This window comes from Diabrotica undecimpunctata, chromosome 9 (assembly GCF_040954645.1).
Source record: "Diabrotica undecimpunctata isolate CICGRU chromosome 9, icDiaUnde3, whole genome shotgun sequence".
Lineage (NCBI taxonomy): Eukaryota > Metazoa > Arthropoda > Insecta > Coleoptera > Chrysomelidae > Diabrotica > Diabrotica undecimpunctata.
This window is the reverse complement of record NC_092811.1, coordinates 24,601,677-24,720,609: the sequence shown is the minus strand read 5'-3', so window position 1 is coordinate 24,720,609 and position 118,933 is coordinate 24,601,677. Positions and strand designations below refer to the sequence as shown.

At 33.6% G+C, this 118,933-nt stretch overlaps 3 protein-coding genes across 3 annotated transcripts; 2 read left to right on the top strand and 1 right to left on the bottom strand.

The window, feature by feature from the left end:
• Nucleotides 1-1,540: 1,540 nt before the first annotated feature.
• On the bottom strand, nucleotides 1,541-18,817 carry LOC140449686 (uncharacterized). The gene is made up of 2 exons (XM_072542966.1): nucleotides 18,599-18,817; nucleotides 1,541-6,316 (listed from the first exon to the last, which is right to left on the bottom strand). Exon 2 carries the CDS (start codon nucleotides 6,258-6,260, stop codon nucleotides 1,869-1,871), a length of 4,392 nt encoding a protein of 1,463 aa, XP_072399067.1. The 5' UTR covers nucleotides 6,261-6,316; nucleotides 18,599-18,817; the 3' UTR covers nucleotides 1,541-1,868.
• Nucleotides 18,818-37,408: 18,591 nt separating this feature from the next.
• On the top strand, nucleotides 37,409-82,234 carry LOC140449685 (carboxypeptidase Q-like). The gene is made up of 6 exons (XM_072542965.1): nucleotides 37,409-37,774; nucleotides 50,302-50,517; nucleotides 56,765-56,942; nucleotides 57,208-57,455; nucleotides 60,317-60,499; nucleotides 77,055-82,234. Exons 1-6 carry the CDS (start codon nucleotides 37,452-37,454, stop codon nucleotides 77,344-77,346), a joined length of 1,440 nt encoding a protein of 479 aa, XP_072399066.1. The 5' UTR covers nucleotides 37,409-37,451; the 3' UTR covers nucleotides 77,347-82,234.
• Nucleotides 82,235-90,158: 7,924 nt separating this feature from the next.
• On the top strand, nucleotides 90,159-95,881 carry LOC140451541 (UDP-glucosyltransferase 2-like). Its single transcript, XM_072545406.1, has 4 exons — nucleotides 90,159-91,001; nucleotides 92,800-93,019; nucleotides 93,135-93,354; nucleotides 95,568-95,881. Exons 1-4 carry the CDS (start codon nucleotides 90,189-90,191, stop codon nucleotides 95,854-95,856), a joined length of 1,542 nt encoding a protein of 513 aa, XP_072401507.1. The 5' UTR covers nucleotides 90,159-90,188; the 3' UTR covers nucleotides 95,857-95,881.
• Nucleotides 95,882-118,933: the final 23,052 nt, after the last annotated feature.

The following is a 118,933-nucleotide window of genomic DNA, read 5'->3' as shown; positions in this document are numbered from 1 at the left end:
GTGACAGTGTTGAGAAATACTTTCAAATCTTGTTAAATACAAAGATTTTTGGAGTTTCTTTTCGAATGTTTAACGGCAAATACATAAATTAGCTTTTTTCTATAAAACAAATTACAAATTGTAAGTTACAAAAATATAATACATACACAAAGGAATACACTGAAGCTACTATTTTTTAAGCAAGGACAAAACATATTATGCGATAGTCTAACATCTCATAAACATATTATCTTTTCTAACTGTATTACTAATATTAATATTCCCATAAGGCAATTGTTAATTTTCTGCAAACACTAACAACAAATTTTTTTGCAAAAACATTGTTTTGAAGCTATTTTCTTGTGACATTTTAAAGTAATTACTATTTTAATAGGAATAATTAACAATTGACGGTAAAAACAAATTTATTGACGTTTAAATCCCCATTTCGGAAATCGTTCTTTAAATAAAAACATTAATAAATTAAACAAATTTTGTTTTTTGTTACTTGGTGAAAAATTCTTCTTATAATTTAATTTTATATGACTCATTTATATTGACAGACATATATTATATAATACATATATTATACATAATTCAGACATATATTATACATTTTAAAGTAAACGACTTGAAAACACAGTAAACTGATTACATAAAATTAACTTTAACTTGAGAATATAAAAAAAAATCATAGCATGTAATTCATCTTTAAAAAAACAACCACATGGCATGATGACTGTAAAATTCTTCTGTTAGTGATTCCATAGTAAATCATGAGGAAAAAACCAGGAAAAAAACCTCATAATACTATCCCGACATGATAAGTATTTGGTCTTACGTTTAGTTTACTGTCAACAAACACCAAATTGTGATTATTATGAACATTCAAACAAGAGCTACGTGCACAAAAATGAGATAATAATGAAAGGGAGCTACAGCTCAACAAATTCTTACTAAATACAGAAGAACTCCACATACTACAACTGGTGTCAGTCCTTCAAATTTGATGTTTGGAAGAGATATCCTAACACGATTAGATTTATTGAAACCGTTTTACAAAACACCTGTACAAAATCAAAACCATCTCAAGGTAAGAAACTTGGAGGTGGGAGAGAAAGTATAGACTCGTGATTACATACATGCTGATAAATGGGAATTCGGTGGAGTCAAACGTAAACTAGGGAAATTATACTACCTTATACAGTTAGACGATACAAGAATATGGAAGAGACATATAGATAATATCAGATCTATAGGGAAAAATACACCTGTATACAATGATATACAACCGACACATTTTGACCTGGGTAATAATCAAATTGTTACAAATACTTTTGCGGCAAATGAAGCAGCACTATGTACGAGTTCAGTTCAAGATACAGATGTACATGATTCAAATAATACTTCAACTTGCTTACCACAAATACTATATACTACAAATACTGCAGCTAGCTCAGATGACGCCCCCGTACTACGAAGGTCCCAACGGGTGATAAAAAACGGGTTTGGTAGTCCAGTGGGACTGCCGGTAGAAGTTATACTTCTATACACGCGTTCGCCGTTACAAATTTTTATGGTAGTCAATCTGCACAATCATTACATATGTAATGCTATAGGTAAGAGAGAGCAGAAAGAGAAACATAATTAGGTATATAGGTATATGGTGCATCGTTTGCTGTATATAAACAACATTTGACTTGTAATAGGAGGGATTTTAAGGAGGGAGGGAATAGTTAAGTATAAAACTTTCGAATATCATGTCTTATATCAAGTACAATCTAAATATTTCTGCAAGTTTGATTATCATTTCTCCGTGACTAATACCGTTATCGAGAGGGGGCAGGGGTCGACAGTGTGTACGAAGCTTAAAACAAGTTTAAGATTTTTTAAGATTTATTTATTACATTGTTAATTTCATTATATATCGTTTCATTAAGAAAATTCCTTATACTTGTATTTTGTGGGAGATACTGTTCCAAATTGAAAAATATGATGTCCTCAATTTTGGACAATTCTCCTCTAACTAAACAGTTTTTAATCTTCATATACATTTTAAAAAAATCTAAATTTATACCCTGTAACAAATCATCACTAGAAGAATTAATAATCGTTTCAACTGTGTCTACGATGTTTAAGGCACATCCTTCAGCATCAGTTGTTGAAATTTCCATATTATTCTTTAAAATACACCTTTTTCCACTCAGTTTTCTAACAACTAAGTCCAGTAAAAGTAGATTGCTGTTAAAATCATAAGTTCCGTGTTCTATAACATGTGCTCTGCTGGTAGTATTTGCTTTTATTCTAGGATAAATGAAAGAAGTAATACACTGTAGAGCATTGTTAATTTTAGTAACAAAATAACAATTTTCAACATTGTTATTTAATCGAACCTGATGACGATTGGATGTATCAGAAATAACCGAGCGTTTCTTCAGTTTAACTACTTGTATTTGTGTCAGTTTTTTTGCACACGATTTCGATTTTTTTGTATTAAATCGATCTAACACGCCATAGAAGGTTGATTTTCCAAAAACACCGACACCTACATCTAGAAACGTCATTCCTTCTGTATCTTTTATGTCTATGTCAACATTCTTTTCATTCGCAAAATATTTTACCATATCCAACCTTTTACCGTCTAATGCGCGAAACATTAGGCTGTTGAAATCAACTGAAACGTGTACTTCATCCAAAAAATATCTAACAATGTCTATATATCCTCTTCCCGTAGCACAATTGAGAACAGCTGGCATTCCAAATCCGTTATTAACAAATCCAATATATTCATTAAGGGACAAATCTGTGTACATACCAATTGAATGGTATGTGCCTAAGCTCTTAATTTGCTCATTGGTCGAACAACCGTGCGAAAACTGCACAGAAACTTTCTTTTCTTCAAAAAAATATTTAACCATTTCCAAATTTCCGGAGGCAACCGCCAAGCTCACTGAAGATAAGGTATATTGATAGGGGTTGTGAATGGTAACATTCTTTTCTTCTGTAAAATATTTAACAAGATCCAGGTTTCCTGATAAAATAGCCAAACTAAGAGGTGTCAATCCGATTATCGAAAATGCGTTATTAATTGGCACATTTTTCTTTTCAATTAAGTATTTTACCAGCTCAAGATTTCCTGATCTGGACGCTCGATGAAGAATTGGAAGAGAGTTGTAATAAAGTTGAAGACTACTATTCTTTTGCATGTAGAACTTAATTATATTTAAAAATCCATAATCAGCAGCACATGCGAAAGCATATTCGTTGTAGCCGTATCTGTTGAAAATATAGTTTACCATTTCCAGATCGCCTGATAATGATGCCGCTTTAAGAATATTCCCAGTTGCTCGATCAGTCATATACTCAGGCTTCTTGGTTTCCAAGTATTTAACAATATGCATATGGTTGTACCAAGTTGCGTATGTTATCGGAGTGTAAAATTCGCGATTTTCAGTGTTTGCATTAACTCCTTTATCAATTATATATTTTACCAAGTCTAAGTTACCTGATAAAGCAGCATAATGCAATGACGAATCTTCGAAAGAAGTTCTGTTGGAAGTTACGTTATAAGCTGGTATAATATAGTCGACAAAATCTATACTTCCTGACAGACATGCCAAATGCAAAAGACATTCACCATATATATTTTTTTGATGAATATTTGTCCCTTCTCTATCAAAAAAGTATTTTACAACATCAAAATATCCCTTATTAGCAGCTACCAGCATTGGTGACTCCTTGTTTGCGTTAAGTATATTTACATCGGCCCCCTTTTTCTCTACTAAATATCGAATAACATCAATATATCCTTTTTCCGATGCCAAATGTAAAGAAGACGAAAGTTTAGTTTTATCACCACTCACGACGTCAACAATATCTGGAAATTCTTCTAATATGATGTCCAACACAGGAATTTTGCCATTCAACGCAGCTACGTGAATGGGTAATAGTCCTGAACTATCATACTGTCTAAAATTGGCACATTCCTTAATTAAAGTTCTAGTTATATTAACATGGCCATATTGGGATGCTAAGTGCAATGCGGATGAACCGTTTGTTAAAGAATTAATATCTGCACCATTATCGATCAAAACATTGAAAGCATTTTCTATATAATGTATCGCGGTTAATTGCAAAGCTGTGAGATCATTTTGAGTCCTTTCTTCCAGCATTACTCCTTTTTTGATTAATTTTACAATAATTTCGTGTTCATTACGTACCGCTGCCAGGTGAAGAACTGTAACATCTGCGCTTGATTTTATATTTACATCAGTATTATCATTTTTTAAAAGTTCCAAAACAACATCATTGCTTTTAGATGAAATTGCCAAATGTAGCGCTGTTAAGTTATCGATAGTTTTTGCATTAACATCAATATTTTTATGTTTCAATAAAACTTGAACAGTTTTTAAATTTCCCAAAGATGCAGCAAAATGTAAAGGTGTGAAATTCCCGTCGGTCTTACAGTTTACTTGAATGTCGGGATTATTAATTAACATATCTGTCACATCGTCATAGTTGTTAATAGCAGCCAAATGTAAAGCGGTCAAATTAGCTTTTGATTTATCATTAATCATTGTTTTATTACTCGACAGCAAAGACTTTACCACGTGTATACCACCAAATACTGCACTATGAAGAGGAGAAAACCCCTCTTCATCCACTACATTTATACTTATTTGCTCAGACTTTAATAAAACCTTAAGAGTTTTTTCATCTCCATTATAACCAGCTATATGCAACGGAGTAATTTTTTTATGCTTAGTCTTTACGTTAATGTTAGCATGAGAATCTATTAAAAACTGAACCAAATTGTGGTACCCAGCTTCGGCTGCTATATAAATCGGAGTATAACCATAACTATCTTGAATATTAATGCTCACATTTTTATGGTTTAGTAAAAATTTAATAACTTCAATATTACCGACTTCGGCCGCTGCATGAATTGGTTGTCTATTATCTTCAAAGGTTTCATTTATGATACCTCCATTCTTCATCAAAAGTTTAATTTTGTCTATAGCTTGTTCTTCATTTGAATCCATAGCTGCATTATAAATATCCCTATTAATGTCTCTAAAAGTCGTTAAATACTTCTCATTAACTTTTCCTACAAATTCAGGCATATCATCGTTAAATTTTCTAAAAACAATTCGAGTTCTTCTTTTAAAATCGACTCTAATGTTAAGAAGCGGACAAGCCTTATCTTGAATCGTCACAGGTTCAGACCAATCACCTATTTTGGAATAGGTATTATTGTGTTCAAATTGCAAAGCGTACCTAACTGTATTATTGGAAATCCATTCATTCATAGGCGTTTCTATTTTAGAGTTTTTAAAATTTGGACTTGATAATAGCTTATTTGGTTGATAAATATCGATGGGTAAAATGAGGTTCATGACGTTTTCTGATATTGCATCTAAATAGGGTATGCGTTGCTCCAAGAGAATGAATACATCATTAACCTGATTTCGGACAAATCGTAACTCTGCAACTTGCTTCAGAATATCTTTTACTTTACCAATTAATTGTACTTTACCTGGGGTACTTATAAGTCTGTGTTTAATGTGGTAGAAAGATGATTGTAGCCGGTCAAAAGACTCGTTATATTTATAGACATTGCCCTTTTTGTAATAATAATCTATAAGATAACAATATTGCTTGACATTAAAACATAAAACTGAAACGTACGTTTGGACACCATAGTACAGAATATTCAATGCAGCAAATGCGCTATCATCGTTTTTATGTTTTGGAATTGCTAGCTTTTCATTAATAATATGATTTAGGTTACTATCTAAAATTCCTTTAGTATCCACCGCTTTGTTCAACTGTTTTAAAATCCCATCATTTCCATCTAACTTCGCCACTCGCTCTTCAGGGGATAATGTGATCAGCATCTCAACATTCCTGTTAAAGTCTTCAATAAAGTTTACCAAATTTGAGATTTTATCTTCTGTTTTTAATTCTTGTAGACTATTAAGAACTTTCTCAAAACCTTGTAACATTTCCCACCTCATCTTTTCTAGAACTGATAGAGTTTTGGTAACCACGTTGTGAATAGCCACTGTCACGGCGAAATTTCTGTCAACTTTGTTGCCCACGTTTTCAATAGCATCGTAATTTTTTTTTACAGCTGTAAGAATTTCTTCCATTTTTTGCATGTTTTCATCTGGAATTATACCTATCAATTGCAATGTATCGTAAACATCATTAATTGCTCCTAAAATGTCTACTGAGTTTTTTATAAATTTAGGAACAATGGCCATCGCTTTTGTTTCCATTTTCTAACACCTCTTACTTGAATATTATTACAATAGTTAGGTTAGGGTTTGTCCACCTATAAAAAATAAATTGTATTAATTACTATTTTAATGAGAATAAGCCACAGTTGAAGGTTAAAATAAGTTTATTGCCGTTTCAATCTCTACTTTTGTTACTTGGTGAAAAATTCTGCTAATAAATTAATTTTATATGACTCATTTATATTGACAATTCAAAGATATATTATACAGAATGACGGTATTAGATTTTTGTTTTGATACAGTGCAGCAACAACCGTTGATACGTATTTCGACCTCCTTAAGTCTCTTCAGAACGGTATAGTCACTGCACATCAGAGCAGTGACTATACCGTTCTGAAGAGACTTAAGGAGGTCGAAATACGTATCAACGGTTGTTGCTGCACTGTATCAAAACAAAAATCTAATACCGTCATTCTGTTTTGTTATTTACTTCGTTGGAAGTACGAGAAACTGAATTCACTACGAATTTTGATTCCCTTGCCGAGTAATTCATCCAGCTGTTTGTTTCGCAAATTTTAGGAAACACAGTGGTTAAGATTTGAATTCGGTTTCGCTAAGTAGAAATCGTTTGATTTCTCTTTTTGTTTATATATTATACATTTTAAAATAGACGACTTTAACATGATATTACCAATATTGCCGAGTTGCGTTCCTGGGACGACTTTATTGTAAAATACTTCATTGGATTACATGAAATCAACTTTAACTTATGAATATACGTCAGAAATGATCATAGAATGTAATTCGTCTTTAAAAAGACAACCATATGTCATGATGACAGTAAAATTCTTTTGTTAGTGATTCCATAGTAAATCATGAAGAAAAACCCAGGAAAAAAACCCCATAATACCAACCCGACATGGTAAGTATTTGGTGTTACATTTAGTTTACTCCCAATAAACACCAAATTCGAATTTTATATGTTTGTTATTTAAAAAACATAAATGATGTATCCTCGATATGTTACTGACTTACTAATAGTGGTATAGTCTTTTTATTAACTTCCTCTTTTAATATTGGTAACTAGATCCTACTGCATTCTGCCGAAGAATGTGCCACACAATTGGTCTCATTTAGCATAATTAGATTTACATTACTTCCTTATACGATGTAACGTTATAAACGTCACATCCCTATTAATTTATATTTAAATAATTATTTCATTTTAATTTCTTTATTAATTTATTAATTTCTTTATCTTCAATTTAATTTTTACTATTTTTTATTTACAAAATAGTTGGCGCCCTCTGTTTTTTCTTTTCTTCCTCTATCTTTATTTTCTCTATCTTTCTGTCCCGTAGAATAAATATTCGCCCTCTCTCTTTTTGTTCGGCAGACTATTCTGTTCCGTGTTGACAGACAAGCTAGTTTCATGATATTTATAGCAACATCCTATGACATCTGTGCTAACTTCATTTAGTCTCCCACTTCTGTCAAAACAACTTTTTTGTGGTGGGATTATTTTTTGCCTCTTTTTGAAATTTATAAAAGATGGCAAAAATTATTATAAGACTCATTTTTATAGTCTACAAATTCTCTTGGGTTTATTGGGTTTATTGGACATATCAAAACTTTATTGGACATATCAAAACTTTATTGGCATATCAAAACTTTATTGGGTTATTTGGATTTGTTGACCAGATCGAATTGATTGGCCATATTCAATTTTAACAACACTACTAATCAGGACATACAGCCACATATGACTGCAGCTCTCCAGAAGCCACAACTTAATTGAAGGACCTAAACAGCTAGAACACACAAGCAGCCCATCGAAGCAATAAGTAGCACTTATTAACTGTTAAGCTTTGGCAGTATTAATTATTGTTTTTTATTCTTTTAAATAAATATGTTTGGTTAAAATTTGTCTTATTTGCTATCAGCTGAGAACTCAGGTTCAATCCCTAGTTTAAGACAAGATGAAATCACCCTTGAGATACTGAGCTAGGCAAGGTATAGACGATAAGCTCCCATGATTGATTGAGGTATTATTTTTACAATAGTACTTCAATTCTCTTTGGTAGTCTTATCGTTACAACGATAGAGCCAAAATTGCTTGTTTTAACGAAAATTCGTTCTTGGAGGAAAAACATTTGTTAACATCTGTTTTATTAAAAAATGATTATCCTTTAACGTTTATAAATAAGGAATTTTCAACAATCGACCGAATAGAACAGAACAACTTAGAACGAGATCCTACAGCATACACAAGGAATAATACAAGGAAAATAACAGTACCATATATAAAAGGATTATCAGAAAAACTTAAAAGGATAAGAAATAAAATACATTTCAACAACATTCAAAACAACAAACACATTGAGATCTATTTTGTCTCAAACCAAACCTAATAATGAACTTCTTCTTCTTAAAGTGCCCTCTCCTCAATGGAGGTTGGCTACTACAATTTTAAACTCTTCTCTATCTTCAGCTGTTCTTATTAGCTGTTCAAAATTTAGCCCTGTCCATTGTCGGATGTTTCTGAACCACGATAGTCTTTTCCTTCCTAGGCCTCTCTTTCCCTCGATTTTTCCTTTTACTATAAGTTGGGCATATTGGTACTTATTATTTCTCAGTATGATGTTTTTCTAACTTTTACTGTGTTAAAAAGTTCTCTTTCCTTGCTTATTCTATGCAGCACTTCTTCGTTTGAGGTATGCGATGTCCAAGAAATTTTGAGTATTCTCCGGTAGATCCACATTTCAAAGGCCTCCAATTTATTTACGGTTGATGTTTTAAGGGTCCACGTTTCAACTGCATATAGAAGAGTCGACCAGACGTAGCATTCTGATAAACGTAGTCGAATTTCGAGTTTTATTCGAGAATCACAAAGCAGTTTTTTTATTTTTTCGAAAGATTTTCTGGCCTGTTCTATTCTCGATCATATTTCTAGATCAGGATTTAGGCTGCTATCGATCCAACATCCCAGGTACTTAAATCTATTGATCTGTTCTAAAATGTGCCCATTTATTGTGCAAGGTTGAGGTACGTTTTGGTTTTTTCGGATTGACATCACTTTGGTTTTTTTAATGTTTATTTTCATACCAAATTGCTCACAGGTCGAGTTGGTCTTGTCTATGAGTCGTTGTAGACCTAAGTCGGAATCCGCAATTAGCACTGTATCATCGGCGTATCTGATACTGTTGATATTTACGCCATTCACATTGACTCCATCCTTGGAATCCTCCAATGCTTCTTTAAATAGAAACTCTGAGTAAAAGTTAAACAGCAGAGGCGACAGAACACATCCCTGTCTAACTCCCCTCCTAATTTCTACTTCTGCGGATGTGGAACCTTCGATCCTAACGCTGGCGTTTTGGTTTCAGTACAAGTTTTTTAAGAATTTGACGTCTTTTCCATCTAAACCGACTTCTTGCAAACGTTCTAATAGTAGATCGTGTCTTACTCTATCAAATGCTTTTTCGAAGTCTATAAAGCATATAAATATATCTTTCTGTTGGTCGTAGCATTTTTGGGCGAGAACTAGTAAACTGAACAGGGCTTCTCTCGTTCCCATGGCGGCTCTGAATCCAAACTGATCGTCTCCGATGATTGTTCGCACTTTCTATAGATACGATTATGTACGGTTTTTAGTAGGACTTTTACTGCATGACTCATAAGGCTTATCAGACGGAACTCATTGCAGTGTTGTGGGTTTGGCTTTTTTGGTAGTGGGATGAATATTGACTTCAGCCAATCTTGGGGTATTTTGCCTGTATCATAAATGCGATTGAATAAAAGGACAAATATTTCGATATTTTCTTCGCTGATTAATTTTAACGTTTCTGAGTATATTCCGTCTGGACCTGGGCTTTTATTTGTTTTAAGATGATTAATTGCATTTATGATTTCAGATTTCAGAATTGTTGGCCCTTCGTTGTTATTTTCCAATCTTGGTTCTTCTCGTGTGTCGTAAAAAATAATTTTAATATAGTTTTCTATATTAATGAACAGTAATTAATAAACAGTAACAGTGAATTAAACTACAATAATGAACAAGAAAGGACAAAGAATTGTTTTTATAAAATATCTTGTGAATGCGATTAGTTATATTTAGGTGAAACATCAAGGCCATTAAATGTTAGAATAAGTGAACATCAATCTTATATTAAAAATAGAGAATTTGATAGATCTCAAACATGTAAACACGTATGGGATAATGAACACAGGATTCAATGGAATGATTTAAATATAGTCCTAAAAGAAACGGATGGTAAAAAGAAAAAAATCAAAGAAGCGGCTTTAATTATGCTAAATGAGACCAATTGTGTTGCAAATTCCTCGGCAGAATGCAGTAGCATCTGGTTACCCATATTAAAAGAGGAAGTTAATAAAAGGAAAATAACAGTATTAGTAAGTCAGTAACATATCGAGGATACCTCATTTATGTTTTTAAATAACAAACATATAAAATCAGAATTTAGTATTTATTGAAAGTAAACTAAATGTAAGAGCAAATATTTATCATTATGAGGTTTTTTTCCTGGTTTTTTCCTCATGATTTACTATGGAATCACTAATGGGAGAATTTTACTGTTATCATAGCATGTGGTTGTCTTTTTAAAGACAAATTACATGCTATTGTTACGATAAATATTATGGCAGATAAAACTGTAAATATATTATTACTAATTCTTTTCTATTCTAGTAATTTCGGCGCTCAGTTGAAAAACCTGTTTGCCAACCTGAATTCTGATGAGTCACCTACGATTCGAAATTTCCAGAAGTAGGTCAAATAAAATCAGAATGAGTGGTCTCGGCTCTTCGATGGGGGATCGCCGCAATTCTCGAATAGCAGCATTTCATATTTAACCTTCAGCCGGGCGCGCCGCAGTAATTTGCTGCGTAAACTTAATATTTCCAGGTAAAGTGTTAACGGGATACGCTATGTACGTGATATTTTTAAAATTTCCTTATCGATTAATCCTTAGTCGGTACCCATCATCGTCTTGTGAAATCCAAATCCAATTAGTTAGTTATCGTGCTTTATTGTGAATAGTACATCGAGGCAGACAATTGTTACAAGGCGCCTGGTAGTGAAATTCGCGCAATTTTTTTTTAATAACTAATATATTATATATCTTTTTCGAGAAATTGAAATTTTATTGGTAAGTAAAATTGTTAATAATATAATTATTTATAAGAGTTAATAATATATATGTAACATATTAGATTATTGTAGAATTCTATATTATAACATATTTTATAATTTTAGATTACGCCATGTCTCGTAAAAATCCAAAGGAAGTGTTAACCCAAGCACAATTAGAGGAAATTCTAAATAATATGACAGATATTGAAGATGAAACAGATGAAATATTGTAAAGTGATAGTGATTTGGATGAACAACAAATTGAGGAGAACCACGACGATACATGTTCAGAGCAAGATATGTCAGATGAGGAGGAAATGTTTTACGAAAACGTTGAAGATACATTCATTAGCAAGGATAAAACAAGTAAGTGGTATAAAACTTCTTTTGCCACATCTAAGACAAAGCAACAAAATATAATGAGAGTACCACCGGGATTAAAAGGAACTGCACGTCAAATAAAAACAGAAATTGATGCGTTTGTTACTATTATCAATATTGATATGGTTGATGAAATTCTAATTTTTACCAATTTATATATAAATGAACATGGAGATAAAACGCAATATTTGAGAGATAGAGATTGCAGGAATGTGAACAGGAGTGAGTTATTGGCCTTTTTTGGACTCGTCTATTTGATTGGCATAAAGCACGGCAATCACACAAATGTGATGGAACTTTGGGAAAAAGATGGCACAGGGATTGATATTGTTCGAGCAGTAATGAGCTACAAACGTTTCCTATTTATTGCACGTTCATTGAGATTTGATGATAAACATACAAGGAGTGATAGATGTAAAATAGACAAGCTGTCGGCCATTAGATCGTTTTTTGACAGATTTATAAAAAATTGTCAAAACTCATACAATTTGTCAGAGTATACAATAATTGATGAAATGCCCCATCCCTTTAGAGGTAGGTGTAGCTGGATAAAATATATACCCAACAAACCTGCTAAGTACGGGATAAAAATGTACGCGTTATGTGATGCTCAAACATTTTATACCGACAATTTAGAGATATATTGCAGTAAACAGTCAAGTGGTCCATACGACGTATCAAATTCGGCCTTTGACGTTGTAAAACGTCTAATAGAGTCCGTAGAAATGACAGGAAGAAACATAACAATCGATAATTTTTATACTAGTATTCCGTTAGCTAGATATTTGCTGCAGAAGAAAGTTACTCTGCTTGGGACGCTGAAGAAAAACAAAAGAGAAATTCCTCAAGAATTTCTTCCACATAAATCAAGGGCAGTTCAATCTAGCATATTTGGATTTCAAAAAGATTATATGATTACCTCTTATGTGCCGCGTAAAAGTAAGTCAGTCATATTATTATCGTCTATGCAGAACGGTACAGTTGACATGGATACTAAGAAACCACAGTTGATTTTAGATTACAATAAGTCAAAAGGAGGAGTTGATACTGTAGATAAATTATGTTCATCATACAGTGTTTTACGAATTACTAAAAGATGGCCGTGTGTTATATTCTATAATTTAATGAATATTGGAGGCATAAATGCTTTTGTTCTACATTCCGCTGCAAATTCTGGAAAATCACTCAAAAGGAGACATTTTCTCAAAAACCTTGCAATGAACTTGATGAAAGAACACCTTCATACACGATCACAAATTAAAACACTTCCACGTGATATAACCGAGTTCCTGTCCAGGATGTTTCCGAAGCAACCAGTACCCCATCAAGAAGACGAAAATCCTACTAAACGTGGTAGATGCTGCAATTGTTACAGTGAAAAAATCAAGTCGTATACCTCTATGAAATGTACACAATGTAGTGCATTCACTTGTAAAAGACACTCTAAATCTAATATTGTATGTATTAATTGTAATGATCAAATAAATTAAAAGTTTTTTTCTGTACAATTTATTAAAATTAGTTAAATTAATAAAGCGTTCTTATTTTTTGACAAAATAAATAACGATACAGTTAATCAATAATTAAAAGTGTCGAAAACAATAAGAAACTACATGGCAGCAAATTGCTGCAGCGCGCCTGATGATGTAATTATTTAGGGCGCGCCTGGTCGAAGGTTAAAGAGGAATTTTGTTGTAAACAGTTAGTTAGTTATTAAATATCGAGTTAGTTTGAGTCCGAAAATATAATTGTACGCGGAGATAAATATAAATAAATTGTGAAATAAATTAGTAATAAAGACTTTAATAAATTTGTAAATGTTATAAATAGAACCTTTAATAATAAACAAAGACAATAAATTAGAATTAATAAAAATATAACACTATGATTTTTTTTGACGGATATTTTCGATTTAATGTTGATTTCATGTAATCGAATGAACTATCTTACAATAAAGTCGTTCCAGGAACGCAACTCAGCAATATTGGCAATATCATTTTAAAGTAGTCTACTTTAAAATGTATAATGTATGTCTGAATTGTCAATATAAATGAGTCAAATAAAATTAAATTATTAGAAGGATTTTTCACCAAGTAACGAAAAACAAAATTTGTTTAATTTATTAATGTTTGTATTTTGAGAACGATTTCCGAGTTGAAACCGCCGAAACTGCGAAGAAGTCATTCTATTCTCCGAGAATATTGAAAAATCGAGGCTAACCATCAACTATTCATCCACCATGATAAGCTTGATATCGAAATAAACAGACTACCCTCCTTCTTCTTCTTAACATGCCATACACCAAAGTGCATAGGCGACTATCTCATTACTAGAATTCTGTTCTTGGCGGCGTGACACAGCTCGCCTGTATTGTGTATTCCTGTCCATTCTTTAATATTCCTTAACCAGGATAATTGTTTGCGGCCGGCTCCTCTCCTACCTTCGATCTTCCCTTGTAGGATTAACTGTGGTATTTCATATTTTGCTCCTCTCAATATGTGCCCAAGGTAACCAATCTTGCGTTTTTTAATTAATTCAAAGAGTTCTCTTTCCACGCCGGCTCTCTTAAGGACGTCATCGTTTCGAACTCTATCCACCCAAGGTATGCGCATCATTCTTCTCAATGACCACATTTCAAATGCTTCAAGTTTGTTGATAGATGTTTTTTTTCAAAGTCCACGTTTCCATGCCATAAACTACCCTCCAGATATCCTTTATTGTTAAGAGCCAACTCCTTACATCAGAAACATTTAAACCTCACCAACGCTTGGAGAGGATAATGCAAAAGCGATTCACTACAGGAAGCACACCAAATGGCCTGTATCGATCTGAAACCGCCAGGCTTTAAACTGACCCGCAATACATGGACAACGCTAAACAGAATAAGAACAAGCAGCAGTAGATGTGCTGAAAGCTTATATAGATGGGGAAAAGCCCTTACTCCTGAGTGTGATTGTGGTGCGCAACGACAGATCGTCCGTCACATTGTTGAAGAATGCTCCCAAAGGCGATTCTTTGGAGTGTTCGATGAGTTCCTGAATGCGACCGAAAATGTTTTACATTAGGTTAATAATGCATTAGATGTTCGTTTTTAATACTCCAAGTAACGTTTTATATTGATTTTTAATTATATCTATATATCTTACTTAGAACTCCTACCTATGCCCAGTAACAACAAAATCATTCTAAGAAGACTGAAAATCGTTTAAAGAAGACTGACACTCTAGGCTTACACAGGGGTTTACATGGCACCCACTGATTTATCTGTACGTTGCAGCCATTGCAACAGTAACTTAATCGTCAATTATATTTTAAAAGAACTTCAACATTATTATACAAAAAGAAAACATCAGCAGGAAGCGAAAATTCAAGGAATATTGAATAAGCCCACGAATTACACAAATCTGTTACAATATTTAAGAGATATTCACATACTTCATCAACTTAAAAGTTTAAATGTAAAAAAATCAGTTTTTTTGCACTAATTTATAAATTTTATTAATTTTTTTATTAACAAAATAAAATGGTATTAATACATTTAGACATCAAGGAATTACCATCTTTTAGATTTGTGCGAAATTTCCCCCCGATCAGTCAAATATTTTATAAGTTATTTAATTTGTTTATCCCTGAGGCTAATTATTTAAACTATTGAGCTTGCCCTATGCATGATGCTAGACACATTCAGCAAATTTCGTATGATTCTTTAAGACTTAGACTATCTCAGAAGTTAAATGCATATTGAGTTTTCATCGAAATTATTTACAAAATAAACGTTTGAAAAAGGGGTATGTTTTTTACTTATAAACAATTGTAATAACTTTTATATTTTTCAAGCTACAGACTTGTACGTACAACCATTGGATAGCTGGTAAAAAAGCTCACATTAAAAAATAAAAAACCTTCTATGACCAATAGGAACGAAGTTAGTGACTATTTTTAAAAAAATCATATCTCCATTGTTTATAAACATTAAGAAGTAAATTTTGCACAAATTTTGAATCTAAAACTAAATCTAAACTTTATATTGAAACTTATAGCTATAAAATTTATCTAATTTTTCGAAACGACGGTACTTTCGAAAGATCGACATAGGAAAGTGGAGAGGATATCTGTTTCAGCTCCGTTTTTTTTTTCGGCATCGGAAATTCAAATTGCAACACGTAGGAAAAATTTACATTATCTCGGCTTCCTTTGCAGCTGCAAGCCTCTTTTTTTTATTCTGGGGTAGCTCGTCGAAATATGAATAACTACATAGTTTTCACTGGCCGGAAAATATGGGAAAACTCGGAAAAATTGAGTCCATTTGAAATTCACCCTTAATACTTACTTTTTTTTTAATTTGTTCGAATAGTCTGTCGCGGTATTAATAATGATGACATAATTGTCACCCCCTATAAATCTCGGAAAATCCCGGAAAATCAACATATGTTTTTTCATTTTATATCAATGATGTAATAATACTTATATATTTTATAAATTAAATTTCAGGTAATTTTTTACACATTATATTATTATATTCCTTATATTAATTATAATTGTTTGTATTTTATTAAAATTTGGTTCATTTATTCGACTTCACTGTCAGGTCTGAACATTTTTGTTGCAGGTTGTTTGTCTTCACTTATTAAGTCAGTCTTTCCATACATTAACATAATAATGGGCGATCTTAATGCCAAGGTGAGTCAAGGTAAGGTAGGAGAACAAGTAGGAAAATATGGGCTTGGAAACAGAAATGACAGAGGAGATCGATTGATTCAATTTTGCCAAAGTGAAGACTTCGTAATAACAAATACCTTTTTTAAATTACCTCCTCGACGGTTATATACATGGACATCTCCACAACATACCAAAGAAAAAATAGTGAGAAATCAAATAGACTACATTATGATAGCAAGGAGGTATCATAATGCTGTTAAATTTACTAAGACGTACCCAGGAGCTGATATAGGCTCAGATCATAACCCGGTAGTTACTGTGATAGAGGCGAGACCAAAAAAGATTAGAATACCACACAGAAAAGCACTAGGTTTAAATAAACTTAGAAAAAAAAATATACGACAAGAAACAGGAGAAGAAATAAATGAAAACCTCCGTTCAGTACAGCAACAAATTAACGATAGAAATAACGTTAACCAAAAATTAAAGTACATAAATACAGCTATACAAACATAAGGAAATAAACATCTTACAAAAACAACAACAAAGAATAAGGGGTGAGGGGTGGATGACACAAGATATACTAGACTTAATGGAACAAAGAAGAAAGATGAAGAATTACCTAGACAAATACAAAGAAATAAACAAACACATAAAAAAGAGAATAAAAGAAGCCAAAGAGGCGTGGATTAAAGAAAAGTGTGAAGAAATGGAAACCTATGAGAAAGAATACGATGCGTTCAATATGCACAAAAAAGTAAAAGAGATAGAAGGAAGCATAAAGAAATGCCAAATAGGTAAACTTAAAGACAAAGATGGAAATCTTATTGTAGATCTAGAGAATAAAATAAAAAGATGGACAGAATACCTGAAGAATTATTTGAAGACGATAGAAACAACTTAACTCAGATAATCAATGCAACTGGGCCAGATATATTGAAAGAAGAAGTAGAATACGCAATAAGAAACGCTAAAAATTGAAAAGCAAATGGACCTGATAAAATTCCTACAGAACTGTTGAAGCTTTTGAATGATAAATCCGTAACCATAATATTAAATTTTGCAGCGAGGAGCTAAAACAGTTTCCCCTCCATTTTCCTATGTCGATCTTTCGAAAGTAACTTCGTTTCGAAAGGTTTTAAGTTTCGAAAAATTGGATAAATTTTATAGCTATAAAATTCAATATAAAGTTTAGATTTTCATTCAAAATTTGTGCAAATTTTACTTCTTAATGTTTATAAACAATGGAGATATAATTAACAAAAAAATTGTCGCTAACTTCGTTCCTATTGTTCATAGAAGGTTTATTTTTTTGTTAAATGTGAGTTTTTTACCAGCTATCTAATGGTTGTACGTAAAAGTCTGTAGCTTGAAAAATATAGAAGTTATTACAATTGTTTATAAGTAAAAAACATACCCCTTCTTCAAACGTTTATTTTGTAAATAATTTCGATGAAAACTCAATATTCATTTAACTTATGAGATAGTATAAGTCTTAAAGAATCCTATGAAATTTGTTAAATGTGTCTAGCATCATTCATAGGGCAAGTTCAATGGTTTAAATAATTAGTCCCAGGGATAAACAAATTGAATAACTTTTAAACTATTTGACCGATCGGGGGGAAAGTTCGCACAAATTTAAAGGACGGTAATTCCTCAATGTTGAAATGTATTAATAACATTTTATTTTGTTAATCAAAAAATTTATTAAATTTATAAATAAGTGCAAAAAAACTGCTTTTTTGCAAATATCTCCGTAAATTATTTATCAATTTTAATTGAAAAAACGTGAAAATAAAGATATTCTTGATATAAAAAAATGGTATAAATATTGTTTATTTAAATTATAAGGGAAAAAACTTATAGATAAAAAATCAAATTCTGACCATAAATTATTGTTTAAAAAAACGCAAGGTAAAACTAGGAGTATCTTTTTATCTATTCGTCATCTAGTAACCCCCACCTATGTCTTAAAAGCTTCAGATATCTGCGAAACATTTTGCCGTGAAATCGATGATTTTTGTATAACCAGACTGGGCTAATATGACAGTGTAATATGTAAAAATGTAATACTTTGGAAAATTTTAATATTGTGGCCATGTCAATGACCCAGCAGTCGAGACAGACTGATTAAAAAAATGTAAATTGATTTTTCTGCTAGGCCATTGAAAAATATCAAACTTACTTGTGTGCAATATTTATTGATAACTCAGTAGTTTTGGCTGATATACCTTCCACTGTTGGAAAAATACTTTCTTAAGATCTGCTCTTTCTAGATGTAAATGATTTCAATCTTAAACTATATTATTTGTTATATCACTCATTTAAAAATATATTTATTTAGTACCATCAAATATTCAAAATAACACATTGTGTATACTGAAAGAAAATGTCTTGTTGTGAGTCTTCGTCTCGCATTGTTTCATTAAATTTTATCTACAAGCTGCTCAATTGATACGAAATGTTATGACCTTTGTTATTTATAAATACGATAGTAAAGGTAGCCATACACGTACGGAATAATCACAAACAATGAACCTGTCTCACGGTTAAAGTTTTTTGGTCCAAATAAATTACCATAGATATGATAAATTGGTTGCACATGTGAGTCTCTTTCAACAAAGTTAAAAAAATAAAGTTGGACGAACACTCACATCAATAGTTCTTTCCTATATCTTAAAAACAAGAGTTTGTTTCCGAACTGTCTCCTGAAGAAATATTCCACATTTTTCGATGTGTAATAAAGCTGATGGCCATCAGAGAACAACATAACATAAATAAGCGTTTAGTATGCACTTATATGAATACATTACAGTCGTCCAAGGTTAAATAAATAAATTGTGAGGAAGTCTTGGAGAAGGATGATAGTGGAGGGGGGATGTCATCGAATGCCATAGTGTGTGGACTAGTGCGCATTTCGATGCGCATCGCCCCGCCTCGAATTTTTCCAGTGGCTCTTGACCTGGAAATCCCTATTTATCGCTCGAACGGCACATATAAACATTGGCGATTTTCAGGTCAGTCCCTCACGGGCTCTCCGAGAGCTTAGTGCTCTTGGGGCGCTGCTTCCTGCTGTTCCAATTATACTTTGTGGCTGAGATATTATTCAACTACAATCTGATGTTTTATTTCGACCTATATTTTTGTCATGTAAGAAATATCTTGTCTTTTTCAAGACAAGCCTTCAGAAGACCACGACCTGATGCTTTATTTCGACTTGGTGTACCTTTGTCATGTAAGAAATATCTTGTCTTTTTCAAGACAATTCATCAGAAGATAAATATTTACAAGTCCATACCCAGTAAATGGACTTGGGTAGAGGAGCTCTCGACTGCGATATTCGAAGCCCTCTAGAGAGCACCCAGAGATAACAGAAGGTGGTTAGACCCTTATTTGTTCCCCCGAGGTGACAATAGTCACCAAACGATGGAAAAATTCAGTAGTCAACGTAAAGACAAAACCAGCGGCTGATTGCGGAACAGACCATAAACTGTTACAATCCGAATTCCGTATCAAATTTCATACAAAAACCGAAACAAATAAAACAATTAAATATATACCTAAAGAGCCTGGAAAATACAAAGACATAGTAACACACCAAACATTACTGGCGATCCCAATTAAACATGATAACATACAAAGACGTGAATTATAAACGCAATAAATATTACAAACTTCAAAAAAACCCCAAGGACAGAAAAACACTGGATGACTGATGAGACACTGAACCTAGTAGAAGAACGAAGAAAAATTAGAAACAATGCTTCAAATCCAACAGAAACTGAAACAAGATAGCAAATGTAAGCAGATGCATAAAACCATCAAGTAGAAGAGACAAAGATAATCATATTAAAGAAATATGTAAACAACTACAAGAACACGCCGACCCTCAAGAATCTAGAATAAAGTTTGCCAAAGTAAAATACTTAACTAAATAGTCCAACCACAAACGCAGATAATTAAAGATAACTTGGGAACGATCATCACCAATCCAGAGGGCATAGCAGCGACATGGAACAATATTGTGAAATGTTGTTTCATAGTGACCATGAAGACATGAATCCAGAAGAAATAAATGACGAAAAGGAACCACATATTTTAAAATCAGAAATAGAAACCGCAATAAAAAATTCAAAACTTGAAAATCTCAAGGAGAAGACGGAATCACGGCGGAAGCACTTAAAGAAATGGGAGACATAGGAAAAGTAATGTTCAAACTGTGTAATGAAATCTGGAACACAGGACAATGGCCAGATGATTGGTGTAAGCTCACTTTCATACATATTTATAAGAAAGGCTCACCAACTGACTGTAATAACTACCGCACTATAGCCCTGATCTCCCACGCATGTAAAGTTTTGCTAACTATAATTAACGAGAGATTAAAATCAATACTTCTACCACAGATCCCACAAGAACAATGTGGATTTGTCCCTGGAAGTGGCACACGAGAACAAATTCTCAATCTCAGACAAATTATAGAAAAATCTAGAGAATTTAATCTAGAAACATATTTGTGCTTCGTCAACTACTCGAAAGCGTTCGATAAAGTGGCATAAAATGTGGGGAATACTGAGAGAAATGGGTACCCCGAACATCTAATATACCTACTGAAACAACTGTATTTCAACAACACAGCAAACGTAAGAGTCAACAACATATCCCGATAATTTTAAACTGAAAGCCGGTGTTCGTCAAGGATGTATTATCTCTCCCACGTTATTCAATATATATAGCGAACCCATCATGCGCATTGTATTCGACGGATGGCAAGGAGGAATATCAGTCGGAGGCCGAAAAATTAGCAATCTCCGCTATATTGACGACACTTTAGTACTAACATCATCAACAAATGACCTTGAATACATCATGAACAGACTAGATACTATTAGTCGTGAATATGGACTTAAAATTAATGTACAGAAGATCAAGGTAATGATAATCGATCGAATTAGAAATAACCAGCCAGAAATACGAAACGAGCGGGGTTTGAAGTGGTACGCCGTTTCAATTACTTAGGTTCTGTTATCACAAACAATGGTGGATGCAAAAAAGAGATACGTCGACGCCTTACAATGGCCAGATCAGCAACGGTGAAACTTACTAAAATCTGGAAAGATACGGACATAACCAGGAACACGAAACTGTGCCTAGTACGAACGCTTATCTTTCCTATCGCTACCTATGTGTCAGAAACTTGGACCATTAAAAAGTCCGACTCACGACGTATAGTGGTCTTTGAAATGTGGATATATCGTAGAATGATGCGCATACCCTGGCCAGCACATCGCACAAATGTTTCAATATTGACAGAACTCGACATCAATACTAGGATTACCACAATCATTAACCAAAATATATTGAGGTACTTTGGACTCATTACCAGACGAATGGAAGGCATGGAGTGGTTGGTGGTTGAAGGCAAGGTAGATGGTAAAAGAACCAGAGGAAGATCGCCACTCCGATGGTCAGACCAAATAAAGTGGGCTACCGGTTACTCTTTGTCTGAGACAGCACACCGCGCCCAGGAGAGAGAAGAATGGATAGCAACTATTCGTCAAAAACTATAACGTCACCACATCCTTACGAAGGATAAAGGATAGAGGAGGAGGAGAGGAAGTCTAACATTTCTTTTTCTAACCTTGGTATCATAGATATATTGAAATATCTACTTTTCAATGAAATTAAAAACAGTGGTTTCTATTAAAAAAAATTTTAAGAAATGTAAAAAATAGTATATTACTTTATGAGGCGTAGAAGCATGACTTTTCTTGACGTGCCCGATATTACGCGCCGAACGAAGTAAGGCGCGTAATAGAGGGCAAGTCAAGAAAAGTCGCTTCTTTGCCGAATAAAGTATACTATTTTTTCTTCAAACGTAGAAATTTTTAACCATAAATAGTACAATTCATACGCTATTTTTACTCGAAATTAACTGTGACAACTATCAAAGTCGTCTAGATGTTAGAAATTAAAATAATTAAGTCGTCGGTGGGATTTGCGTCTCCCTGGTTACAGTTGTTTGCAATTATTAAAGACAGTTTATTGTTGTTGCAACCGCAAGCGCAAATTTAGTGCGAAAATGGAAAACGTAAACGAAATTGAGTCCGCGGCTAATGATGCAGTAGCACGTTTGGGGCCCTCCAAGTCCGGAATAAAGTATCGGTTAGCGTACAAGCACTTCCAAGAGTGGTGCGATACAAGAGGAGTACGGCAAGTTACCGAAGACGTTTTACTGGCATATTTTAATATAATGAAAAATGAAAATAAATGGAAATCTTCTACAATGTGGTCACGATACTCTATGATAAAATCCGAGTTAGTTATTAGAAAAAATGTGGATATAAGCAAATTTTTAAAGTTACGTGCCTTTCTGAAAAAAACAAGCGAAGGATATACTGCAAAAAAGTCTAAAGTTTTCACTAAAGACGAGTTTGATAAATTTTTGTTTGAAGCGCCAGATAAGTTGTATTTAGGATTAAAGGTAAAAAAAATTATATTGCAAAGCATGTAGCATACTCTACTAAATTATAAAAATATTTCAGATTGTTTTGTTAATTGGGGTTACCGGCGCCTGTCGATGCGACGAAATGGTAAAAATGTAGACTGTGGACATTGAGGATAAAGAAAATGTAATAATTATCAAAATCCCAGACAGTAAAACACGACAAATTAGATATTTTACGATAATTGGTCAAAACTACATTAAACTGTATAAAAAGTATGCATCACTGCGTCCTGAAAATTTCACAGAAAACCGATTTTTTATCAAGTACCAAAATGGAAAGTGTTACCGAAGCGTCATGGGAATACATTCGCTCAGCGCAGTAGCCCAAAAAGTAGCTAGTTATTTAAATTTAAACGATGCAAGCGCATACACGGGTCACTCTTTACGACGAACTTCAGCAACACTTTTAATTGATGGACGCGGAAATCTAGAATGCCTCAAACGACATGGGGGCTGGAAATCAAGCACGGTTACCGAAGGATATATAGAGGATTCAATAAGAAATAAGAACGATAATGCTCAAAAAATTTTAAACCCTCATGATTCGCCAACATCGGGAATGATTGCTGAAAGTTGTTCTTGACCATCAGTATCATCAACAATTACCAATGCGTATCAAGAGTCGGGAACATTTTTGCACGGTTTCAATTTTGAAAATGCCTCATTAACTAATTGTACTTTTAATATTACTATAAATAAAAATGATGTTTAATTGTTGTTAATGACATTTGTATTGTTGCTTTGTGACATGTTTCATATTGTTGCCATGACAACATTTTTTCCTCCGCCGTAAAGAAATGGGAAAAAAAACTGCTGTCGGCGGAGACATCAAACTTTGACAGGATCAAGTTAGATAAGTAATGTCATCATTATTTGACGTTTGAAGAAAAAATACTTTTTTCATTCCAGTTTTTGCGGTTTTTTGATATTTTTTTGTAATTAAAAGAAAATTAAAAAACTGATTACACCATTCGATTGTATGAAATTACTAAAGACACCGTCTTTCATTGATTAACAAGGTACTATTAACATTACCTATGTTATTATTTTTATTATTTAGCGTATCACATTTCGACATATTTATGAGATTACAATAAACAAGTTAAATTAATATTGACTCCATATAAAAATACTTAATCATATCTAATTTATAGGTAAACCTCGAGATTGTTTATGTAGTTAATCGACACGGGCGTCACAAACAGGAAATCTTGAAAGAAATGTATTGCCATCAAAAGACAGGCTACGAGAGCAAGAAGTAGAGGTGAAGTAATCGAAGCTAGCAAACTGGATATGTTATAAAATATACGAAAGAAGGAATTAAACAAAACGATCTCAGCCGAGAAGAAGAGGCACTGAAGAAACTATGTGACAAGTTGGATTAAAACGCTTGGGGTCAGGGCTACAAAATCGTAATGAACCAATTCAAGCTCTACCCTCTGTATGATATGCAACTGGACAGGAAGCCTGAGGTTACCCGAGAGCTGTCCCCACCCGGTCACTGGCATGGAGTACAGTGGGACGCCGAAGCTACACAAGCTGTACCTTTTACCATAGACGAACACAACGAACCCAACGAAGGTGAAACGCATTAGCAGTATGGAGCTGACGTAGGTTTTGGAACACATGAATGCACTGCTTGGAACTTAGCAATTTCTGACAAATTGGAAGATCTCGAGGCTCGTGCTAATTCCTAAGGGGAAAGACAAGTATCGACCTGTTTGCCTTCTGCCATGTATAGCTCAATTATACGAGAGGCTTCTAAGAGTGCGAATCGACACAATCATTTAAGAGTCTACTTCCTAAGGGGAAAGACAAGTATCGACCTGTTTGCCTTCTGCCATGCATAGCTCAATTATACGAGAGGCTTCTAAGAGTGCGAATCGACACAATCATTTAAGAGTCAGCCGGGCTATCACCCAGGCAGTATGGTTTCAGAAAGAACAGGAGCAAGGTGGATGTAGTGATAGCAGTCTTCTGGGAGTTGCGCGGGATAGGAGAAAACCAGAGGTGGGCGATCCTACTATTTTTTGACGTCAACAATGCTATCAACACATTAAAATGGAAAGAGGTAATAAAGGCTTTACTAGGGATAAGACTACTTAATAAATTTGGTCTCGTACTATCTATTAGAGAAGAAAATTGTGGCAGAAAAAGAAGTGGTGGTTGACGTGTCGGCTGGAGTGCCACAGGGGTCGGTCCTAGGAACCACACCTGGCATATGACATGGTTGTGAGCCAACAATACGGAGGGGGTGTGACTCCTTTCGCATTTGCGGACACCCTCGCTATGCTGATAGTGGCGCGGGACAGGGTGGACCTTATCTTCGGTGCGCAGCGTACATGCGATCAAGTTGATTGGATAAAAATGCATGGTCTAGACCGTAGATAAGACTGAGGTTATAGCTCTCAAAGGACATGTACTATGTACATAAGGGGCATGTGCTCTCACATTGAAATGTGTACGAAAGAAAGTGATTTCAAAGAAATGCGTGAGATATTTAGTTGTAACTCAGAGTCAAAAGGGAGATGGAGGTGAAGGAGAGCCCTTCATTCTGTTGTACAATCGATCGTTCTCTATGCGACGCCTGTCTGGGGAACTGCAGTTTTAACAAATGCGTGAAGAAGGCAGCTGACCCAAGCAGATAGGAAGAGTCTGTTAAGGGTGGCATGTGCATACAAAACAGTCTCTGCCGAGACACTGGTAGTTCTCACCGGATGTATTCCGATGCACGTGCTAGTGAAGGAAGAGGAAGAGCATACGAAAGAAGAAATAAAGACTTAGTAACAAAAGGTTTAAAAAAAGAAGAAAGAGAGAGGTTTACTATGGTGCGGAAAGAGGAGTGGGATGAGATGAGACGGCTGGCGCAGTGGACGAAGTCTCTGATTCCTAATCTGACAAGATGGACGCAGTCCATCCATCGGCGTTTGGATTACTTCCTGGCGCAGATGCTCACAAGACATGGTTGTTTCAGGACATACTTTTACAGATTTAGAAAGGCAGAAAATAACAAATGCTTGTACTGCAAAATTTAGGACACAGTCTCAAACACTCTATTCATATGCAATAGATGGATAGTAGAGAGGAGCCTGATTGAGGGAAAGCTAAGAAGTAGGGTGCAATCAGTCACGAAACTGGTGGAGGAGATGCTCAGGTCACAAGATAAGGCAGAATGAGAGGCAGTGAGATTGAACAGGAATAGGGAGGAACAGAGAGAGAGAAGGATACAGTTGTGCATTGTATACAATATGTCAGAATTGTGCGTAAATGAGAGATCGGGTAAATGTCGTACCGACGTTGCCTCCCAATCAGGACAATCCAGCTGGTAATTCATAGTTAAGGAGGGTGTTTTTTAGCAGGTAGGTCTCTAGCATTCGTCCGAACAACCCCTGTGTACCGTCTCGGATATCATTGTGGTCACTCTGGAGGAATCCTGTATAACCGAGGCTGGAAGCCGGTTCTGCCTACTTTCTAGGTCCGAGTTATGTTTTGAACAATTTGACCAAAATTACAAAAATTTTACGAAAATTAGTAGAGAAAGCAGATCAGCAATAAGGAAATCAACGAAAAAAAAGAATCAAAAAAGAAGAAAAGCAGCCGAATAAAATTTAAAAAAAAAGACAAACTACAAATATGACACTGGCAAAGAAATTTGTTGCTTTTTTATAAAGAAACTATATGGAAGATTGGATTAAGTGCGAAACATGTAAAAGTTGGATATATGAAGCTTGTGCCAATATAACTGATGTTAACTATTATTACTGCAACAACGGTCAAAACTATTTTTTAATGTAAATGAAGAATTATTAAAAATTTATTTTATACTTGTATAGATTTTTCTGATATTGATTAAATTTTATAATAAAATCCACTAAAAATAAATTACACGACAAACAAAACCAATTTACAGGGCGAAAGCTTAAGTGACACATAGAGGTTTTAGTTAAAATTATTTTTTTAAAGCAATTTTAACTATTTCCTCCATTCTGAGGTATAATATTAATTAGAACAAAGAAGTAGAAGATGAAAAAAAAAATTAATAATATCTGTAATGGAAATCGTTCAATATATCATAATTTTCTTTTAAGGGGTCCAAAGTACAAGGCCTTCCCCTACAACTGCTTAGGATCATTATTGCAAGTTAGAATTAGGGAAAAAAAGCATAGCAAGATGACATTGATTTTCTTACTGAGGAATCTTAGGGAATTAATTAATTGAATTTACTTAATTAAAACTATTCAGGTCAATTCCCGTTTAATAAAAATTACTTTTCATACAATAATCAAGAAAAATGTACAATCATGCCTACTTAAACAAATTCTTGACAATCACTTTGTTAGTGCAAATGTTATGGACTTTTAGATAAAGTCTTATCTAGTTTTGTTTCGTATTGAATACAGAAGTTATAGAACTTGTTTTTATTTATTATAATGAACTTTTTATTGCGTATTTTAATCATTCTAATAAGGGGATTTTTTTGTATTGCTCAGGGATGTACTAAAAATTGAAGAATAGTACATTTCAAAAATAATTTTTTATGCTTTTTTGTTTTGGTCTCTTTGAGAACCAATTATTCTGAGCAATAATTAGTGAATTTTTAAAACCAGCACAGCTCTATGAATGGCAATGCCTGGAGTAACCTCCAAACTAAATCAATATCTTAGGTTAAAATGGGCACAATTATGAATGAAACATCGAGTTAGAATCTATGGAGAGGGCATCACGTGACTAAAAACGACCTCACTTCGACCATATTGTTATGATCGTTTTGACAGATCGTGTATGATTGTTTACGTTTGTTGTTTTTCGAATATTTTTGGTTTTATAATATTTATATTTATTTTTCTCTATAATAGTAGCGTTAGAAATGTAATATTATATTGTGATAGTGCATAATAATGGTTTCTTGTTCTCAACGTAGTTGCAGTAGCAGAAGCAATGTTAATAAAAAATCTTCAGGAATAACGTTCCGCAGGTTTTTATATACAAATATGTAAACAAAGTAATGGCCCGTACTTCAGAGAATAAATTAATAGTATTCATAAAAAATCTTACAGTAACTTAGAAAAATTTCTCAAATAATTTTTCAGTCATTATTGAATATTTTTAAAAGTTTCCAAAATAGCAATTAAAACATCCAGTTTCAATAAAATATAAGTAATGAATACACAGAATATAAAGATACTTCTTCTTCTTCTTCTTTTGGCATCATAACCCTGGATGGGTCTTTGCCTGTCTGGCTATGCCCTTCCATTCAGATCTCTCTTGTGCCCTTCTTCTCCATTGTCTTATGTTCATTGTTTTCAGGTCGTCTTCCACGTCATCCAACCATCTCGTTCTGGGCCTTCCTTTTTTATGCCTTCCTATGGGCTTCCATTGTAACATTTTCTTTGTTGTTTTTGCATCGTTTTGTCTCTGCGCATGTCCCAGCCATGACAGTCTTTGACTTTTCACAAATCTTACAATGTCATAACCTTCATTTAACTCATTAACCTCGTCGTTTCTCCTGATTCTCCATGTGCCATCTTTCTCTTGTACCGGGCCATATACTTTCCTCAGTATTTTTCTCTCGAATGTCCTGAGTTGGGCTTCATCTTTTTTCGTCATTACCCAAGTTTCACATCCATAGGTTACTACGGGTCTAATCAGTGTTCTGTAGATAGTCATTTTGGTTCTTTTGTCTAATAATTTCGATGTCATCAATCTTTTATTAGCATAGTATGTACGATTCCCGCTGGAAATACGTGCATTAATTTCGCTACTTACGGAGTTCTTCTGATTGATTTCTGTGCCGAGATATGTAAAGACATCCACTCGTTCGATAGTATAGTTGTCTATTGTGATAATATTTTCATTGTCAGTTATTCTTTTGACTGTCATATACTTCGTTTTTGCTTCGTTTATTTTGAGACCTCTTTTTCTTGCTTCAGGATCAATTTGTTTGAACACTTCCATTAGTCGTGGCTTATTCCTACTAATGATGGCTACATCATCTGCTAATGCAGTAATTTGTACTGATTTGGTGTTTATATGGCCGGTTATATTGGTTTTTCTGATGACTGCCTCAAGAACTAGGTTGAATAGCATGGTTGATAGGGCATCTCCCTGTCTTACTCCCATGTTGATGTTAAACAGGGGAGTCAGTTCTCCATCTACTCTGACTGCGGCTTTTGAACCCTGCAACGTCATTTTTATGAGGCTGATGTATTTATTAGGTATACCGAGATTACAAAAGTCTTCCAGCATTCTGTCTCTTTTTACACTATCAAGTAAACTTTTACTACAATATAAAGATACTAATAAACAATTTGTAAGCTGCTTATAATATTTTTTAGTTCAATAATCATATTTTTTATTTAAAATATAAATTTGTTATTAATACTTAGCGATGCATATAATTGTATTTTTAGGTTTCCAAAAGATCCTGAAAGAAGAGACATATGGATCAAATTTGTTAACAGATGAATATGGAAACCAAATAAATATAGTGTTTTATGTTCAGAACAAAAAATTGTGTTTTTTTAATAACTTTTCTAACTTTGTTAATTGAACTAAATTTTTAAGTGTCAGTTAATTTGTTTTTTTTTGTTTGTTAATTTGAATCAATCTTCTGAATAACTAGTAGTTTTAATATTATTGAGTCCGGCCCTAATCCCACCGCCATATTGGTATGATCGATAGCCACACCTACTGACGCCGTTTTTAATATACACGTTAATATGCTCATAGCTTCTCCATAGATTCTAACTCGATGGAAAGAAACTACATAAAAAATCTTGAGTTTGAGCTGTAGGGGAGGGCGGGGTAATACCGTCATACGATGCAATTCCGTCACCGAGTATTTTTAACAAAATATTAGTCCTGCACGCACCTGACTAACGCTGAGACATAGCTTCCGATTGAGCATGCTTTGATCAGTACAGCTATTGCCGCTTTCAAGGTTAGTTCGTGCGAATTCGCGATTGAAACTGAATGTAGAGGGCAGGTCGATTGCAGTGTCATGGCCGATATAAATGGTATAAACAAACATAACAGTCTAATGTTTACCATTGGTTTTGGATGTTTAGTTTGGTTTAAGACGAGTTATTTTTATTATTTAAAAATGGAAATTAGCCTAATGATATCGTTGAGTATTGTGGTGAAGCAAAAAGACCATTGGTTGAAGGGGAAGCAGTTTTCAAGTGATGAATTCTTAAATTTTAACTTTAATGGTTGGAACTGGCTTGTGTATTGGTGAATTTGTATATTTTTTGTATAAATATCTTGTGTATACCTGGGAACCCATAGTATAATGTTCTGTGTAATGTTTGTCTTATTAATATATGCATTATTTTATAAAATTATGCCTAATGTTTTTTATATGTTAATTTTTATTTTATACTATTTTTTGACATATGTAAGGACTTTATTGTATATTAACATAAATAAATAACTTGAACTTGACTTTATTTACTTTATTTATTTATTTATAACTTTATTTATTTATTGACTTTATTGTAAGATAGTTCATTTGATTACATGAAATCAACCTTAACTTGAGATCACCTGTCAGAAAAGATCATAGCACATGATTTTTCTTTAAAAGATTCCATAATAAATCATGAGAAAAAAACCTCATGATACTATCCCAACATGGTAAGTATTTGTATTTCTGCTATTTAAGAAAATAAATTATGTATTCTCAATATGTTATTGACTAAATGATAGCGGTATTTTCTTTTTATTGATTTCCTCAAGTTTTCCAGTTTCTGCTATTTGTGTGATATTAGTTTGTATTCAAGTTAATTATTAGTTTTTTGTTAAACTTTACTAACTATTTTTCAATGTTATGCTTACTTTGAAAAATTTTATATATATATATATATATATATATATATATATATATATTTTGTTTCAATGTAAATGGTATACCCGTTAATAAATAAATAAAAGTTTAGGAAAGAGAAATATGGACATATCTTTCCCTATGTCGCAATAGGGGAGGAACAGAACAATATCGATTTGATTTAAAATACTTTAACGTAGTCATAATGCTGAAATTTACTAAAAAAATTTAATATTTCTATTCAAATCAATTGCTGTCTGGTTTGTTTATACCACTTTTAGTAGTTTAAATTTATTCCGCCAGAGGTTAGATACTTTGTTTTCAATCGCGAATATCGGTAAAACCGTTATAGTTTCATATTTCTTCTTACTTCTGCCGTATTTATAACTCGAGGTAAATGTGATAATAAGGTTCTTAACTGGTTTATTGAATATGTCCTTTAATAATATGATACCTTAGATACTTTTCGGTGAGATTGCTTTTAAATGTTTGGTTATTGTTTGTAGTATGTAGTGATATCTACCATGTTGTTCTCGAGGAGTAATTCCGTCACTTTACTTCGGGGTAGTGCCGCCATGGCGGTATTGCCCTGTATTTTCTTATTGAAATGAAAGGTTAACAACGCATTTTTTTGTGATTTTCAGATAGTATGATCACGTAAAAGAACAACAGAAAAGGCTATGTGGAATGAGGAAAACCTTAAAAATGCTATTGAAGCACTTCGCCAAAATGGTGTCTCGCAAAAAAAAGCAGCTCCAATGTTTGGCATACCCCGAACAACATTAAGGGATAGGCTAAAGGCAAATGATAGTAGTAAGCCGAGATTGGGTCGGAAATGTGTTTTTTCTGTAGAGCAAGAACAAAACTTGGCAGAGCATGTAGTCAGCCTATCAAAACTATTTTATGACATCACTACAAATGAACTAAGGCGACTGGCTTTCAAATTGGCTGAAAAACATCAAATCAAACACAACTTTAGCAAAGAGACCAAGTTGGCCGAGATAGATTGGTTAAATGGGTTTATCAACAGCCATAAAATTAGTTTAAGAAAACTGGAAACCCTTGAACAGGGTCAAAGCATTTAATAAAGACGAAGTTGATTTGTTTTACAAAAATTTAGACACTGTAATGACTAAGTATAACTTTCTACTGAACCGTATCCATAATATGGACGAAACTGGAATTTCCACAGTACAAAAACCGGGAAAAATTCTTGCACTAAGAGGACAGAAGCCAGTGGGAGGAGTTACGAGTTGGGAGCGTGGCAAGAATATCATTGTAGTGTGTACCATGAGCGCTTCAGGAATATATACGACCCCAATGTTTATTTATCCAAGGAAACGGATGTCACCTTTGTTGCAGCGAGGGGGACCTCCTCTTCTTCTTCACGTGCCATCTCCGCGACGGAGGTTGGCAATCATCATGGCTATTCTGATCTTAGATGCTGCTGCTCTGAATAGTTCAATTGATGTGCATCCGTACCATTCCCTCAAGTTACGCAACCATGAGATTCTTCTTCTTCCTACACTTCTCTTCTCTCCTCCTGGAGCCATTTATAGATGTTCACACAATGGGTGGTCCAACGAAGATTTATTTTTAGATTGACTAAAACATTTCCAGAGAACCACTAAGTCAAGTGAAGAGGACCCTGTCCTTCTGTTAATGGATAATAATGGAACCCATATTTCTTTGCCATGTTATGACTTTTGCCGTTCAAACCACATTCACGTTGTGTCGCTTCCACCTCATTCCTTGCACCGACTTCAGCCTTAGATGTATCTTTCTACAGGCCTCTTAAGAATGCGTTCAATAAGGAGTGTGATAATTTTATGAAAACAAATATTCATCAATATATCACTCCATACGATATTGCTCCGATATTCAGCAAAGCTTACGTGAGAATTGCTACCCTTGAAAAGACAGTGGCAGGATTCAAGGCATGTGGAATTTTTCCGTTTCAACAGATAAATTTAGTGAAGAAGATTTTGCTCCTTCTCATTCAGTCATAAAGCAAATAATTGTTGAGGACAAGGAGGAAAATTCTGAAAAACTCAATGATAGCTCTACTAATGAGGCACCTATTAATGAAAATCCTCCTAAAAGTCCTGCTACTGCTACTGCTATCGACATTATTTATCGTAGTTAACCGGGGACATCGTCAGGAAAAGTAGATTTTTCAAAAAGCATTCTCGACATTTCACCAATGCCAACTAAGAGGACCGATCCTAAACAAAAAGGTCAGGATAGAAAGCAACATTGTATTATTCTCACTTGGACACCAATGAAAGATATCCTGCAAGATGTTGAAGAAAAAAGGGAGTTGAAGCAAAAAGCGAAAGCAGTGAAACGAAATTTTACATATTGCGAAATAACAAAAATATTGGACAAAAATCAAAAAAATTGAAACAAAACAGAAGGACGATTATATCTGAAGACGAGCTTTCTAGGAATAAAAAAACAAAGAAAATGAAGAAAACTATAAGACCAAAATTCTATTTTGATGAAACATCGTCAGAAGATTTTGATGATGACAAAGTTTGGGTTGATGATTCAAGTGATGATATCTCCCTACCCACTGTGTTTGCCAATGAGGAGAAGTGTTTAATTTGTGGAGAATTTGGAGACACTGAACTTTGTAATTACTATTTAAATGGGAATAAGCCACAATTAAAGGTTAAAGTACGTTTATTGACGTTTCACTTCGCACTTCGGAAATCGTTTTCAAAATACAAACATTAGTAAATTAAACAAATGTTGTTTTTTTGTTACTTAGTGAAAAATTCTTCTAATATTTTAATTTTATCTGACTCATATATGTTAACAATTCAGACATACATTATACATTTTAAAGTAGACGACTTTAAAATAATATTACCAATATTGTTGAGTTGCGTTCCTGGGACGACTTTACTTATAGTTTAAGATAGTTCATTCGATTACATAAAATCAACTTTAACTTGAGAATATCCGTCAGAAAAGATCATAGCATGTAATTCGTCTTTAAAAAGACAAACACATGCCATGATGACAGTAAAATTGTCCTGTTAGTGATTCCATAGTAAATTATGAGGGAAAAACCAGGAAAAAAACCTCATAATACTATCCCGACATGGTAAGTATTTGGTCGTGCATTTAATTTACCTTCAATAATTACCTTTTTTTAAAGTCGTCTACTGTATGTCTGAATTGTCAATATATATGAGTCAGATAAAATTAAATTATTAGAAGAATTTTTCACTAAGTAACAAAAAAACAAAATTTGTTTAATTTACCAATGTTTGTATTTTGAGAACGATTTCCGAAGTGGAAATTGAAACGTCAATAAACGTACTTTAACCTTTAATTGTGGCTTATTCCCATTTAAATAGTAATTACTTTAAAATGCCACAAGAAAATAGCTTCAGAACAATACTGAACTTTGGTATCGCTGTACACTTTGCTCGAAATGGGCTCACTTTCGAAGCAGTGGAAAAGACAGTGCCAAAAATTATGTTTGAGTTCTGTGAAAAGAATAGTAGGTTGTTTTAGGTTATGTTTTCATTTATCATTCATTATACTGTTATTTTTTTATGTTTTCAAATAAAATTTCAATAAAGATATTTGCTTAGAACATGTTTTATAGAGAAGTCTTATCCATCATTTCAGTTCAGTAGGTGGCGCCATTAACCTCTAGGCCTGGGGCAATGCCGTCACGTTACACAAAAAAGTGTTGCGTTTACTGTCGCTTAATCAAGGCGAATGAAAATTTTTTGAAAACTAATTTAAGTTAAAAACTTAGTTCTTAGATCGCTTGCATAGTTACATATTTCATTCATCTCAAAATTAAGTCACAAAAAATGATGATCTTTTAGGTGACGCCATTACCCTGCCCTCCCCTACAACATTAAATATGACCCAATAGTTTATTAGTTTGCACCCTTGTAGAACTGCTCTAAGTATACTTACTTCCTCTGTCAGTTCTCCTTCGACTCTTATTCTTGCTTTCTGATTTTGATACAGATTCGATATAATTTATAGATCTCTACTATCTATGTTTTTGGTCTTAAGAATACTTAAAAGCTTTTCATGTTGAACTCTGTCCAAAGTTTTTTTAAAATCTATGAAGCAAGCATATATGTCCTGATTCATATCCAGACATCGTTGTGTCAGAACATTGACTCCGAATAATGCTTGTCCGATAGTCATTGCAATCTTTAGCATTTGTGATTTTTGGAATCGTTAGAAAAGTTGAGAGAAGCCATTCTGTGGGTATGTGTCCCGTCTTGTATATGGAGTCAAAAAGGTCTACCAAGACATCTATATTATCTTCATCAATTATCTTCAACAGTTCAATTGGTATAGTATCGGGTCCTGGAGCTTTTCTACCTTTTGTGTGTTTTATGGCATAAATAACTTCCTTTTTCATTATTTCTGGTCCGTGATTTTTCGGTCAACTTCTATTCTACTTTTTGGTCATAAAATAGGTGTTCAATGTATTCTTTCCATCTACATAATTTGTCTTGCGTTTCAGTTATAGTGGTACCATCTGCATTTGTTAATATCCCGATTGGTTTGTTACGATTTCCTGAAATCATTTCTTTAACCTTCTTATGGGTGTTGAAAGTGTCATACCTTGCTTCACATTCCTCAATTTCTTGACATTTAATGGACATCCATGTTTCTTTAGCTTGTTTTATTTGTTTATTAATTTTTTGATATTTAATTTTATTTTAGTTTTTATGTATTCTTCTTTAGTCCATCTTTCCGAGAATTTCTTGCGTTATCCATTCTTGTTTGGCAGCTTTTGTAAATGTTAATGTTTTCCGTCCCACAGTCTCTATTGTGTTGTTTATATTCTTCCATTTTGTTTCAATATCTGTAGTGTTCTTATTTTGTTGTTTTATTTCTTGGATACTCTGATTTATTTTATTTCGAGTTTCTTGGTATGTATTTGGTTCTCTTAGTTTATCAATGTACATTTGTGGTCTAGATCTTTTCATTAATGATTTTCTCAATCTTACATTCATATTTGCTACTACTGGGTTGTTTACATCTTCTCCAGGGTAAATTTTCACTACTGTAATAGAGTTCTTGTATCTGTTCCTTATCAAGATGTAATCTATCTGATTTCTTATAATTCTATCTTTGTTGCCTCCAGGAGCTTTCCACGTGCAGAGCCGGCGATTTGGTAATTTAAACTTAGTATTCATAACTACCAGTTCTTCTGTTTGGCACATCTGAATGAGTCTTTCACCACGCTCATTTCGCTCTCCCAATCCATACATTCCAACACAACTCTCCACAGTTCCTCTGCCCACTTTGGCATTGAAGTCACCCATTAGTATCAGAACTTCACGTTTTTTTGTTGTTTTCATTATTGTTTCCAATTGCTCGTAGAAGTCTTCTATTTCTTGTTCCTCTTTATTAGCTGTTGGTGCATATACTTGAATAACATTCACTTTCCCCATATTGGGGATGAAACCAAGTACGGATTTATCTATTTCCTTGCTTACCATTATGGCCACACCATATCGGTTTGTTCTATCAGAATATTCACTATAATATATAGCTCCGTTTCTAGTCCGTTGTTTTCCAGACCCTGGCAATTGTACATCGCTTATTCCCAGAATTTCGATATTTAATCTTTCCATTTCTATCGCAGTATTATTTACTTCACCTAATTCGAGTAAGCTTTGTACGTTCCATGTAGGAATTCTCATATTTCGTCTTGTGATATTTTTTAAAAGTGTTCCATTATTAACATCACAGGGATTTCGCTGGCTTACGACCTGGGAAGCCCTGTGGCTAATTTGTGATTTACTTCCTCTGCCGGATCTTGGTTTCCGCGGCCCATGATCAGTAAGGTTACTCATTTGGTTATTGCTAGCCATGATGATTGTACTAGGGATGCTCTTGTGAGCCTTTACTACAATGGTTTCCCGTGGCCTTCTGTAGCCCTATGTCGTTGACCATCTTCCTGGTTCATCCGCCTTTGAGACCGATTCCTCGATCTCAGGACAAAGGAGTGCCCTTCCATTAAACAGCTCGTCCGCCCGAAGCCGTTGGCCAGTAGGTGGGGGATTACTTATACCGGCAATCACTCGGTGGTTTTTCGCCATATCTGGCTACCCTCACTTAGTTTAGCCTGCGGACCAATACAGTTGCCCAGGGTGTGGCACGTGGAGCCATAAGTGAGAGTTAGGTGTCTTATGAGGACCAGTTATCAAGAACCATCTCCCGTCTATGACGCTCGATGTGGTCGTTCCGATAAAAGGTACTACCTCTATAACACATCCCAAACACCCCAGTAGTTGTGTGAGTGACGTAGTTCGCGCCAAATAGGATCCGCCCACAAAAATGCGCTACATATTATCTTTAGTTGAGTGTATCGTGAGTAATGGTAATTATATTATAGTAATAGCACAGTAACGGCAAGAAAAGCCAGGTAAGTTCGAAGAGAGAATACCAGCGCTAAATAGCCAAAAATGCAAGTGTTGCATCTCGTAGTCGTAAAAATGTATTTATATTTTAAACAAAGTTCATTAAAAAATTATAATATACATTTAATTATATCGGGCCGTGTATATTTTTCGATAAATTTTACAGTTCTAAAAGTAGTTTTCTACGCCTATGTTTTCCGATAATAACTGGAATATAATAACAAATCTCGTTATCTAAATAAACAGTCTAACGATCTCCTTCCTGTATAATCCATTTCGTCTGATTATGTGGTTGTCAACAATAATAGCCGTGTTGCTGTGCGCATCACTATCTAATGCACTTACCTGCAATTTGTCTTCGGATCTGGTCAAAGAAATTCGTTCGTATCAGCAAACAGTCGATCAGATCATAAATGCAACTACACAAGGACTATTCAAGGGCAAAACTTACGATGAACTGGCGTATTTTGTTGACAAATTTGGAGCCAGACAAGCGGGAAGCCAGGTACTGGAAGATTCAATAGATTATTTACTGGATTTGATGCAGAAGGAGGGATATGACCTAGAAAATGTTCATGGAGAAAATGTTACAATTCCGCATTGGATTAGGTATGTACGATGATAACATTACTCTAAATAAAGTTTTGGTTTTTCTTATTTCTATTATGTTTGTTTTGTAAACATATTTCCTGTTCTCCATTATTTTACTTGTTTATACTTACAATGGGTGATCAAATTATTAGAGCCACCCCATAAAGTTTCACTTTTTATTTAATAATGGTATGTAATTGAGCTATAAAATATATTTTTGTACTTAATTCTATTTTTCTGTGATTAAAACCTTATAATGTTTACAAATATTAAAAAAGAAACGAGTAATTACATAAAAACGCTTAAAATTATGTCTTAAGCGTAATATTTGGTAGTGTCACATTTTGCAGCAATGACTGCCTCGCACCTTCTTGGCATACTTTCTATGCACTTCTGGCCATTTTGTTAAATTATTCCACTCCTGTGTCATACTGTTATTAAGCGCTCGATTAATTGGCTCTTTGTGGCTATAATTACATTAGAAATTTCTTTCTTTATGAGCTTCCAAAGATTTTCTATTGGACTCAGATCTGGAGAATTCCCAGGCCAGTCGAGAACCTGGTTGTCAGCAAGGAATTTTGTAAGAGATTTTGCCCTCTGACAAGGCGCTGAGTCATGCAACGTGACACTTTATTCAGGAACCACTGCTGGACCTGAGGAAGCATTTTTGTTTGCATCTCAAGTACTAGTCCTGCCGCGTTATTTCTTCAACAATGTAGAGTCTACCAGTTCCTTGACTGCTTATAATAGACTACCCCGTGATGCTCAGGGGGTACTTTACCGTCCTTACAATAGAATACGCTTTGTAATATTCCCCAGGTCTTCTCTTCACAAATTGAGCTCTATCCATGAGGATCTGCACGGTAGATTCGTTCAAAAAACAAACCTGTAAGCTACATACAAGAAAAAAAAAAAAACAATGTTAAGTAATGTTATTTATCTGATGCCAATCAACAATGGTCCTATCTCACACGAGTTGCAAGCTAAGCTGGACAGCACTGACAAACAATGGCATGATGAGTCACGTATTGCCACGCCCGCTGTGTTGGCACTGTTGCCAAACTATTTAGTGTACTTTCATAAAGTGTTACAAGATAATCAAATGGAAACAAACGCATTAATATATTATGCAGCTCAAATATATACCCTTTTTGTTAAAAAAATTGAATTTTACTGGGTGGCTCTAATAATTTGATCACCCACTGTAGATATTAATGATAGTTTATATTTACTTTCCCAATTTTATATTCCTTTATTTTTTTTACATAACAATAGATATTTTATAATTAGAAATACAATACAACAGTATTCACTCAGAAAATACAATCTACTAACAAAGAGCACTTTTCCTAATAAATATTTATAAACTAACTGTTCTGGTCTTCTAGGAAGCAACTCAATAATTACGGAGGGGGTTACGCCTCTTGTCAAACAAGTATTGAACATATTTTCAACACATTTACTAACGTTCCTCCTCCTTCCTTGATTTGTTCATTGACTATCCGATCTTCTCCAGGTGATTTATTGTTTTTCATCTCCGAGAGAGCTAATTTTATTTCCCTGTTGTGATATCTGGGATGTCTTCTGAGCCTACATTTTGAACTTTTGGTATTTGATTTTGATCAGGATCTGGAAGTTCTTCTCGCTTATACAATTCTGAGTAAAATTCTTGAGCAATTTTTAAAATATCTTCTTTATTTGTAGTAGTTTTTCCTTTTTTATTTACAAGTTTTTAAATATTTTCGATCCTTCAGTCATTTGTCGGCGCAGAACCTTAAAACTTTTATAAAATTATCTGTGTATTTGTCTTTCAATTCTCTTCTTTTGTTTATAAGATCTTTAGTAGCTTGAGTGAGTTCATCCTTCTTGTTTTTCCCTTTTTCCTTATATTTTCTATGAGCGTTTCAAATCGCACTATTTATTCGCATGTTTGTCACCTCTATATCTAATGCATTTTCATTTAGATGTTATACTTCTTTCAGTTCTGAAGTTATGCGATTCTGATAAGCTACTCTGTCTTCTATCGATTTCCATTTATTAGAATGCCTCTCTGTTATCATTGCTGTCCTCTCTCGTCTAATGTTGATCATTATTTTTGCTCTAACCAACCGATGGTCACTCCCAACAGTGATTTTATTAATTACTGTAACATCTTGGACAATATTTTTTCTGTTTGTGATGATGAAATCAATTTCGTTTTTTGTTATGCCATCTGGACAAGCCCACGTCCACTTACGTTGTTGGTTCTTTTTGAAAAATGTGTTCATCACATAGAGCCGATGATGCAGGTAGCACACCTCCTCTATGATTTCGCTCACCGTATCCAAATGAGCCCATAGCCACTTCTGCGTTATCTTCTTTAAATCCAAGTTTAGCGTTAAAATCGCCTATTAAGATTAGGTGGTGGGTTTTTTTTTTTTCTATAGCTCTATTTATATCTTCATAAAAGTTTTTGATTTCTTCATCGCTATGGCTCGTCGTGGGTGCGTATACTTGGATAATTTTAATAGAGCGTCTCTCGTTCAGTTTTAATATGAGGTACACAACTCTTGAGCTTACACTCTCTATTTTTAAAATTTTATCTAGGTGTTTCTTGTGCACGTGAAAGCCTACGCCGCCAACTGCCTTATCGTTTTCTTCAATGGAATATGTAGCAGGTGCCCTGATTTTAAATCTACATAATTGGTTTTCTCCCTTTCTTCGTATTCCCAACGTAAGTCCCAATACATCCCATTTTATGCAGTTAAGTTCTTCCTGTAATTCAATGAGCTTATCTTCAGTTGCAATCGTTCTTACGTTATAAGTGGCAATATGCAATGTTCGTTGTCCATGGTAGCCGAGTCTATCCCGGTGATTCTTTGCACCCTCTGCCCTTGGTCCAATCTGGTGGCTACCGTCACCAGGGACCGTTAGGCCGCCGGGGACTAAGGGCCTTTTTCTAGTTTGTGTCATGTCATTTACGGGGAAATTTAGCCATTTCACTACCACGCTGGCCAGTGCGGGTTGGTAGCGGGATATATCGGGATGTGGTAAGAATTGGAAAATGGGTAGGAAGATAGGTTGGGGACCTGGCCTCTCCTAAAGGCTTGGACATAGGAGAAAATCAGTAGCTAGCGTACGGCAGGGACGCCACTCCCTGTAGCAACCTGTCCGCTACCGGGATCGTAGAGGAGGGCTACCCGCTACCGCTAGAATATTTACTAGCAATCAGATAATATTGAATAGCACTTAGATCATAAGGTAAATCCTTTATTTATTGAGGAGATGATGAGTTCAAGAATTGCAAAATGGAAAGCAGTCTTGAAATAAACGGGAGATTTCCTAAGTTTCGAGATAGGAAATTCAGGATCAATACCTAAATGTCTAGAAAGCATTGTCGATAAATTTTTTACCATTATCTCAGATCGTCAGATATGTGGAATTTAAAAAATGTTTTAAGATTATCTAAGCCTTGAATGCATTCCGTGATTTTTAAATTTAGAATTTTGAAGTATTTTATTTAAAACATTAATTCGATAATAAGTCATGCCAATTTACAACTGAACACCAAAATTTAAATGTTTTTAGACTTTTAATTAGTGATTTAGCACCTATTTTTGTTTTCGTCTCTGTGGTGAAATCTCCAATTAAGGCATTTAATGCAGTAATAATGTTCTTTGGTCTTGTTTTAGAGGTTTTAGAAGATAGACTTTTCACATGCATTGTTAGTAATTTCCATCAACATGGGATACACAAAAGTAATTACAAACCTCTTTTACCATATCAAAAAAACCTAAAATTTTGCCGCTAGACCTGGCAGCGTTATTAACGACCAGGTTTAATATGAACCTCAGAGTGCACGTATAATCTCTCTTGGATCATACTTTCTCTCTTGGATCATACTAATATCAATTCCTTCTTATTGCTTTCATTGCAATTTAACAATTTTTTAAATATGAAATAGGAAATTTTTTAAATATGAAATATGAAATTTTTTAAATGCTATTAAAAAACTACTTATTAAGTAGGTACATACTACCTATCATTTTGTCATTATATTCATAAACGTTAAAAATTAATTAATAACTAATTTGAACGAATTTATCTAAAGAGCTTAAAACGATCGAACCGTATATGTCTATGACGTATTTAGATTAAAATGTTCTTGACACTTAAATTGCATAAAGACTGCGTATCTTGACACGCGTCGCAAATTTCTTACATCATAAAATATTTGACCAAATTTTTTTAATCATAATTAATGACATATTACATTAACCGTGAAGATAAAATATTTCACAGACAAAATAAAACCATGAATTAACGTAGAACTACTACTGGACATTTTATCTTCTACTGTAAGATAAAAATGTCTTAACCTCGTTCATTTTGCAAGAGAAACAAGTTTTTCAATTCATGTGGTGCTTATATCGTATTCTCTAAGTATAAAATATGTTATTAACCTTTATCAATGTTGCGACTAATGCTAAAATAATATACATCAAACACATAACCAGCAACAACCTGATCCTGCAGTTACACCATTTACATCATAACATCAATGTTAAGTTAAAAAAAACGTCTTAATCAGATTAACGTCTATCGCAGGAGTAGTTACCTAAATTCCATTCCTGCACCAATACTCAATCATAATCCTAGGCGCTCGAATACACTTATAAGTAATTGCAAATGACCATCACAAAAGAAGGAACTGTATATAAGAAGATAAAGAAAAGAAACAACCAAGGAAGGAGATCTATACGTTAACGCTACCCTTTGGCATCAAACGATATCAAATAGCAACAAACAAAAAATATATAACATAATCGTCAAACATATAATCACTTATAATAGAAAATCTGGTCGTTTAGAGTGGTTGTATGCCTGTTGTGTTTGTTGTGCTCTGCATTGTAAAAAGGCTTTCTTCTTTTTCTCACAATGTTGTCTTCACTTCCTCTCTAAACCATGGAGTTTTCTTTTTTGATCTGTTAGTGTTCGTTATAGAGCAAGAGTCCGTGAAGCCCAGACGTTCGTTATTTTATAAAAGTTGAACATTTTTCAGCGCATGCTCCCAACACAGGTACGAAAGATCGTACCACCAAAGAATATACTACTACTAAGGATTTCCACAGTTTTCACTGTCTTCCTTCACTCAACCGTTTTCTCCAATTTTCCCTGTCATTCCAGTCTCCATCTCGCAGGGTTCTTTTCTCCATAGCCTCGTCGATTTCATCTCTGAATGACCTTCGGGGTCTTCCTCTCTTTCTTCTTCCAATCGGGCTCCATTCTGTGATTTTGTTTATCCAGCGTCCTTTGTCCGCTCTTCTGACGTGGCCGTACCAGGATAGTCTCTTCTCCTCTATATAGTCGATTACGTCTGATTGCACTCCCATTCTCCGCTTAATCTCTGCGTTTTCAATTCTGTCTCTTTTTGTAAGTCTACAGCTTCTCCTCAGGAACTCCATTTCTACTGCTCTTATTCTACCTCTATTTCTCTTGTTTATTGTCCAGTTTTCGGACCCATATGTCAGGATACTTCTTGTCAGGGTATTATATATTCTCTTTTTTGTCTTTATCGTAATGTTCTTATCCCAAAACACTGAGTTTAGTTGTCTTATACAGTTTCTTGTTTGTCTCAGTCTGTTGTTTATATCTTCTTCTGTTGTTCCCTGGTTCGATATTATGGTTCCTAAATACTTGAATTTATCTGTTCCATTTATTTGTCTTCCCTCGTCTATCTCTAGGTTTCTCATATCCTTGTTTTCTGTTGTTAGGTATTCGGTTTTCTCTAAGTTTATTTCCATTCCGTTGTTTTTATATTCATCTTCTAGTTTTCTGAGCATAAAGCTGAGATCTTCTTCATCTTGTGCGATGACTACTTGATCGTCGGCAAAACTTAAGGTGTATAGGTATTCGTCTCTTACTGGTATGCCCATTCCTTCGCACTTTCTCCTCCATGGTTTAAGTGTCTTTTCCAAGAATATTTTAAACAGAGTAGGGGACGTAACACAGCCTTGTAGAAGTCCTTTTGTCGTCTTAAATGGATTGTAGGCCTTATTTCCACATTTAATAGCTACTTCGTTTTCTTTGTATAGTGCTTTAACTGCTTTTATTAGTGTTTGTCGGATTCCGAGATCATTCATTGCTTCCCATAATTTGACCAAAGAATATAAGCGTCTATATTCTTTGGTACCACTATGAAGTTTGGATTATCGTTGCCTTGGCGGGTAGACATCCCCTAGAGCAGGAAGTGAGTAACTTTGAAATCTCAAATAGGAACCCCCATTTTTTATTGAAGATTTGGATTCTTTATCAAAAATGGAACATTTTTTGTAATTTTTGGTAAGTTAGAATCGGAAAAACGATTTATCGTGACAGTTGTTTTAATATTTTTCAAAATCTATCGAATGACGCTACTCACACAACCAATTCCTGATGGTGAGGCGGGGGGCAACTTGGAAATATTTAATAGAAAACCACATTTTTTATGGCAGATTAGGATTCTTCGTAAAAAAGTAAACAAGTTTTTTATCTAAATTTTTTTTTGATTCGTCATACTATCTGCATAAGTCTGCAAGCTAATTTTCATGGTACTGAATACTCGTGTCGCATTTAAGGTGCTTCGAGTGAGATAAAGTTGAAAATGTGAGTATTTTTTTCCAATTTTTGGTTGCTGTGCATTGTATATTTTTAAATAGTTAGGAGCTGTATCGCAGCTATGTGAGTAAAAATGGTTATTAAAGGGTAGACTTTTGGAAAAATTCTTTATATAATGTTAAAAATTAAGAACGTACAATTTTTTTAACTGATGGTGTACAGTTTGCAACACTATGACAAAGTGCCATGTCCTACAGTGGGACATGACTCACTGTAGGGCCTATTGTAAATATACAAATATATACATTTTGCACTTGGCATAGAATAGAGTAAACTCTTTAATTTCAGATTAAGAAAATGAGTAAAGTCATCGAAAAACAAAAAGCTGAAAAAGCATTGTAACAAAAATTGTGCTCAGGAGTCTGGGTGACTCTATCCAGTGTAGCAAAAGGGTGAACTCTAAAATGCACCTTGATACACCAACGAACTAATATGTGGAATAACGGAAGATGGAAGGGATTAGATAGAAATAAATTATGCCAAAGAAATAAATAAAGGGTAAATATCACTTTTAAAATATAGCAGAATTAAGTGTTGGCTAGCGACTATGCAGGAGAATGACCACTTGACACTCAAAGAAGGATTCGGCCAATTTGCATGCCCTACAGAGACCGTAAGATATAAGAACTAATGACAAGAAAACCACCAAGAAATAAACAGATGAAACATAAAAGTTGCTCTAATGAATGCTTGGGCGCCAGGAAGTTAAATGTTTCCTTCCGAGATATCTTGTATTGCTGAAATATGAAAGATAGGTACTAATTGAAATATTAAATTTTAACCACAACTTTAATAATTACCAAACTTAGGTACAGACTATTTTAAATGCTTATATACTAAACCACCACCTCTTATGTACAGTTAACTATAGCTATATTTACAGTAAAATTCCTGAATATAATTATAAAACAATTTACCCCTGATATACCCCTTAATTTCAAATCGTGATAAAAGTTATACCCAATAATAATGTATAAATAATAAATATAATTAAATACTACTCACTAATAGTTTAGTTTTCGTTCAAGAATTGTTTAGGTTTTTAAGTGAAAATTCTCCGGATATGTGTGCACACGATAACCTAACAAAGAGAAATTCAAGGGAGAGTTATAACCTCATCCCTTGGTAGACAATAAATAATTAAATTAAGTTACAATAATTAATGTTTTAAGAAAATTGAATAAGAATTGAATTGAAAAAGAATATATATTTAAATTAAAAGTGGAACCAAAAGTTAAAACCTTGAAGAGGATGTAGCAAAAGTTATTTAAAATAATTGAGTGAGAACCAAAAATAAAAGTAAATTCTTCCTGCCGGTTTCCGTAGGTTTCCCTTGAAGATGATCCGGTGGAGAACTAGACTCAGGTGGTAAAAGGTACACCAAACCTGGATTCCCTGTATCAGGTACTCTTAGACAAATAAGTCATCTTAAAATTCTTCTTAAATTTCCCATAAATGAACTTGAAACTTCTTCCCTTGTCCTTATTAAGTACAACCCAAAAACTAAAAAAAAAATTCTTCCCCTGACTTGCAACTGGATTCTGGGAGTAGGCTAAAAAAGGAACAATTGTGTTACTTCATGTTCTTTGTACGTACAAAAAGTAAGGAAAAACACAAGGGTTATCAACCTTGAAAGGCGATACAAGAAATGTCAGCAAGTGACCTTAAATTGAAATAAAAACCTTAATGGTTTTCGGTAAATAGTGACTTTCGAATGGTGTGACAATGTTTTTATGATGTATGGATATATTAAATAGATAATTTTAACGGAAATCATGATCTTTATATATTATAGAATAGGAAAAAAAAAGAAATATTAGCCGGTTTAAACGGTATGAAATTGAAATAAATAATTGTTTGCTTTCACTCTTGAAAGGAAATAAAAATCTGAAATAGAAATAGAATCTAGTACTTATAATTTATTTAGGTATAAAACATTTTCCTTAATGAAATAAGGTGAAATATGACATGTATAAAATATATGAAATACCTATCAAAGAAGAAATTAAAAATAGATCTGAATTTTACTAACAATGGCGGACGATATGAAGGATTTTTCCTTATAATTTATTTGTAATTTTATCTTACCGGCTAGGGTGATCCAACTGAAAATATCCTCGTACAAACAACAAAATAACTCAAATGATTTCTTCTAAAACAAACAGCTCTTGACAATAAAATAAACTTAAACTCAATTCGGGAAAAAATGGCACTCCCAGCCGCTACTACTCTGATCGAAACGACCTTTCTTCGATCACATCCAGTTGACAAGTAACCACGTTGAGGTTCTACACGTCGTAGAATGAATGTACTTTCAGAATTTTACCACTGGGGGCGCAGTTTAATGCCAACCTTAGAAAATAAGATTTACTGGGAGTTATTTAAATATTTAGTTTAAGAATATTTCAATATGAATTTAATTTAGAATTAAATTAAAAGATTCCAGTCACAAAAAGAAAAGGTAAACGATTATTTAAGTAACGGACTCGTTACAGCATGAACCATCGCGCATCGGTTATACGAGAGGCGGTTGCTATGGTAATTACTGAACAACCACTAAGAGAAGTAGGCAATATAAAAGGTATTTCACATCAAACATTCTTCCGATACGTACAAAAACAAAAAATAGTCAAGAACCAATCTGTATGCAGCCAAGATATAATATACGACGAATTTTCGAATTATATAGTTGCTTGTGTTAAAATGTTTTATGGACTCTTCATTTTAGAATAGGCAAATATAGCCTACATAGCCTACGTAGCCTTATAGCCTACGAAATGGCTGAAGTCACTAACGTTGAGATGCCCGAAATTTGGAAAATTATTAAACTTGCTGGAAATGAATGGATGAGAGATTTTAGAAGGCAAAACCCTCGCCTACAATTAAAGACGGCCGAGGGATGCAGTTTGGCACGAGCGATTGGGTTTAATGAGACAAATGTACGAATATTTTTTAATAAGTTAGTTACCAAAGGAATGAACAATTCGCTGATGGGACAAGAGTTTTTAATCTGGATGAAACGGCGACCTTAACACAACAAAAACATCAAATGAAAATTTGAGCAGAAAGAGGTTCAAATCAAGTAAGCAAAATAACTTCTAGAGAGAAGGACGTACTTTTCACTGCCTGTATGATTGTCAGTGTAGCGGAAAATTGGCTTCCTGCAGCAATGGTTTTCCCGTAGGTTCATTTTCACAGTAGGATGGTTAACGGTGCACCAAGGGGGACATTAGGTTTAGCTTGTAAAACAGGCTGGATGAATTTGGACATATTTGAGCATCTAATGAAGCATTTCATTAAGTGCAGTGGATCTTCAAAAACAAACCCCTTTATTTTATTATATGATAACCATGAAAGCCATATATCTATTCAGTGCTTGAATCTGGCCAAGGAGAATGGGGTGACTATTTTGACCTTTCCGCCACACTCGACCCACAAATTACAACCGTTAGATGTGGATATTTTTGGACCATTTCAAAAATTCCACAATGGGGCTATAGACAGTTGAATGCTCCATAATCCTGGCAACTCCTTTACCATTTATGAAGTTGCAGCACGTGTTGAGCAAGCCCATGAAAAAGCAATGACTCCAACTACAATTACGAATGCATTTAAAAAGACTGGTACTATGCCATTTGACTGCAATGTTTTTATTGAAGATGATTATTTAAGCAGCAAGGTGACTGATAACTATGTTCATCTTAACATTACCAATGGCGAGAATAGTCAGGAGAATATGAGTATGCCCCCTAATCCGGAGAATGCACATCTAATTGAAACTATTGCGACGGTTGAAATTCCAGAAGTCCCATTACAAATAAAAGAAACTAAGTCTAAAACAGACGTATCGGAGATCCCATTAACAAGCGGTGTTAGCGAACACAAATCAGCGAATTTTTTTTATCCAGAAATATTTCGAGGATATCACAAGAAAGTAAGTGACCAAACACCAAAAAGACGAAGAAAAACAGGAAAGTGCATGATAGCGACTGATACGCCCGAAAAAATGGAGATTGAAGAACAATTTTTAAAAAGGCAAGAGAAATTGGAAAAACAGAAGCAAAGAACCATTGAAAAAATTTGTAAAGTCAGTGAAAAGAAAAAAACGAAGCAAATCACAATACCAAAACGAAACTTCAGAGGACGAGTCTAGTTTAGACCTTTCCACAGACGATGACTACGCTAGGGTAATTAAATTTGCCCTTATCAAATGTGTATGTTCAGTTATCCCTTAATTATTTTTAATGAAATATAATTGTGTTACTTTCCTCTTTGTATTTCTTAGTACATTCAAAAATAGAGTAATATCTGTTGTAACAGTGTTAATTGTCTACCTGTGTGACACAACGTACTATTATCTCACTCTTGGGCACATCCTATCTCAGTCTTGGACAAGGGTATCCGACAGTGAGACAAAGTTGACTGTTTAGAAAACGTCATTTTTTGGCGTATACCAAACGAATATGTTGTTAATTTGCTGAACTATTAGGAGTTTAAACTAATGTTAAATATTACATGAGGCTCCATTTTAGATAAATAATTGATGAAATTTTATGAATACAAATAAAATTGTTCCACTGTTGGGCATTTTCCCCAAAAAATTTTCCCCATGATAAATTTTTATCTTTTATAAAATAACGAAGGTCTGTGGTTCACGGACTCTTAGGCTATTACTTTACTATCTCCAACTGCCCCTGTCGCTCCGTTAATTATGTTAATTTCTGAGTTTTTCTCAACCTTACTCGATATTATCATTTTCTAATATTTCATTCTCAGCAATTACTACTTTTAATGAGAATAAGCCACAATTTAAGTTCAAAATAAGTATATTTTTTTAAGTAAGTATATTTATATAAAAATATATTTATTTTGAACTTAAATTGAGACTTATTCCCATTAAAAGTAGTAATACTTTGCATTAAGCTGCCACAAGAAAATAGCTTCAGAACAATATTCATTCTGAGTCATATATTCTGGTATTCTTTTTCTGTATAGTATTACTTGGGCCTGCGTAGCGCAAGCGGTAGGATGCTTGACTCGCAAGCCGGTGGTTCGAATCCCACCGCCGGCAAGAACATCTAGACATTTTAAAAATGTCTATAGGCCCCAGGTCGACTCAGCCTGAATAAAAATGAGTACCTTGGGTAAAACCAGGGGTAATAATAGACGGTTGAAGCGTAGCACTGGCCATGTTACCTTCCTTGTATACCGTAGGCCCTAGATATAGCAGACTACCCTGCTATACTCCCAAAGCCGCGACAGCGGTATAAAACGGGAGACTATTATATTACGTGGATCCCCTATTTGGTCCTTCGACCTTGATATGTGTTTATGTTAACGCTGCTGATTTGGGTGTGCTTTATTTCATGATGATTCTTATTTTACATAATACTAGGCTATTATGGTTGCTACAGGCTTCAGGCATCTTAAGTCAATTATTTTCCATGGATCTATATCTCTGTTGGTTACAAAATAATCTATCATGAATCTTTAGCCAAAAGCGTTGTAATGAGAGTAACTATTTAAATTTTTATATATTAAAAAGATTAATTAGTATAAAATAATAATAAACTATTATTTAATACTGAATCCACAATTAAAACTGTGGAATAAATAAATATTAGACTATTGTATATGTATAATGTTTATGTTAAGTGTTACGATTATTTAAAGGACACACATTCTGCTCAATTAGAATAAAGTGATTTTGTATAATCCGCTTCACATTGATCTACAAGGTAGAATACATGAAGACTTTGTAAAGTAAAGATGTGCCTGTATTCTCTCTTAGCTACTTAATATTGAAAAGAATCCACATCCGGTAACTTTACACACGATTAAAAAACTCAAAATGCACTGTGTCCTATTCTTTTGTTGATTTTATAACATTGATTTGTATTACTTTTAAGGGGAACTCAAACATGTGAAATGCTGTCACCGAGAAGAACTAACATTCCAGTACTGACCCTCGGTGGTTCTGTGTCTACAATAGCCAATGGAGTCGAAGCGGAGGCAATAGTTGTGAAAGACTTCGATGAATTGGATCGAGTTTCTGAAAAAGTAAAAGGAAAAATTGTGGTGTACAATAACGAATATATTACATATGGGGTATCCGTAGCTTACAGGTAAGTAGAAGCGTTTTTTTGATTTTAGAAGTAAAACATTTATTTCATTGTATCATAAAAGCCCTATGCATAATCTCTCTGTTAGTAAATAACTACCTCAAATTTTCGCAGTTTTTTCAAAGTTAATTTAAGTTTCACTTTCTTTTTCCATTTATGCTTTTTAATTATCGCAACTCTCATATTAATTCTAACTAAAAAAAAGAATCAGAGTCTACGTCATCCTCTCTGCACGTTTTCACATTTGTTAGTAAATTGGCGAACTTCTCTTGTATTAAAATGTGGCCTATTTGATTAGTTTCAGTTGATCTCGGAATTTTCCACGTTACTTTATATATATTCTTTCTCCTGAAATGTGTACTCATAATTTTCATCCTGTTTTCAATTGCGAATGTAATCAATCTTTGACCATTATTGATTTGAATTCACATGCTTACTTTCGCTTTTTCAATTAGAGGAATGTATTGCATATTAAACCAGTTCTTAATTCCAAACAACGTTTCATAAGAACAAAATTTTCGATATTTTGAAATATAAAGGTACTTTACTATTGAGCAACATTCACATTTTTTGACATACCCCGTATAAGAGTGATAAAATTTGATATCTGATGATTGCATCTTAGGTTTTAGACCCTACAGAGCTTTTTATGAAAAATATCTTTTTTTGTAAAATTAAGAATAAAAAATACACACTGTATATATATATATATATATATATATATATATATATATATATATATATATATATATATATATATATATAATATAATGTTCCGAATGATTTCCACGGTTAGTACAATTAAACCTAGAGTTAAGATTAATACTATTACAAGAATTAATATTAAACTCAACAATCTTCCATTGAACCGCGTAGATTATCATTGCGCCGGGCTTTTGACATCCTCTTTGATGTCTTTTTAAGGCTTCCGAGGTCTCAGTCTCCCGAGCCCCTAGACACTACTACATTAATCACTAATGCATTACGGCCACTGGCAACAGAGGACGATTCATTTATACCGTCGATGGTGACGTGGTTTGGGTGGAGGTTGTCGTTGGGGTTAGCGTGGGGATTAGCGCGGGGGTTTGCGCTATCATTTCTGCCAGTAGGATTTTGGTTGGTGGGTGGGGCGGACGATATTTTATTTATAAGAGGTCTTCATGTCGAAGGTTACCGTATGCCGTCATCTCTTTTATTGAGACAATTTGTCTTGTTTTCAATTTCTGTGGCCTCTCGGATAATTCTTGGTTTTAGAAACGGGTGGGGGCTATGATTTTGTAGTTTTCAAAATCAACTTTGTGACCTGTGTGAAGATAATGTTGACTTAGAGCTGAAATTGAATCGAAATTGCAAACAGAAATGAAATGTTCATAAATCGTATTTTGGATGCTACGATTTGTTTGGCCTATATAGGATCGGGGGCACAAGGAATTTCATAAACTCGGTGTTGTTCATTTGGAATGTTGTCTTTGATTGATTGGACAAGAGATGAAAGTTTTTGTTGGGGAGTAAATATTGTCTTTATTCCTCTTGATTTAAGAAGTTTTTCAGTGATACCTTTGATGTAAGGAAGAAAAGCTTTCGAATGATAAGGGTCTGAGTCTTTGGGTTGAGATTGGTTGGGAGATTGATGTCTGTGCATGCTCCTATTAATGTGAGTTTCGCGGTAGCCGTTTTGGATGAGGGTTTGTTGTCAGTGGGTCGATTGTAGCAGTAACGTAATGAAAACGTTGGGATTGATATTTCTTTATGATAACATCGAGAAACGGTAGGGATGAATCAGTTTCCACCTACATCGTGAACTGATACTAGGACGTATACCATTCAGATGGGTTTGGAAAGACACCAAAGCAAACCCGCCATGGGACCAAATGATCAATATAATATATATTATATTATATATATATATATATATATATATATATATATATATATATATATATATATATATATATATATATATATATATATCCATCCATCCATCCAATGGCGCTACAGCCCAAATCGGGCCTTGGCCTCCTTCAACAGGCTTCTCCAACCATCTCTATTTACCGCTGTTCTTTTCCATGAACGCGTTCCCAGGCAGTTCCTGGCATCCTCATCGACTTCATCTTCCCATCTCTTTTTAGGTCTTCCAACAGGTCTTTTTCCCTGCATTCTTGCATTTAATAATTTTCTGGGGATTCTATTCTCATGCATGCGGACCACGTGCCCTGCCCATCGTAATCTCTGCAGTTTAGTATGTTGTGCTAGAGTTGGTTCGCTATATTGCTCGTATATTTCTCTATTGTACCTAATTCGCCAGTTGTTGTTTTCACTTATTGGGCCCAGGATCCTACGTAATATTTTTCTTTAAAACACATCTAATGCATTGGCAGATTTCTGTGTCACCACCCACGTTTCGCAACCATAACTTACTATGGGCCTGATTATTGTTTTATAGACCCGGAGTTTTGTTTTCCGGTGTACGTCTCGCGATTTGAATATGTGGCCCATCGCGAAATAGGCTTTATTTGCCAGCACAAGCCTTCTATTTATTTCCGGTTCTTCTTCATTGCTTGCGACCAGATATATATATATATATATATATATATATATATATATATATATATATATATATATATATATGTATATATATTATATATATATATATATATATATATATATATATATATATATATATATATATATATATATATATATATATATATATATATATATATATATGTATATATATACAGAACTTTTGAAATTTTGAAACGAGAATGAGAATTCAGTTTCAAATAATAATAAGAATAAGAACGGAAAACCAAGGAACACAGAATTGAATTTCACAAGCAAAACAATAAGCCAACAGTGTCTTTATCGGAGCTACGAGTTTTCTCGTCATTCTTTGACGAGCCGGCAAAATAATTACCAGCAGAACAATTTGTGTTTGCCTATGCAGTGCATAGTAATAGTTAAGAAGTCTGCATCAGATCAGTAGAGTTGATAAGAAGCTAAAAAGAGTAAATTATTAGGTTTTTTTTTTTTGTTTTTCTGAATTATCAATTATTGTGGGATATGCATATATTATGTTTTGTAACACAATTAACATCAGCACTCTCACCCAAGAGGTTACGTGGGATGTTATGATTGTATGTTGTCATTAATTCATTGGTATTCAAAGTTATGGACTTGGTTTTATTGTAACTTTGGTTAAAGTAATTTTATTTTATTGTTCTCTTCGGTAACGTACCGCTGACCCTGATTTGCATTTTCTTTTATTCAACCTACGGTTGCTACTGACGCAAACACGAAAAAACAAGTAAATAACATATCGCTATTGTGTCACCCACGACCTGAAACTCACTATAGTTCACAATATATTATCTTAATTTATATTTTAACCATTTGTATAGGTAATTTATTTTTTACCGTATTACCCACATTCTCTACCACCAGTGCTTTAGTAATACACCATTCATATATTTTCGCTTACGAAATTTAATAATGTGAATAATTTAAGTTAATGTGTACACTTTTTATATTGAAGAGAAATCAATGTGTTGATTTTTCAACGTTTACTTACTTAGCTATACCCATGACAAGGTCTTTCTCGATTGTTTGGCTCTACCGAAAAGTTGCTCTTAAACAGAAGAAGTGTCACTATTCAAGCTGAGATAACCTGAGGACTTTTGAATTTTTTAAAACACGTGTCTTTGCTGTCAAAAATTCAAACTATATTTGAATTAACTTATAATCAAACATCTTACTGTTTCATTACAACTCGGGGTGAGTCTTCGCCGCATCCACTATAGCCTTCCATCTTCTTCGGTCTTGCGCTTCTATTATTGTACCCCAATACTAGATAAATCGGCTTCAACGATATCCTTTTATCTTTTTCGGGGACGGCATACTGATATTTTACCATCTCGTCTGCGATGAAAACTGTCTTTAGCACATACAGTCACCAATTCAACATTGCGATGCTTTCTCCTCTCTCATGTCTTTGGTGGCCAAATAATATTCTGAGAACCTTCCTTTCAAATACCAATAGCTTATTTATTTCCCGCTGATGTAAAGTCCATGTTTTACTTCCATATGTAACAACTGGGCGAATAATTGACATGAACAAACTTAATTTAGATTTTCTTTTTAGAAACCTATTCCCCGCAGCTATCCTTGCTGAAACTTCTTTTTCTATATGGTTGTCATCTGTGATTACCGCTCCCAAATATTTAAACTCTTTTACTACCTCGAAGTAGTGGGCATTAATTTATCTTTTTCGGGGACGGCATACTGATATTTTACCGTCTCGTCTGCGATGAAAACTGTCTTTAGCACATACAGAGTCACCAATTCAACATTGCGATGCCTTCTCCTCTCTTATGTCTTTGGTGGCCAGATAATATTCTGAGAACCTTCCTTTCAAATACCAATAGCTTATTTATTTCCCGCTGATGTAAAGTCCATGTTTTACTTCCATATGTAACAACTAGGCGAATAATTGACATGAACAAACTTAATTTAGATTTTGTTTTTAGAAACCTATTCCCCGCAGCTATCCTTGCTGAAACTTCTTTTTCTATATGGTTGTCATCTGTGATTACCGCTCCCAAATATTTAAACTCTTTTACTACCTCGAAGTAGTGGGCATTAATATTTATGTTATGCCTAACTCCTGGTCTTGGAATTTTAATTACTAGGTAGCATTTATTTCGTCTTTTCTTCATTTATTAGAAGACTAAGACTACCTGTTTCCTCCTCAAGTTGTAGAATGAAAGACTATATTTAGATCATCTAGATCATCTAGCAAAGGCCAACAATAGTTTCGATCCTCGATTTGCAAATGCCTTTGTCAGCTCAGACGATATTTTACTTATTGTATATTCTAAGGTCTTTTCGAAAGAAATGGAACATGATTTTTACCTGCAAAAGGAAATATGGCGCTTCATAAGAGGTCAAAGAATGGAGGTAAAGGAACTAATACAACCAAAACACATAGAAAAGGATACGTGGATTGACTACCTAAAAAACTATATGCAGAGGAAGAACAAACGACAATAGAACCGAAAACACCAGAAATTACCACAAATGAAGAACTTAATATAAATGTACAGGGAGTTCGGAAAATACTTGAAAACCTGAAGAACAGAAAAGCATCAGGTAAAGATGGGATACCAAACGAGTTAATGAAATATTGTGGACCAGCAATGACAGAACAATTAACAACATTAATTAATAAAATTATAAAAAACACTAAAATACCAGAAGAATGGAGAACGAGCAAACTAATTCTACTATTCAAAAAAGGAGATAAAAACAGCCAGAAAACTACAGAGGTATAAATTTTTAAGTACTACGCTAAACCTTACAACTAAAATTTTACAAGTGCTAATAAATCAGAGGATATTTAGTTTAGCAACTAAATCTCCTCTTCCTAAATATCCTCTTTAGCAAGAGGATATTTAGGAAGTTTAGCAGATGAATAACAGGGTTATAGTAGTGGAAGATCGTGTACAGATGCAATATTCGTTATAAAGCAAATTACAGAGAAATCACTAGAGTATAAGAGACCATCATTTCTGTGTCTGATTGACCTAAAGAAAGCGTTTGACAGATTAAGAGTCAAAGGTTTAATCCATCTTCTGTATAATAGAGAAGTTTCCCTAAATATTATAAAAACTATCGAGAACATCTACTAGTAAAACTACAAAATAGAAGTCACAATAGATGGACAACTTACAGAACCTATAGAAATAGGCATCGGAATAAGACAAGGGGATTCATTGAGCCCCATGCTCTTCAATTTGATCATGGAAGAAATCATCAAAATCGTTAACAAAGGAAGAGGATACAGAATGGGAAACAAAGAAATCAAAATACTCTGTTACGCAGACGACGCAATATTGATAGCCCAAGATGAAGATAGTCTGCAAAGACTGGTCTACAGATTTAACATAAGAGCAAAAGCATTTGATATGACAATCTCATCTCAGAAAACTAAAACTAAAACTAAAGCTTATAAAGAGGAAGAAGAAGATACTCTAAGGTCAAATTGAATAGCAACGGTCATAAGGGGTCCCCTTGTCTAAGTCCTGATGTTATACTAAATGGCGTTATACTATTGTTATACTATTGACGTATGATATTACAAAATGTTTATATATATATATATATATATATATATATATATATATATATATATATATATATATATATATATATCGCATTTTATTAAAAAATACACATTTTGATTATTTTATAGAAGTCAAGGACCAAGTAAGGCAGCTAAGTACGGAGCAATAGCGACCTTAATAAGGTCTGTAACACCATTTTCCTTAAATACACTCCATACTGGCCAAACTGGTTATGACAACTCCGTAACAAAGATTGCAGCAGCTTCAATAACAAGAGAACATGCTCACATGTTCCAAAGAATGCAGGTAAAAAGATTTTAAAATTTATAAAAATTGGCGGTTTTTCATTAAAAAATAATATTAAAATGTTGGTTTATACCATTTCCGATTTTGTTTTATATCGTTTTGTTTTGATGTCCTACACGACTTTTAACAGTCTACCATTTTCCACTTGGCAAGTGGTAACTGTCTAAATGGTATTTAACTTTCATAACTTTAATTAGGTTTATTTTTATTATTTACATTACGTCGCACCTTAATTGCCAACTAGCAAGAACTTTATTGTTTTTAGGATCGTGGTGACAAAATAGTTTTAAAACTCAACATCCAAACCCAAAACTTGGATCCAGTTACATCGAGAAACGTCGTTGCAGAAATTAAGGGATCAAGAGATCCTGAAAAAGTAGTTCTAGTATCTGGTCATATTGACAGTTGGGACGTAGGTGTAGGAGCTATGGATGATGGAGGCGGCGCTTTTATTTCTTGGTATTCATTACGCGTACTTAAAGCTCTTGGTTTAAAGCCAAAAAGGACTGTCAGGTAAGATATTATAATGGAACAATCCGAATAATGAACCAAGTATATTCTCAAAGATTGACAGTCAGTAAAAATGGTAATATTTATAGGGTATAAATTAAAACATCACAAACACTAGCATTACAGTATATAGTATAAGCCATAGTTAGAATGCAGTGTTGGTCTTTCTGCGCGCAACGATGCCGCTCATGTCGGCACAGTGGTAAGTGTGTGGTAGTTGGGCGATAGACTAAGAAATCAGGACCGTACGCACTTCGTTTCAAAAATCGTTACTCATTAATATAACTGAGTTAAATAAGAGAATAAACAAAAAAAAACAAATTAATTCTATAAAAAATGTGTGTATACATAAAATATCTAATACCTAGTAATTACTTATATACATATACACAAAAAAAATCCAAGTAGTTTACCCTATACGACACGATAAATATATATACATAAAATACACAAGATCATAATTGAAATGTACTGTACGTACAGTACTAAAAAAACAAATGAGCATTAAATTTAAGATATTTCTCGTTAATTAATACTAATCGCAATCCATATCTAAATCGTCCTCATCCTCTGAATCATCTCCTATATTAATTATCTACGGTTTAATATCTTCACACAAATTGTCCACCGCAAACATTTTTTCTTCTACTTTCTTGACGCGGTTCACATAATTATGCCACTACTTTTTATATACGCGTTGGTAAGCTTCTTTTATTAACCGTTCTACTGTTTTTTTTCTTTAAAATCGACGTTGTTTGAAGCCACGTACCTTTTCACTTGACTTCATACCATCTCAATCGGGTTCAGCTCGCAATGATAAGGTAGCTGTCTTAAAATATTAACGCCATATTTATCCGCAATTGTTTCAATTTTGTACTTATCGTAATCGTCTCTAAATGCGGCAGCAGCATCCAGTAATTCACTTTTTAGGTAATCTTCCTCGAAGAAAATGTTCTTTTCGATTATCCAATCCTTGATTTGCCTTTTGTTCCACGATTTTTTCGGGAAATTAAATTTGCGGGAGTTTTCATTCTTCATATAGATATCCGTCCATTTCGTCGTGTTAATCAGTGGTTCCCTTCTTGGTCAAGAAAGTTAATTCGGCCCATGTCACAAAACTAGTTCTGCTTTTAGCATAAAGAAGAACAAACCGAGAACCTCTTTGGCTTGGAGCTTTCAGTCCAGTAGAGACCCCTTTTATGAAGGCATCTCGTGGAATTTTGATCGTTGTGTCCCTCCATTTCTTTTTGACTGAAGCACCGACGTTAATCCAAGACTCATCAGTATAAACAAGGTTTATATTATTATATTATCCTTCTTCCTCAATATTTTTATTTGTCTGAGGTACTTGTGTCTCCAGGATATGATATCTTTTCTTTCCATCATCAGCGAATATCGACCTCTTTTACCGTATTCAAAACCCATATAATTTAGCAGTCTATGAAATCTGGTTTTTGAAATAGCTGGTACGTCCTCATCATCCTTCACTCTGTTCATTATGCTGTCGATGGTTTTTTCCTTATTCGGGATTTCACTCTCTCATCGTAAGTATTCTCACGTGAATTGGACTGGAAACTGTTTTTCTTCCTTTTTGTACTGGTTCAGTTCGCCTTGCTGGGCGAACATTTTCGAAATTTTTTCCACAATAATAGTCAAGCGTTTTACGTTAGCTATTTTACCTTCAGATGATAGTTTAATACATTTAATACCACACGTTTTACTTGCACCCTAAGAGTCATACCCTGTTTGAAATTCACGACAGATACTGGCAACGACTCATGATGGAGGGACTTTTATCCGCTTGCTAAAATGAAATAGAACTGAGCTTTCATAGTTTTTGCCAACAAGTTTTTGGTCTAATGGCCAGTACCCAAATCGATAAAGAGACATGTTTGCTTTGCGTGGACTATGGGGATTAAAACTGATTCGCTTCTCCTAATGACTTTATAATGATTTTATTTCCCAAAGAAGTGTTAAAAATGAAAGCTATTGAAAACTGATAAATATAGATAAGTGTCCAATATCAAATCTTCAGAATTCATATCCGAAATTGGGCAGTATAATTTTATCACCCAGTAGACCGAATGAATTTATTTGTTATTAAATACACACACGTAGTTAATTAGGTTACATACACATTTGGTCAATTATCAATAATATAATTTGGACATCAGTCAAAAGTGCTGACAAAAGTTAAACAATTTACATTAATTAGATACACATATCACGCGAGGTCCGCGAATATATTGACCCAATTAAAACTTATATAAAACTAAGATCTCTTGCCTAGAGGGCATTCAATCAATATTCACTCAACAAACTTAATAGTCTTCAACGATCAACTTCATCAGTCTCTACTCAAAGTAATCCCGGGTCAACACCCATAGTATACGTCTCATCAATAAAATCTGCTACTATTATTTGATGTTTCCATTACAACTGAACGAACATCTTCACTGAGCCAACGAAGAGGAATTTGTTCAATAAGCGAACGACAATGAGTTTTTAATATATTGTACTTTTTTATAGTATTTTTTTTATATTATTGTTTAGTTCGACAATGTAACTCTCTTATTTATACATCGATGATTGTATCATGCTTTAGTTGAAATAATAATAGTCTTTTATACAACCATAAACAATTGTTTTGTGCGCTTATATTTCAGTGCGCTGATTCTTAAATCTGGGCCTAATGCGCGCTTGGTGAAAACGGCAACGAGGTCGGACGTTCTCCCGTAAGAAATAAATTGAATATCCTACCTATACTGCACTCTAACTGTGGCTTCTACTATAGAAATTAAACAGATGAGTCAGCATTTTATATCCAAATTATTTTGTTTCTGGTTAACCATTTTTTATTTTAGATCTGTTCTTTGGACAGCTGAAGAACCAGGACTAATTGGCGTCCAAGCCTATGATAAAGCCCACAAAGACGAATTGGACAAATTTATTTTTGTAATGGAATCTGATGAAGGAACTTTTACACCTTTGGGTTTAGAATACGTCGCTGGTGATGAGGGAGGATGTATTTTAGAGGAAGTAATGAAGTAAGTTAAACTGTCAGTATATTAAGATAATATCGCAGGCTTTTTTTATTTTGCGACTATAAGTGAAGTCGTTCGAATGATATTTTTTATAATCAGATCTGAATAATGTTTTTAATTATGGAATGAATTTCGGATTTAACCTTTATGAGTGTCGTAATATTTATGCAATATTTTTGGGCGTTAAATGCCGAAATCTGCAATTATTTTTTTAACTAACTTTAGTTTCATCTTGACAAAACATATTATCAATTACAGTAGTAATTAATTGCTTGATCTGCTTTAGGCATTGTACTATACAACATACAACTTCACTGTCTTGTGCTTGACCTCCTGCACTATTAGGTTCACACACAGTTTGATTGAATTCTGTTAAAAACATATCTCGTGCGAGTGTTTTTGAATGGTATAAACGGTTTTCTGAAGGCCGATAGAGCGCCGAAGATGACCAACGTCCAGGTCGACCTGTCTCTATTTCAACTCCGCAAACGCTGACCAAAATAAATGAAATTGTGCACGGAGGTCGTCGTATGAGCATTCAGATGATTGCTGAGACTGTAAACGCCGATAAAGAAACTGTCAGAAAAATTTTACATGACGAATTGAACATGAAGAAAGTCTGTGCGAGGTTGGTCCCAAGAAATTTGACCCCTGGCCAAAAGCTCGTCCGTCAACAGATCTGCTCAAATTTTCTTGAGAGGTTACATGAAGAGGCTAAATTAATGGAAAACATCATTACTAGCGATAAAACCTGGATATTCAAATACGATGTTCAAACTAAGCGACAATCCATGCACTGGAAAACTCCTGCATCGTCAAGAATGAAAAAACGCAAGGATGTCAAAATTAAAAAATTTAAAGTCATACTAATCGTTTTTTTTTTCGACATTAACGGCATCGTGATTACTAAAATTATATTTGAATATTGTCAGGCCATGGAGTGGGGTGTCAACTTTGGAAAAATGGCGTGCACCCTATTCTTCATGCTATGGCATGCTGGACGAGCCATACAGTCTGTAGTCAACACCCCGAGGTATGAGCGGGAACACAAAGTGAATAAATACTCATATGCTTATGAAACGCACCTGGCGGATCATAAGAGCCTTCACATTTTACTCTTTTTCAACTTGTCTTGAGTGAAATGTCTTTAATCTTTCCTATCAGCCTCTCTTGGCTAACTCTTGTTTTTTCCGACCCCGAATGGCGATTAGGTTTCCGAAGGCAGACGGGTCACTATATTTCCTTCTACTACTCTAAAACTCGCCAACACGCTTGGCCAGCGCGGCGTTTCAAGGCCAAATTTCCCCTCATGATGGATACATCAAGTGTACGGCCCTCAGTCCCCGGCGGTTCCAATTTCCCTGACCAAGGTGGCGGTCAGAATAGTGTTGGAGCAGAGGGTGCTAAGAATCACCGGAAGAGATCAGGCCACCAAAACAAACGACAAATGCATATATGTGCCTACAATGTACAAACTTTATCAACAGAAGCATCAATGATAGAACTGGAGAATGAACTACAACACATAAAATGGGATATAATCGGTATAAGTGAAGTTCGACGTCGAAAAGAAGATCAAATAATACTTAAGTCTGGAAATATGTTCCATTTCAGAGGAAACGAAGATTCATCTGTTGGAGGAGTGGGTTTTTTAATCCATAAAAAATGGGTACCAAACATAATCACAATAAAAAGTATATGTACCAGAGTCATTTATCTTATTTTTAAATTAAACCCAAGATACAAACTTAAAATTATACAGGCTTACGCACCAACTACGAGTCACCCGGATGAGGAAGTTGACCAATTTTATGAAGATATCAGAGCAGCTATACAAACTTCAAAAACACATTACACATTGATAATTGGAGATTTTAACGCCAAATTGGGATTCAAACAAGATGATGCAGAATCTGCTATGGGAAACTTTGGATTTGGTGAGAGAAATGAGAGAGGTAACAGGCTTCTTGACTTCTTACATCAGGAAAATCTCTTTGTGATGAACTCATTCTTCGGAAAGAAACCCCAACGTAAGTGGACATGGAAGAGTCCGAACCAAAGAACAAAAAATGAGATTGATTTCATAATATCAAATCGGAAAGATATTGTCCAGGATGTAACAGTATTGAATAAATTTTCAACAGGGAGCGACCATAGACTAGTTAGAGCAAAAACCACTTTTAACACTGAAGTTGAAAGAACAAAAATGATCCTCAAAAAGAAAAGTGGAAGGTGGCTGTTCCCAGAAGATATAACACTTTACGAAGAAAATATTAAGACTAGTTTGGATACACACGACTTAGAGAATATCAGCATCAATGAAATGAACAATAATATTACTCAAATATTGAAAGAAGCTGAAAAGAAATACTGTCCTCGTCCTGAAAATAATAACAAAAAATTAAGCCACAACACAAAACATCTTCTAGAGGAAAGAAGAAAACTTAGGGAAAATCAGGATCATAACCAAAATGAACTAAGAATTTTGAATAAGACAATTAAAAAGGAAGTTAGAAAAGATCTGAGACGATACAATACGATGGAAATAACTAGAGTAATAGAAGAAAACAAAAGCTTGAAAGTACTCAGACAGAGCATGTCCATTGGAAGAAAAAACGTCCACAAATTAAGAAATGAACAGGGGCAAATCATTGAGGATAGAATTCAAATTATGAATACGATAGAGAGTTTTTATAGACAACTATACAAAGAACAGCAATGTAACCGGAGTGGATCATTACCAAAGATAATCAATCAGGGATCTGAAATTTTACCGGACGTAACACCCAATGAAGTTCGAAGGTCAGTGCAAGAAATGAAAAACAATAAGTCCCCCGGAGGCGATGAAATAGTGGCAGATGCCTTGAAGGTGGCTGGAAAAAGATTATGGCAGGTCCTTGCCAAACTATTCACTAGATGTTTGCAGGAAGCAATAACACCAACCCAGTGGTATAACGCAGAAATTATCATACTTCATAAAAAAGGGGATGCTACCGACCTCAGGAATTACAGGCCCATAAGTCTACTTTCACATATTTATAAACTATTTACAAAAATAATTACGAAACGCCTAGAAAATAAATTGGAATTTTATCAGCCCATAGAACAGGCGGGTTTTAGAAAAGGCTATGGAACAAACGATCACCTACTGGTAATAAAAAATCTTATAGAAAAATGCACTGAATATAATAAACCACTAGCTTTAATATTTGTCGACTATGAAAAGGCATTCGACACCGTAAATCAACAAAAAATGTTGGAAGCCTTGACAGAATGCCGAATTGACTATCGGTATATAAATATAATTAAACATATATACCAAAACGCAACAGCCAGTGTTAGAGTGGGTGATCGTCAAACCCAGAAATTCCCGATACAACGTGGAGTACGCCAGGGGGACACCATATCGCCGAAACTGTTCACTACGCTTTTGGAATATATATGTAAAAGGGCAAAACTGACCGACAAGGGCATAAACATAAACGGAGAAAAGCTTAGCCATCTAAGGTTTGCAGATGATATTGTACTAATAGCTGATAGGATAGATGAGGCCAAAGAACTTTTAAATCAGCTCTACCTTTCCTCGCTAGAAGGGGGATTGAAAATAAATATATCTAAAACCCAGATGATGACAAATCTTGTAGTCAGCGAAGATATATGCGTAGGAACAAGATCCATAGACCAGGTAATGGCCTATAAATACCTAGGTCATGAGATTCGCATAGGAAAAGATAACCAAACCGTTGAGCTTCTCCGTCGTATAAGACTGACTTGGGCAGCCTTCGGCAAGCTGAACCATATTTTCAAATCGTCTGATATACCAATATGCCTTAAAAGAAAAACGTTTAATCAGTGTGTTTTGCCAGTGTTAACTTACGGTGCCGAAACGTTGACCATGACAAGGAGAACAGTTCAAAAGATCCGTGTGTGTCAAAGGGCGATGGAGCGTGCTATGTTGGGCGTTTCACTACGAGACAAGATCCCAAATCGCCAGCTACGACAAAGAACAGGAGTGGCTGATGCAGTAGAGAGAGTAGCAACACTGAAATGGAACTGGGCAGGTCACGTGGCTCGAATGACAGATAATAGATGGACAAAGCGGATACTGGAATGGAGACCAAGAGATGATGCCTACCGAAGCAGAGGTCGTCCACCAACACGTTGGACTGACGATCTAAAACGTTGTCATAGGAATTGGATGCAAGAGGCACAAGATCGAAATAGATGGAAAATTATGAGGGAGATCTATGTCCAGCAGTGGATAAGCGAAGATTGAATGATGATTACTGAATGGGTTCCAGAAGGGTCAAACTGTAAACCACTTACTATTTGAAAGTTTAGGCAACGCTGCGAAAGCGAGTTTGTAAGAAATTGCCGGAGTTGTGGAAAAACAAGCCGTGGATCTTGCACCAGGACAACCTACCTGCTCATAACGCGCTGTCTGTAAAGCGTTATGTAGCCGCTAGAGGCATTCCAGTCCTTGAACACCCACCGTACTCGCCTGATTTAGCACCCTGTAACTTTTTCTGGTTTCCGAAGATTAAGTCTGCCTTAAAAGGAATCCGGTTCGAGTCGATAGAAGAGGTGAAACGAAAAACGGCAACTTGCAGCATTGCTTTGACCAATGGAAAAAACAAATGGAACAGTGTGTGGCGAGGAAAGGGGAATATATTGAATAAGTATTCGATTGTAGAATAATTTTTAAAATAATACTATTTTTCATAAGCAGTCTCGTTTTTAATAGCCAGACCTCGTATATCGACGTACTTATGCTAAAATACAGCAGAGATGATGAAATATGGTGGAAAACTGCTAAATAATTGGATATATAAGATCATAAAGGAGACATGGATAAAAGAACGAATACCAGAAGATTGGAAGGAAGCCATTATTTGCCCATTGCACAAAAAAGGAGACAAAACAGAATGCAGTAATTACAGAGGAGTAGCGTTACTAAATACCGTATATAAAATCCTATCAAAATCCATAAAAGATAAGTTAGAAAAAGAAGTTGAAAATATAATAGGCGAATATCAGTGCGGATTTAGACGAGGGAGAAGCACAACGGACCAAGTATTCATAATCAGAGAATTACAAGCAGAAAGCTATGAACACAACTTACCAACGATAGCGCTATTCATCGACTTCCAGCAAGCATACGATAGAATAAAAAGGAAGGAATTAAAAGAGACCCTTGAGGAACTGGGAGTTAGCAGAAAGTTGCGTAACATGATACATCTTACTTCAGAGAATACAGAAAACAGAGTCAAAGTAAACAATCATGTTTCGGACAAATTTATAGTAAACGAAAGATTAAGGCAGGGCGATCCTTTGTCATCATTACTCTTCAATTTATGTCTAGAAAAAATAATGCGAGAAGCGAAAATCAATAGAGAAGGACTCCTATATCATAAAAGACACCAAGTTTTGGCATTTGCGGATGATATAGTGTTGCTGGCAAAAGGAAAAAAAGAGCTACAGGAGATAGTACAGAGAATAGTACAAGCAGCAAAGAAAATGGGACTTTACATAAATGAAACTAAAACAAAATGTATGCAGTGGACAGATGATCAGTTCAGGGATGGACAAAAGTTTAAAGTAGAAGTAGAAGAAAGATTATCATAGGAATTCGAAATGGTAGAAAGATTTACATACCTAGGTACAATAATATCACGCAAACCTAACATTAAAGAAGAAATACAAGCTAGAATAATGGCAGGCAATAGAAGTGTACATGCTCTTAGTGGAATGTTGAAAAGCAAGTTTTTATCAAGAAAGGCAAAAATACAGTTATACAAAACAACTATACAACCAATAGTAACGTACTGCAGTGAGACATGGACAATGACAAAAAATGAACAAAATTTACTGGAGATATGGGAAAGGAAAATCCTGAGGAAGATATATGGAGGAATAATAAGGGACGGTTTATGGATAAGAAGATCAAATGATGAGTTAAAGAAATTATATAATCAACCTAACATAATAGGAGTAATAAAGGCACAGAGACTAAGATAGCGAGGTCACCTAGAAAGGATGCCGAATACGAGGACTCCAAAAAGGGTACTGAACTACACTATAACTTTAAAAAAGAGAAAAGGAAGGCAAAAAATAGATGGAATCAGGAGGTAGAAAAAGATATGGAAGAAATTGGACTAGAAGGCCAGAAAAGAAAAATGAATAACAAGAAGGAATGGAGAAAAATCACATATCGAGCCAGAGAAGATCTCAGTACATAAAGGAAAGCTAAAATGAAGAAAGAACAAACTTTTTAAGCCATGGGCCTCTAAGGCCTTTAGTGCTATTGTATATATATATATATATATATATATATATATATATATATACATATATATATATATATATAATATATATATATATATATATATATATATATATATATATATATATATATATATGCTAAAATATCTAGAGCATCTTTTCGCTCCGCATTCGAGGAACTCTCCCTTTTTTTTTTGTTGCATCTACAGCCTTTTTATTCATTCTAGTAATTCGATTTTTATCTGCCACGAGTGCATAAGTATAAGACCTTGGTACTGTACTTATTCCAGTTTATACGTAAGTCCTCACTCACCTCACTCATCTCTCCCACTCAACACACTTACTCACCCACCTCAATCACTCGCCGCTTTCACTCTCCTTACTCACTCAACTCATTCAATCACTCACTCACTTATCTCACCTATCTCACTCCCTAGAACTCCATCAATTTTTACTCTGATCACTCTAAAATTTTAACTGGATATTCTTAAAGAATTATACTATCAAAAATTTTATAATTTAAAAAAATGCAAAAAAATACCCTGCTCCCCCTTAACAAACTTCCACCACTCTTTGTGGCTTGATAAATGGATATTTTTATACTATCTCTATTTAGACGAAATCCCGCCATTACAGAGTGATTTTTTAAATAATATCACTTTTTTACTACTAGAGAACTTGAGAACTTTTTACCTTGAACTGATATACAGACAGATATAAGTTTATTAAACGTTATGACATGATTGTGATTATCCTATGCAGAATTTACCAACTACATTAATAAGATAAGGGTACTTGAGCTGATATCATCCTCTTAACCCAAACAAACGATGAATTAATTAGGTATCTATATAGGTCAATACAATTTATCTTAAATTGGTTTGACGTCGTTTTAATTATGCAACAATATTTATGTATATACTGCTCAATTTAATAATTAAAATATAAGCTTCAAATCTACTGTAAAAATATAAAGTTTGTAGACTGTAATATTATGGGAATAAGCGAAATGCGCTGGACAGATACGGGATACCGAGTTATCAAAGATCACAAAATATTTTACTCAGGAAATCTTAAGAACGAACATATAAATGGAGTGGGCCTAATTATGAATAATAAAATCGCCAACTGTGTCAGTCTCTTTGAACTCTTAGTTCAGCTAAACACAACTCCCATAAAAACAAACATTATTCAAGTATACGCTCCTACAGCGGACGCCCCAGAAGAAATCATAGAAGAATTTTACAATGACCTTACTAATATTATCAAAAGGATTCGGAAAAACGAAATAATACTAATAATGGGAGACTTTAATGCCAAAGTTGGCAAAGGACAAAGTGGAAATTTAGTGGGATCCTTTGGTCTAGGAGAACGTAATGAACGCGGAGACCGTTTGATTGAATTTGCAACTGAAGAACAGCTCGTAGTGACAAACACCTTTTATGATCTTCCTCCAAGACGACTATATACGTGGAAATCTCCCCAGGATACTCCAGATCACACAGTACGAAATCAAATAGACTATATTCTTATTAACAAACGATTTAGAAACTCTATAACATCTGTTAAAGCGTACCCGGGATCCGACATAAATTCGGACCACAATCCACTTATCGCCAAAATGAAACTTAGTTTAAAGAAAGTTCAAAGACCAAAAATTATGAAGTACGATATTAACCAACTGAAAAATAAAACAGTAAAGGAAAAGGTACAAAAACGCCTAAAAGAAAAACGTGGGCTCGTACAGAAAAACCACGGGCCCGTACAGAAACAGATAACACAGATGTAGAACTAGAAAATTTGCACAAAGTAAGTCAAGAAATAACAGAGAAATAATTAAAACCTGAAAGAACAAATAAAAAGGAATGGATGACGGAGGAGATTCTATGTATGATGGAAGACAGAAGAAACGCTAAAGATAATAAGAATTACTACAACAACATAAATAACGAAATAAAAAGGGCTATTAAAATAGCAAAAGAAAATTGGTTTAGCTCGAAGTGTACAGAGATAGAGTCATTACAACAAAAACATGATTCATTTAACCTTCATAAAAAGATTAAAGAAGCGGCAGGCTTATATAAACACAAGAACACTGGATTCCTGACAGATAATCAGGGAAACATAGTACTGGAAATAGAGCATAAAAGAGATATTTGGATTAAATACGTGGAAAAAACTTTTGAAGATATACGAAGTAACACTGGTATTACAACAAACACCAATTGCGAATCTGGACCACCATTTACAGTCGAAGAAGTAAAATATGCCATCAAAAGCACCAAAGATGGTAAAGCAGTAGGCCCTGATAATTTTCATTCAGAATTCTTAAAACTTATGGACTATGATGGCATAAAATGGTTGACAAATATATTTAACAGTATATATGATACGGGCGTGGTTCCCCAAGAGTGGTTAGTGTCAACTTTTATAAATCTTCCAAAAAAACCCAATGCGAGAAAGTGCGAAGACTATAGAATTATAAGCCTTATGAGCCATTTACTTAAAACATTTCTAAAGGTCATCCACAAAAGAATATATACAAAATGTGAGGAACAACTAACAAGAACACAATTCGGATTTCGTGATGCTCTGGGAACACAGGAGGCCCTTTTTGCTGTACAGGTGCTATTTCAGAGATGCAGGGATGTGAATTGTGACATATACGTATGCTTTATAGATTACCAGAAGGCATTTGACAGAGTAAAACATGACAAATTAATGACTCTAATGCAAGAAATTGGAATTGACAACAAAGATCTTAGAATTATCAGAAACATTTACTACAATCAAACGGCCAAAATCAAAATAGAAGACCAGTTAACTGATAAAATTGCAATAGAACGTGGAGTACGACAGGGCTGTATTTTGTCTCCATTGTTGTTCAATATTTATTCTGAATGGGTATTTAAGGAAGCTTTAGACGGTTGTGCCGATAATCTGAATGACTTACAGATATTAACAAATCGCATAACAGATGTCAGCAACAGATACGGACTAGCTCTTAACATAAAGAAAACCAAATTTATGACAATTAGTAAAAAACCAATACTAAACGCTCAACTTACAATCAACCAACAGAATATCGAAAGAGTCGAGCAATATACATATCTAGGCACCAATTTAAATAGCCAATGGGACCACTCAACAGAAATTAAACAGCTAATAATAAAAGCAAAAGCAGCATTCGTTAGAATGAGAACTATTTTCAACAGTCGAGACATATCATTAAAAACAAAATGCCGTCTATTGAACTGCTACATATTCACAGTTCTGCTCTACGGAATGGAAGCATGGACACTGATTGTTGCATCTATGAATCGGCTCGAAGCTTTCGAAATGTGGTGTTATAGGCGCATCTTACGTATATCCTGAGTTGACAGAGTTACTAATGTGGAGGTCCTGCGTAGAATGGGGAAAGAATGTGAAATTCTCATGACCGTCAAAACTAAAAAGTTGGAATATCTAGGACATGTAATGAGAAATCAAGAACGTTACGGCCTTCTCCAGCTGATTCTCCAAGGTAAAGTAAATGGTAAGAGAGGACCGGGAAGAAGACGCATTTCCTGGCTTCAAAATTTACGAAAGTGGTATAACACGACTACCACTGAACTGTTCCGCGCTGCAATAAACAAAGTAAAGATAGCCGTGATGATCGCCAACATCCGGAACGGATAGGCACTTTAAGAAGAAGAAGACTGTATCAGGTTGTATAGACTATTTAGTTTTTCTGTATGCCGATCTAACAAGGTCTTTTATAGATAAGACTGATCACTTTTGCATACAAAATGAGAATTCTTGCGAAGTTAATCATCTTTTAAGACATATTTTTTAAGTACTACTACGGAGGTATAATTAGTATGCGTTCTATAGTCTTTTCCACTTTTGCAGAAAAGCCTGAAAATTTCGATTATTTGACTTATCTATCTAAATATACTGAAAACTCAAACGAGTTTTCGCCTCCATTCCTAGGCATATTGCCAATTTAATTTGATGATTGCTTAAGTTTTTCAGTTGGCAGCACCGATCTTTTTTCAGTCGACTGCGCTGTTCAAATACTATTTATCATGTTCAATCCTGGGGCCAGGACTGCATGTGCTGCACATTTAAGAAGGTTTCGCTTAATTATGATGGTAATATCTTTTCCACCAAACTTATGCTTGTAGATATTCTGTAAATATGATGTCTCTGATACCTATGTGAGAACGGGAACTATCAGTGTTCTATACAGCCTTATACAAGTTGTTTGAGCCAGACGTTATCTAAGTACTTTGATAGACCATGATAACACTCATTTGCAATTATGTTCCGCCTTTTTATTTATCCTGGTGTGTAATTATAGGGGTCAACCAATGTTCCTAGATATACGAACTCTTTCTCCGCTTCTAAGTTTTGGTCGTTGAAAAAAAAGATCAGACACTCCAGCGCATCTGAATGACTTAACTTTCTATGTGTTTCAGATGGGTTTATGGTCATTTCGGAAAGGTATTTTATGGCTTTAGGAAATAACAAACAAACCTTTTTGTTACTTCCGATTCAAAAAAAGTGATATTGAAATTGGCTAGTAATTTGCAAAACAAAAGAATATTTCAGTCGTGAATTAAAATAACCTTCGTTTAGTTGTTGAATTATTTTCATTTTATAGGGTAGAGAATATTCTGTTATTGAAAAATTTAATAAACCTATAAACGGCAAATATCTAATGCTTGAAATAATTTTTTATGTGTTGTTCATCAAGAGAAATCTTATCTATTTCTGTTGTGCTTAACCGTTTCTAAGGATCGTGATTTCTCTCATACATTCAACTTTCATTGATTTCTATCTTTAGCGATCCTAAGTTTTTCGCAGAATGAATGGCCCATTGAATATCAGAGTTAGTCAGTCTTTCGAATTGGTGACCGCTCCCTTGTTCTGCTTCTTTAAGGATCGCATGCCAAAGATCTAAAGAATTTAATGTAGACAGTCTTCTTATTCCTCCTCAGCTTTTCTCTTTTCAGAGGTCGCTATCTCTTACTTTTATTCTCCACTAGTTTCTGTCCATAGTGTCTTCTTCATTTAAACCTTTCTCTCTCATGTCATCTGTCGCAGAGTGCTTTCATATTCTCCTCGGTTTTACTCTACCTCTCTTTTACTCAACTTCTAACAGCACCATCCGTCGTCCACATAATTCTCATTTCTATGTCTCACGTACAGGCAGTAGACAGTTATTTTAATATTACTTTAATATTACAAAGGTTAATAAAATCACTAATGAACAAGTGCGAGGTGCAGTTGAAGCAGCGAAGATGTATAACAAACCCATTACTGGAACAGCTTCTAACTCTAATTCATCTACAGAAGTGCAGACAGTTCCAAAACTTGGATTTTTAAGTGTTTATCAACTGCATCCTGAAACGACAACCGAAGACTTGACAATTATCTAAAGGTAAATGCTCCAACTGTCAGTTTCTACTGCAAGAAGATAAAGGTTACCGAGTACCAGGCTAGTTTCAAAGTTTCATATCCATTAGATTACAAAGATGAAGTCTTCAACCCCAGCATATGACCTGAGGGTTCGATGGTCCGCCATTTTAACTTTAAATACAAGAATTTTAACAGCCGCGGTCCCCAACAAAACCAGAAATGATTGTTACAAATAAGTTTGGAGGCAGAACCAATCAACTAGAGATCGTATGTATAAATTCTCAATCTATTATAAACAAAATAAGTCTCATTGAATTATTGCTTGAAACTGAAAGTCCGGATTTGCTGTGTATATCTGAGTCATGGTGTAGTGTCAACAATATAAATTCCCTTTATCTTCCTAATTATCTCTTAGGTTCGTACTATAATCGAAGTGATCATATACATGGTGGTGTACTTATATTTGTAAAGGTTAATTTTAAATTTAATATTTCAAGTTTTCTCACGAACATCTGTCAAGATTTTAACTTTGAGTGTTGTTGTATTAGTTTTAGATGTGACTCAAAAAATTTTTGTTTACTCAATGTGTATCGCTCCCCTAATGGGGATATTGATATTTTTATACATAAATTATATCATGTATTTAATATTTGTTACGTTAAATATGATTGTGTTATTCTTTGTGGTGATATTAACATCGATTATATTAAAGAGTCAAGGGAAAAATCTATATTGAAGGATTTTATGATTGGTTTTGGACTTAACTGTAAAAATACTGAACCAACTAGAATATTTACAAACAAAAACGGTGTAATTTCACGATCGAAACTAGATTATTTTCTTACCAATATTCCTCAATTATACAATGAGGCTGTCGTGAACTACAATTTAGATGATCATCTAGGACTTCATTTTAGTTTAAACATATCTGAGAGTAACAATACTGCTACATCCCAGATAGCTACTTATAGAAACTTATCAAAGAATTGTTTGTCTAATCTTTTGTTGAGTCTTGATTCTGAGAATTTCGAAAATGTTTATACATATTCAAATGATGTAGATGATGCATATAAAGCTTTTTTGAACACTGTCTCTTATCATATTGATACAACATGTCCTTTAATATCAAAACGCATAACTACTAATACCAACAGAAAATGGATCAATACTGAAATTCTTCATCTTAGTAAAAAGCTGAAGGATTTATTTTGGCTAGCAAATGTTAGTGGTAATCCAGATTTAATGTATAACTATAAAATACAAAAGGCCAACTTTATCCGTAAGGTAAAGGATATAAAGAAAGCCTCATATCAAAGTTATCTACATAATCAAAATAATAATAAAAGAAGGAAGGAGATATGGAAAACTGTAAATCGTCAAACTGGTAAAAATAAAAATAATTTTGAGTGGAGCATTACTGACAATAATAAATTATTGATACATCCAGAACACATAACAAACAAATTTGGTGAGTATTTTTGTACATCAGTCTTCTTCTTCTGGTTCCTATCCGTTTCGGATGTTGGAAATCATATTGGCAATCATGACCTTGCTCGCTGCGGCTCGAAACAGCTCCGTTGAGGTTTTCTTAAACCATGTTCTTAAATTACGCAGCCATGATATTCTCCTTCTACCGGGTCCCCGCTTACCTTTGACTTTACCTTGCAATATAGACTGCAGCAGGGAGTAACGGTGCTGATTTCTTATAACGTGTCCCAGATATTGCAATTTTAGGCGTTTTATCGTAAACACAATATCTGGTTCCTTCTTCATTTTTTCTAGAACTTCCTTGTTCGTGATCCTTGCTGTTCATGATATTTTCAGCATTCTTCTATAAAGCCACATCTCAAATGCTTCAAGTTTTTTAATAGTGGTGTCTGTAAGCGTCCATGCCTCCGCCCCGTACAACAACACAGAGAAAACATAGCATCTCAAATGTCTCATCTTTGTATCTAGGGATATGTTGTGTCTTTTGAAGATGGCGCTCATTTTGTTAAAGACCGTTCTTGCCTTTCCTATGCGGCACTTTATTTCCTGTACATTGCTCCACTGTTCGTTTATAATAGTTCCCAGGTAGCAATACTGTTTTACTCGCTCTATCTGCGTCCCATTAATGTATAGATGAGCCCCATTTATATTCTCCTTGCTGATAATCATTTGTTTGGTTTTGTGGGTATTAATGTTTAGTCCGTACTGTTGACTGTACTCGTTTATTCTGTCCATTAGCCTCTGAAGTCCCTCTAAACTATCTGCTATCACCATGGTGTCGTCGGCATATCTAACATTGTTTACTCTTTCACCATTTAGAAGGATGCCTTCGTCTATTCCGTAAAGAGCCTCGTTAAAAATCCTCGTTACATCAGTCAAACGCACATTATTAAAACATTTCAATAACTATACCTTTAACGATTTCACAGCTATGACAATTAACAACACACTCTTTTTTTCTGAGGTCTCACCATTTGATATTGAGAATGTTATATCTTCCTTAAACTATACCAGCTCAGTAGGTATTGATCAAATCCCCACTAAAATAATTAAATACATTTCTTCATATATATATATATCTCCTGTTCTGTCTCACATCATCAACCTATCTATCAAGGATGGCAAGTTTCCAAGTGACCTTAAAACGGGAGTAGTTAGTCCAATTTTCAAAAAGGGAGATCCATGTTTGGTTGATAATTACAGGCCAATCACCGTAACAAGTGTACTCTCTAAGATTATCGAAAAGTGTATTTACAGTAAAATGTTAAATTTTCTGAATAAATATGATATCTTAAATAAATGCCAGCATGGGTTTCTTCCTAATAAATCTACAGAGAGTGCTTCTACTTCATTATTTAATTATATCCACGCTGCTTTGGATCGAAAAAGGTATGTGGGTGCACTCTTTTTTGACTTAACTAAGGCTTTTTGACTCTATTGACATTGAAATTATACTGCATAAATTAGAAGCCCTTGGTTTTCGGGATCATTTCTTGAACTGGTTAAGGTCATACTTACAACATCGTAAATTCCTAGTAAAAGTCGATAATAAGAAGTCATCTGTTTTTAATCTTGATCAAGGTGTACCGCAAGGCTCCATATTGGGACCCTTAATATTTCTTTTATATGTCAATGATTTGATAATTTTTTTAACTGCAGACCATACAGTTCTTTATGCAGATGATTCAACAATTGTAGTTGACGAGTCAACTGAAGTCGAACTCATTTCAAAAATGAAGTTAGTAGCACAGGAATTTACAACCTGGTGTAAAAGGAACTCTTTAATGGTAAATGCAAAGAAAACTATTTGTATGCAGTTCTACTCGCGCTGTAAGCCATCCCATGGTTGTAAAATCACAGTTAGTTCTGAGGAAATACCCTTTAGTGATACAACACTATTTCTTGGTAGCATTCTAGAAAGTAATATGAGATAGGATGAAAATGTCACTAAAGTCTGCAAAACAATGAATAAGGGTTACTATGCGATCCTTCAGTTGAAAACCCTATTTAACACCAATCAATTGATAAGTGTGTATTGGCTTATTCATATATGGCCTATAATGTTGTCTTATGGGGAAACTCTAGAAACTCTTCTAGAGTTTTTATAACTCAAAAGAGAATTCTTAGATTGATATTCAATATTGATAATAGACAATCATGTCGTAAATATTTTATTGAACACAGACTGTTGACTTTTCATGCTTTATATATTTATAAGTGTATTATTCACGTCAAAACTAAATTTCAAAATTTTACCCTCAACTCTGACTTTCATAATTACCCGACAAGACACGGGAGGTTGATAAGCGTGTGTAAACACTCCACAACTCTCTTCGAAACTAGCCCTGATTTTGCAGGATCTAAATTTTACAATTGTTTGCCACTTAATATAAGAAATGAAAATAATATTCAAAAATTCAAAAATAAATTAAAAGCATGCTTGATCCAATTATGCGTTTACAACCTAAATGATTATTTTGACTTAATAAAAGACTACAGGGAATGAGGACCGACGGGTTCAGAGACGCTCTATATCGCATATCTTTTTTTTTATATTTTATTGATTTTGTTTTATGTAGTTGTCCTATATAACTTGTTGATCATGCTTTATGTACTATATGACTTGTCCTATATCACAATGTGATCTGATGGGATTAATAAAGAATATTCTATTCTATTAAGTTGGTTTAAAATATCAAATTGATCGATATTTTAGCAGTATTGAAAAGACGATGTTTTTACTAGTCGAATTTTGGTTGCTTGAGAGAAACACAACTTTGGTTAATTCCGTGATTCTGACTGACTCGGTATAATCAAAAATTATTTTAAATGGTGGACCTCTTTGATATACATTAGTTTTGTTTGAAACATTTTTTAATATACTCCATAGTTTAGCCGTAATCAAAGAAAGCCAGACATTTGCCGCACACTGTATATTTACTGTTGGTAATTTATACCGAGGAGACACGTAAATTTCATTGAAACAACAATTTAAATTTTCTTAGCAACCTTTTGACTATAATACCTGTCATATATTCATTTAATTATTCTATGCTGCTTCAACTCCAACAAATAAAGGGTAGGTACCATAACCAAATTTTTAATGTGTTTTTTGTGAAAATACAGTCTATTATGTATTATTTTCAAAGAAATATCTTAACCCAAAGAAAAAGCTGAAAGCAAAAGTGTGGTTTTTTCCTCCAAATGGGATCTCTCTTGAGTAGTGGTGCTTTTTAAAACTTGACGATAGCTCTAAGGATGGTTTTCTAAGCTAAAAGCGCTCAGCTACTAAATAAATGTTTACACTTATTTTCCATTCTTTAATTTGTCATAAGCGTGTACAAAAACATATCAGTCTTTTCATTCATTCATTTAATAATTGCAGATTGCTGGCTCCAATAAATGCCACACAAGCTAACATAGTCGACTACGCAGGATCCGACATTACAATCTGGAGAAACATTTTACCAACTGCAAGTTTGCTGAATCGAAATGAAAATTACTTTTGGTACCATCACTCTGAAGCGGACACCATGGACGTGTTGGATCCCGCAGCTCTAGATAAAGCCACAGCGTTATGGGCTTCCGTAGCATACGTACTTGCCGATCTGAATAAAGATTTTCCGAGACAAGTACCAAAATTGAATGTAGTGTTACCATCAGTACTGAAGGTTTAGATTTAGTTTAATTTATTTGTATATCATTATATTTTAAAGGCATTCTTTTACTTTATAAAAGTGGTACATTCCCTGTTTTGAAGATATATATTTTGATGTAGTGTGTGTAGTTCATACGATTCATGATAAATCAAACAAAACTACACCAAAGACGAGTTATCCACAGACGGACAATCCATCTGTTTTAAAACTTTCATATGGAATGATACTGTAGCCTTAGCTACATATTTATTAATTTAATTTGCATTTTACTACACAATTATTTTATTTTATTTAAAAAACAGACTTAAAAAATTATCTTTGCAAAATTAATACCTACAATTATTATAGTCGTAACATAATAGTTCGCTGTAATCTTGTAAAACATATAACATTTCTGTATTATCATTATCATTATTTTATTAAATCAAGTGAAGGATAGAGGTCCTCAAAATCTGTTTGAAAATAAAAATTATAAATAACCCACTGAGCGTTTTAAAGCCTCGTTAACGTGTTTCTCCTTTCTGAATGTTGGAGAATAACACGGCTGTCGCTATTTTGAAGGCATATATTCAGAATAGTCGGATCTAGACGTATTGAACCTCTTTCCCAGGTTTTGAAGCCTGAATTCTTCTTGTCCATGGTCCTTGTTTTCCATACATCTTGCTATGAAGGAGTTGCAACAAGCCATGTTGCAAAAAAGCTTGTCAAGGTTGCCAACAAGGCCAAAAATGGACAATGAAAGGCTAAGAAGAAGAAGACGAAGGAGAACCTTCATGTATAAAGACTATTCACTATCGGTTATCTGCGATTCCACTGGTAACCTACAGCTCAGTTCCAATTGAAAGTATTTATCTGAAATTTAAATATTTTTAGCAACAATCTAAAGGCAATATGCTGCTTTTAACCCATTAATACATATATTTTTCTGTTATATTTCTGCTGAATAATTCCTAAGCAAATCTTGGACAAAAGGGAGTTGTCTACAGGATTCAGTTTTAATTTTCTTTCTCTCTGAATGGTATTTTATCACCTCTGACCTATATTATCTGTAGATAGTTGTTATCGGATAATTATTGTCTATAGATTATTGGGATATTTGATTATATTAGGGTTATTATTTTAAGTTACTTGTTGATGAATATTTCTTAATATATACAATTGTTGAGCGACTTTCAGTATATCTTAAAAGCCAATTTAGAGTTATTTTTGTAAGAGACTCACTCACAAGTTTTTGTTTACACAGGTAAAAATTATTTTTTGGTTAAAATCTTGGTAAAATATGATAATTAACACCTTCCAAAGATTTTTTCAAAATTTGCTTTCTTAGGTATATGGAAAAAATAATGTCTACAATTGTAGACATTGGTAGTCAATGAAATAAATTATACTATTTATTGAAAAATTAAAATACAGTAAAATTTAAACAAAATGTAAGTATGTACTATAAAGTAAATTTTTATTTTCCATAAAAATTTACAAAACAGTTGCGATCTTTTTGAAGGCACAAATGCACCTTTCATTTAGTGCAAGTCTATCTAGACTTACATTGCAGCCAACATTCTTGCACCGTCCAGGAAGGGACGCCCAGTATACTCAGGCATATGGTTTATGTTGTCTAATTGTACCGCTGCAAGAAGCCTTACTTAAATCCTAGTTCGACTCAGTTGAACAGAGACGTCATCTTTTCAAGCCCTTTCCACTTTCTTCCTGGAAATATCATTGCCCTGCTTGATGAGCACCTCCCCTATCTCCATTCTGAAGTGCAATAAGTCTAGTGGTTTTTTCGTTAGGCGATTAAGTAATTGGCAATCTTTTCTGAGTGTCACGCAGAGAGACAATACGTAATGATGAGATAAGACAGCGAATGGGGGTTGACGGCTCTCTAACAACAGACATAGAAAGAAAACAGCTGATATGGTATGGACACGTCCAGAGGATGGATAACTCAAGACTCCCAAAAATAATTATGCAATGGATACCAGCCAAACCGCAGAAAGAGAGGAAGACCCAAGAAATCTCGGAGAGAGGGAGTAACGAAGGCGATGAGCCCAAGAGATCTTAGAGAGGGCCAATGGGGTGATAGAGTGTCATGGAAATTAGGCATCGGACAACGTCACAAGACGTTTTAAAACCGATTGATATATACAATCTTTTCTGTACTCTAACCAAGAATTTACAATTGCCATATCCACCACATAAGATATCATTCTCAGTGTCCATTTTTTGGAGCGATTTTTTGTTCAGTATAATGATATAAGGACGTCCGCTTTGTCGACTCTTTTTTATTCCTTCACTATTTGTTAAAATGTAAATGACCTGACGACGGCCCTGTCGTCTTTGGAACGGCGCAAGCATGGCTTGGCGACAGCTTGTCGCTAAGGGAAGATAAGTAAGAAGTTCCGTTACTTCTTAACGGAAAGATGGTGAAACCAAAACCAACCCTCCTCCGGCAAATTCATTCTGTTTCAATTCATCGAAATAACAACATGTAGTATAATATTATAATATTAATATATTTGTAATATTTTTTATTTTCATTATTACAAACAATTAAGTTTTTTCATATTATAACGTTTGCATAGAAGTATTAAATAGTTTCATTTACGGTCTTGTGTTCTTTACTAAAACCACGGGAAGTCCAAATAATATATAGCAACAAGTAACTGGAAGAACTCAAGATTCCATTTTCCACTGAACAGTTTCTTCTTCTTATGGTGCCTATCCGTTACGGATGTTGGACACTAACATAGCTATTCTGACTTTGTTGACTGCTGCCCTGAAAAGTCCGGTAGTGGTTAAGTTAAACCATTTTCGCAGGTTATGCAGCCAGGATATTGTTCTTCGTCCTGGACCTCTTTTCCCATGCACTTTACCTTGAAGTATGGTCCAAAGTAGGTTGTATCGTTGTTCATTGCGCATTATATGGCCCAGGTATTCTAGTTTGCTACGTTTTATGGTTATGACTAGTTCGCGCTCTTTACCCATTCTATGTAGTACTTCTTCGTTGGTAACTCTGTCTATCCAGGAAACCCTCAGCATGCGTCTATAGCACCACATCTTAAATGCTTCGAGTCTCTTCAGTGATGCTTCAGTTAAGGTCCATGATTCCACGCCATATAAAAGAATGGAGAATACGCAGCATTTTAGAAAACGAACTTTTGTTTCCAATTTTATATCGTGGTTGTAAAGATTTTTTTCATTTTGACGAAAGCTGATCTTGCCTTCTCGATCCTTATCTGAACAGTTACAGAACACTATTTGAAGTCGGTTCACTTAAATTCGTTGTTTTACAGTTTTATTCCAACGTTTTACTTTGTCTTGGTCTCCTATTCCTACATAGTTTGAAGCCAATGTTACTAGCTTATTATCCAGCCAGTTGACCAAAACAACTCCACCATTTGATATCACTTCCTCAGAAAATCCCCTCAGGTTCTTTCGAAATTCTTTTTCATTGGTAACAGGAGGTTTAAAAAATCTGTTTAGTCTGATAGTGCCCGTTATATAAAGAGATTTTTGATTCAGGACCTCGATTAAATTGTAAGAAGTAAAATAATTACCACAAAATAATGTGTCTTCGTGGTGCTACATTTTCGGAAAGATGTAAGACTACTGCGGCTCCTTGACTAAATTTTTTAGCTGTAATAGGATTTATTTTCGTTGTTTTTCCTTGATAGATAGTATTATTGTATGTTTAGGCTTTAGGCCCCAAGAATGCAGTTTATTTTTTATATATTGTTTTTTATTTAATTGGCCTTTGACAGGACCCATTTGTTCATCCACGCAAACATAGCTATCTACTTCTAGCTCCTTGCATCTATTTAGTACTGAATTTCAGACTGGTCTCACCTTCCACAGCTTGTCGTTCTGATTTCGGTTTCCCAAATTGTTTCGATATTTGTAGAATCTAGTTATGGACATTGTCTCGTGAAATATGGCCACTTTCAATGATTTATTCCAGTAGATACTTAGACGTGGAAACTTCAAACAACCAATAATTATGTGTAATTCAAATAAAGCTTTCAGCTCTTTCAAATTGGTTGGTGAGAAATGATTGTCATTATTCTAAAGAGCATGAATATTGGTACCATCGACCATTTTTTCAAATAAGTTTTCTCTAAAATATTTCATGAAATAGGCTATTGGATATATTTCAGAAAAGGCCTTTTCTAGCTCTTCAAGAAGTTCATTTTCCGTTAAAAATTTCCTCTTGACATGGTATGCTGAAACAAACAAATTATTTTAAAAAAATTAAACTTTTCTTTAATACAATTGTCTACAATTGGAGACATTATATTTTAGAGACCTCTTATAGTCACTTCAAGAAATACATGAGGATAATATTTATATACATTTAATAATATAATACTTGTACTCCAAATAAAAACATAAAATTGACTGGATGATCAATAATTTTTTATATATTTATGGAATTACGAGAGCTTACTTGATACCTGGATAGAACGTGTAAGACAGTAACCAATATGTAAACAGCTCTTATAAATAATTGATGCTTCTCTATGCTAGAAGTCACCTTAAACTAGGCAATACTTATTACAGAATATCTTTGGATGTATAAAATATCATATAACTGTAAAACGAAGCAAATTGTGGATAAGCCAGATAATTGAAAATTATGTGTACAATTGTAGACGCCATGAGCGAAAGGGTTAAAAGAATGTATCCTAGTAGTGTAGTGTCTCTCACTTTTAATCTCTATATTTTTAACCAGGACCAAAAGGGTAACTAACAGAGGTAGAGTTTACATAAATGTTGATCTTAGCATTTAATCTAAATCTTAGTGTAAATAGTGTTATGTAATCTTACATTTTAAATTTTATTTGTAGTTTTAGCCCAGTTACTTAAACCTAATGATATAATAGTTATTTAATAAAATTTACAAAACATCCGTATACGTTTTTCAATCATTTTCAAGAAAAGAGTAAAGAAGAAATTAAGTAATCGATACTTATAAGGGTACATAAAATAGGTACAGAATAAACAACAGAGTTGACTGTAAAAAACGTAGAACTACAATCGATAGCAGATTTTTAAGTTATCTAAGATATACCTATGACGTAATACACATAAGCAACAACACAGGAACTACTCGATATGCTAAAGGAACGTAAACGAGAATCTAGGAAAATTGGTTTAAAAATGAATTTCCATAAAATAAAAGTGATGAAAAATCAAAAAAATATCTCATAATCCAGTAAAATAAAGCAAAAAATTGGGCAAACCTCGGAATGAAAGATAATAAGCTGAAAATTTGCATACGTCTTTATTTTGATGGTATAAAACTTACCTCAAAAGTCTCATATAATCACGTGTCCGCGATTTAAGATATTAAAGGTCAAAGGTCACGAAAATGAGTTTTCTGCAAATATCTCGTTTCCCTTACACTTTATGACATTTAAGGTAGTAAGAAAAATTGTAGAATGGAAAATTCTCTTCAATTTTTGTCTCAAGTACTTTTATGTACCTTTAACCCTTCTTAAGATAGAGCGCAAAAGTGGGGGACCGCTTACCTGTGTATACGGTAACGCGAAGTCAGCCAGTAGGATTCAATAAATAATAAGTTATATAGTTAATTATTCATTTAAAATACTATTATTATCATTAAATTTTTACTATTTATTATTTAATAAACTATATTTATAGATATTAATTATAAAATATAGATTTTTTATATAATATTTATTTTATTTTTAACAAACATACAATATTAAATAAAATACTTTTCGTCCATATTACTACGAATATTATATCTCGAAATACAAATCTCTTGTACGGCGGTTGCTGTTTCTGCGAAGCTGTAGCAGATGCTCCTTTGTTATATATGACCTAGCCGGTTTTTTTCTAATATGACTTTCTACACACCGTGGCGAATGAGTTTGGGACTTCTATGTATATACGCACAATAGCGGTGGAGGGATATTTCACTTGATGATGGGAATGGTAGGGTAGAGCTATTTCTCCGTGTTAGTATTTCTTTACCGAAAAAAATTTATTTTATTATATTTTTATTTTATTTTTATAAAAATTTATTTCCAATTAAAAGCTGTTAATATCACTACAAAACAAGCCAGAGATGATACTGATGTTCTCATTGTAGAAACAGCTATTGCAGAGTCTGAACATGTAGGAAAAACTTCCGTCATTGTAGGAGAAGATATTGATTTGCTAGTTATCTTGATAGGACGAGCTGAATCACATCAACAAGAATTTTTTTTTAATTGGTAAGGGTAATGCGGAGACAAAATTATATTCATCGAAAAGTTTTGATAAATACCCTCATTCTAAGAAACACATCCTATTTTTACACGCGTTTAGTGGATGTGATACGACTTCTGCGATTTATAGGAAAGGTAAAATATCATTTATTAAAATGTTCGAAAAAAAATCACCATTTACATCAGTCAACTCAACTATTTCAACAAAAAAACTGCTCTGTACAAGAATTATTTGAAAATGAAGTACGTATTTTCTTAGCAGCGTATGATGCTCCAACATCAGAAGACGATATAGACTCTTTTCGATACGCCCAGTTCATCAAATCAACAAGACTCAACAAACCAGTGCAGTTATCAAGTCTTCCACCTTCAAGTGCAGCAGCTCGTCAGCATATCATTCGTGTCTATTATCAGACCCAAATTTGGTTGGGAAATGATTTAGAACCCCAAGAATTCGGCTGGGTAATGCAAAATGAATTTCTGGAACCAATAACAACATTATTACCGCCAGCACCAGAAGAACTGCTGAATACAATATTTTGCAATTGCAAGAAAGGTTGTGGTTCTAATTGCGGATGCAGGAAATCAGGATTGCAATGTACTTTAATTTGTGGGCAGTGTAATGGACAATCATGTCTAAACGCTTCATCAACTTCAGATGATTTCAATGAAGAAAGTGAATATGCACCTGATATTCTTGAATATTTTTATTCTGATACTTTAATAAACGAGAATGATGATGATGAATCCGATATTGAGCAGTCAGAGGAAGAAGAAGAAAAAGAAGACGATAAAGAAAAAAAAATTAATACAAAAATATTAACCATACATAATAAAAGAATATATATTATATTTGTAACTTTAATAAATCGATTATTGGATTAATAAATAAATATATAATTTAAAAAAATAATAAATATGATTTTTTCAGTATTTAATTAAATATAAAAATGATTATTGTTGGATTCTGCACTTGATCTTAATTTATCGTATATAAAGCTGTTAAAAATATCATTAAAGTTCATTTGAAATATTTCATTTAATACTGTATGTTTGTTAAAAATAAAATAAATATTATATAAAAAATATATATTTTATAATTAATATCTATAAATATAGTTTATTAAATAATAAATAATAAACATTTAATGATAATAATAGTATTTTAAGTGAATAATTAACTATATAACTTATTATTTATTGAATCCTACTGGCTGACTTCGCGTTACCGTATACACAGGTAAGCGGTCCCCCACTCTTTGCGCTCTAGGGCGCTTTCTAAAGTGTAAGGGAAACGAGATATTTGCAGAAAACTCATTTTCGTGACCTTTGACCTTAAATATCTTAAGTCGCGGACACGTGATTATATGAGACTTTTGAGGTAAGTTTTATTTTTTTTTATTTTTTTTTTTTACTAAAGACACAGAAGTGTACTTACAGGACCACCAAAATAAAGACGTATGCAAATTTTCAGATTATTATCTTTCATTCCGAGGTTGCATCCTTATTTTACCGGACTATAAATTGACTTACTAACCGGAAAAAAACTCATCCTGTTTATATACCTAGGTCACGATCAAACAGGGCAAACAGAATCAAATCGCAGAGATCAATAGAAGAAGCCGAATAGCTTAAGCAGCGGTAGGAAGTGTTTGTTAAAAAAACAAAAAGTACCAATGTAAAAGTACCAGTGTACCAATAAATTGAAAGAAAAGGGTATTCAATTGCTGTATTCTAATTGTTATAACCTAAAGTTGGGAGAGACTTGCATCAAATAGCAAAAAACAGAGAAGAGCGTAGATCTCAATGGTGAGCCTTTGTACAGGAGTGAATGCACAGGATAAAGAAGAAGATTTGAATTCATTTACCTAGGTAAATAATGTATCTAGTTTTTGTGTCTGGTAAAATTTTAAGCTAAGGAAAATCGTAATATAACAAAAAATTTTTCATAACAATTTTTTATTGATTTTTTCATTTATGCTGTACATTTCTTAGTAACATTTTATCAATACTAATTGTAAATAATTAGTTATATACACTTACAATTCTAGGGATTTTCAACCATATTACATAATTTACATATATTTAATCTGTACTAATTGCATATAACTAGTTAAATATATTTATTAAACAACCTTACAAACAGTGTGTCCACAGCATCGATTACAATAGACTACAAGCCCATGGGATATTTTTAATGGCTCATTTGTCCCAGCATAAATCACATATACAACAATACTACAATATGTAATAACAACTGTAGAAACTATGCAGCCAATTCCTATCGGTACACAAAGCACGGGGGTTCAAATTAAGGGTGGCCCCTTAGATTTTCCACCCCTGTCCCAGCCAAAATGTATAAATGCCGAAACTTTGTGAACCGAAAATGGGGAAAAAGTAAAAAAGTAACTTGACAATTTGTTTTTTTTTCGAAGGTTTTCGACAACTATGTTTTCTTCATCCTTCTTGAATATTTTTCTCTCAATAATTATTTTAAGCGATATATTAAATCAATGAGATGTTATTAAAACCCAAATACCCTACGGATGCAAAGAAAGGTACAACATTTAGGGGTCTTAAACTTAAACAAACAAAAAATAATATAAACCCACATACTCTATGACAGCAAAATCAAGTGTACAAGACTATTTAAGCACAGAAAAGGTATTAAAATATAAATACTGAAAGTTCTGACAATTAAAACTTATTTAAACTTAAAGCATATTCAGAATTAATACAAGTTAAAGCTGGAGTTCCACAAGGAAGTGTCCTGCGGCCAATGCTATACCAGCTATATACCAGGGATATCCCATCATTGAACCTAACATAATTGCGTCATTTGCATACGACACATGCATTTTAGCAGTCGGAAAAAACCATGAGGAAGCAACAATCATGCTATAAAATGCTGTTGAACAAATTAACATCTGGACCAGGCGATGGAGTATCAAACTGAATGAAACAAAATCTATTAATGTCAATTTTACTAATAAAAGATAACAACAAATTCCAGTCAATATAAATACAAACCATATAGGTACCCCATACAAATACGGCAAAATATTTGGCTATGACATTAGATTCAAAGCTACGCTGGAAAGCGAATACATATTAAAAAAAAATAAATAAATAGAAATTAAATTTAGAAAGATGTACTGGTTGATGGGGAAAAAATCCACTGTGTATATTTACTTACAACAATTTTTTATTGTATAAGCAAGTCCATAAACCAATATTAATGGCATCTCTATCGTGATATTTAAAACTCTTAAAAAGTCCAGATTATATATATATATATATATATATATATATATATATATATATATATATATATATATATATATATATATATATATATATATGTATATATATATATATATATATATATATATATATATATATATATATTAATTTTATACATATATACTCACAAAAAGCTATGATTTATTTAATATAGATATGAATTATTATTGACTGTTTTTATACATATTTAATTCAATTTTAAAATGACTATAATACATAAAACATAGAAAGGATATACTTAATTAATTTAACTGTATCCTCCAGAGGGTCATGTGCAGGTTCGTTAATATTTGAAGAAGAAGTACTAGGTCTAATATCATCAATATTAGTATTGTTCATTGTTTTACCTGATCTTGGCGTAAAATAATCCTCAATTCTACGTCTTTTCATTTTTAAATAATGAATTAAGTAATTTTACAGATTTCTCAATATGTATTGTTAAATTGCTATCATAGATCACTATTTTATTTGTATTCACTAACGTATCAAACAGAGCTAATGCAACAACAATATTCACTTTTATATTTATTATAGATAGATTATAAAATGTACCCCACAGTCTCAACAATTATATTACATATTTAAATTACAAACAACCAATTCGTAGACACAACTGAAGATAAGAAATACCTAATACAAAATAATAATGTGCTGATTTCGTGCGAAAAGTCATCTCATGACATTGAATGAGCAATAATGTGTGGGCGGTAATTCTATCTCATCGATAATCGAACGATTCTCTGGCATAAATGACAAATTGACAAAATTTGAAAATCGCGTAACTCTGAATTCGTGAAAGTCGGGGTAGCGTTAGTCGAGGTATTGCTGTATTCAGAATTGTTGATTTTTATGATTTTTAAAGAGCAATGTAAAAAGGCTTCCGCAAAAATCTACACTTACCCCTAGAATAAGGAATTTTGTTAACAGCAAACGCAAAAATACTGGTATACCAAACACAATGTTTTTTGGAAACACAATGCTTAATAATGGTGCGGATATCGTTAATAGCTTTGCGCAATGCTTTCAAAATATTTACAGAGCAAATGATGATGATTTAATACAGCCCATCTTAGAGTATGAGAAAACAGTGAGTCTAAATTCTTGTAATGTATCTATTGAAATCATATTTGAAAAATTAGCCAATTTGGACATTTATAAGGGCTCAGGGCCAGATGGAATTCCACCCATACTATTAAAAAAATGTAGATGTACTTTAACCCATCCCTTGTATTTTCTGTTTTCTCATTCACTTAATTCAGGTATTTGTCCAAGTTTGTGGAAATCTAGTTTTATTGTTCCTATTCATAAATCAGGTGACAGGAGTAACATAGCTAACTACAGACCAATAAGCATTCTTTCTTCTATTCCTAAAATACTAGAGAGTATAATATGTGACTCTATTAAAACACCTTTATGCAATGTACTAATTGAAGAGCAACATGGTTTTCTTTCAGGTAGATCAACTTCGACAAATCTTTTACTTTTCACGCAATACATATCTGATGCTTTGGAAAGGAGACTACAGGTGGATGCTATTTATATAGATTTCTCCAAAGCATTTGACACTGTGAATCATAAATTGTTGTGTAACAAGCTTAAAACTATTGGATTTACAGGTAATCTGTATAACTGGTTATGTAGTTACCTAACTAGCAGAATACAACTTGTTAAAATTAAACACTTTCAATCTAGTGAGATCTCCGTAACATCTGGTGTTCCACAAGGAAGCCACTTAGGGCCTTTCCTTTTTAATATATTTGTTAATGACATTAAATCTCAAATTAACTCTAAATTTTTGCTATTTGCTGATGATTTAAAAATCTATAGAATTGTCGAAGACGTCTCAGATTGTGAAAAACTCCAAATTGATATTAACAAAATTATGGCATGGTGCAATTGGAACCAAATGAGCATTAATGTTGGAAAATGTCACTTTATTAGTTTCTGTAGAAGAATTAACAACCTTTCTTATAATTACAAATTAGCTGAAGAACCACTGAAGGCTGTCTCAACTATAAGAGATCTAGGTGTTCAATTAGATTCCAAACTAAATTTTTGCGCTCATTTTGATTATGTGAATAACCAGGCATTTAAAATGTTAGGCTTCATTATTAGAACCTCTAGATGTTTGCATAACATTAATTCCATCAGACTGATTTACATTTCCCTAGTAAGATCTGTTCTTGAGTATTGCTCAGTCGTTTGGTCACCCACTTATGAAGTCCATATAGCCAAGCTTGAAAAAGTCCAAAATAAATTCATTAGGTACTTAAGTTTTAAATTACACAAACCTTTAAGCGACCATTCCTACTCAGAAATTAGAAATACATTAAACCTTCCTAGGCTATCTTCCAGACGGATGTATGCTGATGTTTTGTTTCTTCATAAACTACTGAATTCAAAAATTAATTGCAATGATCTACTGTCTCTAATCGACTTTAATGTTCCCTCTAGAGTTACTAGAACATCTCATAATTTTGCAATTAAATTTCATCGCTCTAATTTTGGTAGGCATTCTCCACTGAGTAGAATCATTCTAAATGGAAATAGAATAGACTTTGATTTGTTGCTGTGCGCTTCGGAAAATGTCTGTAGAATGTGTTTAAAAAAAATTTTGTAATTTTATGTGATTTGTATTTGCTATGTGCTTTATATAATTTTAATATTTGTTTTTTTTTTCTATATGGCTGCATTGCCAATTCTTTTCATACATATTTGCTATATCTTTGTAATTATTGTATCACTAGATAATACTTGTAATACTTTGTGTATATATTGAATTGGGTGGTATCCCGTTAATAAATAAATAAAAAAAAAAATAAAATAAATGAGTTTGAAACATTTTAACTCTTGACTTCTTGGTTATAGGGTTGATGGGTTTTAAATTATTTTTTTTTTAGGATTATTTGATTAATATTTATTTTTGTTGGGGGGGGGCTGGTTACCATGCCCCCCTTGGATCCGCCACTGCATTTGATTGTGTATTAATAGTAGATAATTAACCCCTTTGTGTTTTTTATCACTTTGTAAATAAAAATATTGTTGCTGTACTAGGTCATTTTTTGCTCCTCAAAGGGTTAAGAGTACCTAACTAGTTGTAAAGTTATAGATAGGTATACATCCTGTATATCAGCTTTTTACTTAAAAAAATGCATGGTTAATAATATTTTGAATAAAATTGTGTCAATATCATGGACGTTCTATAGAGTTTACACTATAATTAACATTTTATCACTAATTGATACTAAGCAATAACAAAGTGCACAGTTTTAATGCAATTTGCATTATATTTGTCGATATCTCAACAATAGTAGTTAAGAAAACATGATACCCATTTTTCTTCTCTGGTTTTTGTTACAAATTACAAGTGGCGCTCGAATTTTAGCGGTTATTGGTAATCCTTCATATAGCCACCAACTTTTCTACAGACCTATATGGTTGGAACTCGCAAAAAGAGGCCACGACATAGTGCTCCTTACCACAGATCCCATGGCAGAAGTTCCAACCAATATCAAACAAATAGATTTGCACTTCACGTACGACATTAGACATAATAAGTACGACCTAGCAAAGAGAATGAGAGACTGTAATTTTAATATATTTACATTAATGAATAGTTTTCAGGAGATGTTTCACGATATTGTTGATAAGGAATTGTCATCTCCAGAGGTTCAAATTTTAATACGTAACAAAAATAAACATTTCGATCTACTTATAACAGAGTATTTACCAGCCACACTGACAGCATTTTCGGAGAGATTCAAATGTCCGTTCATTACGATATTTTCTACCGAAGTTGATAACTCTTACCACCAGGTATTAGGGAACATGCTAAATCCCGTTCTATATCCAGAACAAATGGCCCCTTACGAGATTAATCTTAATTTTGAACAAAGACTGTCTAGTACCTTGTATTGGCTCTATAACAGTTTTTATAAACAGTCTAGTTGGGACAGAATGGATGACGCCTTGCTGAAAAAACATTTTGGACCATTAGCACCATTGAAGGAAATTGTTAGAAATGTTAGTGTAGTGCTAGTAAATTCTCATCATGTTTTTAGTTCTAAACCCATGGGTCCTGGATTTATTAGAATAGGAGGTGGTTTACATGTAAGCCAGAAAAATGAATTACCAAAGGTATGTGTATTCTTTTTAATTTTGTTTTTTAACAATATTTTAAGACTTTAACAAACTCAGGACACGCATATATTCAAATTATTTATCGTGTTCATACAGAAGTCAAACAATATCCTTGAAATCTACAATTTAAAATATGTTTTCTGAAGAGTATACACCATGACAATGTAAATTTATGTCAATACGATTTAACTTCTATCTTTTATAAGAAGTAATTGGTTTTTAAATCCATATAAGAACCGTATTCTTCTTTTTCTTAGCCTTCTATTGTCCATTTTTGGATATAGGCCTGTCCCAACTCCTTCCAAAGATTATCCTTAGCAATATTTTGTTGTGTAAGCAATTTGGTCCAGCTATTTTTTTGATGTCATCTACCCATCTCATCTATGGTCTTCCTCTTGATCGTCTACTCTAATGTTGTATTGTTGCGTTTTAATGTTGGTCCTTTTTTCTAGCAGTATGGCCTGCAAAACTCCATTTGAGTTTGGCAATTTTTGTTGCTATATCCTCGACTTTTGTTTTTGATCTTATCCAACCAATCCTCTTTATATCCAATAGTCGTATAACCTTCATTGTCCTTTTCGTGGCCCTTTCTGCTATGACCAGTATGTTCATATTTTCCTTAGTCGGTTTTCCTTAGTTAAATTATTTTGTCCTTATTGTTTTCCTCTTTTTTCCTATAGATTTCTCTGCTTCTTCTATAATAGTTCTTTCTATGGAGTGCCATTACTGATCTACATCTTTATTTTCATTTTCATTTATTTCCAACACCTGAAACATATTTCTTATTTCTAGTTGATATTGTCTTTCCTTATCTTCTTCTTCCAACTTTGCCACGTTCCCGATCTTTGTGTTGTAATTCTTGTTCTGAGCTTAACCTTCACGAGAAAATTGTCCGTGTCGCTATCTGGCCCTCATAATTCTTACGGTTATGCTTATACTGCTATAATATCTCCCATCAAATATTACATGATCTGTTTTATTACCTGTTTTTCCACCGTTTGATCTCTGTGTTGCCTTGTTTTTGGTTCTTCATGGTTTTTTTTTTAACAAACTGGGTGCTTTTGATGACTAAGTTGCTGCCTGTCGCTTAATCAATCAATCGTGATCCATTATCATTTGTAATAGTAACAGTTTTAAGGAGATTCTGTGTTTAGTTGATTTAGAGTTACGGAATTAATTTTTATTATCGTCTGATTGTTCTTTAGTTGAAGCATACATTGAGAATATAGTTAAAATAGACCATTTACCTCTAAATCTTATAATTTAGATTCATTCCTTTATTAACTGGTTTAAAGTTAAATAGCTCTGATTGCAGCCTTTTATTTTTAACAAAGTCATAGCTTTTTCATATCGAGTTTCCTATCCAGACTTCTCTATGCATATTGTTCCAAACCCTGTCCATCTCATTTCCTGAATGGCTGTTAGATAATACAATATCTTTTGTCTGTAGCTTTCGTCGCATGTTTTGATAATCTTTTCTATTCCAAGGCAATAATATTCGTTTCGTAGCATTGGTGTTTTCCCTGTATGAATCGATGTTCCGTAGCAAAAGCTCCCTTTTTGGAGGACCATGTCTGCCTTCCTCGTCTGACCCTGCCCCTGCATCCACTGGGATTGGTAATCAAATCTCCAGCAAGAGTAATCAGATATCCGGGGTTTACCTGTGTAGGAGAGACGAGAAATGATAACTAGAAACAGCATCTTATAATTTGCATTACTACTCCTTTGAATCCCATCTCTAAATAACACTAAATTTTTTATTTGCAGTGTTTTAATTTAGAATATTTCTTTTTAGGATATTAAAACATTTTTAGATTCGGCAGTCGAAGGTTTAATATATTTCAGCTTAGGCACTAACGTAAGGAGTAGAAATATTCAACATAATATTTTAAATAAATTTTTAAATGTATTCGGACATCTACCTTACAAAATTCTGTGGAAATTAGATGCTGATATCCCAGATATACCCACTAATGTTAAAATTTTTAAATGGGTGCCCCAACAAGATGTTTTAAGTAAGTATTACTATTGGTTTGTTCCAAGAAATCACAAATGAATACACAGATGAAAGTTGTGTAAGAGTTTGAAATACTTTTTTTGTCATGTATGTATAATTTATAAATTTTGTAGAGCATAAAAATGTGAAGTTATTTATAACCCAATGTGGAGCTCAATCCATGGAAGAATCCATACTTGCAGAAGTGCTCCTCTTGGCCATACCGTTTGTTAGCGATCAAAAAATGAATTCTCAAAAAATCGTTAACAGAGGATTGGGTATAGAAATTGACAGAACAACTATGACAGATCAGATTTTGTATGAATCTATTATGGAACTGATAAACAACGAAAGGTAAAATAAATAATAACCTTAATATAATATTGAATAATTAAACGCATAGACATATACTACAAGATAGACTGATCGTTGCAATACCAGCCCGTTTCCCCAGTACGACAGAGAAAGCTGACGCCAAGAATTCCTTGCACGCATTTCTAATTTGCCATGTTTATCGACCACGTGACCTAAATGACCAATGGGAAGGTCACGTGGTCGATAAATCCGACCCATTAAACAGAGATGCAGGAACTGCTTTGCATCAATTATCAATTTACCCACGTTAGGTATTCCCAAATATCCGAACTGTAATGGAGGCCATCCGGCATTTTCACAAAAATGCCCACACCGAAGAACCTAACCAAAAGACACAAAACACAACGCGTACATACTTCCAAACAAATCCCCTCATACGACCTATACTCGGACATGAAATCCCTAATTAACTTCACATCCATGATCCTATTTAATCTCTTTAAATCTTTCCTCTTACTCCTCTTTTAATCTCCTTAAAAGAGGAGTGACACAATCCGTTATTTAAACCAATGTCCAATTCACTGTATGGGTATGCCATATCTACCTCTTGCTATAACAATTTCGTAAACCAAACCTTCACTCAACTCCGCACATAAACACACAAAAACTACACACATTCATTCATACATACTCTTATCATTTACCCACGCATACACTTTATCATCCACACAAGCTCACAAACCAATAAACATACAAACACCAGTGAGCACCCTGTACACTCCTTAAGAGTGGCAATTCAAAATCACAAGGACAGGGGGAGATTGGTTTTCTGTAGTTTCTCAATCTCATTGTACGACGATACCTGATCCTAGGTGAGGACATAGCCACAACTATCCTCCACAAAGGTAATAAATCCTTCTGACATTACTGCTTTGTAGCCACTACGTAGCCTGGGGAGAGCGGCAGCATATACGGATTGACGTTTCCCTTTTTCTTCTTTCTGTGCCACTCCTATCGGAGATTGGAAATCATCAAGGCTATCCTGACCCTGTTTACAGCTGACCTAAAGAGTTCATTGGTGGTACAGCCAAACCACTCTCTCAAATTAGGCAGCCATGACATTCTTCTACGGCCTGGATTCCGTTTTCCTTCTATTTTTCCTTGCATTATATTTTAAAGTAATGCGTATTTATGTCCTCTCATCACGTGACCCAAATATTCGAGTTTTCTTCGTTTGATCGTTGACAAAATTTCTGGGTCTTTTCCTATCCTTCGCATTATTTCAAAATTTGTAACTCTTTCAACCCAACTTATCTTCAGCATTCGACGTTAGCACCACATCTCGAAACTTTCAATAGTTTTTATATTGTTCTGCTTGAGAGTCCAGGACTCTACACCGTATAATAGCGTGTTAAATACGTAGCCCCTTAGCATTCTTAATCGGAGAGGGATGCTTATATCTCTGTTGCAGAAGAATTTCCTCATCTTTATGAAAGTGGCCTTGGCAATTTCGATATGTCTTTTTATTTCATTGTTTTGGTCTCCAGTTTCGTTTATTGAGGTACCCAAGTATTTGTAACTTGATACTTTTTCAATTTTAATGCCGTTTATATTAATATGTGTTGGTTGTATCATGTTCTTACTGAATACCATATACTTAGTTTTTTTGATATTGATACTTATGTCATAATTGTTGCAGGCAATATTTATATTTATAAGTCATCGTTGTAATTCCTCTACTATTCTTGCAACTAGTACAGTGTTGTCTGAGTATCGAATATTATTTACAACCTCTCCATTGATTACGATTCCTTCGTTTGCTTGCAAAAGGGTTTCCTGGCAGATGCTTTCACTATAAACATTAAATAGCATCGGTGACAAAATGCATCCCTGTCGTACTCCTCTACGTATTTCTATTGCTTGTGATATCTTATTTTCTATTTTGATATTTTCTGATTCCAATATAGATTGAGAATTATTCGCAGATCTTTATTATCTATGTCCTTTCTTTCAAGAATGTCTTTTAGCTTATCACGGCGTACTCTGTCAAAGGCTTTTTCAAAATCGATAAAACATGCATGTACTACGTTTCCCTTAAGAAACTTCATCCTTGAAGAGGCAACAAGGTAAAAACATCAAGGTCTCACTCTCACTGCTTTGCGTCAGTTTTCTCTGTCGCACTGGGGGAACGCGACTGTATTGTAGCAGTCACATTATCCTTTTTTTTTTTAATAAATTGATATTTGTTTTAGTTACAAGCGAAGAGTCAAAAAAACAGCAATTCTTCTTAAAGATGAACCAATGTCTGGTTTAGAGAAGGCGATATGGTGGATCGAATATGTCATCAGACATAAAGGAGCAAAACATCTTTGGCATCCAAACTTAGATTTACCTCTTTACAAGTATTTCTTATTAGATGTGTTTGGATTTCTGTTGTTAGTCATTTTTGTCTTAAGTTATATGATATACATGGTCTGTAACTTTTTGAGAAAAAAGTTCGTGAGCAGCAGTAAAGATATTGTGAAAGCTAAAAAATGTTAATTGTTTAATATAAACGACGTAAAGATATATTCAGACAATCGAAATTAAATCTTATTGAATGACAGATATATATTTTATTTGCCACTTTAGAAGAATATGACTAGTAAACCCCTTGCAAATATCGTGCTTACCAGTAGAAACCCCAATAAATAAAAAAAGATCAAAGTGTAAACTAAGAATATCAGTATTCGCTCCGTGCGTGACTGACGCGACATCTACCTCCTTCATCTGACAGTTTTGGACCTCCCAATTTGAGGTTAAACATATCTAAAATAGATACGAAATTGACAACTATTAATAATTAGTTTTTTAATTATATTTTTTTAGTTTATGTACAAAATAAATTTAGTATTAAAAACTGGGTTTCTAAAAATTCATCAACTTTATCTTTTCAACCCCAAACGGAAAATAAAGGGAAAAATCTAGTACTGGCAAATAAAGTTTTTGCATGTGGATATGTAATAACAATAATAGTAAAAATTATTATATAAAAGCTAAAGTCATCTGGCAGGCTGAAGTTAGCTTGAAGCCTTATGAAATATCATTTAAGGTAAACTATTTAAAATTTTTCCTATTTCAAAATTTTGCTATTATTAGCACAATTAAATACGCAATATGTATTTGCACCCATTTTTGATAAAATTTATGCGTAAAAAGATCCAAAAGGTCCAATTTTGTCATATTTCGCCGCTACGCACGCTGGCATCGTTTCAAGGTACCCCTACCATGGCCACGCACGGTGCGAATAGATAGTATCCTTAGTACAACTCCACATAGCATGGAAACTGGTACAATCAATAGGGGAGAGTGTTACGATAACTAATACACTGTGATAACCAAATCTTAAATTTCCAAAAAAAAAGGATAAAAATTATATAAATATTAGATATAATAAAAGATATATTAAATATATCGTTAAATAAATGGATGAAACTTTCCGAGAGCGATAAATTACTCTATGTTACACCAGAAGCTAAAATAGAATAGAATAGAAATATGCTTTATTGTCACTGAAAATTGTACGATTTTATGGAGAAAGCTTACAAAAGTAAAAAAAAACGGGTGTGGCAGTCCAGTGGGACTGCCGGTAGAAGTTATACTTCTATACACGCGTTCGCCGTTACAAATTTATATGGGAGTCAATCTGCACAATCATTACATATTTAATGCTATAGGTAAGAGAGAGCAGAAAGAGAAAAAGAATTAGGTATATAGGTATATGGTGCATCGTTTGCTGTATATAAACATTTGATTTGTAATAGGAGTATAGTAAATAAAGGATTGTGTCAATATTTTAATGAAAATATATATTTTTATTTTCATATATGTATAAAAGGAGTTGAACGCAAAAAAATTTTTTACACATACTCTGCAGTAAAATTCATTGTTTATTTTGTTATTATTATAAAAATTACAATACAATACACTGCAACATAATTCAATATAATAATACAATACAAATTAAAATGCAATATTCATAAGTACTTAAAACTGCCAATATACATAACTTACTTTACGAAGATAAAAATAAAAAACCAACAACTCGGATTATGTTGTAAATTTTCATTTTATTTTAAAATTTAGCATTTTTGCATATATTACATATATTTAATAACATCAACGTGAGGTTTTTAAATATTTCAAAAATAAAAAAAGGAAATTCATATTGGAATTCGAACTCACGTACACCAGCGTATGAACCAAACACGTAAAAGATTTGCCAATTAGACATGTTACTAACGGATTTCAAAATTGACAGTTGTCTGCCATACAGTGATTATTTTGAAATACAAAAGCCTAAAATAATGATGAACATTTAATAAATAATACAAAACATATCACATAAATAATAATATATTATATTATATTATATATAATATTATATATAATATATTTATAATATTAAATATATATACAAAAGGAACATTTTTATTCTGGAGAGAGGAAGAGAGAGTAAATATATCTTATGTCTCTCTCTTACTCATTATCTTACATATGTAATGGTTTCACAGATTCACTCCCGTGCAAATATCCAACGCCGACCGCGCGTATAAAAGTATAACTTCAATAACAATTAACATTACATAAATCGTCAATATCATAAAATTAAAGATAATAAAATATACAGTACATTCCAAAATTTAACTAAAATGCAAATTGCATAATAAAATTTTACGAATAAGTTTAAAATGCTGCATGTGATACCCAAATATATAATAATAATATAATATAATTATAAATATACACTCATGGACAAAAATATCGAATATTTTGGAATTTTATAATTTTTGTTTTTTCAAAATAACTTCTGGTCAATCAAGTCATTAATTGTGAAATAGGGTTTATTTTAACAATGTTTAATGAACGATTTTAAGTTTTTATGCGGAGAAAATTGCAAAAAAAAATAAATGCTTAATATTAGGTAAATAAGGTTATTTTACTCTAAACTTAAATGCTATTTAAAACTGCCTAAACAAGTGTTTTTAACTAAAAGAATTGCATGATCAGTAACGAGTATTCCCGCTCTAGCTCTTATTACTGCTTGCATCCTTCTCGGCATGCTTGCAAGTAAATTTTGGACATATCCTTGGGAAGTTGCATTCCATTTATCCTGTGCAGCAAGCCGAAACTGCTCTATCGTATTCGGAACGAAATTTCTTTGTCGTATGCTGCATTTTAGGTGGTCCCACATGTACGCTATTGGATTTAAATCCGGGCTAAACGGTGGCCAATCCAATCTTCAAATTTGGACCTCATTAAGATAATTACGCAATACGGCAGTGACATGTGGTCTAGCATTAACGTGCATTAACATGAATTATTCATATCCAATGTAACCAACATATGGCAAAACATGATCTTGCATTATGTTTTAAACGTAAGAGTCACCAATCATCCGTCCAATCACTTCTACGAGTGCGGTGTGTCCCTCCCAACTAATATCTTCCTAAAGAATTATGCCACCACCTCCAAAACTAACGGTCTAAGCGAGATTGCAGCCAGCGAATCGTTCTCCAACTCTTCTGTAGACGTGGTTTTTACCATCTGGCTTACATAATAGGATTCTGGTTTCATCAATAACAAGAACATTTTTCCAGTTGTCGACATTTTACTCAATATGTGGTATTGCAAATTCTAAACGACGAGCTTTATCATTGTGGAGAAGTCGTGGAACTTGGTTGGGGCGTCTGAGCTTTAAGTTTACTTCTTTTAATCTTTGTCTAACTGTTTCTGAGCTCACATTAACTTGTCTAACATTTAAGAGCTCATTTCTGAGGTGCATCGATGTCAATGAACGATGTCGAATAGAATTAAAAACCAAAAACGGGCCATCACTTGCGGTTGTGCACCTTGGACGTCCTTGACTAGGCCTTCGTACAAAATTTTCTGTTTCGCGGTACCTTTTTAAAGTATTCGAAACTGTCGATTGACTTCTCCTGAGACGTAGTGCGATATCTTTTTGTGCATATCCTTCCTCGTACATAATTACAATCTTTGCTCCTTGGGCTTCGTCGCAGTGTCAAATTGGTGGGATACTTATTTGAAACTTGGTAAATCAGAACAATATTTAATTAAACAATATATTAAACGAAAAATAACCGAATTCGTATGATTTTTCCTTGCGTAAAAAAGGTTTTTTATGATAAAATGTACGAATGACACTAAACGCTGAATAAACGTCAAAATAAACGTCCAAATATTTCAAACCAGTTGAATACATCAACCTACTATATAAGTATCATAAGAATTCAAAAACAAATTAAAAAAAAAGTGACTACAAAAAAAAATTAGAAAATTCCAAAATATTCGATATTTTTGTCCATGAGTGTATAATTATAAATAAATATAATAATAAATATATAATTATTAAAATACTTTAATTGCTTGTACCTAAACGTACTATAATTTCTTAGTTATTCGTTAAGAAACTCTTCCACTGAATAATAATGGTCTTTATGACTTTTATGTCTCTCAATAATTTTGGATAGGACCGGTAGTAAGGCAATATGTCTATAGTCGTAGATATTAGATTTTTCATTATCCTTATGAAGAGGAATAATAATGGCTGTCTTTAGGCACTTTGGAAATATACCTTTTCCAAAGGAATCGTTAATTAGTGAGACCAGCACTTCCAACACATTTTTTGGAAGTGCTGGAAGGAAGATTTGCTTTTGATACTACTGATTGTTTGGATCAGTTCAGATTTATCAACTGGTCCTATAAAGAATAATTTGAGACCTATTTTAAATTGGGGAGATAACAAATATGATCTCGTTGTGGCAAAATAGTTGATATTATATTGTTACTCGCATTAACGAAGTATTCATTTAGATTTTCAGGGTTTGGAAGAGAAAATGTTTGAGCTGTGCTAGTTTTATTTCGAAGATCGTTTATTATGGACCAAGTTTCCTTTGCAACATTTTTAAAGCTTCCCAGACGATTTTGATAGTACATTTTATTAGCTGTTTTGATAAGTTTTAGATAGGCTCCTCTGCACTTGGAGATATAGTCAGTGACAAAGATGTTGGTAGTAAATTTCTTGATGTAGTGAACGCTTGGCTGATGTGCGGATACCTTTGGTAGTCTAAGGTTTGTGATGTTTTGACATAATTGTAATTAAAGGAAATGCCTTATTGTAAATACAAACAAGCCTATCTTAAAAATCACTGAAGTAATAGTCCACGTTCACAAAGGGAAAGTGCTACCAAGAATTCAGGAACAAATTTTGGAATTGACGTTCTCACTGAAGTTCTGAGCGGAAAAAATCCTACCTAAACGTTGGGCTTTTGAGGATTGTTTCTTATTGGTAACTCGAACAAACTGCTAGATAGAGAGTTAAGCATTAAAGAGATAGTTTTAGAGAGAGAGAACGGGAGAAATACATAAATGAATTATATCAAGGCTATAGACCAGGGATGGCCAACCCGCGGCACGCGTGCCACTCTGTGGCACGATTGAGTCCTATCAGTGGCACGCGTAGCGTTTTGGATTAAAACACTTTCAAAAAAATTAAAACTTGAAAAACAAAAAATAATAAGAAGAAACTTGGTAGGTTTACGGAAGTTACGATAGATGCGGCATCATTGCATCCTCTGGCGAGCGATATTGCTGCGATTGGTGCACGTGATCCTAGCTGTCGTAATGTGCAATAGGACTGCGTTACCCTTGCTTAGTTTATTTTAAACTGCCCCGTTGTATGTGCACATTTTGTCATCGCGCATTGTTTCTTTAAAATTTTAAAAGTATTTGTTCGATATGTCCACGAGTAAGCCTTCGACTTCAAAACGAAAATACGAAGATGATATTGCAATTCGCGATTTTCAACCTGCTTGGGAAGAACAATTTTTATTTACTAATCGTAATACTTCAAAGCCTGTTTGTTTGATATGTGGATTGTCTGTAGCAGTTTCGAAAAAATTTAACCTGGAACGACATTATAAACAACTGCATAAAGACTTCAGCAACAAATATCCTATTGGTTCACATTTGCGAGCCGACTTTATTGAAAAAAAAAAAGAAAACCCTAGCCAGCCAACACTGTTTCAGAAGAGAAGTGATGAAATGGAAACTATGGTTAAAACATCATATGAACTTTCTCTGCTGTTAGCCCGGAAGAAAAAAGCCTACTCTGATGGAGAGGAGATAATTAAAAATAGTCTGGCAATATTTGCTAAAAATGTGGGAGATGTAAAGATCAAAAATATGGTCGATAATATTGCATTATCCCGAAATACAGTCATGCGCCGTATAGATGATATGGGCCAGGAAGAAAAAAGCCTACTCTGATGGAGAGGAGATAATTAAAAATAGTCTGGCAATATTTGCTAAAAATGTGGGAGATGTAAAGATCAAAAATATGGTCGATAATATTGCATTATCCCGAAATACAGTCATGCGCCGTATAGATGATATGGGCCAGGATGTTGTTTCCCAAATTATAAGTGGATTAAAATCCTGCAAATTCTTTTCTTTAGCGTTGGATGAAAGTTGTGACAACACAGAAAATGCGCAGTTAAGCATTTTTGTCCGTTATACCAATGATAATTTTGAAAATGCCGAAGAGCTTCTGGATTTGCGCCAACTAGTCACAACAACAGGAAAGGACATTTTGACAAAGAAGTCAACAAAGTTGAATGGTCAAAATTAGATAGTGTTTGTACAGATAGAGCTCTTTGCATGGTTGGTAGACTAAAGGGGTTTGTTACATTACTGGAAAACTATTTGGGAAGAAAAGTTTTTAAGTACCATTGTATTATTCACCAGGAAGCTCTTTGTGCCAAGGACCTAAACATGTCATCTGTTGTTGACCCTGTAACACGCTGCATTAACAAAATACGAGCTCGGGCATTGAATCGACGACAATTTCGAGAACTGTTCGCGGAAGAAACGGAGCAAGATGGAGAGTTACTTCTCCATTGCAGTGTGCGCTGGCTCTCCAAAGGAAATGCACTCGAAAGGTTTTGGAACTTGAAGAAGTGCGTCTTAAAATATTTGCAAGAAAACAATGAACTACCCAGTGAGTGCTCGTTACTTAATGATAAAGATTGGCTTTGGGATTTAGCTTTTCTCACTGATATTATGAGACATTTAAATTTATTAAATTTAAGATTACAGGGAAAAAATTGTATTTTTCCTACTCTAGTTGGTCATATATCTTCTTTTGTGAATAAACTTATGCTTTTTTGTAACGATTTTGGAGAACAGAGATTGACACATTTCACATTAATGCAGGAATTAGCCAACAAGGTCAGTAGAACTCCAAATTATGACAAATTTAAAAACCTTATATCTATTTTGCTAGGTTCATTGCGCCCGGTTTGAAGATTTTCAAAAAGACAAAATGAATGTTGACCTTTTCATAAATCCTTTTTCTATTTCTCTGCAAGATATCAATTGTTACTCAGCTGAAATACAGATCGAAATTATTGATTTACAGAACCACACTATACTAAAAACCAAATATAGGGAAATTATTTCAACTGTTACTGATCCCAATTATATTGAATTTTGGAAATTTGTACCAGCAAACAATTTTCCTAATTTACTCGAGTTAGCTCTAAGATATTGTTGTAGATTTGGTTCAACGTACGTTTGTGAGCAAATGTTCTCTATTATGAACATAATAAAATCAAAATATCGGTCACGATTAACTGACATGATGATGCATTTAAAAAATCTAATTCTGTTGGCTAGTTCCGAAATTAATCCCAATATAGATGAATTAATTAAAAAAATACAAGTTCCAATACCACATTCAATAAGTAACTGTTTAATAATTTGAATTTTAGATAATAAGAAAATATTTAAGTTTTTTTGTTTAACGTTTTTATTTTATTTTTAATAACAATAAAGTAAGTTTGTTGTTATGTTTTACTTATTACGTTATTTTTTAAACCTCCACTATCTTGACTAAACGGAAAAATGTGGAATTTACATAAGAAATACATATTGTACCGTATATTATTAATGTTAGTATGTCGAAAAATTTTAGTGGCACGCCAAATTTTTTTTGTTCTCATATTGGCACTCGACTTAAAAAGGTTGGCCACCCCTGCTATAGATAATTAAATTCCTCTATGAACAGTATAAGTGGAGAATAGAATCAATAAGATCCGTAATAACCAGTATTTAACTGATGTAATTCAAGAAGCAGAAAATCTACGCCAGGAAGTGATAAGACTGATGTAGTACGAAGTGCTTTTTTCATACGCTATCAAAAAATTTCGATAGGGAATAGATCATTGACGTTAAACCTAGTTTCAGTACTGTTTTGCCCAGAAGAATCAGTATTCTTTTGTAAGAAGTAGTTTTTCCTGTGCCGAAAGTAAGATAAGTTTGAATATTTAAAATGAGATAAACGTTGCTTGTAAAAATCCTTATAAAATCCATATCTCATTTTGTTTTTCATTCACCTCAAACAAGTGTCTTTTGATGGTATACCAACAGGATGAGCCTATTTTACAGCCTATTCTCGAGAAGAATTTTGACGATCTAATTTATTATATATCCAAAGAGCGCGCTCATCTCTTTCGGTAAATTTAAAATAATATTTTAATATTGCAAAATATGGCATACAAGCCCATAAGTTACTATAAAAGTAACTACTTACAATTTAAAGTCTGGGATGGGGTCTGATGTCGGTAGTCGATATAATATTATTTAGAAGAAGGTATGTTTTACCTCTCAGCCGTAATTTTTTTTATATATATTTTAACTAACAATCTCTATTTTGACTATTTTTAATTATAACTATAATTACTCATATTAATATTAATTACTATTATATAAACATCCTGGGTTAACCGATAATAGTATAAATGGCCCGGTTTCAGGTAACAATGGTTTACTTGAGGTACAAGGTCTTAACAATAGGCCAAGTCAGATAAATTTAATTTACGTCCGTACTACTTAATTGAAGTCAACCATTTTCTGCTAAACAAACTTTACGACCGGTGGACACAACGTGAAGTCGTGGTTGTCGTAGTAGTCTGTTGCATTTGTAACGGTTTTTTTCCTGTTTAGGTTACTTTCGAAGGTTATACATATAACCTAAAAATATACACAGGTAAAAGTGGTTCAAATATACCTGACAATGATTTTGGACATTCCTACAATAATTGCATGGAATTACTTGAGAGGCTTCTGTAAAAGGAAGGACACTATATATTGATAATTATTAAACTAGTGTAAATTTATATAAAAAGCTTCTTCACTGTAAAACATATCTTTGTGGAACACTTAGATTTAACAGAAAAAAATTAAAGAAAGTGCAAATATATGGAAAACAAAATGATGATGGCATAAGAGTTGCTAAATGGATAGATAAATGTTCTGTATTAATGATTAGTACAGTTCTCAGTCATACAGGAAACCTCCAACCGACGGGAAAAAAATAGACTATAGTTTATTTTTATGAACGAGAGAGTAATTAGCATAATTTTAACTGGTAGCTCCGACCACTCCATGGGCGTGCTCAAGATTAATTGAAAAATTACTTTGAATAATTGTAAAAAATAAATGAATTATTTCAGTGTTATAAAGTGTTATGTGTATGTAAACAAAAGTGACCTCTTTTATCACACACTATATTAGAACTGACTGGCCTACATTAAAAAGGGTTTTAAAAAATTCACATTTTTTTTAATTTTTAAAAATTACAAAAGAGAAAAAGAGTTTTTAAAACCGTCTAAGGTATGTTAAATAGATGAATAAAAATATTAATATAAAACTTACAGCTACTTGTTACAAATCCAAATCAGATTCAGAAGATGAACTTTCAGAAACAAGATTTATAATTACTGGCTCGATCATTTTATCAGTAATATTGTCCAGCTTCCACATTTTTTCCTCTTCTTTAATAGTGTGATTTACTGCCTTTTCCCAGTTTTCAGGTTTTACATTATTTACGGCCTCCAAAAACAACTGTTTAACATCATGAATTTTAAAAGTGGTATTTTTTCTTGAAACTTCACTCTTTATCTGTGCCCATACCAGTTCAATCGGGTTTAATTCACAATGATATGGTGGGGATCTAAGTACTGTCATTCCACGATTTTTGGCAATTTCATCAATTTCGTATTTTTTAAATTTTTCTTTATGAAGGGCACACAACGAATTAAGTTCCTTTCTTATAGATCCGGGATGGTACGTAATATTTTTTGAACTCAGCCAATTCTGCAAGTCTTTTTTTAACCACTTGGTTGTGGGCAGTCCTTCTATAAGTCTGGAGTGATAACTTGCATTATCCATTACTATTACACAGTTCTTAGGAAGAAGATCTATCATTTGTTCGAACCATTCTTGAAAGACATCAGCGTTCATGTCTTCATGGTAGTCACCGGTACGAGTTGATTCAAAAGTTAATAAACCACCTTCAACAAAACCGTCTGAACTGCCAATGTGTACTATTATCAGCCTGCGTCCCTTTCCTGATGGTGGGTTTAAACCAGTAGATAAGTTATTTACAAAAGCGTGCCTTTGACTTGTAACAGTTTCATCCTGCCAAAATTTATTTGGTGTATGACCCTCGTTGATCCATGTTTCATCAAGATAAAATATTTTTCTTTTTTGGTTTCTCATTTCCTTTATGGTTCTTAGAAAATGTCTTCTCCATATGACAATATCGCTTCTTTCTAATAAAATAGACTTTCTGGGATTCTTTTTCCAGCGGAAGCCTATTTCTTTTAAAAGTTTCCATAACGTACTTCGACTCATTTCTGGGTAATCCTTATCATCTCGAACTGAGACAAGAACTTTATCCAATGTTGGAAATTCTTGTCTAAAGAAGAATTCATGCACTTTCCGTCGAAGTCCTTTAAAATGATATTCTATTTGAAATTTTGGTTTCCCTGGAGCATTACGTGGCCTTTGAAAACTACCACATTTCTCTTCTTTAATAACTCTGTAAATCGTAGATTTCCCAACACCAAGTGTACTGCTAACTAACTCAACGGTCTCATCAACACTTTCACATAAACGTTTGTCTGTAAATGATTTAAAACAATTAAATATTAATGTTTTTTCATTAACTGTTAGAGGACCAATTTTTCGGCGTTTACACGGCACTTCCAAATTTTCCATAACACTAGTATACACAATAAACTGCACCTTGCAACTGAAGTACCTACTTTTAGTGAACTGTTAAGAATTTTGAATACGCCAATTGGACCTTCCTATATACAAAATGGAAAAACCCACTATCGCATTTTCTGTGGAATAAGTTTAGAAGGTAATTATCTAGTCAATTACTGTCGTAGATTCCTGGAATTAAAAAATTAAATGTTTGATTGTTGAAACCCTTACTTCGTGGAATGCACTCATTTCAGATAAAATAAAACGTTTTATTTTATCTAAAGAATTAAACTTTATTTTGCAAATAGGTAAAGAATTAAACTTTATTTTGCAAATAGATAAAATAAAACGTTTTATTTTATCTAAAGAATTAAACTTTATTTTGCAAATAGGTAGGTACTTATTAAACTTTTATTGGTTATATATAACCAATAAAATAAACATCTTACATTTCTTGCAAATTCATTAGTACCTGTTAACCTCCATTACTCCGACACTGGCAACCTTATTTAGGGATTAGTAAGCCTCACAACTATGGTATTCTATTCTGCTCCAACCTTTATACCTGGTGGTCATAGTCAATTTAAAATTGTTTTCCTATATACTTCTGTAAACTTGTTGACAAATATCTGTTTTTCATTGAGTCACCCGTATCAACAGTTTAGGGATTTGCATACATAATTTATTGTTTTATTACTCTCTCATACATAAAAATACACTATAGGTGAAGACATTCTAAAATCACCTGCGGTTATTGCATATAATAAGGCAAAGAAAGCTATGGACTTGTCCAATCAAATGTCTTCATATTACATTCCGTTAAGGGAAAGCATTAAGTGGTAAAAGAAAGTGTTCTTCAAAATCTGTCTTGGCACATGAATAGTAAATAAGTGGGTTTTTTCAATAATTTTGGTAATATCTATTCGCAAAAAAATTATTGAAGGACCAATACAAAGTGAAGTTACAGAAAGTCGTCGTGAACTGACGTGAACCAGATATTGTTTCAGTGAAAAAACCACAATTATCTTTGGTAAATCATAAGGTACAAAAATATGAATGTAGAGCTAGACAAACAAGAAGACGCTGATTTTCATGTTATAAGAATATTCAGGATACACAAGGATCAAAAGCAGCCCGAGCAAAAACAAAAAGAGTGTGTACATACTGCGATGCATGTGAGGATAGACCAACTATGTGCCTTCCTTGCTTTAATGAAATTTACAAACCCACCTAGTGTTGTATAATGTTAAAATTATTTCTTAAGTTTTGTACAAGATCAATGTTATACTACGATGTTTTAATTTTAATAAATTATTTTTACTGCAGTTTTTTGGCCTTTATTTGTGACCGTATAAATTATGATTTGCCAAAACGGCGGCAAACCCATATATTTAAAACTATACTTTAAGTGTGTACGCAATACAAACAACATAACTATTAACTGAAAGGTTTTAGAGAGTTAAGAAATAGAAAGGTACCGTCTACCACCGGTGGCCACAAGCGGCTGAACGAAAAGTTAGGCATGTAGCACTAGTGGTACACGTCGTCGCGAACGTGTTAAAAATGGCAATCATCAAATCACCGATTTGTTCACCTATTTTATTGTTACACATCAAAATATGATATAAATTTTAACACAAACATTTCTCTTGACGTAGGTCCCATATGTTTATCCGTAAATATTGACGTTAATAACATGAATGACAAGTTCGGCTAGCGATAACTTTTATTTTTTCTCGTCTTAATAAAACAATAGATCGCGTGATCATTCCAAAACATAATTTATAAATTCAAGGGGTCCCCCTCTAAATTCTGTAGTTATTTCTGTATTGTATCTCCCTAATACCGCCATCTGCTCTTCGTGCTGCTGAAAATTCCTGAAACACGGCAAGCACGGCCTTGCACGAAGTTTTCCACAAAATCAGAAAGTCCTGTTTGTTTATGAGGAAAATTGGGAAAGTTGAACCACACTACGTGGCTATAGTAGTGTAAAAATATGCATTAATTTCTTGTATATTTGTGATAAGAGTATTTTATTTTTAGTTTGACCCATTGATCATTGACATTTTTAATGATATGTACGTTGTGTTACGAATATTGTGTATATTATTATTATTATTATATTACAAATAAGGGCAGAGGAGCGAGCTCCTATTATGCCCAAAAATCAAAAATAAAAAACATCCTTATAAAACTAATACCAATTATAAAGTTAAGTAAACATAAACAATTAAGTATATCATACAAAAGTTGAATGGTGAGACAATAAATAAATAAATAAATAATGCTGTCCAAGAAAAAAAATCCTATAAATAAAATAAACCACTATCAAGTTTATTTTTAAAGATGTTAACACTAGTTGCCAATATGGTGTCTTGATCCAAATTGTTCCAGATATTAAAGATTCTATTTGGCAAGAAGTTCACCCTGGACCTTGCAGTAGTTTGTTCCCTTTTCAATTTGTATCGATGGCCTCTTAATCTTTCGTCTTGATTCAAAGTGAATATGGTGCTTAGGTTCCCAAAGTTATGTTTTAAAATACGGAAGGACATAATTAGATCACCTCGAAGACGTCGCTGCTCGAATGTCGTAAGATGAGCCATGGATAATCTATCTTCATAGTTAGGTCTTACACGACCGTATGCCAGTCTTGTAGCTTTACGCTGAACATTTTCAAGTAGGATCTTATCGCGAATGAGATCTGGATTCCACACTGGTCCGGCAAATTCCAGAATAGGTCTAACGTATATTGAGTAAAGTTTACTAACAGAAGTTAGAGATATACGTGTAAAACATTTACGGATCAAAAACAGTTTCGAGTTTGCACGTTTACACACCGACACTATGTGATCAGACCAATTTAAGTCACTATTAATTATCACGCCGAGATCATTGTGGGAGGTTACCGAGTTTAAGGGATGTCCATTAATAAAGTACGGTAGTGATGGATTATTTTTGCCGATATGTAAAACAACGCATTTTTCAATGTTAAGCGGAAGTAACCATTCTGAGGACCATTTGAATATTGCGTCAAGATCTTGTTGAAGAACATGTTGTTTAATAGTTGGATTCACATATAATTTCGTGTCATCAGCGTAAATGGAAACCTTACTGGATACGATGAGCGGAAGATCACTAGTGTAGACACAAAATAGTAGCGGTCCAAGTACTGATCCTTGTGGGACTCCACTCTTGACTGGCTTATCTAGTGAGTGGTCTTCCCCAACACGAACCCTGAAGTATCTATCGGATAGAAAATCTTCAATCCAAATGTTCAACTTTCCGCGGATACCATAGTGATCCAATTTAGCTAGTAATCGACGTTTTGGAACACGGTCAAAAGCTTTGGAAAAGTCTAAGTAGACTACATCGACAGGATTCCGATTGTTTAAATATAATGACCAATCATTTACACAATGAAGTAAGTTTGTGATCGTTGAACGACCTTTGATAAAGCCATGCTGTTGGTGAGGGATGATATTTTCTTGAAGAAGAAACTCAAACATAGCTTCCGAAATAATTGATTCCATGACCTTGCCGACAATAGGAACCAGGCTAATTGGACGATAGTTATTGCAATCAAGTTTATTTCCTTTCTTGAATATAGGAGTAACCGAAGCCAATTTCCAGGACGAGGGGAGAGAACCTTGATTAAAAGAAGCATTCATTATAAGAGATATAGGGATAACTACAGATTCTGCACATTGTTTGAGGAAAAAAGAGGTGAGTCCGTCTAATCCAGGTGATGAATTATTTCGTAGTTTCCTTAAATGATGTTTAATTTCATCCGGTGTGAAAGATATATTGTCAAGAGTTTTAGACAAACGTGGGCACATTATTTGAGGAATGGTATCGTTAGGTTCATTTGTAAAAACCTGAGAAAAGAATAACGATAAACATTCCGAAGATTCGTTATTCGAAGAACATAAAGACCCGTCAGCTTTTTGAAGTAACGGTATGGAGACTTTAGAAGATAAAGATGTACGAATGTACCGATAAACTTTTTTACTATTACCACTAGCAATGATAGATTCTTCAAATTCTGTTCTTAACTTTAGCAAAGATTGTTTGACTCGGTTAGAAAAATTACGGTGGGCGAGAAAATCATCAAGGGATCCAGTAAGTTTATATCTTCGCCAAAGCTTTCGCTTATGTCGAATTAAATGAGTAGCTGAGAGGTTAATCCAAGGTTTTAGTCGGTTTCTGTATAGCTGCCGTTCGGTTGTATAATCAGAAATTGTTGTACTAGCAGTATGAAGAAAAGAGTCCCACATTGACGATGGATCAGAGTGATTAAGAAAAATAGATTGCCAGTTTAACTGGGATAAAACTAAATTTACATTAAAAAAATCAGTAGTGGCATACGTTACGAAATTATTTTTGCAAGGCAGTGTTAAACTAAATTGAATGTGAGCAGTAATAAGTGAGTGGTCAGAAAGACCACTCACTTTATATTATAACAATTACTATTATATTATCACTCACTATTATAACAATTTGGTTTCCAGATCAATATGTAATTTATATTTATATGAATATTAATTAATATTGATAATTCTGTGAACACTAGCAGAAGAATAACAAGGTGTTAGGTTGGGAAGATCATGCACCGACGCTATATTTATAATAAGGCAAGTGCAAAAGAAATCATTAGACTACAACAAACCGGCATATCTATGTTTCGTGGACCTTAAGAAGGCATTTGACCGGGTCAAATTAAAAGATGTTAGGGTAAATGATACAGTCGTTGGACATGCTATAGTGATTGGCCATGTTAACATAAATTTATAAATATTAAGGATCTCTGCTGTTACTAAAATAAATCAAATCTACAGAATAATTTTGACAACGTCGCTTAATGTTCACCTAAAGTTTCATCTGGCTACAGTCACAATAAAGTGCTTAAAGGTTGTGATTACTTCTTGCTGTCGCCAGTTTAGTTGTTCACAGGTAAAATCTTACGAATTTATTAAGGATTGTACACTTGTTTTTGATCCATTATAAAGTTAATCGTTGTAGATATAGATATAATTAAGCATGATATATTAAACTAAGGTTCTAACTGATCAAATTTTAGGCCCCAAACATTTTTAGATAACAAAAAACGCGCGAATTTATTATGCCAATAACTATATCAATAATTTAGGTATATAAACAGTTATTGGCCGGCCGGACAATTATTGTGATAAATTTCTAAAATAAACTTTCAGATATAATTTGTTTTCCATAAAAATGGGCACTCTAAATTACATTATTCTTATTGTCACCTTTAAATATTCTAAGAGTAAACAGTCGTTGGCCGTAGGCTAATTACTATATTTCAATGTGGCCAATCACTATCGCAATCCTTTTTTTTTTCAGTTATAACATGCCAAAGGTCTGTGAAGGTGTTTCTTACCGAAAAAAATATAAAGAAGAAGATATAATTAAGGCTTTAGAGTCTATTGAAAATGGTATGAGTCAAAGAGAAGCTTCCAAGTTATATCAGATTCCTCGAGCAACACTTCAGTTCCGGTCAAGTGTCAGATTTAATAATAAAGTTTCTCTTGGACCTCACCCAGTATTAACTTTAGAAGAAGAAGCATTTCTAGAAAGATGGATTTTGACCTCATACAAGAAAGGATTTCCTCGTTGAATGGAAGACATTCAAGCTTCTGTGAAATATTTCCTTAACGCAGCTCCTAGAAAAAATCCGTTTAAAGATAACCATCCAGGAAGAGGATGGTATCACTCTTTCCTAAAACGTCACCCAAATATAAATCTAAGAACCGCAGAAGGAATAACAGCAGCTAGCTCAGTTGTAGCCTAATGTAGAAGACTATTTAAAGGAAAAACAATTATTTAAGATTCTTGAATATCCCAGCAGAATCTACAATGAAGACGAAACCTGTTTTTGGCTTTGCCCAAAGAACAAAAAGCTTGTTGTTTGAACCTGTTTTGGCTTGCACCAAGAGGAGCGAAAAACGTTTATGAAATACAACATCATTCAAAAAACCATATCACAGTGATGTTTACATTTTCAGCTTGTGGTGTTGTGACCCCACCTATGATTATCTATGCTTACAAAAGACTGCCAGCTGAAATTGTTAAATCTGTACCTGACACCTGGGGAATTGGATACGGTGATAACGGTTGGATGAAAACTAAGCTGTTCTACGAATATATAGGAAACATTCTTTACCTTACGTAAGCAAAAATAACATCAAATTTCCAATAGCCTTGTTCGTCGATGGTCACAGCACACATTTAACCTATGAAATAAGCGAATTATGCACAAAGGTACAGATAATTCTAATTGCTCTGTACCCTAACTCGACTCGAATCGTGCAACCTGCAGATGTGTCCATTTTTGAGCCCTTAAAAGAAGGTTGGAAAAGTGGTGTATTAAAGTTTCGGAGAGAGCACCCTACTGAAGTTGTAACAAAGGACAATTTTGCTGCAGTTTAAATACAGTGGTTGATAATATAAAACCAGAAAATATTAGAAATGGTTTTCGTGCCTGTGGGCTTTTCCCTTGGAATGTATCCGCAATTGATTATTCCAAATGCACTGGCAAGACAAAAGAACAAGATAGAGACACGGAAGTCAGTAAAATTACATTCGAAACATTTAAAAAAATTGTTGGAGTGGAAAAAATGGAAAGGCTTAAAAGCTTTTGTTGAAAGTGATGCATATAATTCCGATTTTTTGACGTTGTATTATATTTATAAAAAATTTTTGGAGACAAGTCCACCCGTGAATACTGATCAACTGGAAGATATGGATAAAGGCTAAGATACAGAGCAGCAAGGAGGAACGGACTAATTTCATGGGACGATCCAATCTGAAATCTGTGAGCCAGAATTAACTCTTGAAATAAGAAATTTACAGGATGAAAAAAATGAGGGTTTTATTAAGCATACTTTGGAAATTATCGTAAATGAGCAAATGTTTGACATTGAAAATATTCCTATTCTAATAGAAGAAAATACTAGCTTCGACAATCAAATGCCTAACACTTCATCGCTCACCTCTAAACACGTCTTATTAAATAAGTCGTCTTCATCAATCAGCGATTATGTTATTTGGCCGAAAACTCCTGAAAGGAAAGGAAAAAGAGAGACGGAGAAACTACCATTTGTTCTGACTTCCTCCGTTATAAAAAAAGGCAATTAAAGAAAAAATGGCTATAAAAAAAGAACTGAAGATGAAAAAGGAGAAACGTAAGACTGAAAGGTTGAACAAAAAAGAACTAAAAGGAAAACAAATTAATAAAAAAAAGCAGGAACAAAAAGAAAGCCTAAACATAATTATACAGAAAGATCACCAAACAACACTAACGTTAAACTTCTTTTTAAAAATAATACAGATCCAGAAGCCGTAACAAGCACAGCAGGTGATATAGAAAACAATGATCCCAATATGAAATATTCTCCAAATGTAAGTGTTAATAGCTGTGCAACCAAGGAAGTATCTAAAGTAGTACACGCAGACGATGGTGATGACTCAACGTAACGAAAACCTTGCCAAAAATGGACTTCCAAGATAGCCTTGAAATCATCCAAAGTTGTCTTACTGTTGTGCCAGAAAAATCAAAAAGAAAACTGTTTAGTGACAACAGTCAAGATGGAATCATTAACACGAATATGGTTATTATTACACCATCAGCTCTTAATCCATTTAAGAACAAAACTATATACACTGGGCTGTGCTATACGTGTGTTAATAATATAACACGTAGTCAATATGGAGTAAAATTTTCAAATTGTTCCAAAACATACCATATAAAATGTATTTCCAAAAATAAGATGTTATCCTCCGAAATGGAGAACTTTTTGTGTAACGTTTGTTTTGACAAGATAACATTGTAATTGGTTTGTAATTTCTGGCATTTATTAAAAATTTTTGAAACCAAATTCGTCTTTGATCTCTAAAATTATATATAATTTTTAATGGTTTTTTAGTTTTTTAACCCAAATTAAAATAACGCAGGTAGGATACATAAATAAGAAAAATATGTACCTAGGATAACTTAGCCCCTTACTGGTGGCCAATGACTATCTACTTACTATGCCAATCATTATCAAAATTAGGCCAATCACTATAAAATCTGCTTTTCCAAGAATAAAACTTTTTTTATAAATATTAAACATTTTTAAACAATAAATGACATACAGAGTCATAAAGAGGATACTTTAGTCTAATATTTAGTGTATTATTTAAATATATGGTTTTTAATACAAATTAATGCCTTACACATTTATCAAACTCCAATGCTTAAGTGGCCAATCACTATAACCTTTACCCTATCCACTTATTGTACGCTAGAGAGATACCTCTAGGAATAATCCAAATGATCGAAAATATCTGCCAAAACAACACAATAAAAGTAAAAGTAGAAGAAGAACTAACCGACCCTATTGAAGCTGGCAATGGGATAAGAAAGGGAGATTCCCTGAGTCCTCTATTGTTCAACCTGATTATGGATGAAATAATAAAAAAAGTAAGAGCTAAAAAAGGATACCAACTGGGAGAAAAACAACTTACAATAATTTGCTATGCAGACGACGCAATACTACTTACTCTCTCAAAGTGAAGATGATTTACAACGTATGCTGCACCAATTTAATATAACCGTCAGAAAATTTAACATGTTAATTTCCCAAAAAAGACAAAATGCATGGTTACAACAGCAAATTTACTAAGATGTAAATTGGAGCTGAAAGGTCAGATAATAGAACAAGTGATGGAGTTTAAATATCTACGCATCACATTATCTAGCTACGGAAAGCTCAAAACTGAAGTGTAAGATCAAGTGAATAGAGCAAATAGAGCCGCAGGTTGCCTAAATGAAACAATATGGTGAAATAAAAATATCGGGGAAGAAACGAAAGGCAGAATTTACAAAACAGTCATCAGACCAATAATGACATACGCGGCAGAAACAAGACGACAACGACAACGACAACATCTTTTGCGGTTATTCGATCTATCTCTCTTTAGCGCATTAAAACTCCCCTCTAACTCTCTCTAGAACAAAAAGAGACGCTGCTGTACGCACTTGATGTAAGATTAAAATAAAACTAATAACTACCACAAAGATGGTGTCGTTACTTAGCTCTACAGATTGCTCGGTCTATGTTAATATATACGTCTATGGCTTATGTCAAATTTGGTCTTTTAGTGAATATATTATTATTATATAGTGAATTATAAGAAGGTAGCTGTCTCTTATAGCATATCGTAGAATGATCAACAATAGTTTATTCTAGGTCACGTCACAAACTCAGAAAAAGCTGTCCAAAGACTTCGTCGGTAAGAAAATATGCCTTCTCGTAGAAAATTTACAAGAACTTATTACTTCTTGTAAATTTTCTTTCTACTTCTTTTTTTTCTGTAGTTTCTTGTAAGGGGTCGTGTAAAAACTCATTTACTAATGACTTGATGATTTTCTAATGACTGTGAGTAATGTGCGACATTTAAGGAATGTCGAAACAAAAGGTCCAATTAACTTATTTTTGTAAACACCACACCATATATTTGTTTTAAATATTGTTTACTTTTTATTATAAAGTTTGGATTACTGTTTGACCACCAGCGAGAATTTTGAGATGAGACGGTTCCGTTGGATGAAAATGTTGTATCATCGGAAAAAATTATACTTTTATGGAAAACCGATCTTCTTCCAATTCTTCGTAAATCAAAGCCTAGAACTTTATTTGATTATCGTAATCACTTGGTATACGTGTCACGGTTACCGTGACAAGTATCTGTTATAGGTAACAGTTCCAAGGAGCAGTTACAAAATAATAGATCAAAGGTAGAAAACAGAACAGGTAAAATAGTCTAAGTATTCCTTGACTTACGGAAGAAACAACTTAGAATGAAAAGTAAAATACACAAGATAAAAGAATAGAAAAGTGCAGAAATATTCCTAAGTGTCTCTTGACTTACGGAAGAAACAACTTAGGACAGAAATACAGATAAATGAAATATGTAAATATGAAACAAGGTATGGAAATATTTCTAAGTGTTTCTTGACTTACGGAAGAAACAACTTAGAGTGAAAACAAACAAGAGAATCAAATATGGAAAAATAAGAATACAAATATTTATAAGTGTTTCTTGACTTACGGAAGAAACGACTTACAAATACGAAAAATCAAATACAGAAAAGATGTGGAAATATGTGGATAAATAAGTGTTTCTTGACTTACGGAAGAAACAACTCAGCATAAAATAGAAAATGAAAGAGACAAATGTATTAAGTATTTTCTTAACTTAAGGAAGAAAATATCTTAGATAAAATATCGGAAATAATAATGCAACAATGATTATGAAAATATTTCCAAGTGTTCTTTTGACTTACCGGAAAAGAACGGCTTGGACCCACAATTAAAATAACAAGTCAAATATTCAGAGAAATATTTCTAAGAGTTCTTTGACTTACCGGAAAGAACTACTTAGACAAAGTACAAATCAAAATATAAAATAGAAAAAGCAAGATAAATATTTCTAAGTGATCTTAACTTACGGAAGAACAAGAACACAAAATACAAGAAAAATAAACAATCAAAATAATCAAATAAAATATCAAACAATCAGTACATGAACAAATATAGATCAATGAAATATTCTAACCTGAAAAGGTCTGAATATACAATAATACTAAAATAAAATGGTATATGGGAAATCAGAAATAAAACAATAACTTAGTAGGAACAATAATAGCACCGACTAGGTCTACAGTAGAAGAGGCAAGCTCGACTGACCGATGAGAGAAAATCTACCTGCTTTTATGTAAAACAAATCCTTTGTTTTACGTAGCAAAAGTGGAATTTCCCTGCATCGAGTCAATTAGAAATTTGGATTTGGCCAAACTTGGAATTCCCAAGTATTTTGACCGATATCCAAATTCCTTGATGCGTCCGGTACGGCTGTCAGCCCCGGCTGACACGCCTCCGGAGGACACTGCACCCCGAATGTTTCGAAAATTTTCACCTTAAAATTTAATTTACATTTAAGATACAATATGTTTCTTTATTAAAAATTGTACTGTTTTCCTTCAAAATGAGAAAAAAAATCTTTTTGGTTGTAAATTAGTCTTAATTTATGTGTTTTTAATCCAATCTAATAAATTAATTGTCAAATTTAATAATAAACTTGCCTTAAATTTACTTTACTTACCTCAAAACTATTTTAAAGTAATAATAAAGTCTACTTAATAAATATATTCCCAAGAAATAGAACACACGTCTATGCACATATAAAATATGGAACGAATAAACTAAAATATCATATTTCTCTCATTCCCATTCTTTCTAAGAGCGTAAATATATATATATATATATATATATATATATATATATATATATATATAGACCAGCAAAATATTGATAGGTTTACCGATCTTTAAAACTATTCAATGAACTTGTCTCATTATACACTAGTGAATCGCACCAATTTATATTGTTACGGGGGCAAATTTTATTGGAATTATCTCACTTTTTCTCTTGTTTAGATGGGCGAAGCATACACAATAAATATGACCCCGGTAAGAATTTACTGCTGGCATTTTACATGGTTGCCGCTACCGTTTAGTTCAATTTGTAGATTCGTCACCTTTAATTGAAAATTGTCCGACATTAGTAATGTGTGTATGAATAAAATTTTCCTTATTAACAGAAGTATTTAGAAGCCCTCTATATCAGAGAAGCCGTTTTGCGTAAAGACATTCTTGGTTCTACAACAGATCACTTTAAATATATGTACGCACAAACAGAAAATGCAGACTTAATTTGCACTTCTACCAAGAACAACATCCACGAGGTAACTGTGAAAATCACAATAACTAATATTACCTTTGTAATGTATTGTCCTCTTTACTTGTAAACAAAACTTAACTGTGATGTAGCCATACGCCAAATAAATAAATAAATATTGAATAACTAATATCTGTGCTTTGTAAGGCACATCTTGTAACGAATAGCTATTTTGCCTACGTCAGGGTACGAACATAGGGGTAGAAAATTGGGGACAGAAACTATAGGGGCGAAGATAGGGCAAGCAAAACAATCGTTACGTATGCGAACGGCACTCAGAGGGTTGCTGGAGAGCTGGGGTCATGGATAAGTGAACGAAAAGGGTGTCAGATTGGGGTAGCTACCAAAATATGAAACAAAGGGGTTACTTACGTAAATCTCCTGGACAACTGGACAATTAATACAACAAGAAAGGGCTTCTAGCTATTTTACAGGAAAGGACGCCGCTTCGAAGAATCCTAAACTTGCTGGATTTAGGAAAAATATCCTAAAATAAAAAAACACATAAAGGGTTAGGAGATCTCTAAAATAAATAAAAAAATGGATCAGAGAAACAAATCAAAACGTTTATTTTTGTCTCATACAAACAGTTATCAACACATAAATGGCATAAAAAATATACTATATAAATAGTTGCCAAATACAGAATAAAAAAACTTACATGTGTCCGTTTACAAACTTCAGGGTTTGGAGAAAATACAAAA

Bases quoted from the DNA above. Each gene is read 5' to 3' on its own strand.
- LOC140449685 (XM_072542965.1), top strand. From the start codon at position 37,452: ATGTGGTTGTCAACAATAATAGCCGTGTTGCTGTGCGCATCACTATCT. The intron at 50,518-56,764 runs GTAAGTAGAAGC...ATTATTTTATAG, and splicing joins GGGGTATCCGTAGCTTACAG to AAGTCAAGGACCAAGTAAGG. The intron at 60,500-77,054 runs GTAAGTTAAACT...TAATAATTGCAG, and splicing joins ATTTTAGAGGAAGTAATGAA to ATTGCTGGCTCCAATAAATG.
- LOC140451541 (XM_072545406.1), top strand. From the start codon at position 90,189: ATGATACCCATTTTTCTTCTCTGGTTTTTGTTACAAATTACAAGTGGC. The intron at 91,002-92,799 runs GTATGTGTATTC...ATTTCTTTTTAG, and splicing joins AGAAAAATGAATTACCAAAG to GATATTAAAACATTTTTAGA. The intron at 93,020-93,134 runs GTAAGTATTACT...TAAATTTTGTAG, and splicing joins GCCCCAACAAGATGTTTTAA to AGCATAAAAATGTGAAGTTA.
- LOC140449686 (XM_072542966.1), bottom strand. From the start codon at position 6,260: ATGGAAACAAAAGCGATGGCCATTGTTCCTAAATTTATAAAAAACTCA.